The sequence below is a fragment of the Anopheles arabiensis genome, chromosome 3, assembly GCF_016920715.1.
Source record: "Anopheles arabiensis isolate DONGOLA chromosome 3, AaraD3, whole genome shotgun sequence".
NCBI lineage: Eukaryota > Metazoa > Arthropoda > Insecta > Diptera > Culicidae > Anopheles > Anopheles arabiensis.
In genome coordinates this window covers 56,458,496-56,601,269 of record NC_053518.1, presented here as the reverse complement: position 1 = coordinate 56,601,269, position 142,774 = coordinate 56,458,496, and the positions used below count along the sequence as shown (strand labels likewise).

The 142,774-nt window shown below is 40.1% G+C and overlaps 11 protein-coding genes and 2 long non-coding RNA genes across 22 annotated transcripts in view; 9 read left to right on the top strand and 4 right to left on the bottom strand.

Annotated features, from left to right (window-relative positions):
* LOC120903913 overlaps positions 1-7,837 on the bottom strand; it is an 11,070-nt gene extending 3,233 nt beyond the window's left edge. Inside the window, exons 1-2 of one of the 3 annotated variants that reach the window (XR_005739673.1) lie at positions 7,328-7,837; positions 1-1,701 (exon numbers count right to left, since the gene is read on the bottom strand). The exon at positions 1-1,701 is cut by the window's left edge and continues 40 nt beyond it. This is a non-coding gene — a long non-coding RNA (uncharacterized LOC120903913). The remainder of the gene's footprint in view (positions 1,702-7,327) is intronic. The other 2 variants (XR_005739674.1, XR_005739675.1) reach the window with 2 other exon arrangements.
* A 13,616-nt stretch (positions 7,838-21,453) lies between these two features.
* LOC120903719 (neurogenic protein mastermind) lies at positions 21,454-101,846 on the bottom strand. The gene is made up of 7 exons (XM_040313321.1): positions 101,447-101,846; positions 100,236-100,430; positions 79,393-81,055; positions 58,066-60,201; positions 28,618-29,206; positions 26,025-27,257; positions 21,454-25,929 (listed from the first exon to the last, which is right to left on the bottom strand). Exons 3-7 carry the CDS (start codon positions 79,939-79,941, stop codon positions 25,064-25,066), a joined length of 5,373 nt encoding a protein of 1,790 aa, XP_040169255.1. The 5' UTR covers positions 79,942-81,055; positions 100,236-100,430; positions 101,447-101,846; the 3' UTR covers positions 21,454-25,063.
* On the top strand, positions 32,921-33,678 carry LOC120903715. Of its 2 annotated transcripts, none has more exons than XM_040313317.1 (2): positions 32,921-33,198; positions 33,274-33,678. In XM_040313317.1, the coding sequence occupies exons 1-2, from the start codon at positions 32,996-32,998 to the stop codon at positions 33,470-33,472; spliced, it is 402 nt and encodes a 133-aa protein (XP_040169251.1). In that variant the 5' UTR covers positions 32,921-32,995; the 3' UTR covers positions 33,473-33,678. The 2 variants fall into 2 exon arrangements, with proteins under 2 accessions (XP_040169251.1, XP_040169250.1); XM_040313316.1 differs by having other exon boundaries at positions 32,923-33,207.
* On the top strand, positions 33,934-37,398 carry LOC120903692. Of its 2 annotated transcripts, XM_040313271.1 has the most exons (4): positions 33,934-34,046; positions 34,137-34,286; positions 34,361-35,798; positions 35,883-37,008. In XM_040313271.1, the coding sequence occupies exons 1-4, from the start codon at positions 33,947-33,949 to the stop codon at positions 37,006-37,008; spliced, it is 2,814 nt and encodes a 937-aa protein (XP_040169205.1). In that variant the 5' UTR covers positions 33,934-33,946. The 2 variants fall into 2 exon arrangements, with proteins under 2 accessions (XP_040169205.1, XP_040169204.1); XM_040313270.1 differs by having other exon boundaries at positions 33,934-34,286; positions 35,883-37,398.
* On the top strand, positions 45,611-48,134 carry LOC120903699. Its single transcript, XM_040313288.1, has 2 exons — positions 45,611-46,056; positions 46,289-48,134. Coding segments are annotated over exons 1-2 (1,551 nt in total). The 5' UTR covers positions 45,611-46,055; the 3' UTR covers positions 47,839-48,134.
* Positions 54,165-55,809, top strand: LOC120903720. Its single transcript, XR_005739639.1, has 4 exons — positions 54,165-54,714; positions 54,788-54,861; positions 54,956-55,255; positions 55,341-55,809. It is a non-coding gene; the product is annotated as an uncharacterized LOC120903720 (long non-coding RNA).
* On the top strand, positions 61,928-62,672 carry LOC120903713 (general odorant-binding protein 99b-like). Its single transcript, XM_040313310.1, has 2 exons — positions 61,928-62,039; positions 62,152-62,672. The coding sequence occupies exons 1-2, from the start codon at positions 61,989-61,991 to the stop codon at positions 62,551-62,553; spliced, it is 453 nt and encodes a 150-aa protein (XP_040169244.1). The 5' UTR covers positions 61,928-61,988; the 3' UTR covers positions 62,554-62,672.
* A 10,219-nt stretch (positions 101,847-112,065) lies between the features above and the next one.
* Positions 112,066-115,985, top strand: LOC120903707 (CD151 antigen). The gene is made up of 4 exons (XM_040313301.1): positions 112,066-112,266; positions 114,741-114,980; positions 115,072-115,467; positions 115,547-115,985. The coding sequence occupies exons 1-4, from the start codon at positions 112,204-112,206 to the stop codon at positions 115,916-115,918; spliced, it is 1,071 nt and encodes a 356-aa protein (XP_040169235.1). The 5' UTR covers positions 112,066-112,203; the 3' UTR covers positions 115,919-115,985.
* On the bottom strand, positions 114,913-117,418 carry LOC120903704 (putative elongator complex protein 4). 3 transcript variants are annotated; one of them, XM_040313294.1, is made up of 4 exons: positions 117,165-117,418; positions 116,961-117,076; positions 116,360-116,893; positions 114,913-115,014 (listed from the first exon to the last, which is right to left on the bottom strand). In XM_040313294.1, the coding sequence occupies exons 1-4, from the start codon at positions 117,313-117,315 to the stop codon at positions 114,988-114,990; spliced, it is 828 nt and encodes a 275-aa protein (XP_040169228.1). In that variant the 5' UTR covers positions 117,316-117,418; the 3' UTR covers positions 114,913-114,987. The 3 variants fall into 3 exon arrangements, with proteins under 3 accessions (XP_040169228.1, XP_040169226.1, XP_040169227.1); XM_040313293.1 differs by lacking the exon at positions 114,913-115,014 and adding an exon at positions 116,081-116,231; XM_040313292.1 differs by lacking the exon at positions 114,913-115,014 and having other exon boundaries at positions 115,983-116,893.
* A 1,863-nt stretch (positions 117,419-119,281) lies between these two features.
* Positions 119,282-121,878, bottom strand: LOC120903696 (origin recognition complex subunit 3). Its single transcript, XM_040313276.1, has 4 exons — positions 121,724-121,878; positions 121,059-121,657; positions 119,623-120,993; positions 119,282-119,548 (listed from the first exon to the last, which is right to left on the bottom strand). The coding sequence occupies exons 1-4, from the start codon at positions 121,748-121,750 to the stop codon at positions 119,452-119,454; spliced, it is 2,094 nt and encodes a 697-aa protein (XP_040169210.1). The 5' UTR covers positions 121,751-121,878; the 3' UTR covers positions 119,282-119,451.
* Positions 121,879-124,894: 3,016 nt separating this feature from the next.
* On the top strand, positions 124,895-126,257 carry LOC120903714 (transcription factor MafK). 4 transcript variants are annotated; one of them, XM_040313314.1, is made up of 4 exons: positions 124,897-125,052; positions 125,271-125,408; positions 125,583-125,618; positions 125,697-126,257. In XM_040313314.1, the coding sequence occupies exons 2-4, from the start codon at positions 125,370-125,372 to the stop codon at positions 126,060-126,062; spliced, it is 441 nt and encodes a 146-aa protein (XP_040169248.1). In that variant the 5' UTR covers positions 124,897-125,052; positions 125,271-125,369; the 3' UTR covers positions 126,063-126,257. The 4 variants fall into 4 exon arrangements, with proteins under 4 accessions (XP_040169249.1, XP_040169248.1, XP_040169246.1 ...); XM_040313312.1 differs by having other exon boundaries at positions 124,897-125,146; XM_040313313.1 differs by having other exon boundaries at positions 124,897-125,146; positions 125,210-125,408.
* A 1,191-nt stretch (positions 126,258-127,448) lies between these two features.
* LOC120901071 (glutathione S-transferase) lies at positions 127,449-132,071 on the top strand. The gene is made up of 7 exons (XM_040308777.1): positions 127,449-127,580; positions 128,535-128,689; positions 129,729-129,896; positions 130,263-130,405; positions 130,524-130,689; positions 131,464-131,631; positions 131,702-132,071. The coding sequence occupies exons 2-7, from the start codon at positions 128,557-128,559 to the stop codon at positions 132,010-132,012; spliced, it is 1,089 nt and encodes a 362-aa protein (XP_040164711.1). The 5' UTR covers positions 127,449-127,580; positions 128,535-128,556; the 3' UTR covers positions 132,013-132,071.
* A 565-nt stretch (positions 132,072-132,636) lies between these two features.
* LOC120903711 (enoyl-CoA hydratase domain-containing protein 3, mitochondrial) lies at positions 132,637-134,581 on the top strand. Its single transcript, XM_040313308.1, has 3 exons — positions 132,637-133,077; positions 133,148-133,572; positions 133,667-134,581. The coding sequence occupies exons 1-3, from the start codon at positions 133,051-133,053 to the stop codon at positions 134,046-134,048; spliced, it is 834 nt and encodes a 277-aa protein (XP_040169242.1). The 5' UTR covers positions 132,637-133,050; the 3' UTR covers positions 134,049-134,581.
* The last annotated feature ends 8,193 nt before the right edge of the window (positions 134,582-142,774 follow it).

Genomic DNA, 142,774 nt, shown 5'->3' with positions numbered 1-142,774 from the left:
GCTGCCAGCTGTTCCGAGCCGACCTTGGTCGATTGGGGCTCTTTCCGTCGGTCCCGACGCCTGTCTGTGATGATGTGGCGTGCGCGATCTCGTGGGCACTTCATCGGCCAACAAACGGCCTAACGGGACCATCGAATCGGTGATCTTTCTCCTCCGGACAGCCCTCGGCTGGACGTAGAGAAGTTGCTATTCTAGCGTGAACTTCACGAACGGTTGTTACTCCGGCTGAAACCGGATGGACGGGAGAAATATGCAGCTCCAAACGGGCGATACACGTTCTCGGACCCGAGCGAACGGGCGGACATTCAACCGTTTCGCCATGTGGTTCAATGAACATACACACTTTAAATGCACACGAGCACGGATGTCAGGCAACTCTTTGGTTTCTTGCTGGCTAGAATCATGGCTTATGTGAACCGAGCCTCGTCTTGTCGTCGACTGCTGGGATCGGTGTACGATCGAACGGGAATCTTCAACGGGCATGTTGTGATAGACACGGGAGGGTACCACTACGTCACATCACATGGATCTATGTTTACTTTTAGCTCTATACTATACGAGCGTACCAAGTGAAAGCAACGTAGCGGCGTACCCCCGTGGCCACTGTACTGTCCGTAACTTGTCACTTACACTGTATGGCTGGACGTTCTACGAGGACATCGAAACCGGTCGAGGCGCTTGTATTGGCTTACGCAATACTTTAAATCCAGCAGAATTAAAGCTCGAAACCTTCGAATATTATTCATACTTGTATAATGCGGCATACTAAAAATAAATGATTTTACATAAAATTAATATATTGAGGTCCAACGTTCTTTTGTGGCTGTTTCATAAATTCAGTATATCGTCTTCAATCGATATTTTTGAGTCACAGGTATAGATAGCTTAAAATAATTCATGTAAGCCCGACCGACATGTACATTCATCCCATAATAGATTAATTCACCATTGCCAAACACCGTTTTCATCGAAAAAGGAATCAAATCAGCTAAATTCTCCCTTCACACGCTCGCCTCGTTCAGTACGGAGAGATGCATTCCATTGCTTACCGGAGTTCGCCACAGAGCGCAACCCGCAAGCGAGGGTTTCACCGTAACCGTAATCTACTCGCGGCAAAAGCTGGCTCGCTTTGCTGGGAGTCCCCTTTACTGGCGGCCCTTTTTCGGTGGACGACTCGATCCAGTAACACGTGCGGTTTTGCATTTTGTCGCCCGTCACCCGCCTGTCATAGGGTGAAGGTGGTGGGGAGGAGGCACGCGGGTCTAGTCAACACAGCGAAGTTACGAACCTCGTCATCGAGCTAAATTGCAAACCATGTTGCGTTTCAGCGGACCTGAAAATATAGCTGGTACATACCATTGCTGTTGCTCCAATAAATCTACCAAACAGCGAGCGTACCGCACAGTACGATCGAAGCTTGGCCAAGCACCGGTGATCGGTGATAGTTCGCGAGCTAGGTAGATGGCTAAAATCTTCCAGATTGGCGCTCAAACGTTGGCACTGGTTTCGCTGCTTGATTGGACTAGTTGAGTCCTGGCACTGCAGAACCGGGAGCGGAACGTTTGCAGGGATCTGATGTATGCGCACCAAACATGTTCATGTCTATTTCATGCTGTACGATCCAATGTCATCCTTCGCGGGTCTGGTACTCTAGCTCCCAGTGCTTTATGGATAATTACTGTCATCGATCAGGCGCTGTTGCTTTAGACGTCGAGGGTGTTGGATAAAACCGGACAATCAGGATATGACCAAGTGAACGTATTTTGAAATATTTAATCTTACTGTGAGTAGCGTACACCAAATAAGAACAAAAAATCTGTGTTATACTTTACTTACAGACCTGCTTGGTTCTCCCACATCAAGCAAAAATGTTTTCTTTATATTTTCTTGAATAAACCCTTGCAGATGTATTATTTTTCATTCTCATAATAAACGTCAATCTATCGCCAATCTTACTACTTGCCTTGATTCTTAACAACAATGTTATCCGTAATGTTTACCAGGTAGATTCCCATCATGCAAAGCGCAAGATTCACTCTCAATGGCGAACAAAACTGTTTACAACAACGCCAACATTAAACCTGTTTATTTGCTCGACTTAATAGTCGCCCAATGTGCACCGTCAGTTAGACGCTAAGCGATCACTATTAGTACCAAGCTATCTGACGATCTTCATTCAATGTCCAACCAACCGGTTGCTAACAACACAGCATCAGCGGTAGCTTTTTACACGGTACATCGACTTCAGTAAACGGCCCCCCGAAGATGCCGAATGTTTGGAAGCAAAAATCATTAGTGTCACTAGTGTGCGAGGGAACTAGTTTTGCTAGCCGAACGGTTGGTTGACGATTGACGGTGGAGTCGTGCAGTAATCCCCACCCCAGATGCGGGGTGATCGCTAATCCATATCGGGTAGAGTTGTTAGTGGCAAGGTGTCAAGATGCATTACGTCCAACTTGCCCATCGTTTTAGGACCGTTGACTCCAGGCAAAGATAAATGGTCACACATCGTACAAAATCGTGGTCAGTTTGGCACGACGATGAAGAAGTAATGCAGCGTTATTAAACGCTCTCTGCTAATGACCCAGGCGTGGATTGGTATTAAAAGTAGACTTTTTCTTATATATTTTTTCTCGTACGATGTATGTGTGAGTGAAAAATATATTTTGCAACAAAAATATATTATAACAATCCTTTGCCACATATTCAATTTAATATTAAACATTTTGCATAAGAATACACCCATTAGGATTTTCCATGACTCCAGAAAAAAAAGGAAATTTCGCCTCTCTTAAAAATATTAGATGCTAGTTTTAACACACCGATTTCCACCCAAACCGTTAGTCTAACCCTTACCATTCAACGAAACCATCCTGTTTTTTTAGAAACGTGATGTGTTTCCTACATCTTGCGGTGTTTTTCAACACTTCTTAGCATGTGGAAACACGTGAGAAAATTCAATCAATAATCGATCTAAAAAAACCCATTTCAGTGAGGAAACATGGCCACTAGCAATAGCAATAGTTTCCGAATAGCTGAGGCTTTTAAATAACAACGATTTAATTGCACCAGCTGCTTGTTTGTGCTGCCCTAACGCTACTCTCAATGCTCCAATTGTAGGAGAAGCTGCCAACTTACAATCAACAGTAGAGCAGCCAAGGTAAGTGTTTGGTGGCCACGGCAACATTTGGGGAGCTCACTAAACGTTGTTGCGATAGTAATCGGAATGTTTTGTTGTGTTTCTCACCCACCTTACCACCCCAACCATTGCCAGCGTGAGGTTTGTGCCACCTTCTTCCACTGCTGTCTGTGAATGATCGGAGGTATACTTGGGTGAAGGAGGTTTTCGTATGGGAGTGAGAAAAGAAAAAAAAAACAAAAACATTACCGGTTCCAATCGATGGTTGTGGTTTGATCTTTAAAAAGTTTGAATTTTTGGGACCGGATGGAACCATCGATACTCACAATTTGGTGGGTTCTTTCCATAATGACGATTTTAACCCACGATCCCAACATAGGACCCCAACGATAATCGGGTGATAAAGCTCCTTCAGATTTTTTTGTTATTTCAAAAAGGCTCACCGTCGGTAGCATCAGTTTACAAAAAAAAAAGAACTGCGATCATCTACAAACACATCGCCTCGGGGCGCGATTTGGAGAAGGATTGCTACAAACGATCATGTGCTCTGCGCAAGGACGCCTGGTTTACCATTTCCTCGAAAGCCTGCCAACAGAGCCTGCGGGCCGAACCCTCCGGTCACTTTGTGCCGATATTTAAATGATTATTTAGCGTCTTACTGCACGATGCACGAAATGCCGCTTGAATGTGGTGGCGCTTGATACCGTCAGGTTACGTGTTGAGAACCCAGCCAATCTGTGAAAGAAGGGGCTACCACCATCCAATTACGAAGGTTCAAAATCACCGCCAGAATCTCAATCGCCGCAGAGGGGACATGTTTTGTAACCTGGTAGGTTGGCCGCTGCGTGAGTGGCGCTACACGTTAGGCACAAGTTTTCAAGCAAAGCTTGAAGCCTTCAAGCGCCGATGTCAATTTACATTTCTTCACGGTGAATTACTATTTGAAGTAGGGCTAATCGACGCCTACGAACGTGTGTGACCGTGTGCACGCAACTGTCCTAAAACTGGACAGACGGTACATTTTCGAGAAGATACTATTTATTTGTCATACAACATACAAATCTTACAATCAATCGGGCCTGTACGCGATCATTTGGCGCATTGATGCCAAGAAAAAGTAAGTGTTTATAATTTAAATTTGATTCAATAAACTTTGAAGTAAGAGTGATTCTACGATTTTAATATACACTTAATATGAACGGTGACAGAGGTAACAAGAATCACATAAATGTTTCCCCATGATTACGATAAAAAAGGGTTAAGGTTTAAGTAAGGTAGCATTAAGTTAGGTTATATGTACATTAACATTAAGTACACTTTGTTGCACTGTTTCCAAAGAATTATCTCAGATTTCGTATCGTCCGTAATACAATCTCTAGGATAGGAGCTTCTGTCATATCAGCAAATCCTGCCGATCGGTACGTCAAGCCAGTGCGGCCGTGTTTGAGGAGGTTTCCTTTTTCTACTGCTGAATAAACATTCCCCCCGGTGTTCGGTGTGAGAAACAGCCAATAGAAATGGGTGGAGGAGAGGAGATCGTGGCGTTGGCAAAAAAGGAACGGGGTAAGAATATCTTGTTTGGAATTTCCGCACCAACGAGTAGGAAACTCTGCCACATAGCAAAATTCTGATGATGGGCATTATGTGGTGCACCTTGTCATTGGAGAGCTGTCTGTGAGCTCGTGTGAACGTTTTTGTTCCCCCGTTAGCTTTGCATTTCTGCAACCGACTGGCATCGAGTATCTATTGAGACGTTGCACTTTTGCACGAACGCTCTACAAGCTGGTGTTCCTTGCTGATTTCTGGACATTATTTGTTCTTCACTTTTCTTTCTACCTCTGTTTCTCAAGAAAGCAAAAGTGTCTCCTCATAAAACACCAAATATAAGTGTTTGGCGGTCGTGTGAAGTTGGGAAAAATACTTGATAATGGTTGTGCAATCAGGATTGAATAGATGCGTTATTAACCCTTGGTGTGCACTATTTCTTGGTCGCTCTTCGGAATCTTTTTTTCTTATGTCTAGACTATACATGTCTACTCTCATACTCTTTCCTCGTTCACGAAAGGCATACGCTTTCCATCTAAGCCTGGTAGTAAGAACGTGATAAAATTCCAAATCAAGATCAGCATCTTCGCGCATTCCTTCAATGGTTATCGCTGTTTATTTCTGCTCTGAAAACGCCATCATGTTCGTGACTAGAAAGAATGTTGCCTAGGGCAGTGATGCTTCATAGTTGGACACGGTGTATGTTTAAAAAGTTTAACATAGATTTCTTTGTGCTTGCTCTAGTTTGCAAGGAAAAGCTACAATGAAGAGCACATGTACTATAAGGTGCTTAATAAATAAAAGGAATCTTCAACTTTACAGTTGTTGGTTTAAAAGATTTTGTTTAAATAATACAACATCCTACATCGTACACAAAGTGAACCTCGATTGCATCAGCAAGCTGTCTGCAGTTCTGTTATCTCATCGTTGACCTAACCCACACTGAAATGGTTATCCATCGATCGCCCTGACAGGCGCTGATGGACAATGCTTCGAACCTATGCCTCATGAACTATCAACGACGAACAAAGAATAGGTGAAATATTGAGTGTCTAAGTAAAAGTAACACATAAACGCCAATGTAACATACCGGTCAAAAGCTCGTGGTATGTTCGTGGTGTCTCGAGTTGGTCGTATGATCTGATCTTTGCATGGAACGCTGGTGAACTGACACCATCGCTTGTGGTCAGCTGACGGTGTGCGGTGGCGATGGCAGAAGTCATCTATTCGATCGAATCCTTCCACATACCCTCTCCCTCCCCCAAGATTCCCAGGAAGGGTGCAGTGAAAGCTTTAGAGCAACCTCTCAGAAGTGCATTATTCAACGTTTATCGTCGCTGTCACTGCGCAGCTGTGATCATGCCGGAAGACACTTTCATCAAACTGTTCACGGTGGTGATCCGAGACGATTGCACACTGATTGTGGTATTGTAAATTGAAACGAAACAACAACAAAATCTATAGAGCCTCGCGGAAAAGGGTGTTAGATAGGAAATTAAAACCTTTCGATGGAAAAATGGTGGTTGCATTTCCTATTACTTCATGTAGAAATAAATATTATGCAGAGAAGCTAGTTGATGAATAAAGAACAACAGTCAAAACACCCAGCAAATTTTTTGTTCTGCGAAACCGAGTACAGAGTTGATGTTAAAAATATTTCACAGCGATTCAGCATACTAAACAGTGAACAAACTCATCCGTTTCTAACTCTCTGCAATCGATTATTTGTAGCATTTGATCAAACAGCATTTGACCAGGCATTGTAACCACTCTGTACTACTTTATCCACCGTTTCCGTTACAATAAAGACATTAAAGCGCACCAAGTGCTTAGCTTAATCGTGAACTTCATTTAACACGGCTCTCATGGCAACGCGGTGTCAATTGGCGTGGTTGCTACGCTTTCGCTTTCACTCCACTTCACTGTGGCTCGAGGATTCGCCCTGTCCACGAGTAATGAGTAAGAAGCAAACTTCTTCGCACCTTGTCGTGTCTATTTCGTTATAATTTCTTTCCCAAATCACTTCCCTCGCCACTTCCAACAGCCCATTTGGGAACGATGCAAAATTGGTTTCTTTCGTGCGAAAATACCCATCTTCCAGGCGTCACCCACAGCGATTTGTTGAATTTGCTTAGCCACCCATCGGTGACAACACGCGGGCTGGCGCGGGCTGGTTGCTACCACGGGAGATGCTTAAGGGCTCCCGTGCCCCATGCGAGAAAAATAGGTTTACGTTTTCGCAATTTCCTCGCGCGGGAAGCGACCTATTTCGTGCCTAGCCTTGCACGATATGCGGTTAAGAAAATTTAGGCCAAAAGGCCGGAAACCACCTTGTGGAAGCACCGGTGCAAAATTGACGAAAGTAAAAATAATTCACGGAACGGAGCGCGGAACCATCGCCGTGGAGGTGCTTCTAACCGATTTTTACGATTGAATAAGTATTGATTTGGCCTCAATTGATTTGTCGGTTTAAGCGATTTTATAAATTTTCGAATAGAATTCGGAAAATAAACAGCCACTTTCAGTTGCAATACATTAAATATTTTTTTGTTAAAAAACGGTCAAATTTTCTTAATGTGTTGTTGAATAACAAAAGTGTTTCTTACGCACAGCTGTACTGGAAAATAGCGAAATTATACTTACCCTTTCGTTGACTGATCGACAATACAAACCTCAACAACCGTATAGGATCACAAACACACAATCTTATTATAAAGCTTTGCAAAAGTAGTTAAAAATAAACTCGTTGTAAAGTGTTTCGCCAAATCGTACTTTACTAATGATATCACTTCACTTACGATCGGCATGACATCGGAAAGCAAACTGACGTGACAAACTCCGTTCTGTGATCGTTCTGGCTTTGCTGATCTGCGCCTGTAATGTAAACTCGACCCAGACCTCCTCATATTGCTAGAGTCGACATTATCGCACATTCCATGGCATTGGGTGCCAGCCAAGTGAACAGAACACAGTTCTTTGATGACGATGGCACTTTTCGAAACAATATTTTCTGTACGCTCCCGCAGAGGGTGCTGGCTTCAAGAGGGTGTCACACACATGTCTCTCTTACTCTTTCAGCGGAACCACGGCGTTCGCTATGCGGATCGGTATACGGATCGATCATATTACAAATTGCTCTAGCTATCTCAGTCGTTTGCGAAGTTTTCAATGACTTGCCGGTGGACGGATGACGGTGTGTGACTTGTCCCTGCGCCGGATATTGTCCGTCCGCAGCTTTTTGCATACTGAAGCATAACTTTGCAAGCGGTTGGTGACTTCCTTAGTTTATTTGCGTTTTATCGTACCCTTTTTTATGTCGACTCTGTGACGATAGCTGCAACGTAGACGAGTTTCGCTCTCTAAGCATAAGTTTAACTTGTTTGCTGTCGGTACAAATCAATGTTTCAATGCGAATTATTTTATTTTACACTAATATAGGAGCAAAATGCAGTCGATTTAATTGCTATTAATTTGAATATAGGGTAGGAAGTAAATGACAAAACAATATAAATTACCGTTTTTTAGGGAAGGTTATGCATAGAAAATCGATAGAAATTAGACATAAGCGTGTAATCCTTTTACGTAAACACGTGGTGGGAGTGGTTTTAAATTTACTTCCTCGTAGCTTATGTGCATGAATAGAATTATTCTTAGCTCAAACGATTGCATTTAACTTATAAGGTCATTTAAAAGAGTTTTTTCGAAATATACGCATGTTTGTTGTCATTTCTGTAGTCCTTTCTATTTGTTAAGAAGTAATCATATTTGCATGTTTATCTGACAGCATAAACAGCTTTCATAAATGGTAAGTCTTGATCGTCTGTAAAAATGAGTCACCTTATTAAACGTCAAACCAACATTGGGAACATAATCTATTTAAGTATCGCAAATAAGCGATAGTGTGAGAACAAGCATCACAAACAATAATTCCGCACCGCATTAACTACGCCAACGATTGAAGAGGGAAGCAAAAAAAAGCGGATGCATTTTCTCACCACATCGTAGGCGATCGTTATCAGCTAACGACAAGCGCAAAAAGTGCAAGGGAATTGTGCTTTCGATAAAGCGATGTAAGGAATCTCTGTACCTTCGTGAACATCACTCGTTACCGCAATCAGGTCGTCGGAAAGTGTGACGATGTATCGAAATAAAATCAGACCCCTCACTATTCATCTGCTCCGAGGCACATTTTCTTCACTTCCAGGCTATTATAGCCACCCTCTACATAATCCGCCGGCTATCGGTGCTACCACCAGCCATTGTTGCCAACATCGGAAAAGAAACAGTTCATACAGCAGGGTTTTGGATCGGTCTCAATTCGCCGTATGGGTATGGGTGGCTTTGCCAGATCGACTGACGATGTGCGCTTTCAATAGCGTTTTACCTTTCTGCGGAGGAATTTTCTCTACCCCTATTCTCACTGCAGCATAGCTGCACATGAAAGTAAAGCATGAAAAATGTTCATACATGACCCTATTACGCCATAATGCAGCAGGAAAAGTATATTTGCGCAATTGAGGAAACTGTGTCGATGCGAGGGTCACCTGCACAAAGCTTGTTTAATTCACAGTGCGACACAAAAACACATCCACATCATTGATGCCATCTTGGTAGGGAGCATAGTTGCGTTGTTTCAAAGTACAGCGTAACTTTATTCGGTATTGAAATAACACCAAACTAAACCATAATAAATCATCGAATGAATCAGTTGCAGCACCAAATTCATCGCCAAATGCCATTCAAATGTATCTCAGGTGTAACACATGGCACACGCTTTCAAGCGGTTGTATTCGTCTTGAAAGATCTGATCTCATATGTAAGCTCGTATTTCTTTCCATTATAATAGAATCCTAATGAGCTTAAGCCTAAGCCAAGGCTGACGCTACTTTAAAATCCATCGATAATGACATTAAGATATAGTAGCGCATGCCACGAACCTGTCCATTGCTGTCCAATTAGCAAACATAGTAAATCTACGCAAGCCGTTTGACGTCGCCGTTTATAATCAGTTATCTGCCCATTATAGTCGGTGATAAAAACCATATATACATGACCAAATCGGAAATATTGAGTGTTTTTTTATTCATACTGTACATTCATCACTCACGCATTGGTCGATAGATTTACGCAATGAAGATGTAGGAGCTTTTTGAGATACGTTGGGAAATAAATATGATTAAAACGAAGCTGTTATTGTAGGGGAACAGTTTCAGTCAAAGATACATATTACGATCAACCTTTTTTAATGGCTTAAAATTTGTTTAAGGGGTTTAATGACTACTCCTGTTCAAAACATGCCCGAACTCATTATCAGAATTAAAAGCCTCGCGCAGAGTCCAGCGTAACACGTCGAGAATTGGACAAAAAGTAAAACAGTTCACTGATCGGAAAACGGTGCCATAAAGTTAAATGATAGAGTAATTTATTGTTTCCTTTCGTGATGAATTACGGCATCAGAGCAAGCATTGGAAGCTTCCGGGCTTTGTTGGAAGCATAGCGCTTCTTTAACGCATCGGTAGGCCACATCCTACTTTACATACTTTCCCACCTCACGCTGGTGCTGCGGTAGTACATCGATTGGTTCCAATCAGTGGAAAGGCATCATTGTTAGGAAATGTGTTGATCGATTTAGTCTCGGGATGTCATGGGGACGGGTCAGGTTAAAATAAAGCTATCCAACGTTACCGAGGTGAAAGTAAAGGTACAAATGAGGTTGTAGGTACCGCATAGCAAATGAATAATCGATGGATTCAATTCTGTGTGCGTCACTGGTTTGCATTAATATTACAAGTGTTTAAAAGTTTAAAGCGCTATCCTTTGCGTACAGGAAACGTTGTGGCTGCCTTTGTATCTAGTTAGTGAGTATTATTGAGAATGGTTATTTAAAAAAATCATTTAAAGTAAATGAAGATTTTATCTTGAAATTCCTTATATCATACTAAGACTGGTACACGACAGGTTACAGGTAGTTTTGTTTATTTTATTATTGCTATATGAATTCAAGTGAAGATTATTTATATCACTTTATTTGGCATTAAATTGGCACTTCCGTTCAAATGTGATAGTCGTGCAAAAGCGGTGGAAATAATGTTAAATAATATGACCATCATTCCATTCATTGGAGTGTTGTACCAACATCGCGTAAGACTTGTCCCGCAACTTAATAACATGCCCGTTGTGAATTCAAACCTCATATGACCGACCCCCGTAACAAGGACTGACTTGAGCCCGTTTAGGTCGGTACGCCAATAAGAAGCCCATTTCCAAAGAAATTAATCGTTTGTTGTTATTTTCATTCAAATAAAATCGTTCAAATTTTCATATGAGCTAAATGAGAGGAACGGTTCTAGTCAAGATAATCGAAGGTTAGGCGTGACATTGTTGAACGTAATGTTAAAAAGACGAATTTTTTTTTATGAAATAAGAATCCAAAGGTATTGTAAGATATTAAAAAAAAACATTTGGAAGAAAAGGCAATTACAATAATATCGAATCAATATAATACGGATGTAATGGTCAGGGAACTAAATGCTACGAGCAGGTTGTGTTCACAATGGTTTCGGTACATTTACTGCATTATTTATATTTTGATTTTACTTTCAAACGATGACCATTCATCGCATGAGAAAGGAAAGAAATACGTAAAAAATATAAAATTCCAATTTAAACATTTTATTTGAGTATTATGTGATGGGCTTATGCATGCATCATACTTCTCTCAGATATAAAATATCAATTTTTGCACAATTACTACGAGCTCATTATTGTAGTAACAATTATTCTTTCATGGTGCTCCCAATAAATTATTACGAACCGTGCGTAGTGTGAACGACTACAGCGCGAGCTAAATTTTGGTGTTTTAAAAGTGATCTGCAACGCACGAGATGAATTACCCATGTCATAATACAGTGAGATCCCAACAAAAATAGTAACCAGCACTGGCAGGGCACGGGGTTATGCTGTTGAAGCCGAGGTGCCAAGCGGAGGAGCGAGTGTCGCGGTTCATAAGCCAGGAATAAATTATGTACTGCTTAATGCGCCCGAGAGTGGCATCTCGTTTGGAAGCAAAAACAAAACCAAAGAAAAAAACACCAGCAGCACTTGATGAGTAGATTGGACTTTCCATTCGTTTCGTGTCCACGCAAAAGGTTACGTTACTGGTAACGTGCTAGCACAAACGAGTGCATCGGCACCTCCGCAAACCGTCATTGCACTGGGCTGATGTTGTTGCGCCAGGTACTTTGGATGATGGTGATGACACATTCGCACCGTGTTGGTTGGTTTCGGCTTTTGATGTATCGTTATCTCACGCAGTGAACGAAACAACGTTGCCACTCTTCTTAACTCCGTTACTCTAGTGCGGGTAAGCGTACAAATTATGATGTACGAATCGCAAGCACAATGACACCAGCCACAGCAGCTTACCGAAAATCTTTACCAGTGAACATACAAAAGCACCGTTTCTGGATGGTGTAGCTTTTTCACCAACAAACTCCACTGATTGTCGTTCCGGTTCCGGTTACATGCTCTGCAGATAAAAGACCAGTAACCTTGCGTTTGGACTAGTACGAACAATTGTTGTTACGATCACCATTATCGTTATCAGGCACAAAGTACAGTCCGGTCGGTATGCTAATTACATTGCACTTGCAACCTTGAGATGTAGATTTCCAGCAGAGCAGCTATGACACTCCACTGACTAGCTACCATGGATGGCTTTTTAATACTCTTACCGCGGCGCTCTTACTCACGGTGCAGGTAAATGTGCCACCAAATTACACCGACATGCCAGATGTGTGCATACAACGGGCCCCATTGCTGATGCTTCGTTGCATTTTGCACCGCTATCATAGACATAGATAACATAGTCCTAAAGGCAGATTTAAGAGTATTCATTAGTTTGGTAAAACATATGCTCGCCGCCTTTGTCTTCGTGAGCTTTGCGACTGGAAGGAACTGCCTTCAATCGTCCGTTGTAATTACCAGGAGGCGGCTAACGAGCGCAAACTCTAAACATTCCCCCAACATGCCCGTGAGTCAATTTTCTCATTCCTACATGTTGTAGTTTTTTTTTGTTTTGCTGACTTTCTTCTTGATATTTATGTTATGAAAAAGTTATATATTTCGTGTTTTTTTTAAAGAAATAAAATATCTTGAAATAGAAAGGCGTGTACAACAGACTCACTTGCAAGTGTTTTACAAACCACCAATTAGTCGGAGTTCTGTGTAAGAATGAATTTTTTTTAAATAATTCCTCACAAAAAACTTGATTTTACTTTCGAAAAATAATATTTTTTTACATAATTATGAAATGGTGTTGACGCCTATAAAAATTAAAAACTATGAACTTGACATTCAGCTCGTACCTGTCTACCCCGCAGCAACCACCGCAGCACACTCTCGTTTTTGCTCGTTTTGCCTTTCAAATGGCGGCCTACTTTGCTTGACAAAGCATATAGAGGAAAAAACCCAGCAGCTCCTCCTGTCAATACATATACGCCACTGTCAGTATTGGGTACAACTCCACCGGATCCCTTTCGTTTGCCAGAGACATATGAATGAAATGGACAAACGGGATCATTTCGTGTACTACAGTCGCGAGCCGGTTTTTCACGCAAAAAAAAAATACCTCGAAACCCATCACTTCACACGTAGCGGACCGGTCTAGCCAGTAGGTGTAACCAAGCAGTCTTTCTCACTTGATAAGGATTATTTAAAAAAAAAAGTCACTTTGTCCTTCGTCTGGTGCATGGTGGGTTGTGGGTGTTTGGTTGGGATTTTAGTAGTAGTAAAATAGTAAAAAAATAATTTAAATTAATATTAAATATTCCATTTATGTTAAAGTGTCGTAAGTGGATTGTACTGTGGGACTATTGTTTGAACACACTTAAGGTTCATTTTCATGACTTTCCATACGACCCTGACAGCTAATGCACCGCGGAAAAGAGGTATGACACAAACAAAACACTTGGTACAGTATCGTTGTTGGAATCAACGAATCCCACACAGTGCGCAGGGTTCAGGTTTGCTGTACTTTGGAGTGTTTTTACCTTCACCAGAGCTGTTTACCAGAAACTTCTGTGTGATGGACATTTTATCTCAAGAAATGGTTCAAATATTTTCTCATAGAAGAGCCTCTCGATCATAGAACAAACTGTGGAGATAATAATGATACTACCAAGAGTGGACTTTTTATTTTAAAAAATATCAATGATATACTTTTACAAGCCGCAGAAATTCATCCTACTTTTCTACAGTTTGGTCAACTGTTTCCTTACCTTTGCCGAAGAGTGGTGGCCGCAGCCTTCAACCCGAAATCACGAGGATCGTCACCAAGAGAGGCAGCTGCGATGAAAAGTAATCTGTAGTCATACGTTAGCGCATTGATTGATAGACTCGAAGGTGACAGGCCGCTGGTGGTTGCCAAGAAACCTGTCCCCACTTGAAACTGCTACAGCGCCTACGCGCCCATGGCGAACCTTTTTTTTCTTACCTCTTCCGCCCTGTTTTCACTACACTCTCCCGCCCACCTCGAACGCGAGATGTTTCGCGTCCGCATCGCTTTGCGTCAATGCGGCGCAACAAATGGTGCGCGTTTTTTTGTTTTGTTTCATCACACCACCGCCTCCTTTGCAAACACTTCCGCACAGCGTTCGAAAGCATCCCTACCGACCAACGCCCAAGCGGATCGTGTGAGGTGTGGGCGTCTCAACAAAGCCGACGAAAGGCTGGCACTGGGACCGCTTCTTGTGGCCAATTGAAACGCTCACCATGGATAGGGAATAGCGACGTTCGATTTCGTTAGATTCTAATAAAAATCATATTTGGAAGAAAAGCGAAAGTCGTACCATATCCATCCACCATGAAACCGGGGCCCGGCTAACGGAGGCGTTTTCTGACTTCTTTCCCCACCACGATTCGTGTCCAATCGGCCACCACATCAACCTGTAGCATCCATAGAGAGGGGGCATCGGCACAGTGCATCGGCCATATGTATCAGAATTCATTGGAGGCTGCCTCTTTCTAACCCTTCTCTGCTAACTGCGGTGCACTCTTTCGTTGGCTGCAAAAGAAGAATGACACACTCATAAATAACACACCGTACCCGGCGTCTTGCGGCTGAATTTGAAACCACTGCTACTAAACGCCACGCGAGAAATGGCGTGATAGGAGCGAAAATATAGGACCTCGTCGCGAAACAGCAATGGTAAGAGGAAAATTCCTCCCTCACTCCCCCTCTCTTTCCCTACTACACGGCTCAATGATTTCCATTTCGATTGAAACGAAAGTGATTTACGAGTTCATTTAAAAAAAAAACGGCAATTGGTTTGGCGCTTCTTGGTTGGGGTCGAAAGCGCTACTTCGGGCACGAGGGCTAGCTGCCGTGAAGAAAATCTGCCAAAGTGTCTTATGCCGTCTTATGCCAGAAACACACGTACACATCCAGAATGGTGGTGCGCCGGTAATACGGTCGAGTACATAATCAGCATAATACGATTGATTTCATTTACATTTCGTCGTTTCTCTTTCTTCCCTAGAGTGCACCACATAGGCCAGGAGTGCCTCTGTCGGCAGATCTTAGGTGAAATTGTATAAGTTTTCTGTTTAAAATTTTTAGTCGAATTGTTGAACAACACTTTACCATTGTTAAACACCGTTATTGTTTGTAATTTTAGGGATTTTTAATTGTTTTTTTTTTCTGAGTAGGGAGGAAATCTTTTAGATGTAATGATCTACACGGGGTCATACATTCGTTACACAGATGGGAAAAATGAAGATTTCGTCGGAATCGATTCCGGCTAGCTCCGAAGTTTTCTGGAATCGATTCCGGATAGTAGGTTCGGAATCAGTTTCCGGAATCGGTTACGGAATCGGCTCTGGAATTGGTTCCGAAATCGGCTCCAGAATCGGAATCGGCTCCGGAATCGGAATCGGTTCCGGAATTGGCTCCGGAATCAAAATCGGCTCCGACAACGGAATTGACTCCGAAATCAGAATTGGCTTCGAAACAGAGTGGGTTTCGGCATCTTCATAGGAATAGGCGTTTAAGTCCAATGATGCTACGTGTTGATAGCGGCAAAGAATCAAAATTTACTTGAAAATGATCTATTCACATGGAAATTCCCGGACTTATTTCGCTTCCCACATTTCTTATTTCAATTCAAACCATTCCATTTATGGAGTCAAGGCTGATTTCGTTATCGGAGCAAATTGCGATTCCCAGGTCGATTCCGATTCCGGAGACGATTCTGATTCAGGAGCCGATTCCGATCCTAGAATCGATTCCGGATTCGATCTCGGAATCGATTGCGGAGTCGACTCCGGAATCAGCTCCGGATTCAATTCCGGAATCGGCTCCGGAGCCAACTCCGGAATCGACTCCGGATTCAACTCCGGAATTGGCTCCGGAACCAACTTTGGAATCGGCTCCAGAACCAACTCCGGAATCGGCTCCGGATTCAACTCCGAAATCGGCTCCGGAACCAACTTCGGTATCGGTTCGGGAATCGACTCTGGAATCGAGCAGCATCAGAATCGGCTCCGGAATTGATTCCGAACACGGAATCGGAATCGGGTAGGTCCGATTCCGAGCTCCCACCACTAGTCGTTACCATACAATCATCCTTATGACAAAGGAGTTCTGCTAGTGAACCGTACCACATCGTGCCTTTGAAGGAAGGATGTGCGTCTGTCATTATATATTTTCAAACCATTCGATTCCATTGAAATAGTTTTTATCTTTTAATTACAAAAAAACCCCTTTTTATTCAAAAACAACGGGTTAAAACGACTGTAATGCTGGTCTTACCCAATTAGTTACAGCAAATAATTAAATATCTTATCATTACAATAATGTCTACATGTTCCTTCATTGCTTGTACATTATGTGAACACTAATTTGGTTGTATCAGCAATAATTTATGACCGCTTACAAACGCGACGTGTGCAAACTCGGCTTAGTTCAAAAATCCGACAAATCAGATTTCGTACTACTGCAGAGAGCTTTAAATTTCGCTGATGCATTCGAGAATGACAGAGCTTCGGAATGAAGACAACAAATGAAACTACACAACAACGGGATTTGCCCACAACTTGCTTACCTAGTGTAAATGTGAAACATCCACGTGTTTAATGTTTCCTTCTGTTGCTGCTCGTCGCTTGAACAACAAAGTAACAATCGATTTTACTTGAAACTGGGAGAATCGGCCATAATATATCTTTCTTTTAGAATTTGTAACATTTTCGCTTCTTCTTCTATTTAGCGTAACACGTCCTACGCAACACAACAAGCTGCTGGTCTATACAATCATACCCTTGCCACGGAGGAATGGTTCATATGAGGCTTGAACCCATGACGGGCATGATGTTAAGTCGTGCGAGTTGACGACTGTTCCACGGGACTGTCCCTTCAGCTTATCATTCGTGAGAATAATTAGAGCACAAAGCAAAATATAATTTAACGAACAACGGTGCTGGGGTGTTTTTGATCATTCAACCTCGGTGGCATTAAGCTTCGAATGCAAGAATTTGCTCCTAAGCGTTAGTGTGATGAGGAGCTTTGTTTGCTAATTATAGAGATCATTCAAACAGGTTTTGTTTTTGTTTTTTATTACGTAGGAACTTTTCCCCTTCAGTTCAGATAAACCGTATTACTACTCAAACGCGTTTTAACTACGCCACATGTTCGGTGACTGCAATTTAGATGGCTATTTACTGCACAAACATTAAAAAGCAATCATTTGTAAGTATTGCTGCAAGAGTTTTCCCTTTCATGGCACACTCTTCATTTTTACCTTGCCGTTTATCAAATGTGTCCGCCTCGTTGCGCTGCTGGTGCAACGCACAGATCCTGTAAGAGTTCCAGCACGAGCCAATCGGTTCGTTTCTAATTCTGCGAGCGATAGTATTTCTGTTGTTGTGTTGCAAACCCTTCTCGGCTGCATCTGACGCATACCGAGCGCGAATAATTATCATGGTACTAACCTGTTTGCAGGCATGAGAAACACATCCTACTAGGTGCGATCGCGCGAGCCGGCGATCCAAAGTGTGTATGCGGACGCGGGCGTTTTACAGAATGTTAAATGATTTACGATGACAAGTGTAGACGAATAATGTCTGTCTCGCTCAACACATCTGCTAAATCGCAGAAATCTCTTATACTGCCGCGGTGCCTTCCATCATCACCACCACCAACACCACCACGGTAGCCTGCTGTACATGATGTCTAGATGTAGCATAAGCGGCGGTACCTATAGCCTCGGTCGAAAGAAGAATGGCGAAGACGAATATGCTTTATCAACCTCTTGGGAACCATGGCGCGCGGGTTCGGCGAGGACCGTGCGGCAATACCAACAAGCGGGCGAGGGACGACCGGTGATGACCATCAGTTCGTCGACCCGCGTGGCCGCTTCGATTGCATGCTGATCGCTTCGCGAACCTTAAGTTCTAGTTGCAGCCTTCCCTAGTTCGCCTAGTGGAAGAGATCTCCATTCCAAAAAGAACCATCTATGACGCATAAGTAAATGAATAATAATTCATCAATCATTGGTACGGGGCCTGCATTTTCTTATTTTGAACCTGGGATTTTACACTTTTAACGATATGATAGCTCATTTCTACTCTTGTTCCCAAAACTCTTCAAACTGTGCACAAAACAGAGCAGCAAAAAAGGCTACTAAAATTACCTTCCCCTTATCAGTTAATGCTTGTGCCCTTTCCACCTTCAAAAGAGCCTTAAGCGGAAAGGAATGTCCAGGGAGTTCGTTAAATTTCGAAACAACGCGAAACAACACCTGGTCACACGCCTCAAAGCAACATAGTGAAGGAATTTGTTGTCCAGATCCTATCTGGTCAATGTTCTGGCAAGTTCGTACAACCGCACAGCAGTGCGCGCAAAGGGTGTGGAGGAACAGAAACCAAGAACACTAACAAAAAAATCTGTGTCCATGTCAGTGTATCTGCTGCTGGGGTTGAAATTGTTTATCTCTTGTCTGAGGTCCCTTTGGCGTGACATAGAGTAAGAGCAAGCTCCTCCTGCGAACGGTTGTTGTACTATTGCGTTTGTTGCTGTGTGGCGATTCGTTCGCATGTCTTGGGAAGGAAAATACATACAGCATTAAGCATGACGAATGACGAGCAACTCGTTGACCTAATCGATTTACGTGCTGGATTCTACAAGTCCGAATAGGTTCAACTCTCATCCGTCGTACTTTTACTGTGCATGGTAACTGAAAATTTCTAAGCACTATTATGTATATTATGTGTATACTTCTTCTATTTGGCATAACGTCCTACGCGGACATGCCGGCCTTTACTTTACAGGCTTTCGAGACTTAATTCATTACCACGTAGCCGGATAGTCAATCCTTGTTACGGGGGGACGGTCCATTCTGGGCTTGAACCCAAGACCCTATGACGGGCATGTTATTGAGTCGTTCGAGTTGACGACTGTACCACGAGATCGCCCCAATATGTCTAAACAGACTTGATAATAAGGCTTAGGAATAGTAATGATACGTCAAAAAAGAAGATTAGAAGAGAGTAATTAAAGTAAACTGCTGTGAAAAATAATTGCATTTCAACAACAATTCAATTCATTTTGTAATTTTGAGCTCGACTTTTTAAATAGTGGTTTAACTCTGTTGTTGTAACTCTTATTGTGAACGTAATTAAAGGTCAAACATAACCTACCAAAAAACTTCTACTTTACCAAGGTGTTAAAAATGACAAGGTGAAGTTGTTCAGAGCAAAATGACATTTCTCGACTTGACATTTCTCTTCCTGGGGCTCCGGTATAAAAATCGGGGAGGGCTGGTAAATGAAATTTGTATGCAGAGAGTGACAGATGTCCCCCACAATGTCGCCCAGCAAAAGCGGTAAAAATCAACCTTCTAAATACATTATCCTTGCTACTTTACGAAATTCGGTTTACCAATAAGTGGTGGGTCATACGATTTATTTCACGACGAGTCGGGTGCGAGCCAGTCGGAATCGATTCCGACCTGTTGGTGCAGCAGATGCGCTAGTCGTACCCGAATGATGAGTAGGTGCAAGAAAGCATAAGCGACACCGACCAGTTGGTGCAGCGAGTTCGGGTCGGATCGGTTTGAACCTACTTTGACTCGAGCCGACCCGAACTCGCTGCACCAACGGGTCGGAGTCGCTTATGCTTTCTTGCACTTACCAGAATCGATGCACCTATTGAACCTACTTTTAGCTTTCGGGTCGAAACGAACGACTTCGGATCGCTAACGGATGGCTCCAACCCGGTAGGTTCGGGTCGACCCGCCCATCACTATTACCAACCTCGATCCATGATCCACAACTACTAAGTCCATCGAAGTATGCTTTGTTGCAGCTAATTAGTTTTTTTACGTTATTTTCGTTGTTTCAGTTAATTCATGCAATACCCTATTGCTTCGAATTATGGACTTACTTACTTATCCGGCTGTTTCGAATCAAGGACACATAAAGCATTTTTGGCAAGCATTAAGTTCTCACTTATTTGAATTTCATCGGTCACACCTTTTCAAAATTCACATTTTCTATAATTTTACTCGGAACATTGCATATAATCATAAAATGGCAACTGTATTTTGATTCATATACGAACAATTTCAAGCTCACGTTTCAAATTACGTATGTTTTATAGTGTATTTATTGCAAATAATTGCGATGAATTGCGGACAGCCTCAAAATGTCAGCAGTTAACTTCACTTTCATAGACATACTACTCTTTTCCTCGTTTTTAACTTATATTAAGATCCAGAACCCAATTGTAGGTCGATGTCCTCCTGGAGCGACAGAACAACGGTTTTACTTTCATCTTCAAATATCGTTGGTTTCTTGTTTTGTAATTAAACACTTTACTTCGGCTGTCCTGAATCCGAATTCTGAACATTTCTGTTCAGATTTTCTGTTTTAATGAAAATCAGTTTTATAACAATATGACAAAACACTGTTGTCTTCACGTTGATTCCGACGTACTTTAATGCATCTGGACCAGATTGATAGGAATTGTCGAAGAAATTACTTTGTAATATTGTTCTAAGACTGTCTGGCTTGAGCATGAATGAATGGTTTGAGTGATTTAGCATTACAACACATTTAAAACGTTGTATACCGCCATTTATTCATTCTAAGTCAATGTTACAAAGTTCAACAAAGTGATTTTGCCAATGATCTACTATGTTCTGATCTACAATGATCTACTCATTGATGGTAACAATGGTTGTCTCTTAAGGTTTATTTTAACTACCTTTTGCTATCTGAGACAAATCATGAATCTCGCAAAGTTTAGAGTTTCATGAATATTTATCCAAAAACATTCACGCTGTTTTATACCTCTTCAATGCTCTTCACTGAATAAGCAGTCCCGCGATTGTTAAAAAAGTGATAAAACAATTGTCACCCATTTTTATGTCTCTTTTCTCGATTAAGAATTAAACTTCATATTACACATCATACAAAAAATATATATATAAAAAAAAACAAATCAAATAAAAATCCAGCACAGACACCCCGAGCACTGCTCTCTTCTCTTTAGATGCTCGTGAATATTTAGAGATTCCTGAATCTTTGAACATTCGAATCGAAATTCGAATCATTCATCTCTGAAGATATGATAATTATAAAAGTGATATTGCCAAATTCAAATATCTACTTACGGTTAATATTGTGCACAAGTTATAACATTAATCATTACTTACGTGGCACTACAATGCAATTTTCACAGTAGTTGAAATTTAAAAAAATACAAATTAAATGTATTCAATTTAATTATCTATATTTCAATTAATCTTTTGTTTTTGACCATTTTTCTCTTATGTCTCTTTTATTCTCTTGCGTATATGTTTCGCCTGGGATGTAGCTTCTGGCATCAACAAGTAACTTCATCTAGTGAAATGCCAATTTCGATCAAGCTTGTTCCTGCAAACTGCATTTAGGTATGGTGTTTTTGCATACTTGTCAATAAGAGTTCGTTCAACGCTTGATTGCTCCATGTATCAATGCGCGTGTGTGTGTGGCTTTAATTATCATATAATAATTCTCAATAAAAGTACATGATGTAGTAAAATAATACCTTAAAAATGTTACACGTTCCAATCATGGCTCGATACGATTTCATATTTTGAATTTTTATAGTTAAAAATTACTAAAATAAACAAAAAAAAACGAATGCCTTTTTAATGCTAGTAAGTAATTAATTCCTTTACAATCTATAAAGTCCATTAATTCAAAGGCTCTCGAAAATACTTTTTCACAGAAATCCTCCTTTGCGACCTTCTTTGAAAAGGACAGCCCCCCCATCGAGCTTGTGGTGCTTTCAACAGAACGGTATGACCAATTCCCACCAGAAATCAATATTTACATCACAATATGCTCTCCTCTCCCCCCTACAGCGATCCGACGATTTGATCTTTTCTACTGTGTACATTAAAACAATGTTACGTGCAGAAAAGATAAAAATATGTTGGTGAATGTATCTTTTGGCGCAAACGACCGTACACACCATACACCGTTTCATACGATTTTACGCAAATACCCATGGCTTGGCCGAAATAATTTAACAGAAAAAATCACATTTTTATCTTAGCATTTGCATTTCGTGCATAGTGGTACACTGTAACTGTGGTGTTGTGGTATCATTTTACGTGTGGTAAGAACAAGATTACATAGAGAGAGAGAGAGGAAGAGAGAGAGAGGGTGTGTGAGGGTAAATGAAAAATTCCGACTTCCAGAACGCAGTTCAAAAGAAGAGTGATACAAGATGATAGTAACAGTTTGGCTACTTTTTTTATATAAAATTACATTTTCTATTATAGTTTCTATTTCAAAACCGTCTAAAACGGTTGCTCGTTCTTCTTCTGTGGTTTGTTCATTGTATTGTATCAATGGCCATGCATGTGTGCATATTTTAGCAATTCAAGTTTTCGCAGAACCTTATGTAAAATCTTTCCTTCCTGCACATTCACTTTTTCGCCTTTTGTTTCGCTACTTTCATGTCAGAATTATTTCCAATCATTTCACGTTGTTGTGCATACGTTTTCCTTACATGTTGCATATTTTGTTCAATTGGCCATTCGTGATGAGTTAATTGTGTAAGTGTTTGAAGTTAATAATTGGAATGAAAAACACTAGCTTGTATCATTGGTTGATGGTGTCCTCCTGTTGTTCCGTATCATTCGTGCTTTTTAAAAAGGAACTATTTTTACGTAGATGGATTGTGTAAATGAATTTAAGTGTTTTTTTCTTGTTTGTCTAAAAGTAAATATTCAGTACAAAGCTAATGTAGGTAAAAACAAATAGAGCATTCTTACTACGTTCTGGTGGTGCGTAAATTGTTAATTGACAAGATTGGACCTGCTTAAGGTTTGTGGTTGTAGTTCCATCTAAACCATTCTATCGTTCCAAAGCGTTCACTAAACAAATGTTTTGCATAAAATGATGGTGCATTGGAACGAAAGTGTCACTAGAATGGCAAAAGAGAAAAAAAAACCTAGAAACCATCGTGAAGAAGAGCATTATCTTATTTGGTGATAGTTGATTTCTTTTTTCCTCTATAAAATTTGATTTGGTTACAAGTTGATTTGATTACATAGTTCACCCCGGTGCGCTTCACTTGCATGGTGACGACTACTTACGTTTTGCTTTGTATACATAATGTTTTGCTATAATACACTTAAGTGTACTTATACTTCCGATTAATCGTTTTGTTTCATGATCTTAATGCAATGTATGTGGTAGGTAGAGATTATTCTTTAGAATGTTCTTTCTACTAACGCTACCCATGTCACTTATCTCTTTATAGTTAAGCAGCTGCATGCGCGCTGCTTCAATCCCGCATTCTCTAATACACACACGATATTTAAAAAAAAATTAAATAATTGGTCAAACCTATCTTTGTCTTTAAATAGATAAAACGAATTGTGAATCTTTACTGTACAAAATTGTATAATACAGGGCAGAATTAAATCTAACATCGAATGCGTCCGACACTACCACATACTTACAAAATCGGTCAATGCTGAGTTTTTTGTCGTTTTCTTTGCAAGAAAAGCAAGTGTCAAATATTTTCTATTCGCTAAACCGCTAAACACAATGAGACACTTAACCTTTTTGCAAATTGTATTGCTAAATTAGCCCTAACCGGTATCGATTGCATTTGGAGACGTAGAGATAAATATATACTCGAGACATCATATTAAAAAAAACCATCATTTAAAAAAGGACGAAACCCTCCCCTTTCCGTTGCAGCAATCTAACTCATCTATGGGCAACGTATGAATCGAGGCATGAACTGCAGGCTCCGCCGCGCATTTTCACTTATATATTTCTATCGAGATGAAGAATAACTTAACCTCTGCGTCAAATCGTACTGCATTTATGCGTGTAAGGATCTGTGAGTATATGCACCAATACTGCATACTGTTTATGCAGTGTTAGTATAGAAAAGGACGAACCGTACTCGAGTGAGGAATGTTTGTCAATCGCTTTGGACCCCCCCTCGTCCATTGAGTCTGTTTAACATAGTAGTGTTTTGTTGCCTGCATCAGCTGCAGCTTATCCTATTTTCAGCTACGTTATTGTAAACTGCCAAATATCGTGCAGTTGTTGTTCTACGTTTAACGTGAAGTTTCACTACCGGCCAATAAGAAGAAGCAGATAGTGGCAAAATGGTTTGCTTTCAACATTATTCGCTCACATCGCCCACCGATAGAAGCGCTAAAAATGATAGAAAGAGAGAGAGAGAGCACCGAAAACTAACGTATGTTATTCGTCACAAATGGATTATGAGTTTATGTGCAGCAAATTATTACTACTCTGCAATGTTTGTTTCTTGTCGTTTTATTTTTTTATAATGGCAGCACGTCCAACACTTTTGCAGCAAAAGTGTCGAATTGGCGTGTACCGTCGCTGTAATTGCAAGACTTTTCAACACAATTACGTTCGGTAGAGTTTAAAGGGCATGTAACTATATACACTGCAACACATGTTGCCTGTTTGCGGGTTTGTGTTTGCGCTTCCGCAAAAGCAACGGTGGACACGTTTCTTCTCTTTGCTTAAGCCTCCACCATATAGTAGGGTTTGTTACATTTTGATTTGTCTTTTATCTTTAGTTACTTTTTACCGTATTTTACTACACGTAATGACATATTCGTTTCTTTGTAATAAGTGAATACAACAACCAGGAGCAGTTGCAACTACTGCAGGAGTAACTTTGGGTTTTGTGGCATTGTATCAGCAGCACTGCACACTGCAACAGAGTGCATGTATGTAGTGCATCCTGCATCATGTATGGCTGCATGCATATGTTTCACGAATGACTGTTCTGCACCACACTTGTCACCAGCGTCTCATCATCTCTCTGGTCAGTGTTTAAAGAATGTCCTGAAGATTAAAACTATCATTGTCCAGTGAGTTAAGCAGGTCCTGCGCATTGAACTGGTTAGGATCTCCCACAGGCAGGTTCTCCAGGAACGCTAGGAACTCGGATGAATTGTTGTTGTTGCTGCTATTGTTATTACCGGGACCAGGGCCGTTGTTGTTCATGTTGCCGCTGCCACTGTTGTTGTTGTTGCTATTGTTGCTACCGCTGTTACTGTTGTTCCCTCCTCCATTATTGCTATTCGGACCGGCGGATGATGGGCCGGGACCAGTCAGCATATTGCCAGGATTCATATTACCGTTCACGTTTGGTCCTACTCCCGGGCCACCACCGATTGAACCAGTACTGCTCCCTCCGCCAATCATCGTCGTTGTGGTGGACTGTTGCGTAGATTGCGTTGTAAAAGTATTCATCACAGATTGTTGATTTTGTTGCTGCTGCTGTATGGACATGGTTTGCGTCTGAGACATGTGTATTTGACTCATCTGCATTTGATTCATCATGTTTTGCTGCTGCAGCTGTTGGTGTTGCTGGAGCATTTGCATTTGGTTCATCGCTCCACCACTGTTGTTGGCTTGCCCTTGGTACATTGCGAGATTTTGCTGCCTTAGCATTTGCATTTGCATCGCCGTCATGCTGTTACCACTGGCCGGTCCACCGGGTCCACTGTTTGGTCCACTTGGTCCCATACCTGGACCAGTAGCATTACCTCCTCCACCACCAGCAGCTCCAGCCACACCACCAGCCGCAATTGAACTAGCAGGTCCACCCGGCCCATTCGGCCCGACTGGTCCGACAGATGAATCCAATCGTGATACGGGACCATTTGGCCCTCCAACTGGACCACTGGCTGGACCTAAAATGTCAATAAAACATAAAAACAAGTTATAAAATGGTTAATCTCAACACATTGCAGTATTGAATATAAAAAAGATTGTTTTTTTCACTTACCACCAAATCCTGGACGCATACTTCCACCACTTGTGGCACCAAAATTGACTTGCTGCTGTTGCATGGCCATCATATGCCGCCATTCTGCTTGCTGCGACCCAATAGGCATACCTTCTGGTCCCACCTGCACATTTGGAGGCCGCTGTACCGGCCCATTCATAACCGATCCGGTTACCGTTCCTGCACCACCACCACCACCACCAGCAGCACCTCCACCAGCACCGCCGGCACCAGGAACAACTCCAACGTTGGGTCCAGCACCTCCACCGAACCCTCCTACCATGCCCGCCGGTCCTCTAGGGCCACTGTGACCAGCCATCTGCTGCTGCTGTTGCATGTAAGCTGCATGTTGGGCTCGCATCATGGGTCCACTAGGGGGAATCGGCTGCTGCGTGATTCTTCGCATAGCTGGAAAACGGCCACCAGCGTGTAGCATTTGTTGCTGCTGTGCCTGTTGCTGCTGCATCATGGCCGCTGCTGCCGCTGCTGCTGCTGGGTTCGCCTGCTGTGCCGCTTTATAGTCTGGTGGAGGTGGTCGAGCACCGGCCACCATCTGCTGTTGCATGGCTTGGGCGCGTATCATTTGCTGCTGCTGCTGCTGCTGTTGTTGCAAAAATTTCATCTGCTCCGCGTGTCGCATTGCTCCGGCCGGGCCACTAGCACCACCACCGGCAGCATGTATCATGCCGCCATTAGCACCGCCCATGCCTGCGCCATTCACAACACCCGTACCGTTACCAGCACCAGGGGCCATCGAGTTTGACACCATCGTATTCAGCCCACTGATGCCACCTCCATTCGGACCGCCCATACCACCCATTCCCATGGGAACGTTGGGTCCCATTCCAACACCGCCATTACCCGGACCGCCAGGACCTCCCATGCCACCCGAACCAACCATACCACCAACCATACCAGGTGGTACTGTTCCACCGCCCGGTCCAATACCGGGGCCAGTAGCACCTCCTGGACCATTGCCGCCAAGCCCTTGCCCGCCTGGTGGTCCACCCGCATGTGTTGGCTGCTGCTGTTGTTGCTGCTGAGGTTGGTTCTGTGCTGGTCCTCCCATTCCGGGTTGCTGCTGTTGATGTTGCGGACCAGCGCCATTTGCCATACCCACATTTCCATTAACCTGGTGCTGCTGCTGCTGTCGGGCTCGTAACGTTTGTTGCGTAAAGTTGATCGTTTGGGATTGTGATACCGTATACTGTGCCTCGTTAACAATGGATGATCCTGAAAATGGTATAAAAACGAGCATTTAGAACCAATCAAGTAAGAATTATTTGTGTTACATATAGCGAAATTGAGAACAGAGAAGCCTTTACGAACTCACGAACTTCATATGTGTGAAAACATTTACATATAAACAAACCTCTATTTTTCACTGCCAGATCCCACTACCCACTTCATTAACCACCCAATTTTACGATTCATCCCTTTGCTCGACGTTCGTATTGGTGGTTGTGTGGCATAATAAAAAAAGTGCTTTAAAATCGTACAAATTTGCACGAACAAATGACGCCAAGATTCTGCGTCGTGCGGGTACTGATGAAACGTTTGATTGGTAAAAGTATAGCTCTACTCCTTCCAATAAGCAACCTTCAACATTAGTTGCAAGAACTTATATAGTTCAAACCAAAAAACCATTATAAAAAGTGCTCAGCTACACAGCACTAAAAGTTCGAGTCATTTCAGGTACACTCAATCCGGCGATAATGGTCGCTCTACCATAGCGACAGTGTCGCAAAGGAAATCTATTAACCTAAAAGCAAATCACCGGATGATATCAACATGGAATATAAAAGAAGGGATATTCGGTAGGGTATCATATACACCCAGGCTAGACGACACGCGAGTCTTAACGATCCGTTTAGTCGTGCCGTTCGGCTTTGCAATCGGGGAAAACGTAGCTCCCGCATATTGTAGCCTCCCCTGACATTTTTTTTCCACTAGATGGTAGCACATATTGCATATTTCGGTTCAATCGATTCGAGCACGTACAGTCAAATCAAACTGCACATGGTCATGCGCAGTTTGGGCCGTTGTCCTCCGCAAGGGGAAAATGCCACTCAGTAAAGTACAGCGGGCACAGAAACCATATCCTCGTACGAATATGTTCCTCCTTTTTTTGTTTGGCTGCCAGAGTACACTCATTTATGATTCTCGCACTATTTGTGCTCTTGCATTTGAAAGCCTCTCATTTTATTACACATGTTAACACATATGTACAGAATGTACTATATCGCATTAATATATTCATATACATGTCTGTTTGTGTATAAACACCAATTGGGTACATGTATGTGTATATAATATTGGTATTAAAACATATATATTTTAATAAAGCATTTAATGTTTATGCACGCAACCAAAATGTAGAAAATACAAACAATAAGTTCCTTTTAATTCAAACGGGTCTTGGGCAGAATTGCCTGAATATGGTAAAATGTTAAAAGCAACCACAATGTTCAAAATGACAACTTTACCGAACGGGCGTAAAAAATACATGCGGAAAACCGAAAATATTCATCACATTACAAAAAAAAACGAAAAATTACAACAATTTGTTTTCACCGATTTGGTCGATTCTTACCTTGTGAATTGGGCACTTGGTTCTGAGGATGGTTCTGATTAGAAGCATTGCCACCGACATTTCCAGTATTTATACCCTGCCCTGGAACGTTTGGTATCGTGTTCTGGGGTCCAACGTTATTGCCCACATTGCCAACACCTCCCTGTCCACCGACCATTCCGCCAGGTAAGTTACCCATACCGGGGCCGGTTTGCTTGCCTTGCTGTGTTTGCTGCTTTGGCCCAGTCGTCTGCTGTCCATGGTGCTGCTGATGCGGCTGATGTTGATGTTGCTGATGCTGCTGCTGCTGATGCTGTGAATGATGCTGCTGATGCTGTGGATGTTGACCGTGCTGCTGCTGCTGGTGCTGTTGATGTGGTTGATGTTGCTGATGTTGTGGATGTTGTGGATGCTGTTGGTGTTGCGCGTGTTGCTGATGCTGTTGCTGCTGCTGTTGTTGTTGCTGCTGTTGTTGTTGCTGCTGCTGCTGCTGTTGTTGCTGCTGTTGTTGACCAGTTTGTTGTTGGCTGAAGAAAACACCTTGTTGTGCGGCTACCGAAACACCCGTTTTAAGATCACCACTAAGATGTAAATGCTGACCGGCTGACACCTGTTGATGAGTAAAGTAATAAAATAGAAATAGAAATATTAAAAAAAACATAAGTTTAGTTATTATTTTATTTTTAGTTATTTATATTATACTTCATATTATAGTGCAAGTAGATAATGCTCTTGGGGTAGTATTTAAATTAAACATACAATCTTATAATGAGCTTATTTATCCCTGATTAAAAGAAGAGCGTCTGATTTTATAATTAAAGAGACATGGGCTTGCCAAGGTCTAAGTGCTGAATTAGATATGTGCAATTCATCGACGACATAATTGGATTTAATACACACCAACCAGCTTTGCATCCTTCGTTTGTTGCTTCCGAGCTGTACAATAGTGGTGTAAAACAGCTTACCACTCCACCCCACAATATAAGCATGGTATGGTAGCACTCTTCCAATGGACGCATCCATACCTAGACAGTAGTAGTTTATACCTTCAATGCAGTCCCTTCGTAGGGTACTACTGCTTCTATTCCAAGCAAATCGAGTTCTTTTCGGGCTGGGCTTCAAACTAGTCGCAGATGCAGCCACACACATGCCGCCACAGTGTACGACAAAACCGGACGACAAATTTGTTCATATAGAACACATACACAACAAAAACCTGACCGTGTGCCACACCACCGCAAGCGATGAAAATTAACGAGAATGGGCATCGGGAGATTTGCCGAAATCACGTAACACTTCTAAATTAGACAAGTACTCAAACACGGACTTATCGCGCCGTGTGCACTGCCATTTGATTTTCAAATTCTCACCCGTTTCGTGTGTTCCGTCCGAAAGCTCCCCCCCCCCCCCCCTGGTGGCTTTATCGATTCTTTCCCGTAGGAGGAGGTGGTGCATTCAGAGGCAGTAATATTCCGGATATGCGTTTGCCTTTTCGATCCCGTTTCGAATGCACGGGATACGATTTATCGGCACGGAGCATCATTTTATAAAACGGGTTAGTGGCAAATGAAACGCATTGCATAAAAAATGCATGACAATTTTCATGTTTTTTCTTTCACGAAATTATTTCACACATTATTTTCAATATTGGGAAATCCGTGTTATGCATGCTGTAATGCAACTTTTAAAGGTTAATGACATGTACGCAGTTGTAAGCTCAGCAATAAATTATTAGAAAACATATTTAATCTTTTTACAGCCACTTCATCCTATAGAACGTTATTTTGCAAGCAGCAAATACATTCTTCTTTTTTTCTATTATTTTTTTTCGATTGCAATGTTAAATATAAAATTAAACAGCAAAACATAGCATCTAACAAAAGCGTTAACTATACCGGTTTGCGACAAAGCATGGGACGTGCGGTTGTATTAACGCCAACAAAGCTCGGCTCAAAGCTCGCTCTCGAAGCTCCGACCGAAGCACAACAGGCAGAGAAATAACCCTCGGCGGTCACGGACAACGAACGGCCGCGCGGCACGTACACTGACGCATCGAGGAGGAGTACTACCTACCACGCTGGCTTCAACGTCTTTCCCTGTTACCTTCCCACATGCAATGCAAAGAAAAAGAGAACTAAGGCTTGCCGAAAGAGACATCGCACATACAGCCGAGACACACTACCGAGAGCAGGAGGGAAGAACACTACACGGTGTGCTGCTACAACAACGTCGCGCTGTCCACCACCGTGAATTTGGGCGAAGGGAAGCTAGCAACGCAAACTTTAATTTGGGTCATTTGCCATTATGTTGGTTGTGGTGTGCCCGCTTTGTACGCAGCCTTTTCTCGTTTTCCTACAGCGAAGCGAAGCGTACGTATCGTATCGTCAGTAGACAAGCGTTTGCGCTTGGTGTCGAGCGAGCTACCGTTAAATCCAAGCACTGTTAGTAAAGCATTTCCCCGGTACTATTTGAAAGCATGTGGAGATTTCACCTTTCTAGCGGCTGTTGAGTATAAAATGATGCTTTGCCTGTTTGTACGTTTTAGCGCCACTATATTTGCAACTGAAGCGTGCATATATACTTCCAGCACACGTCAACAAATTCGACGCCAATATTCCTTTCCGAGGTTGTGCAGCAACTAAGTAAAGTGTGGTTTGATACTCCTCAACCTTCTTACAAAGTCAAAGTTCATACTGTGCAGCAGCAATTGCAATCCACCATCAGGCTAAAGGCAGTGTGTAGCGCAAGAGCGGTGACCAACCACTACTACTACTACTACCACGGTGATTATCGCGAGGTTTTACTTTTTACCTCGCACGAAAAAACCAACACCAACATTTACATGTGAGCTGTAAAACGACATCGGTTCACTGAGTCGATAGATTTTCACGTACGCCTGTCGTCGCGCCTCGTTTGGTCGTATCAAAATGGCTCGGGGTTTGTTTTCACATTCCCCTTACTATCCAAAAATGTGTCTTTCGTCGGGTTCATGGATTTGCTTTTCATCTATTTCGCGGCAAAAAAATGAAATAAATCTCTAAGGCTTTTGCGAGGTAGGTGCTAGCAGCAAAAGTAGCTCCCAATGATGGGATACTTTCTCCAAAGATGTTGGCAGGTAATTTTCGTTTCTTGCTTAGGTTTTTTTTCCTATTGTCACGATAGCTCTTTCCAGACTACTCGTATAGTACCACGCTTTAAACAAAAGTAAGATAGGTGCATGATCGTATCATCTAAGAAGCGGATGTTGCTAGTTGAGTGGTTGTTTGTTCGGGAGCTTCAACCCACATTAATGTCGCATGCCAAACAACGTGCAAGCTCTCTTAAGGGCAGTCGTTAACTCGCACGACCTAACAAAATGCCAGTCGTTGGTTCAAGTCTAGAATGGATCAACCCCCTATGTGGCACCGAATAAGTCTTAAAAGTCTGTATAGAGTGGCATGTACGCGTAGAACGTTACGCAAAGAAGAAGAAAGAAAAGAAGAATAATCTCTCTAAACCCAATACCAGCGGTAGTTACAGCAGAGCAGAGGGAATGGCAAAGGTAACGTTGAAAAACCTTTTGAAAAGTTTAAATTATTACCAATCGTGTATCACCGTGCGGCCACAGACGAGGTGAAATATACAGCGAAATGGACTATTTGATAAGCGAAATATTTCACAGGCAAAGCTAAAGGGTTGGGGAAGATACAACATCCGCTTTCAAAAAAGACTTAAAAAGAGTATCTTCTGAAGCGGAACATTCACAAATGGGAAGAAATTATGGACTGTTGACTGAAAATTTACGAAATACTTGAAATCCAAGTTTTTTTATGGATTTAGTAGCGATTTTGTACACTTTATTTGTTTACATTGCACTTCAGATGGTTGATGTGATGCGTTATCTGACAGATATTTCACCTGTCAAATAGTTCTTCTTCTTCTTCTTTGGCTCAACAACCGATGTCGGTCAAGGCCTGCCTGTAACCACTTGTGGGCTTGGCTTTCAGTGACTAATTGATTCCCCCTCATAGCAGGATAGTCAGTCCTACGTATGGCGGCGCGGACTGTTTGGGGATTGAACTCATGACGGGCATGTTGTTAAGTCGTACGAGTTGACGACTGTACTACGAGACCGGCTTAGTTCATCAACTACTACGAGACCGGTCAACTACTACGAGACGGAGTGTACTACGAGACCGGTCAAATAGTTCATTCGCTGTATATTTCACATTGTCTGGCCTTGCGGTCATAATAACAGGAAATTACGATCAATGGAACGAAACTAAAGTAAAGATTTAGAAACAAAACTAAACTGACAAACAAAGTAAGCTACACCACTTTGGTAGGCTACTACTTTAGTAGGCTGTTTTGGGAGGTTAAGAATGTTAGAACATGCACCTTCTTGTTTATTGCAAAAAACATGAAAACTATCGGGGAAGAACTAAAAGTGTCTTTGGTGTATGTTGATCCATACGAAGGAGATGCAGCAATCGAGCTTAAACGAATTCAGCACAATTTGAAGCAGAGTATAACGCATCAACTGATCACAAATCAAAGCAAATTCTCAACCACACATCCCCAAAAGCAACTTCCACCACCATCATCACACAACCGCAGTCCCAGGTTTTCCAGGTTTTGAGCTGTGGTATTTTTCGTAAAATTCTAATTTTGTAATTAAATTGTCTATTTCTTCTTTAGTTTTCAAAATTTCGTAGATACCAACATCGTACCATTGCTAGTAGTCGGAGGGTTTATTGGAATAGTTATACTGTATCGCACATTTTTCCTTCAAAACTACATTTGCGTTTGCCCTCGGCCAACGTGCTATGGATACTCGTCAAGGCTATGGCGTTACATTCTCGATCAGCTCGGGTACGAGGATACTCCACACTATTAACATCCTTACGCTCCTCTAACAGAAATCGTGCAAGGATTCGTCAAGACAAGAACCATCCACTACTTTGACATCGACATTACACTGCCGAAGTAGTGATTTATTGGAATTAATTATGAAAATTCGAGGCGAGCACGAATGTGTCACACGGTGCCAACCACCCACGGCCCAATCGCCCAGTAAAGGTATGCAATGGATGAATGAGGATAATAAATGGTAATTTTCGTAAAATGGTGGTCAGTACTAGTTCCCCTGTATGCATGATGTCAGTGGCACGATACAAAGGGTTGGAGAAAAAAAGGCAGGATAATAATTTGACGTCAAATATATAAGATTCAAAATTCTGTGCTAACCACTTACGATGCCAGTCAAATGATTCTGATATAGGGTAGCATTTCAAAGGTATATGCTTCATTCTTTTTCCAGCTTTTCACGACGCTGGAGGATCCGTTACGAGTAGGGAAAAGTAGAATAAAAATGTTGGCATTTAATTTGTTTGCGATTTTGGTGCTATTTCAGCCTGTAATATCAATCGATGTAACGCAGGAGGAAGGACAGAGTAATTTGTTTGGAATTGGTAAGATTGGTGATGGGAAGAAGTACTGTGATGTTATGTTATTGTTTTGTTTTTTAACCAATGAAAGATTGCTAATAAAATACTTTACAGCAATAGTACACGAAAAGACACAACCGCACATTCCTACAATGGTAGGTAATGTAATGAAGAAAGTGATGGCTAATGCAAATGGAATATCGATAAAAGAATACTACATTCAATACGATCATGAATTTGCACCGTTTGGTGAAGACGAACAGTGTAAGTTACCATTTGGTCTCCTGTTAAGCTCTCTATTTGTGTCTAATCCTTCCGTGTAATTATACCGTGTACAGTCTGTGCAGCCATGTTTGAGGGAGTTTCAGTTCTGCTGGATACGACTTGGATTGATTCGAGATACCTAGCCAGTGCGGCAGAAGAGTTTGGCATTCCCTACTTCCACATTGACCTGTCCGTGCAAACGTATGTGAAACTGCTGGAAAGCTTTCTATTGGCGCGTGGTGGCAACGATGTAGTGTACATCCTGCCAAACTACCAGGATGCAGATGCCACGATTTATCTGCTCATAACAGATTCATATCTTCGGGCCATCGTCTTTGGCGAACTGGACGGTGATACGGTAGACAGAATAAAGGACCTTCGACCGTATCCATCCTTTTACGCCGTGATAGCAGGAACGATGGAAATGAACACCATACTTCAAAAAGCCATTGACGGTGGGCTGGTGCGTAAGCCGGAGAAGTGGAACTTGCTGTTCACCGATCTGCAGACAGACAAGTATACCCTTGGGGATGATTTCCCACAAATGAATCGTTTGGTTCTGGACAGCAACACGTGTTGTATCCTTTTGCAACAGCGCTTTCCCTGCATCTGTCCTGACCCGTTCGATCCGATGGATGCACATTTACAGAATGTGCTGGAGCGAATTGTGCAATGGTTTATCAAAGATCCGATTCCTCTGGTACGCGCATCTAACTGTACGCCGGAGTCACAGCAGCAAGAGCTGTTGGAGCATGCGATCGCAGCGCAGACGAAACTAATGAACGAGATCGCCGCGATGGCAGAATTTTGGATCACACCCGAGAGCGGTATGTTACGTCCCAATCTTAATCTCTCGATAATCAGCCAACCCACAAATCAAAACACTACTAGTGCAGCAGCACAGCCGCCGCCAGCTACCACAATCGGAAATGTGGCAAAAGGTCAGATAGTGCTGGTTAAAAACGAATCGCTTCAACCTAGCAAACGGTTTTTTCGCGTCGGAACAACCGAATCTATACCGTGGGCATATCGCAAACGTGATCCAAATGGAAATATCCTGCGCAATTCGACCACTGGCGAGCCGATCTGGGAAGGGTACTGTATCGATTTCCTGCATCAGCTGTCGGTTGTTATGAACTTTGACTACGATCTCGTTTCGCCACGGAACGGTACCTTCGGGCTGCGTGATGCGGACGGCAAATGGGATGGCCTTGTCGGCGATTTAGTTGTGGGTGAGATCGATTTTGCTATCGCCTCGCTCAAAATGACGGCCGAACGGGAGGAAGTGGTAGACTTTGTAGCGCCATACTTCGAGCAAACGGGCATCCTGATAGCAATGCGCAAGCCGGTTCGCGAAACGTCGCTGTTCAAGTTTATGACCGTGCTGCGACTAGAGGTTTGGCTGAGTATCTTGCTAGCGATCGTTGCAACCGCTGTCATGCTGTGGCTTTTGGATAAGTTTTCACCATACAGCGCGAAAAACAACAAGGACGCGTATCCCTATGAGTGCAGGTAAGAGAGGGCCAATCTTGCTTACGGTCATATGCAAATTCATTTTAAACAAAAAGTGCTGTTTTGCTTTGTTTATTTTTGCAGAAAATTCACACTGAAGGAAAGCTTCTGGTTTGCGTTGACCTCTTTCACCCCACAGGGTGGCGGGGAAGCACCGAAAGCCCTCTCGGGTAGAACGCTTGTGGCTGCATACTGGCTATTTGTGGTTCTAATGCTGGCTACTTTCACAGCGAATCTAGCCGCCTTTCTCACGGTCGAACGCATGCAAACGCCTGTTCAATCGCTGGAGCAGCTATCACGGCAAAGCCGCATCAAGTACACGGTCGTGAAGGATTCCGATACGCACGACTACTTCCGTAACATGAAAAACGCAGAAGACGTGCTGTACCAAATGTGGCGCAATCTAACACTGTCCAGTGGGAACGATCAGGCGCAGTATCGCGTCTGGGACTATCCGATAAAAGAGCAGTACATCAACATCCTGTCCGCGATCGAGTCTGCCAGCCCGGTAGCTACAGCAGCTGAAGGGTTCCGCCGTGTCAACGAGCGCCTCGATGCTGACTTTGCATTCATACACGATTCCGCCGAAATAAGGTACGAAATATCGCGCAACTGCAATTTCACAGAGGTCGGCGAGGTTTTTGCTGAGCAGCCGTACGGGATCGCCGTACAGCAGGGCAGCCATTTGCAGGACGAGTTAAGCTATTTCATACTTGAGCTGCAAAAGGAGCGCTACTTCGAGTCGCTCACGGCTAAATTTTGGAACAACAGTGCCCGGTCCCAATGTCCCAACACCGACGACAGTGAGGGTATCACGCTGGAAAGTCTGGGGGGTGTGTTCATAGCGACATTGGTGGGATTAGCGCTTGCAATGATCACACTGCTCGGTGAGGTAATTTACTATCGTCGTAAGGAGACCAGCCGAAACTTTATTAAAGTAGCACCATTCGGAAATGCGGACAAACCCATGGCGCGGGATGGTAAGCGCATTGCTCTGAAACAAAAATCGATCGCTGCGGTGAAACATCTGCTCGATTTGGACACGCCAGCTAAGGCGCTTCGCGGTGCGACGACGACAGTGAAAATCAACACGAAAAAAGAGAAGCCAATACCGAAGGAAATTACGATCGGCAATAAGTTTGTATCGGCGGCAGAAAAGCAACAAAAACTTTCCTACATTGCCATAATGCCTAGGAATGCTATACATTAGCTACATGCAAGATGGCCTCTATAAATGGATGAATATTGCAATGTTTACTTGAAATATTTTAAACTTTAAGTTACTCATTAATGAAATTGATGTATGCTTTCTGGTTAGTGCATTAAACACAATTCTACAAAACGAAAGTATTAAAAAATGCTTTGTTTTCAAAAGAATTAGAAAAAACACTCTGTTCACGAAGAAATAAAGCATATTCATTTTAAAAGGCAGACACTCCAATGAACTCAATGTTGTTCCAGCTAATATCAGAAAAGCCCAACAATTGTTATGAAACACTGCGGAGCGGCAACTATTTTTAACACTGGTTCGCCAAACAAATTGTATCTAAGGGTGGGAATGAACGAGCTGCTCATTTATTCTGACAACTGACCAGCTGCACACGCAAATAAGTGTGTTTGATGGTAGCGGTTGTCTGGCAATGGTGGTAGTAGTCCAACGCTCAAAGTGTATTGTCGTGACCGAACGAGTATGAAGATGAAATAAACCATACGTTTGATAGACTTGTGGCCTCTGTACGCAAAGATTCACAACGTAATGTGTGGTTGCCTTAGCCAAACCCATGCCGATGCTCCGAGATATCCGCTTCATTAAGGCAAATGGCTTTGAAAGCTTCACTTAGTGATAGATAAATGGTGTTGATCCCTGACGTGGCCTGTTTCGGCTACCCGGTTTTGGGATAGAGCAACCGGAACACCGGAACATCGTGGGTGTTGGAATGACTCCATTTTCCAGAAACTACTACTACTACTACTACTAATACTACCACGGTCAGTCGATATTCTTGAGCCCTACACCAAAAACTCTACACGCAGGAAACATGAGGGCTCTTTGTTTGATTGATTTTTTAATGTTTCAAACATTCGCCTCGCCAACGACGTTAGTTCTCTACCAGGCAAAGTGTTTCTTTGGTTTAGCAGCAAACGGTAAACAGTTGCTCGCTAGCCCTGGAAAAATAACTATACATCACTATACATACATCGCGTGTATGGCCTCTGGCAGCCGCCATCATTGACAATGATTGCATAATCATTAATTCAGCTTCATTACATTTTCTGACAGCATGACTCGGTTTGCTGCACCGGGACCATGCGCTGGGTCAGGCGTATAGATTAGAATGTAGCTGTTTGCGCGATATATGTATATCGCTCATCTGCAACCCGAGTGACTGCAAGTGTTAGTGAAACCACATCGATAAAATGCGTTCCAATATTTATCTATACTAGACAAAAACTACTCAACATTTCTAGAAGAAAAAAACACTAGTGTAAAATCAATCAAAATGCTTTCTTTTGTATGTTAATAATACAAACCAATCTAAAACTGTTAAACGAATTACAACATTTCATTGCATGGATGTGTCCCTCTGTTTACTCTAGCAGTGGTTGAAAATGAATGAATGTATCAGTATGATGTTTAAATTTACAAAACAAATTATAATGTTGATTGTTTATTATAAGTTATTTGTCTTTTTTGTGTGTTGGTAATCACATTTAATGATTTATTGAAAAGCTATGTAGCTTTAGTCTAATAATCGAACGCAAATGGTGAACTGCCAAATATTTTGATGTTGTACCCTACCCTTGACACTAATTGCAAAAAGAAATCAACATACGGCGTTTTCCCCGGTCTGTTTTTCGATTAATTTCAAATTGACCAAACAACACACAACCCGCATAAAATGGGAACCAAGTGTTTAATGGAACCGGAAGATACGCTTCAAACACGCTTAAAAAGTGAATACATATACCGGAAGTAGCGTTAGGTCATAATCCGATCAATCTTTCATAATTCGTTGCGAACGGTGGATCCGACCCGGGCGTTTCATAGTGACACTATTATTGTATTTCTACATGGCTAAAATGATTCGCACGCACATTGCATCCGATGGATCATACTAATATGTTGATATCGAGCGCAAAGGTTTATCGTGTTAAAGGTATTAGCTAACACTTGATTTTGCGACCGAGCAATAGCCCATAAGATGGTTTAAATGAAAATAAAGTGTATTTTTTTGCAACATGTATGCATAAGGTCATTTTGATGGGTTTTCAAAAATTTGGTGGCGTTTTGCCAACATTTTAAGCGGTGTTGGTACCAAATTCAGTGCAAATGGAAACACGGATTTTAACGCCTTTTAGCCAAACGCATGAAAACATCCTCAGAGTTTGAGAATTTGGAGCGCCTATCTGATCTAATAGGAATCGGATCGCCTCCTGTATGTATCGGCTTGGACGTGGTTCGACTCTCATCTAAACTGTCCTTTCGTAGCTACTTAGTAGCCTTGTAAGGCAGCCCTGCTTACTGGGTGTTAGAAGAAGAATACGATGAAAAAGATTGGAAAAATTATCTCAAAACTGACAAACCCGGCTTTACTACTTGCAATATATCGTTTAAGGTACAAACCAATATTCTATTTAATAGTCTTCATAAAGCTTACCGTGTGAACAGTTTTGTTGTTCCGTTTGGATTGACGACCAATCGTTGTTTCGCAGTTGGCGCTTACCTGTGAAAACATCAAATGATAATTGCATTATTATGATCGATACAAAACAATGTGAGATGCAGTTAAATATTTTTACCCGTAGTTAAGCCATTTATTTTTATTTAAAAAAATATTATCGCTAAAGCTTTCCTCATCAGTTGAAATTTATAATGAATTATGATGGTTCAATTTTATATAGAGTGGACACAACGTAATATTCCTTAATAATTATTTAGAACTGAACAGAATGCACAGGTGCTAGGAAATTGTAGGTAAATTGTTAAAACGAAATATACATCAAACGTAAATTGCATCGTAATAAAATAGCTGTGATAAACGTGTAGCATTCTTCAAGCCAAAATAACACATTTACATTGCAATAAATGGTAAAAAAAAACTATAAAAAACCATTGTAAAAATATCACTGCAAATAGTGAGCCAATACGTTGATAGTTTCATCTAATTACGTATAAGGTTTTACGATTCACTATTTTTAGCGACACGTACAACCGAACCTCCATTAAACGAGCAACAACAGCAACAGTTTCATCAATTTTAAACAGCAGACAATGCAGTGAATTGAGTAATAAAATTGCTCAAATAGCATCCTTTTCCTTAGTTTATTATTCAAGTAAGAGAACATGGGGCAAAATGGGCATGCGGAGCAAAACGGACATCATCCTTGATTTAACCATTATTGTGCAGGTAAGGTAAGCTTAAAAACTCAAAATGTGTTGTTGTTAAAAAAGTAAAAAATAAATAATTGGAGTATTGTATCATCACAACGCATGTTTATCAATTCTTTAATAAATAGCAATAAAGAAAAATAATAATTAAGATTAATTTGCAAATTAGTTCAGTTCAACAATAAGCTTTAATTAATATATAAAAATTAAGTTTTACTGAGATTATTTTTCAAGATTTGGTATTTCTCTATTCAAATTATCTGAAGAATGTAGGAAAATTAATACAAATTTTAATGTTAAAACCAAAACTTTCCAGATGTTCGACCAGCGCATGAATGAGAAGTTCTTCTTCTTTGGCTCAACAACCGTTGTCGGTCAAGGCCTGCCTGTACCACTAGTGGGCTTTGGCTTTCAGTGACTAATTGATTTCCCCCCATAGCAGGATAGTCAATCCTACGTATGGCGGCACGGTCTAGTTGGGGATCGAACCCATGACGGGCATGTTGTTAAGTCGTACGAGTTGACGACTGTACTACGAGACCGGAATGAGAAGTTACTTTTGACAAATGGTTGTTGATTAGACTATGATGTTGTAATTTTCCGATTAATATACCTAACGGGTTAATTCGTTCCGAACGGAGAACCCGGGCACGTTGAACAAGCGAGCAAAATGTGATATTAAGAGTTTGCTCAGTATCTCATTGAAAAAATCACTTTAAACAAACGTTTGCACAATAAGCGATGCTATTATACTTCAGATTATTGTATGTGGCAAAATTGTTTTAACTTTAGGTACAAAATGGCCTTACAGGGTTTCGAATCATATAATGGACTACTTGATCCACTCGGTGGAATGTTTAAAATGGTTAGGGGATGTATGCAACGTTGCTATGGAGGTTTGCAAGCATATAGGGGAATATATCAAATGCTTAGGAGAAGTGTGCAAAACAGCTATGGAGTTTTGCATCCAGCTATGGAGCGCTCGGATGTAGCGCTGTAGAAATTAATCCTAGAATTTTTTAAAAAGCACCGCGTGATGATTAAAATGTTTGCGGTGATTGAACACTTGTTTTAGGATCATCAGAAGGAAATAATGGTTAATCCGTAATAATATTTATTCGGACTAAACTTTCACTACGTCCTATCCGATTCGATCCGAGAACATCCTATTCTACTATTTCTTTACATCATCAACACTTTCACACGTATTTAAACATGATGATTCTTGAGGGTATTGTCAAAGTTTTAAAAGAAATCGTTTGAGATATGTGTTGAGGAAACCGAATTCCGTTTAGCATACGTGCGCGCGAGAGAAAGAGAAGGAGAGAGAGAGGGAACTTAATCGTGTCGCCGTGCGCTGCTCAACGGGAGAGCGCTACGCGCTGACCGAGAGAATTCTTATCAGCTTAACAAGTAGCGTTCTGATCCCCATACCAACAGGTCGCGTTTTGACCACAGACCCAAAAAGTTGCGTTCTGACCAATCTGTTCTAAAGTGAAATAAACTTGTGAATTAACAACATCTTACAAACATATACAGTGTTCGGACAATTAAAAGTGCATATCACATCTAACCCCAAATCCCCCACATAAAAGTTTGGTCCTTCGAGCCGGATGTGTCACATTTTTTGGTTATTAGATCCGAATGTGACACTTCTGCTTACTCTTACCGCTGACCGCGAACCGCTTACCGTAGTGCGCTTATCGTTGAACGCGAACCGCTTACCGCTAACGGCAGCACGCCGACCGCTTACCCAGAACGCATACTCTTACCGTTTACCTCTAACCTCGTACCGCTTACCGCTTACCCCAGATCGTGAACCACTAACGGCAGAACGCCTATTCATACCGCTTACTTTTGATCGCGTACCGCTTACCCCTGACCGCTTACCTCTTACCGCTTGAAAAAGTATTGCATCAGAAGTGTTGCATCTTACCCATACCAGTGATCGTATCGAACTTATTCATACCGCTAACCCAGAAAGTGACGGAAGTGTTTAATCGAACATATTCATACCGCTAACCCAAAACGTGACGGAAGTGTTTTATGAAACGTATTCATACCACTAACCCAGAAGTGTTGTGACAAACATAATCTAACCCCTGAACAAGAAAGTGTGTGTCTTTCCTAAACGTTAATCAAACCCTGACCGTGTGAAAGCGAACTAAAAGGTGTAAAAAAGTGAAGTTTCCAACGAACCCGTAAAAGTGACAAAAAAGTGAACGTTTAACAAACATTACAAGTGCTTATCTAACCAGGTACAATGTCGCTAATTCGTTCGCCGGCGGCTGTGCCTGGACCGTCAAGGGAGCAGGAGGCTTTGCCTGGACCGTCAAGGGCGCCAGACGCGAACGGAGCAAACCAGAACGAGGACAGCGTTTCAGATGTGTTCCCTATCCTCGATGACATCGCAAGGACTGAACGCCAATTGATCCACCTATTTCGGCAGTTAGATCGCATGGAGGCCAACTACAACCAGAGGAAAACGGACGTTGCGGCACTCAAGCTGATTGCGGTAAGATTAAACGAACTTTCTTCCGAAGCAGCAGCCGTGTTTTCTGTGTTATTTGAAGAAACTGATCAAACTAAGTACAAGTTGGCAGAAGAGCGCTATAGCAGTTTCGACGACAGGATTTTTGATCTGAAGGTAAACATACAACAAGGTATGTTGGCTCTTACTCCTAACATTCAAATAACAAAAAGTGATCCCGATCGAGAAAAGCCATGCGTTAAATCAAACCGTGTAAAACTTCCCGAACTAAAATTGCCCAGTTTTGATGGAACCATTCGAGATTGGCCACCTTTTCGTGACGCATTTTGTTCCATGATCGATTCATCTGACCAGTTGTCCGATAGCGACAAACTATCATATTTGCTGACCACCGTAACAAAAGAAGCCAAGCGAACAATAGAAAACATTCCGATCACATCCGCTAACTACGCCGTTGCCTGGAAACTTCTTACCGATCGATACGAAAACAAATATCTTCTTATCAAAGCATATTGCGATGCGCTGTTCGAGATTCCCGCCTCCAAAAAGGAGTGTGCCGAAACGCTCAACAGTATTGTTAACGAATTCGAACGAAATCTGCGCCTGTTGCAAAGCGAGGGAGAAAAAACGGAGCACTGGAGTACCCTTCTCGTTTTTCGTCTTACCTCTCTTCTTGATCCTACCACGCTGCGACAGTGGGAGTTAACGCGCAGCAACAAAACAATACCATTCTACAGCGAGCTGGTCGAATTTCTTCGAAATCATTGTCGTACGTTGCAATCCGTAAACAAGCTATCTGTCTCGCTCAAACCAATTGACACAAATCGATCAAAAGAACATGCCAGAGATTTCGGCCGAAAAGTGCAAACCGTTCACGCAGCAACACTCGACTTGAACAAGTGTGTGTTTTGTTCTCAAACTAAGCATTCGCCATTTCTTTGTCCCGTATTCAGACAAATGCCAGTTTCGAAACGAAAAGAATTGGTAAAAAACAAAGCCTTGTGTTTCAACTGTTTGTCTTCAAATCATCGACTGAACCAATGCAGTTCGAGTTCTTGCCGGGTTTGTGGGTTGAAACATCATACAATGCTGCACGCGGAAAATGTTTCGCAGCCAGCCCCATCTCCTTCTGTTACTGTTCCACGAACACAAGAACCACATACGTCGGTTTCACATTCTGATCGCACACAATTAAACCCTGAACCGTCCACTTCTTATTCTCACGTATCGATGATAACGCAGCCAACCCAAATCATACCGAAACAAGCACAAATATTACTTCAAACAGCGATAGTTTCTGTCTCTAACTCAGTCGGTAAACCCTTACCTGTACGAATATTGCTCGATTCCGGTGCGCAATTGAATATTGTCACTGAACGATTGATACATCGTCTTCGCTTGCAAAAACATCGCGAAATGCATCGCATTGGCGGAATCGGCAAAACTAACCTGGTGTCGCAAAGTTACGCAAATTTAGACATTCAATCACGGCACAAAGATTTCAAGGCAATCGTAAAATGTCATATACTTCCGGAAATAACTCGTGAGCTTCCTAGCAGTCCCATAGACATTTCCTCATGGGAATTGCCATCAAATATCGAACTTGCTGACCCAACCTTTTACCAACCTGGACAAATAGATATGCTTATCGGTATCGATTTGTTTTATGACATCATACAAGAAGGCTTAATTAAACTTCCAAACAGCAAAACCGTATTGCAGAATACTTGCCTTGGCTGGGTGGTTGCTGGACACCCACCAATTGATCATACGCCTTACGCACAAACCTCGAATGCTTTTCATGCTTGTAGCATTGAAGAGCAAGTGGCAAGATTTTGGGAGCTCGAATCATGTCAAAGCAAAAAAGGTATGTCGGTAGAAGAAACGACATGCGAAGAACATTTTCTCAAAACATACAAACGCGATTCAAATGGCAGATTTGTTGTTCGCTTACCCATAAAACCGAACGTACTTACCCAGTTGGGAAACTCATACCATACCGCGATGAAGCGACTTGATCAACTGAACAACAAATTTCTTAAACAACCTGAATTGAAGGTAGCATACAGTGCTTTCTTAACAGAATATTTGAACCTTGGTCATATGGAACAAATATTTCAAACCGAAACCGAACCGTCCTATTTCTTACCTCATCATGGTGTACTTCGTCCAGACAGCTTAACAACAAAACTACGTGTAGTTTTTGACGCTTCTTGTCGTTCTGATACAGGTGTATCATTAAACGATTCGTTAATGGTAGGACCGGTAGTGCAGGACGATCTAATCACAATCATTCTGAGATTCCGTATGTCGAAATATGCGTTGGTAGCCGACATAGAAAAAATGTATCGGCAAATATTAGTCCACGAATCAGACCGTCCGTTACAGCGCATAGTTTGGAAATCAGATACAGATAAACCGGTACAAATATTTCAACTGAAAACAGTTACTTATGGTACTTCAGCTGCACCTTATCTAGCGACCCGATGCTTAACCCAACTTGCAAAAGAAAGTGAAAATACACACCCTGTTGCTTCAAAAGTGCTCAACAGAGACTTTTACATGGACGATCTGTTGACAGGAGTAAACGATCTGGAACATGGTAACTTACTCTGCAGTCAACTGATTTCGTTGCTCGATTCAGCTGGCTTTCGTCTACACAAATGGGCGTCTAACGCCACAGAACTTCTCGCAAATATTCCTAAACCGCTTCAAGATGAAAGATCCATCCTACAGCTTGACGAATCATCAAAACCCATAAAAACTCTCGGTTTAAAATGGGATACCACGAGCGACAAATTCATCATCGATGCACCCAAATGGCCTGATCACAACCTTATCACGAAACGTACCGTACTATCAGATACATCACGCTTATTCGACCCATTGGGATTGGTCGGACCTCTAATCTTGCTGGCTAAACTCTTTTGCAGGATCTGTGGAAGGAACAGATCAGTTGGGACGAACCATTATCTAATGTATTTGAGCAACGATGGTTGTTCATCCGTGACAATCTGGCGCAACTGCATGATCTTACTATTCCTCGATGGGTGACGTCTACATCCAAACCCGTATGCGTAGAGCTTCATGGCTTTTGTGACGCGTCCGAAAAGGCCTATGGAGCATGCGTTTATGTTCGTACAGTAGATCAGTCCGGAACCATATCATCTAACTTACTTGTTTCCAAATCACGTGTGGCACCCATAGGAAACTCAAAGAAGGAGCGAAAGTTAAGTTTGCCCAGATTGGAGTTGTGTGCTGCTCATTTGCTCGCTCAACTTTATCAAAAGGTACGTACATCCTTACAAGCCGATCTTACAACATATTTCTGGTCAGATTCCACCATTGTCTTACACTGGTTGTCGTCGCCATCATCACGCTGGAAGAACTTCATAGCAAACCGTGTATCTGACATTCAACACCTGACTTCTGATAACTGGCACCATGTTCCTGGCGTACAAAATCCCGCAGATTTTATATCTCGTGGAGCGAACCCTGATCAACTGGCATGCTGTCAATCGTGGTGGCATGGCCCTGACTGGTTGACTAAGTCACCAGAATTTTGGCCGATTCAGCAACATTTACCTGATCATCAAACTAGCAGTGAAGTGCTAGAAGAACGAACCGTACTACTTAACCAGACCATCGAAACGAATCCCATATTTTTGTTGTACTCATCTTACCCCAAACTGCAGCAACGTGTTGCATGGATACGTCGTTTCCTGTACAACATCAAACCAGCTAACAACGATAAACGTCTTTACCCGTACCTCACTCTACAAGAACTTCAAGAGGCAACCAAATGTCTTGTACGAATGGCTCAAAAAGAAGTTTTTGGTGCCGAATTTTTAAGTCTGCAAAAATCTGGCCAAGTTGATTCTAATTCCCGTCTGAAATCGCTTACCCCATACCTGGACGATGATTTACTGCATGTTGGCGGGAGACTTCGTCATGCTGATGTGTCTCCGTCCCGGAAACATCCTCTGATTTTGCCAGCTGGGCATCCTCTTTCAACGTTGATTGCTAACCATTACCATTTTTGTTACCAACATGCCGGAGCAACATTACTAATTTCTCTTCTAAGGGAGAAATTCTGGCCGCTTCGAGCAAGGAACCTGGCTCGCCGAGTAGTTCATTCCTGTGTGAGCTGTTTTCGAAATCGACCAACCCCGCTGGAACAGCTCATGGGAGACCTGCCGCGAGAACGTGTCACACCAACCTTACCCTTCTTACGGACTGGAGTGGACTTATGTGGTCCTATTTTCTACAAATATCCTAATCGAAAAGCTCCACCAGTCAAGGGCTATGTAGCTATCTTCGTTTGTCTGGTCGTAAAAGCAGTACATATAGAGATGGTTGCAGATCTCTCTACCAACGCCTTCCTGGCCGCCCTTCGACGCTTCGTGTCACGACGTGGTCGACCACAGCTGATCGAGTGTGACAACGCGAAAAACTTCATCGGAGCTTCTCGAGAAGTGGCACAATTAGCAAAACAATTTCAAACTCAGCAGTTTCAACAGACCGTTATCAAATCATGTGCCAACGAGAGTATCGAATTTAAATTCATACCGCCGCGTTCCCCCAATTTCGGCGGATTGTGGGAAGCCGCAGTAAAGTCATTTAAGACTCATCTCAAACCCACCATCGGAAACGCCATTCTTACTTACGAAGAATTTACTACCTTGCTAACCCAAATCGAAGCTTGTTTGAATTCTAGGCCGCTTACACCGATGTCTTCTGACCCGAACGATTATGAAGCTCTGACCCCGGCACATTTCCTAATACACCGCTCTATCGTGGGACTTGCGGAACCATCTTACGAGTCGAGACCTATCAACCGACTGGACCGTTACGAGCAGGTTCAAGAGTTTCTGCGCCGCTTGTGGAATCGATGGTCATCGGACTACCTATCGGGCCTTCATCCTAAGACCAAGTGGACTAAACAGCGAGATAACATCACCCTGGGCACTATGGTTTTGGTGAAGGAAGATAATCTTCCCCCGCGTAAATGGTGTTTAGGGCGAGTAACGGACATCGTGAAAGGAGCGGATGGAAACGTCCGAGTAGTTTTTGTTAGAACTAGGGATGGTGAATTCAAAAGGACTATCTCTAAGCTTTGCGTCCTCCCAATCAGACAGACAACTTCAGAGGAGTGTTGAATCTCTTGGTGATTCAACGGGGGGGAGGATGTTGAGGAAACCGAATTCCGTTTAGCATACGTGCGCGCGAGAGAAAGAGAAGGAGAGAGAGGGAACTTAATCGTGTCGCCGTGCGCTGCTCAACGGGAGAGCGCTACGCGCTGACCGAGAGAATTCTTATCAGCTTAACAAGTAGCGTTCTGATCCCCATACCAACAGGTCGCGTTTTGACCTCAGACCCAAAAAGTTGCGTTCTGACCAATCTGTTCTAAAGTGAAATAAACTTGTGAATTAACAACATCTTACAAACATATACAGTGTTCGGACAATTAAAAGTGCATATCACATCTAACCCCAAATCCCCCACAATATGCTTTACTATTTTCTGGAATTTTCGGCTGGTTCTTAGTTGGTTCTAAATTTAACACGGGTGATTAAAGAAGGGGGGTAATTTGATTACTAGGCAGGAGGACTATGATGAACGTTACTTGAATATGCGTGTTTAAATATGAGGAAAAATGTTGCCGCAAAGAAAAAATAGTACAGTAGAGAATTTTACAAAGAATATTGTTTAAATAGCAAATTCAATTTAAAAATAAATTATTATGTTGCTTGACAATACCAAAAACATGTGTTTAATCACCCCAAACATTTAAATCATCACGCGGTGCTTTTTAAAAAATTCTAGGATTAATTTCTACAGCGCTACATCCGAGCGCTCCATAGCTGGATGCATAACTCCATAGCTGTTTTGCACACTTCTCCTAAGCGTTTGACATATTCCCCTATATGCTTGCAAACCTCCATAGCAACGTTGCATACATCCCCTAACCATTTGAAACATTCCACCGAGTGGATCAAGTAGTCCATTATATGATTCGAAACCCTGTATACCAAAACATGAAACTTCAAAACAAAGAGGCAATATGGGTATGAACATCTGTGATAAGGTTATGGTGTCAGCTTAAGCAGCGTATTAGAGCGCAAGTACACTAGTTCTAGGAAATTGGATGACATTTTGAGGTGGTGGTTGTAGTCTCATATGCGTTTTTATTTTTAGGTTGCTTTTCCGTGTGTTATTCGGATATGTGCATTTAAAGTAAAATATTTTTTCATTTCGTCATGTTGAAAAAGTTGTATAGTTTAAATATCACGGCTTTCAACCGAATAAAAGTTAAATGGGCTAGCCGTTCCAAATACAAGCATGTAAAATATTTTGGAATCATAAAGAATGATTATTTTATGGAATAACGATACTAGGGTAACTGTACCAGTATTCGGCAGTGTACCTGTTTTCGGCAGGGTAACTAAAAACGTGTAATTACGCAAAAACGCGTTGAGAATAGTCTCCACACATATTTTTTAAAAAGAGATATACTCATTTGTCTTTCATATACGAAGTATCACATCATTTCCTTGCATATTTTTCAAAATTTCAAACAAAATGTGCGGAGTTCACAATTTTTCGGCAGATTTACTGTCAGGCAATAGTTCGGCAGGTTTCATTATTAAGAGAATCAGAGCTCCAAAACAATGAAAGTGTGGTTTTTATGAAATATTCTTTGGTTGCAGATTTTATACTAGCTCGCTTGGAATTTTAAAATCACTAAAAACAAGTAATTATTCACATTAAATGCTGCCGAAAATAGGTAAATAGTAAATGTAGATTTTTGACAGATCAATGCTGTTGGCTCCTGCCAAAACTTGAAACCAAAATACACTTTTGATTTGGCTGAATATTCATTTATAACTTGATCAGAAAACTGCAATGTTTATGTCGACACATAAAACGACATTTCTTCTATCAAATATCACCATTTTCACTGTAAATAATCAAATAACTTGAGAGAAAAATATTAATTTGCCGTACTCTATAGCCGTCAGGCAGTCTAATTTCTCCAGTGCCTACTTTGTTTGTAACTCAAATCAAAATGACTCTAAAAATTGCCAGCAAAATGCCCAAAATGGGCAACATAAAATTTATAATTTAAGTACTTTACAACACAAATCTTAGGAAAGTGAAAGTGTAAAACTGTTTTAAATATTTTTGTCTAACTACATTTACCGACCCGTATTCGTGTTGCCGAAAATAGAAGCACAGCCGCCAAAAATAGGGCCAAACTGCAGGTTTGCATTTTCACGCATATCTCTAAAAAATACATTTGCAGCTTTTAGAGATTTCATATATTTTCTATCAAAAGGAACAGATATTTTTTTCCCAAACTGCATCATTTTTAGCGCTTTTCCTCTCTTTTCTTTATTTTTTTTAATTTTACAAGTAATCAAAGGTTATAAATCCTGAATGATGTACCATCAAACACTGTGCTTTTCAACCATTAGAAGTCATTTTAAACGTGTATATTTGCCAATAATGGGAGCCTTCACAATTCTAGTTTGTTTTTTGTATGGAGTTTGACAGTTGGAAGCTGAAATCATGTAAACACTCCATACAAAACCACACAAAAAAGTAGCCTGCAATTTTCAGTCTAGATTATTCTAGCCACAAAGATAGAATTAGATTCGAGTACCTGCTCGAAAACACGGTTTTGTTTACATTTATCCCAAGGAATATCACTTTTTGACAGAACGAGTGAAAACTTTTGCTCCAACGAGCTTTCTGGAGGCTTGATGAATACTACGCCTACGAGCTTCAAACGGAAAGGGCCCCAATGGGGTATTTTCCGTTTTAAGCTCGTAGGATGAAATTTCAGTCTGTCAGCTGTTTTCATAGTATAGCAGTTTTCGAACAGCTATCTAAGTAGGTATAATGTACAGGTGGGCTTATCCCAAGGTGTATGAATTTAAAAGGCTGATTTTTATCGCTTTTGTTTCTGAAGGAAGATTTTTAGAGTGTTTTATATATTCGTCAAGCCTCCAGAGAGCATGTTTGAACAAAAATTTTCACCCGTCCAGTCAAAAAGTGATATTCAAATTTGGTTATAAAAAGACCACCTGGACTACGTACACTTTGATTCTGAATTCCATCACCAGATCTCTTTAATGCACCTTGTGATAAATGTAAACACCACCATTTTTGCCATTTTTCGAGCAGGTACTGGAATCTAATTCTAGCTTTGAGGCTAAAATAATCTAGACTGAAAATTGCAGGCTAGTTTTTTGTGTGCTTTTGTATGGAGTGTTTACATGATTTCAGACTCCAACTGTCAAACTCCATACAAAAAACTGACTAGGATCGTGAAGGGCCCCAATGCAATGAAGTTTTGCTTTCACCCCATTCGACTATTTTGCTCCTCGTTTCTCTAATTGTGAGGTGAGTGTGTTCCATATTGTCCTAATGTTTTAACGTTTCAACATACTTGCAGCAAATTATTAGTTGTATAATTTTTTTCATTTTCTTATGGAGACGCATGGTGTCCTTACAAATTATATATATATATATATATATATATATATATATATATATATATATATATATATATATATATATATATATATATATATATATATATATATATATATATATATATATATATATATATATATATATATATATATATATATATATATATATATATATATATATATATATATATATACATATATATATATATATAGTAACGTGTAACGTGTAACTATTATCAAAATGTGTTATGCTACTCGCTTTTACTATCCACATTTTAAACAATTTAAATTATTATTTCATCATAATACTAACATTATATTCAGAACTACGTTTGTACGTAAAAAAAGAAGCGAGAAATACTGAAGGTTCATTTAATCTGGTCTAATCATTCATAAGGAAAACAGTAAGGAATCATTCAACACACAAGACATCGCAGCTTAATGCAATTAGCTGTTAGTTAACTGCCTAAACCGTTCAATGTAAAAACTGGATCGATATCGTATCATGACACAAAAAAAGGCATTCGGTACTCCTAACCAGTGCATACACAAACCTGCACACACACATATATACATTTCATTCCAAATGGCACACTCACCACCATCATCACCCTGTCGACATTCGCAACATCATTATCATTGGCAGTGCAGGGATCATTATAATCATTGCCGCCGACATCGTCAACGTATACGTGTTGGATTTTTTATTTTAACTTTCCTTCTCTCGATCGGAAGCATGTAGTAGTACCGATGGCAGTCATAGTGGTAGTGGCTAATGCCTATCCCGAAACGTTCAACGAAAGAAGCTGCAAAAGGAACAGCATTCCTGGTAATAAACATGAAATATAAGGGTCTCGCAAAACCCATTAAACTCTCCCGGAAACATGATCAGTTTTGCGATTTATGGTGCTGTGTGCGCCCTCGAGAATCTGTGTTCTCTGAACGGAGAGTACTGGTGGAACTTCGCCACAGTACCAGGGGCGAAGAATAACTCCGGCAAAGGCGGTAGCTTTTGAGATGGAACATGAAACACAAGTAGTAGATATCGCACAGCAGTTTTTGCATCTGATGGCTAAAAAGTGCGTATGGGTTTAGGTAATATATTTTAGCAAAATGCAAGCAAATATACTTTCAAACAATTCTACAGTAGTTAATTAACGTCCCTTTTTTCATTTAATTTTAACCTTTTTTCAGAAAAACTTTACATTGAAAACTATCCCCATGAGTGAATTTGATGGATTTTATCATTGTTCAATCCACTAAAAAAAGGCAATACAATACAAAATATTAGAACCCGGGACATGGTTCGACAAGCCGTATATCCGTGTGTTTCATTGCACCAACGTTGCTGCTTGCTAGTTATTCTAACCCAGTGAATGTATCCCATAATCTCTCTGTTGTACAGCCGTAGTATATGCCGTGTTTGTCCGTAAATACGAAAACAACAAAGTCCACCGATTTCGCAGCCGATTGTTCGTTGCACGTGCGGCAGAGTGGCAATGTGCTCAAATGGCGGTGTAAAATATAGAGAAAATGAAGAGAAAAAATTGAACTCCCGCCCTTGTGTGTGCTCGTGTTCTGCGAGGCATACACACACATACACGGATGGATACACACCCAAATGCATTTATACAAATACACACGCAGCAAGCAGCAGAACAGTTAGCAAGACAATAACCGCCCTACCACTAAGAGCCGCGAGAGTACGAGGTAACTTGACTGCTGCCTATCCGCGACCATACGGCGGCGGCATGCTTCGGATTGATTTGTTTCTGGAATAATTAATGCAAATTAGTGTTTGGATGAATGCGGCTCCTTGCGCTTTTTGCAAGTGCATTAATTGCAGTTCGGTCTGCAACTCTAAGTTAACTGTCAGTGTATCTTCCTCAAACTCCCCTCCCCCTCCTATCCACGCCAATCAGCGGAGTGAGTTGGTCGGTAAACACTGTTTGCGTGTGGACCATACGGCCAGCCAGCAGCGAGAACGCCTGGTGCAATAATGATGTTTGGAAGAGACGTAGCTTCTTCACTGAAACTGCTTTATGTATGTGTATATAACAGATGCAATTGAACTCCAATCGGATGCATCACAGTACCGTGTGTAAGTACATTATTCTCTGCGATGTCTAAGATCATATTATTCATGTATTGGTCATAAAACTTTGAATGCAGAAGCGACTTACTACGTCAACTTTAACCAAAAAAAAGTAAACGTGAATTAAATTCACAAAATAAAGACATAAGGTTAGAGCAACTACTAGCATTTTATGTTTAAAATCTACTAAACTAAAATAACTAACAGGCGAACAAATTGCATATACAACTAAAACAAATGTGCCTTACTAAGACGTTAAGGTGACATAGCATGTTTCAATACACGAACCATTGTCATCACAGTATTGACAAAAAAACCGCATATGGCTTGGGGTATCTTTTTTTACCTATAATTTGTCAAATAGGCGAGATAATCGCGCTTTGTCGTGTATGGATCCATCCGCATTCGGGAGCACGATTGAATATGCCAAGGTAAATTTATCAATCCGTGAATAACATTTTTGAATTGACACAATACAATTCATATCAAATAAGATATAACATTCTTACTTTGACACGATTTAAAAAAAAACTAACTGATTTTTTTTTTTCGAGATTTTGTCCCGGCAAATGCCCACTGTGTATTATCTACGATATTGGGAATATGTAATTATTTACTATTCATGTCTTTTTTGTATATTTTTTTCATGAACAATAAGAAAATCGCGTCATAATTATTTGAATAGACTATAGGTGACAGTGATCAATTTTTAATTTCATTACACGTTAAATGTTGCATTATTCTGTTTAATAAAACTAGCAACTGAGTTTGTCTTTAAAAACTAACCTTATTTTTGCAAGATTTTGTTTTGTTTTGTATATTTTTATGTACTATGTTTGTAACAAATCAACGGGAATATTTTCCCGACCGCTCCGTTCCGGTTGAGCGATTTAATAACATATATTTTCAATTCAGTAACTAAAAACTGAAAAGAACAACTTTCTGTCGAATCGATTAAGTAAGTTACTGAAAAGCCAGTAAACAGAGCGATATAATTCCTCCTCCCGGCAAACAATGCGAGGGTTGGTGAGGTACCTCTCGCTCTAATTTCTCTAGTCTAGTCTAGTTGCCTCGCTTCCTCCTATAGCGATTCTGTCGAGCTGAGCTTTCACGTCCCTCACCACCGATCTCCTTCCTACCCCTCGCCTAAGATCGTCTGACGTCTCGCCTGACACCTTTCGTTGTGTTGGTGCTCGGCGGCTGCTGTCACTGTAGAAGTCAGGTTGTGTGTGTAAAAAAAACGTAAACAGTGTTGTTGGCTGATCAATTTTGGTAAGTTTTTTAATAATTAAGTTCTTAATTTTACGTAAGTAAGTGCCATTTTAGCTAAAGTAAGTAGTTGAAGTCCTGCCCAATGCGTGCTGGCTCCGTCGGAAGCGTTACGTGCATGTACCGGCGTAGGAAAGTGGTGTGGTGAACAACACAGCACAAGACAGCGGGTAAGTGTTATCCAGCGATTATCATGATAAAGAAACATTATTTTAATAGAATATGGCCTCTTTTAACTTGCAGATATAATGCAGAAACGATATGGGCCTGCGGCAGGTGTTTGCGACTGTGCGCTGTGTATGATTGTGTATGATACGGTAAGTTGTAAGTGGGCCACGAAAGAAGAAGAAGATTGTTTGGCGAAGCTAGGGATTAGGATGCTAATCATGGTGTTTTTTCCTTTTTTTGCAGCCAATTTTCCTCTATCCTGGAACGTGGGCTTACGAGGAACCGTTCAAGAAGATCCTCCGGAAGCTGTACGGCGACGAGTCGGGCTCTACCAGCACAACACGCTAGAGGCCCAGCCGGCACCGGGTGCCCCGATTGCGCCGTCAGACAATGTCGATCGCGCTCTTTAACAACGTTCGGGGCAGGAATGCAACCCTTCTGATCATTATCCTCTGCCTCACAATAGCTGCAGCAGCAACAGGACCGAACCGACCGCACTACTGATTGCGGTCAAATTTCCTGGCAGGAGAAAAAATCCCACAAGTGAGTTCCTTCTAGATGCACTATTGCTACATCTAAATCTGTTGTTTTATCTTCCCTCTAAAACAAATGTTTTATATTCCCTCAGGTGTATCGATTGCATCGACGGTCGCTCGCTGACGGCACCAACATGCCACTGAATAACCCCGGAAAGGCGACAAACATCACGACATCACGTTAAAAGTGTTAATGTGTTAATTGAACAAACTTGATGTTAACGAGTTAAGTTTAATTTTAAGTGCGCTTTGAGGCATAAATCGATATGGCTAATTTTAAGTTAAGTGTTTTGACATGCGCGTGTGTGTGAAGGGGCGGAATAAGCGCTAAGCAAACTAAGCGGCTGCGTAGGGCCCCGTGGTCTTGAGTGGGCCCAAAAAAGGAACTCACCCCCCACTCGCAAGTTAAATTGCTGCTAAATCCTTCTCTAGTTTAGAATATTTCCCTGCTAGACGCTTAAACCAATCTTACATTTATGTGACTGATTAGGGCCTCCACTCGTATGTGTGGGTTTTGCACAACATTTAAGCTAAATAAATTTAGTTTATATTATCATAAAACACTCGCATTTTTAAAGGGGGAATAAAGATGATGACATATATTTAGTTTGTTAGAAGGTTTGTATGCACGTTCACTAGTTTATTTTATCTGGATTCTTTGCGGACTGCTTTTCGATTGCGCATGTCGCTTTGCCTCGTCTTGTATTTTACAAACCCCAACAGCAAGGATGCGGCTAGTCTATCATTGGATTAACCTGGTGGATCTGGTAGCTTGTAGCGCACCATACTCGCCTGTCCGCGATGGGTAGGCCATGTCATACCCCTGGTACTGAACGATCCAGCCCATAGTCGTTCGCAAGGACAGACAAAACGGTGTGTCACAGAATGTGTAACAGATGGTAGAAAATGGGTACCTGCGGGTGAGAGAGTCTGTTTCTAATGTTTTATTATCAGTTGGTGACACGTTCAAATGGATGTGCGCAGATCACGGCCCGATCCTGAGGGCTCATCGTTGAAAAAGCCGCTGTCAGCGTGTGATGTCCTCAATGAGGGTCTTGATACGGAACCGAGAGTGGCTGTTCTCTCCCCCTCCCCCTTCCGCGTGTGTTTTTGGATGTGGCTTTCTTTTTCTTCTCCCTTATGTATGTGGCTTTATAATCATGTGTCAAAGAAATAAACCAAAGAGCTGTTGAACGACGTTTATGTGTTGTTTTGTCGCACATTTTGTATTAATGTGGATACATAAAGGATGATAATATCATGCCCGTCATTGGTTCAAGCCTCATATAGACCGTCCCCTCGTAGTAAGGTCTGGCCAGCCGGGTGTGTGGTACTAAAAAGACGCTAAAGCTTGCATTGGCTGGCATGACCAGGTATACGACAAATAGAAGAAGAAGAGAAGGGAAAATGGAAAGAAGCAGTTAATAGAAGCTTCGCCAGCCTCGGGGCCCCAACTTCCATCCTTCCGGGGGCTAGTCGCTAGTACTCTGTCCATACGACATACTATAAACTAGCGATCTACGAGGCCCCAGAATCGGCGGGGCCCCAGGCGACCGCCTAGTCCACCTATCGTTAGATCCGCCACTGGTATGAGGAATCAATTAAAATAGTCAAATCGTATTGAATTGTGGGTCAATTTTCGGGAAAATCAGGATAGAAAATATTTGCGACATTTTTTAACACATGAATACATTATCTCATACGGCCGATAAAACCAGCTTACATCGGGTTGAGATCACCATTGGAGTATCACACATGATAAAAAATCAAATTTCCGGTACGGAATTATTCCTTCACTTTCGCTCGTTTGAAATTGGCTTCATAACCGTTGATCGACATGGCGATCAAATGGCCACATCAGAAACGGCACGGAACGGCAACCACCAGCGTAGCACAGATATTGCTTCAACACCAGAATTGATCGGCTCTCGCATCGTCAAGGTCACAGGTAAAACCAAATACACTACATATATATGAACCAATCGCCCATTCAAGATACAACTACAACCCTACCATATACCAGTACCAGCTGATGAGCTATCGCACACAAGCGAGCGGCGCGCGGAAATAAGAGGAAGGGGCCTGAAGGAAGAGAGGACAGGGGAAGGCACCGGGAGAGAGAGTGTGTGTGGTCAACATTTTTGGCCATTTAAATTTTGTCCACCAACACCGTTGCATTTCGGAGCTTTTTTCTTGCCCGAAAGAGATAGCCATACACTTGACATACAGCTGTCTCGCTCATATGACACTTCCAAGGCTCGCAAGCTCTTTAATGCGAGGGCTCTGGAGCAGTGAACTTGTATGGCATGCGAGCCCTCGCGCGCCCTCGCAAATCGCTGTCACTTGCACTGCGGGCTGTCTGTCTAAGCCACGTGAATAAGTGTCAGTTATTTTTAACTGCTTTTAGTGAGGATTATAGGTCTACCTATATAAGCACGCGTAGAAGGATCGGTCCATGCGAGATTTGAACCCATTATCTACCCTGCATTTGCAGTAGCGACCTAGCAGTCATGCCGGACTTATATAGACTTTCGAGACATATTAGTACCACGCCGCCAGATAGCCAGTGCTTGCTACGCGGAAAGGTCCATATGAGGTTTGAACTAATGACTCAATAAGTCGTATGAGTTGACAACTTTACCACTTGAGTAAATAAATATGAATATTGAATAATGTTGTCGATATGTAATTTACACTGCAATAAACCTGGCTTGTAATATAACTTAAATAATAGAAAATCAATGTATTTACGAATCTCAACAATTTACTGCGTATCGAAAACGCCTCGACTTTTTTTGCATGCAAACAAACACTTACCTGAATGCCATGACCCCCTGGGCCCTGTTGACTAATGTGCAGCTGTTGCGTTTGCTTCATCTGAAGCATTGTTGAATTCTGTCCTCCCGGCATCGATCCTGCGTTAGGGGCTCCGCCCCTAGGTGGCATTCCGCCGCCATTACCGCCAGGACCACCTGAGTTAGTGTTGCCACCACCACCTCCTCCTCCACCACCTCCACCACCTCCACCACCGCCACCACCACCACCACTACCAGCTCCTCCACCCGTGCCGCCGGGACCACCTGCTCCAGAAACGTTGGGTCCACCAGCTGGTCCTTGATTTGCTGCGATGCCCGGTCCAGTGCCAGCACCGCGTGAACCTGGCATAAATCCTGGTACGGGACTTCCCCCGTGGTTTGGTATACCTCCGGGCGAACCATATGGTGAATATTGCTGCTGTTGTTGTGATTGCTGTTGTTGCTGTTGCTGCTGTGGGTGTTGGGGCGGTGGTTGCTGTTGTTGGTTGGGTGTTTTGACGAACCCGCCTGGTACTGGACCAATCTTAGGACCGTTTGGCCCCATTGACGATTGTAAACGGTTTAGCGTGGGTTTGAGATCGAAATCATTCTGAGATGCAAACAACTCTTGCTTTATAAGATCAGCACCAGGGAATGGCGGCACGTTCGCCTTGTGAAATTGGCCTCCAGCAACAGACCCTGGACCCTGGCCCGGACCAGCAGCACCAGCACCACTACCAGGTACACCACCGCCTAGCGGCAGCGATCCTGGTCCGACAGGGTTATTGCCACTTACAGGGCTACCTGTACTACCAACTGACGAGTTCATAAACTCGTTGCCCGGATACTGACTGAACTCTGCGAATGGAGGCCTCTGTTGACCTTGTGGAATTTGGGGTCCATTTCGAGGGAAACCCATGTTCATGGCGTTCTTATGTTGATGCTGCTCGGCCATGTGTTTAAGTGTTTGGGCCGCGGGAGAGAGTTCGGGTATGGGACCATTTTGAGTATTGCCATATCCAGGACGCTGTTTTGCCATTGGTCCAGTTCCCGCCGCAACGCCTGGTCCACCAATCCCATCACCAAATGTATTTGAATACTGTTGCTGCTGTTGTTGCTGCTGCTGCTGCTGCTGATGTTGCTGTTGTTGCTGTGGCGTTAGCGGGCCACCACGCTTTATACCCATATTATCTAATAAGCCAGGACTGGGGTGTTCCTGTTTGATACAATGCTCTTGCTTCACCTCGATCTGCTGATGATGTTGGATCTGCTGTTGTTGAAGATGTTGCTGAAGGTGTTGCGGATGTGTACGGTGATGCTGCTGCTGCTGCTGTAGATTTGATAACATTTGCTGAGCTCCTGGAGGATGCGGTTGGTGTTGTTGCTGTTGACTATGCTGATGATGCATCTGCTGATGCTGCAATGGATGGTGTGGTGGTTGTTGTGGATGATGCTGCTGCATATGCTGCTGACTTTGCTGTGACTGCATGAGCTGCTGGTGTTGTTGATGCTGTTGATGCTGCTGCGATTGCATTTGCGATTGTTGTTGGTGTGATGGTTGCTGCTGCTGTCCTTGAGGCTGCATCGGTGGTTGCGGTTTTTCCTCGAAATCGAGAAAATCGGACTGGAAGTCCGAGAGATCTGATATGAGATCCTTGAAGGTGTCGTTTTCATCGTTTGTGTCATCCCCAATGAAGTCCGATAATCCCGGAAAGTGACCATTGGCCGCCGCATCCTTCTCCAATGCTGCCGAAAGATCCGCGAATTCATTTTCGGGTTCTTGCTTAAAATCCACGATGTTGCCAAGATCATGCATGTGCGGGGACGGCGTCGGATTATTGTTTGGTTGCTGTTGTTGTTGCTGACCAGGCATTCCATTGCCGCCTCCGGTTCCACCAATGCCTCCGCCCGAGCCACCATTTGCTGTAGATCCTTCGCTCTTAACGGACGCATTGGTTAATGCTTTAACAGTAACGTTTGTACTGATTTGCTGAGGTTGCGAGTTGGCGGCCGACGTCGTGAACTCCAGCTGTTGAACGATTTCCACGGAGAATTTGGTAAGATTCTCGGATCCGTTATGCTGTAGTTTCACCGGTGGCTCATACGAATCGGAGGCGGAATCGATATCGTCAGCTGGCCGCTTGAGGAATTTTTGTTGCTGTGAAAGAAAACAAAAGGAGATTTTTAAATTAAAGATAAGAACAATTTAACACAATCTCAATTAAAAATATATCTATTTACATTACTGTCAATTTAAAAAACACCCCTACACATATTCACATTCTACATATTCATCTTTCCCACTAGTTTATATGTTAAATATGTTAAAGTTCCCAACTAACTATATGCCGTCGCTTTAATTGAAATTTGGCTCAACAGTAAACATCGCATTGGCTGGCATTGCTTGAATTTTTTGAATGTATCAGGGGAACACAGCTTCGTATACTTGAGGAAAAACTAATGCAATTACCGATTATAACGTGCGTTACCGTGCAACCAGACATTCCGCCATGAATATTTTTACGCCATGTAAAATTTTGGCATTTCCTCGAATATAAACGCACCATACAGAATGACAACTGGTGCTTGGCTATCAATAACCTAATTTACAGGGTTTTCATAGCCAATTCGATATTGTAAACTAGTTATCGGTTTTCGTCAAGTGGGACTTTGGCGTCGTAAACCTTCAATTGGACGCAGTCAACTCTATTCTGATGTTGTAAAGTATGAAACTGTCGTTATCAAGTTTGAATCCGGCGTACTCAGTAGTTTCTAGGGGTTTATTGTTTTGGAACCAAAACACTGAAGAGGATTTGGGTGCGTGTTGAGTAAATCACTGTAATTAAGTAAAATAATATAATTTTATGAATGATTTTTAAGCTACTTGAAATATATAAATTATACCGATAACTGGTTTACAATATCAAATTTGCTATGAAAACCCTATACGAATACATTAACTATATCATTCGATGGTCAGTACGTGAGTAAAAAGTTTTATTGACATGAATAAAAAGAGTTGATAAAAATTGTAAGATGTGAGATAATTTTTATGATTTCAATTAACTTAAGATGGCTCTGATTTATCCAATAATAAACCAGTAAACTAAAGGACTATGCAAATACCAACTATTGGCTCAAAACAATCCTTGGTGTGTTTTCATTATTGGGTCATAGCCTCCAAAAACTTGGTACTTCACGAATCCAACGTATTGTGCTAGAGCTATGCGCGTGAGGAGAGATTTTAAACATTGAGGATTACCGCCTGGCTATAATTAACCTCTCCGTCATGAAATTGGAACTAATAAAAATATTACTTACGATATTATGGAATGGTAAATGAGGTTGGAGTATGTATATATTTATGTTTATATTTAATATTATACAATATTTTACAATGTGCAAACTTTAGATAGCTAAAAACAAAAATCTTTCGATTCCTTTTTAAAAACATTATGTACAATGTAAATATAAACAACTGAACAAATAGCTAAATTTTCCACGGGGTTAGACTGATGATGACAACCAATCGTTTGCACGAAACAATTGCAATACAATTTGTTTCTTAATGGCTTGCATTATCTATACGTTCAATTCCAATTTTGTTAGACAATTGATAATAATAAATTATTAAATTTAAAAAAACAAAAAAAATCCCGAGAAACCCTATCAACAGTGATCAGACAACGTTTTCCCCAATTTGAAAAAGGAGTTAAAACACTATCATTTTCCTAAACACTACTCAATTTTACGGCAACAACACGCGATTTTCTCATTTGTCTTGGAAGCATTTGCCAATGTATCTTCAACGGAGTCGTTATGAGGGGTTGAAAAAAAACAATTCTATAAAAATTGACGGAAAATCGATTTGGGACAACAGTTGTCTGTGACCAAGAATCGTGTTAACAACAGTCTCAAGTACACAACCACCGGTAAAGGCCAGCAATGAACTCCCTTCTTCTCATCGGAGGAGTTTTGGTAGTGCTGAATGTCCAGGTAATGTTGTATGAAAGCATTATCGAAGTATACCAAACCGGCATTAAACTGTTGTCCCGCGTTCCCACCGATCGATCGCTAAATTTTCTTTTCTCTCTTTAATTACAAACAGGCGTTGTTGCAGTTCGTAACAGCGGCCGATAATAACGAGTCAGTGATTGAATCCTGCAGTAACGCTGTGCAGGGCGCCGCCAATGACGAACTAAAGGTACATTATCGGGCAAACGAGTTTCCCGATGATCATGTGACACATTGCTTCGTGCGTTGCATCGGACTCGAGCTGAATCTCTACGACGATAAGTATGGAGTCGATTTGCAAGCAAACTGGGAAAATCTGGGGAACAGTGATGATGCGGACGAGGAGTTCGTAGCGAAGCATCGTGCCTGTCTAGAAGCTAAGAATCTGGAAACAATCGAAGATCTGTGCGAAAGAGCATACAGTGCTTTCCAATGTTTGAGGGAAGACTATGAAATGTATCAGAATAACAATAACGCCACAAGCGAATGCATATAACAGAATAATATACATTAGGCACATCACCCTTTGTCGTCAAACAGCATAAACTAAACGGAATAAAAGTCCCAGATATTTGGAAATAAAGTCATGCAAATAAATTTATATTTACCCAAACGTTCATTAATAAAGGTGAGCGGTTGCTCTGCTGGGCCGAATATCTCTGAATAAGAAGCGATTGGGGGTGTAACCAGTCAGTAGCCGATCCTTTGATCGTTGTTTTTCAAAAGGATACACACGCTGAGTTTGTGATGAAAAGGTGCCGTTTCTCTCTACCCGCAACGTAGTGTACTGCACGCGAAGGGAGAACTAGTGCTGGATATAACCGATAGCAAGGCTATTTTTTCTTCAATATTCACAACAGAGATGATTCGGTGAATGCTGATGATGATGATGATACTGATGATATTGCTGTGTGAAGTGTATGTATCACCCGTTCTTTCTCATCCCAGGTCTCCTTCGCATTCAACCAAACACGAGCTCGCGTTCGATGGCGAAGGCACGCGACGACACGATGTGTTTGAAAAATGTCTACTGCGCCGCTTTCACCAGGCAGGTCGGTCCGTACAGTCTTCTGGGCAAGGGGTTCTTTTCTTAACTTTGTTTACTGTTGGTTGATGGCGTCAAGCGCACCATGGCAAACCAGCACTAATACCGCCAATACTAGTAGTACCGTACCGCACCGCCCGGAACGAAGATTAGTATTTATAGAATAAAAATTGTAACAAATCAACATAATGATTTTTTCGCTTCTAATTTAAACTGCGTAACACTAGCAAACGTCTGCAGTCTGCTCCCGCTGCGCTGCTGGCAAGTGTTACTTCAATGCTCCATTTGTTAGCTCTTGTCGAAAAGATGGCAATGGAGAATTTTTACCTCAACAACTCTCTTCGACCGATCCCTGTGTTCTGGTTTTAACGAGTAAAAAAAATGAATATACTATTTTGAGGTCAATTTATCCGACTCACATAAACGGAAGGTAAAAATAAGTTCTGCTTAGCGATCAGTTTTTGTCAGTAAGGGCTACTTTACGCATCCACATTGGAAAAGAGCACATAACACTTTACACACTTTGCGAATAATTGCATATTAACCATGGCATGCACGAAATTTCAATCAATGGTATCATCACACAAGTTTAAAATATATGGTTGTGAGGATCAAACACTACTAACACATACCAAATAATGATCACACGAACTGACACACATACACTCTCTTTTTCAACTTCATAGTGCACAATGAAGTAAAACAAAGCTCAACCAGGCCACGCATCAAGCCTGCTGTACGCGTTTTCAGTAAGTTTCAGTATGTTTATTACTATGACAAGCCGTAATGCTCACACTTTCGCTTTCTTTTCGCGTAAGATACAGAGGCTACAGTGCTATTTTGTGCTAACGATAATGGTAAGTTTGACTGTAGCCGTGTGTTTCAAATGTGTGTGGATACTAACACGTCTTGCAAAGACAGTTTCACGCTTTTCCACTGCATTCATGCTTCTCAAACCTCTTTTTGTCATTTGCCGTTTCATTTGCTATCCACAAGGTCTACGGCACTGGAACACAGCGCACTAAACATTGCACTAAAAACGTTATTTTACTTGGGCCGATAGATTGACACGCACGTAACCAGTTCGTTTTTGGAGTGGAAGTGTGTGTGTGTGTTTTTTACAGCTACCAGCAGGTCGTCGTACTCAATTGTTTCGTTTGCAAATAAGACGACACAATATGCGCGCACTATTCATACTCCATCGATACTACAACAACTGGTGTGTTGATTAGTTTTCATTTTCGCAGTCGCATTTTCACCATCAGCATAAACCTCAAATCGTAACACGTATGTAAACCGTACAACTTCAGAAACGTCATCGCTCTTTTCTCCTCAGCCGGTGCATCGTCATCGTGTGCAACGATGATGTTGGTGCGTCAAGAATCGGTATATGATTGGCACATTTATGGAAAAAGAGAGTAATGGTATGCTGGAACCATAATGGTGTTTCACTTTGTTCTATTTTTATACGGATCGCTCATAGAGACAGCGGTTTAAACTTCGTTAGGGTATTATTTGATTGTTAAGGTTGCATCACTTCATAAGCATTAAAACGTTTGAAACACAATTACAAATTAAGTTTACTGTACCAACGTAGTTGATTGCATTTTTTTTTTTATTCTAGTAGTATGTCTTACGCTTAGAAATCGAAAACACTATGTCAGTTGATAAAACCACACGTTTAAAACATGTTATATTGTCGAATAGAAAGAAAATTAGAAATCGAAAACACTATGTCAGTTGATAAAACCACACGTTTAAAACATGTTATATTGTAGCATTCAACTGTAATCGATTCTCACAAGGTAACTTAAGTTCAAAACAGCATGTTATAAGATTGATTTCGTGCACCATTCGTTTAAATGGTTTTATTGTCAATCAAACGGTAATTAATATCACATAAGTATTTCGATACACATCCATAACACGATAGATTGGCGCAGATAAGAAATGATATCACTGTTTGGGCAATTCCACACATCGAAACCATACCAGAACAATAGTTAAAATCTATGCCCTATCTATAAAAACTATCTTAATTTCACAAATCTATAAAGTTAGCCTTCACAATCAGTAAAATGTTCGCTAGTGTCACATAATGTTCCGCGTAACATACATTGAATCAGTAATTGTATAGTTTGAACATTAGATATTGGGTCATTACATTTTCCCGAGCATTCATCAATAGCTTTTATTCTCAATCGTACACTTTTGCCGCAAGCTTTGAAATGCATGCCCCGTTCTGCGTGTTCAAACGAACCGTTAAGAATACACGTCAAGTCGTAGAAAAACTACACGCATCTTCACAACTGCACTCTACACCAGTCGGTTGTGTGTCCGACATTTCGTACAACCTAAGATGAACTGTAGACGACGCGCCAGTGCCAGCTTCCGACGCTCGCAACAACGAATCGCAAACCAGTACTTATTCCAGTGTGCTCATAATAAAACAACTGCTCACTTCGTGGCAAACGGCCGATTGCCGCCGATCAAACGCGAACGGTACCACCCCGCTCTCTGAATGAAAATCCAGAGATAACGGAGGTGAGCCAGCAAATCCAACACGCGCGTGCCAGAGAGTTCTACTAACTAAACATTACATTCGTATTGCCACTTCGAAATCCCATCTTTGTTATGATTTCTCCTTCACCTGGTGGGTGCGTTTGCCACCCACAATCGGTAGAGGAAGTTTATCTTCTTCCTGGGCCGCTTAACCCGCATCATTTCGTCTCTGTTTGTCAGCCTGCGCTGCGGCTCTTCCTCTTGCGCGGGGAATCAGGCACCCGGGGAGCTCTTGCGGCTCGCAAGTAGCCGTGCTCGTCGGTGAGTACCCGAGATGAAATGAGTGAATTTCATGGTAATCGGTTACATTGGAACACGAATACTACTCAGACCATGGATGGCCATGTAACAGTTACCGGGATACGATTGCACCAAAAGGGCACTTATAGGATAGGGGACAATTATTTTTACTCACGGGAAACAGAATTTCGATTGTTAGCACTAAAAAAATGCTTGGTGTGTAGTTTGACATTAATTGACATTAGACATTAATAAAACATTATTTACTGCACTGTATTTAATTTGTGCTCTTGACATATTTATTTACAAAAAAACATCCCCGGATTCTTGTAGGTTTATTTTTATATGGAATGAATTGCAATGCTCAATTGCTAGATAATTCAGAAAATTATAATTTGTGTTTAAAATAAAAAAGTCAACATCCAATGTATTACAATTATTTTCCATCGCCAATTTGTGTTCTAGTATAGCTTAGCTCATACCCAGAGCACGTCCTACGACTGCTGATTCACTCGCCTTACTAGAAGCAACAGACACTTGCCCTTGCGGTTACTGGCTTCTTCACAAACACTTTAGAGATGTGTACAATAGCGAAATGTTACCAGCTGTACACATCGAATGGCGCTATATCGTCAATTGGTGAGTTCTACGGCGGATGCTAAACGGACGGTCTCTGACTCCGTTCATACCTTGCGCTACGCAATCGGCCGTTTTCGTGGAAACGTTTGGGTAGACGAAAAAAAAAACAGTTTCATTCTACTGAGCACAGAAATTCCACACCATGAATGAACAGAGAGCATCGGTTGTTACTCGTTCTTTCTCACTCGGGCACACGTGGTACTACATTTCCGGTCATGTCCAAACACCCTCGCCACCAGCGTCACACACGCATGGATAGGTGGTTACTCGTGCGAACTCAGCGACACCCACGCTATTCGGGTTGCAGAACTCGCGAGAGTTTGTGTAATTTCTCGTCGAATTTTCTCGCATCATCCCAGCCATCAAAAATGTTTCGCACTAGAGCAAGAGCTGCGCGTTGGTACGTGAATATATTCTCTGGAGTTGTGTTCCTCTTTCAAACCAATGTCTATCATGCATGTTGCTTCCGATGGCCCCAATCGCGTCATCGAAATCACTCTCTCTCTCGCTCTCGCTCTCTTGTCGATAGCGCAACATTCGTCCCCACTGGAACCGATCTGAAGGAGCTCCACCATCCACAGTGCCAGCAGCCTTCGTTAAACGCACATTCCAGAAAGGATTGTTTATGGGCCTCTGCCTCGCATCGCCGGCTACCGCAGCACGAAGTCACATAGGTTCGGTTTACGAGAAACAAAGCAGAAGCAGATTGGACACGAGAGGAAATCTGATCAGAATCATAATCACAGTTTGCTATTTGTGCTCCGCTCTTGTCGAGCAAAACCTGTATGTGTGTACAATCATTTATCACTGTCAGTGTTGCTGCTAACGTTTTCTGAGCCCATTTGAAGTTTAGTAAAACAACCCCATAACGCATAGGAATAGAGTATGCCCTGTTGAAAATAATATACTGTACGAAATTACATACTATATTTGTTTCTAATAAGTCATGGTATATAATAAGTCTAAAATAAGTACTTATAATAATTGAAACGTAAAACTCGTTCATTTCTTAAGAGGCGAATGAGGCGAATGATTTAATGGGTGACAAGACAGCCAACATACATTTTCCAGATTCGAGTTGGGATTTTACGCGTTCAAAACCTAGTGTTACCAAATCGAAAAGAGTTTACGAATTGTATGTACGATGTTGACAATCGTTTAACGTGTTCGAAAAATAGTGTTACGATGTTGAGCTGGCTTGAGAAACCCTGTATCTGACAAAAAGCGATTCAAGTAATGAATGACAACGTATCATTAATTCAATTTACATTCAAACCATGCAAAATACAATATTTTTTAAATTTGCATTTTTGAAATTTGTTATTCAGACCCTTAATATAGGGTTGACATCGTCCTTCACACGACAATGATAATGGAGTTTGGCATATCGATACTCAACGAGATATTTCTGCACTTGCAAATACATATTTTTGAAGTCATTAAAATATCATTGAAATCAACAATGCATTAAAACAAACGATACAACTACAACGATGTATTTTTAATGGCCGAAAATAAACTTTCACCCGTGCAATATGATTTTTGACAACTCTGTTTAGTTCCAGGTCTAGATTTGCCTATGAATTCTACGTTAATATATATTCACACATTTTCTTCAATAAATAAATAAATTACAAGAATGTATCGTTGGGACCATCTAATTATGTTTTATTTTTCTCTCAATTATGAACAGAGGAAAATTTACTAAAAATAGCTTGGTTGCATTTAGTATGGTTTGGATTCGACAGTTCGTGCTTTGCACTAATAAACATATTGAACGGGTGAACAATTATTTTGAACCCTGTATGATGAGTAGTTCAACATTAATTAGATATTCGCTATGAATACTTAATTCTAACTATTAAAGTGCAAACTCAGTGAATTTATTTTATAAAAGTGTGTTTACTATTATACAACAATTTAGGCTTTTATTACTCAATATGAACAATTTACTACATTATCTCCAAAGAAACAAAAATAATCAAGCCATTTAAAACACATTCAATGAATGAAAATGATAAATAAGAACGATGATTGAATTCTACTCAAAATAGGGTTGACTTCTTTTTAATTTAATTAAACCTTGAGATCACTCATACTGTAAGCGGCAACTGAATCACTATCAAGAGCCCACTATAAAGAAGAAAACGATTGGTGGAGGAATTCCGAGCGATCTTTGCATTCTGGCCACAGGAAACAGGCAATCTAACACTGTTTTGATTATGGACTAACTTGTATGGTGTTTTGCTAAACAGATTGTAATGTTTTATATAAACAAATCATACCATTACCAATTGATTATATTTAAATACCTAAAAACAATCAAAACACTAATTTATGTGAATTTGTGATTTATGTGAATTTTCTGTCATAAATGGCACAGCACAACACAAACCCATGATTGAGTTAAAGTCACCAAAGTATAGCACACCAAAATACATCAAACATCCGATTAAAACATACCCTTGATACCAACACCTGACGCGAATCGACACTACGGTACCTGCATTTTCCAATTCCACTCTACCAACTGTTTAACGCACGATTTAATGAGGCTTCTATGCAATGCAACATGATCCAGCGCAGCGTATTAGCGAAGCGGTACGCCCAACAGTTACAGAATGCTTTCCACCGTCAACTACTATTCCTTCTCCTCGCCAGGCTATTTTAACCCGTTCCGCAGCTGTTTCCTTGACGAAGGGTAATGTGTCGTAATAAAAGTGTAACTCGCACCAACCATTTGCCGTCTTCGTATAGCATAAAGGTTTCTCCGTGCGCTTGTCTATTGTTGTGACTGTGACGAAAGAGTTGCATCAGACGACCGGCAACCACAAGGGATTGTTTTGTACAGTTTCCTTCCGTTTTTTCTGCTTTAATCGTCGTTTCAACAAAGCCGCTCGATCAGGCAAAGAGGCAAAACAGAAACGAATTTTGAATGTAGCAAGTTTTTCAAATCGTAGGTTCCAAAACCAGAGACTAGATACAAATGTTACCTGTTACTGATTGAATGACCTATCCTGTGGTCTCTCTTTGCTAAAACATATGCTATCAAATGATTTTGTGTTCGAATGCTCTTCTAGAATTTGAGCAGAAATTAATCAAAAATCACAAAACAAAAAAGGTTGTCCACTAAAATTATTTTATTACAACACTTTTCTGAACAATTTTGTACTCAGGAAGGTCTAACAGCGTATGTATCAATCGTATGTCAGTCTCGATTGTGCTATTTGAGATTGGAGGAAATTGCTTATTTAAAATCCGCGCTTACTTATTCATTTTTTACACTAGCGTTCATCGTTCAGCATGCATCACATATTTATCCACAAGTGTTCGTATGCGCACTTGCAAATGCTCTACACTCTAAGTTTCTTTCGCTATCTTTCTTACCCACCATCTTTCTCTCTCTCTCTCTTATATTTTTGTCTGCTCATCTCGCTTCATCTTTCAGTTTTTATCCCTTGTTTCTTTATTCAAATGTGCGCTTTTTCACTTTGCACATTCCGTACTCTTTCGCTTCGTCGTACGCGCTTTGAAATTGCTGTCGTTTGCAATACTTTTTTTGCAGGTGTGTATGCGAGTTTGTACCACAGACGGAAAAATTGCATGGTCATACGGCTAGTTCCCTCTGTTGTTAATGAGCACTATGTTGTGTGTTTGATTGTATTGTTGTATGCGTTCAGACGTGCGTGCGTTCGCACGAATTCCCTTGCTTGCAGCGATAGTTGAGCAAGATAATAAGATGGTTGATGGCGATGTAGCTGGTTTGACAGAGTTGCCTGATCCAATACTAACTAAAAAGATATTGGTTTTCATGTGTTGTTTTGGAATATCTCACAATCCGGTTCCACGGCTCAAGGGCTCCATTATTTACTTCATTATTTTGTCGTAAACAAAATGTTTAATAAGTTCATATTTTGTTTGTTTCTTTGATATTATTATTTAAGTTTAATTTACTTGTTTTTCTTTGACACAACAACCATAGTCGGTGAAGGTCTGCCTTTTCCACTAGTGGGCTTGGCTTTCAGTGACTTATTGAATACTCATAGCAAGATATGATGGGCATGTTGTTAAATCGTACGAGTTGACGACTGTACCACCAGACCGGCTTTAATCCTGTAAACATTACATTTAGCAAATAATTTACTATCTATAGGGAAAGATGTGGAATTTTATAAATATTTAATGATGTTCTTAATGTAAAGAACATCTATTATAATAATAATTAATTCATTGGGGTGATCCCGTGGTGTAGTCATCAACTCGTACGACTTAACAACATGCCCGCCGTGGGTTCAAGGACTCAATGCTTTAACAGCCGAGTAATATTCGAAGTTATTCGAAAATGTTGAAATTTACAAAGTTTAGCGAATCTCGAAGCACATACAAATATATAATAAATAAGTTAAAGTGATCGTTGAAAAATAAATGTAAATAAAGTTATCAACTGCATCTATCTTGTCTGAAACGCGCGCCGTAAACAAAGAGGCATGAAAGCACAATGGTTATTTTATACATGTTTTAAACTGGTGAGAAAGAGAAAAGCAAAATAAGAGTGTGATAGGTTAGGAAGTATAGGTGGTGATGCACGATACACCATCGCTTCAAAGATCAACAACCTGTGAAATAACGTTGATGAAGTTCTTCATCGCTGATCGATGTTGCGCAAGCAACCTACCATGTATCGCCGGGTTAGGTTTGCTCAAACTCGAAGCCGTTACAACTACAGCAAAGACTCAGTCGTACAAATATCATCAGCTTACTCCAACGCGAGCCTTGGTTGGGATACAAAAAATGTGAAGGAATAGAAGAATTGGGACGTCGGCGTCGATGACGTATTTAGGCACTGTGCATTTGCCAGAACTACCCAATAAGAACAGGTTTTCTTCAGCGGCCACACCACAGAGATTATGAGCTTTTCAGTCGCAAGATGAACGTCAAATACACAAAACTTACTTTAAACGTGCGTTGCAATAAACTGGATAATTCGCTTGAAGTGTTTTCTGTACCGGTATTTTTTATGTATCATAAGAACATACGCAAGACGTTACTCTGTTTTGTGGCATATCCGCTGTTCTAGATAAGCTTAGATACTTCTGAGACATTTTAAACCAATATGTCATCAGTCGTTGAAGTGTCATCAATCGTACGTAAAACAAAAGATTTGCCAAAGTAGATTAAAAGCAAACCGAATACAATATTTTTCGAACCCATTGAACAAAATTCAATATCAAATCAATCAATTACATCCACGACTGATGTATAGAAAAACGAATTAAACAACGTGAAAGTAGAAGGATACATGCATCACGTGATATTAAGCTGATTAACAACATGAACAATAACTAATCCAAAACATTATGGTGAAATAGCTAAGTATTAGTACAAGCAAAAGCAAATTCCACCGTGCTTTGCACAACAGTAGCATACGCGATATACCATGATAACAGGATAGTATCGAATGCTGCCAAATCAAAGGGGAAAACACTAACAATTGTACGATGGATGGTGAGCTCATAAACAAACCTCATACTTCCTTTGATTACTGCCAAACAGCTTTAGCAATAATCACTGTACAACCGCTAGTCCAAACTTCAACTGGCATTGCGTTACACTGTGCGCCGAATCTAACTTTACAAACACTCTCTTTTCTCTTGCTCTCTCGTTTTTATCTCTGCTCTTTTTTATGCTGCTGTTGTATGCGTATCGCTTTATTTTCGTTCAATTTGGGATGACTTTTTATGCTATCATAAACTACATTCTCTTTTTAAACAGTTATCATGCAAATCAATGTTTCAATGCACACAAACAAATTACGTTCCTTAACGAAATGTAAGGTAATATCAGAGATATAACTTTTTTTCTGAACGTACAATAGCATAGAGCCTATTATAAAGATAAGACAAAGATAAGCTGTTAGATTTTTTTACTAAAGCCGACTTGGTCAAGTTACAAGCACATATGCACTTATATTTACTTATATATTTTATTAACATTATCGAGTTGTTAACCAATATTATATTATTTATTACATCGCAAAATGACATGAAAAACATAACAGTTTATGTTGTGGTTTATTTTTTATTCTTCTTTGCCATAACAACCGTTACCGGTCAAGACCTCCCTTTACGATGAATGGGGTTTGGCTATTATTATCTAATTGATTATCTCAGTAGAATAATCTGTCCAGCGTATGAAGGACTGAGTCCATACGCGGCTTGAATCCATCATGTTGTTAAGTAATAAGAGTTAACGGTTGTAACACACCGGGCCGTAAAATACAAATAGGTTTAAGCTATAAGAATTGTAGTCGTTGTGAAGTACATGCATATTTTGCTGTTTTTTTTTCATATTCATTCACTATTTCATTATAAGAAGACTATGATATGCAAACGTTACATCCAAATATGTATATGAATAAATACGTGAATTGTTTCTAACATAGAAAATTTAAGTGATTCTCGTTCTTTATAGCTCAAATAGTTGTAACAACACTCTCCAGGACATAAAATCACTAAAAATAAATAAAGCTTTTTTTATGTTTACTTACAGTACAAGTGGCCAATGCAAAAAAATCTCAAATTGTTACTAAAATGTCAACATGTTTGGTTCCTAAACTTGCGATCTATTTTCTTATCCATTAAAACAATACAAAGGCACCGATCGAAACTGAAATCGATTGCAAGACGACTGTAATACAAGAGCTCATGATCTTGTGTAACAAGCCAAAAAGCATATGGGCAAAAGTAACGCATTCACAAGTACCACCGTATAACTAAGTCGTGGGAACATTTTCAAGAGAGTGAGACCCTTTCAACTACACTCTGCGAGCTAGGCCTATCATAGACCATAAACTGAATGTTACTCCCGTTACAACCACACGGGCAACCGTGTAACGTGTAATCACTTCCGATAAGCTTGCTGAACCATGCGTGACTCTACGATATACTACTGCTTATACTTACTAACCTTTCTTAAAGATGGTAACTATAATGGCCGGGAATATTTTTCGTGTTGTGCTTGTTTAAGCACATGTATGACACATTTTAAAGTTATTTATATACATACTACGAGAAACAAACAACATTATAAGATTGTTCTCAAGCAAACCCGTTAGGCATGAGTCAGACGATTTTAAATACAGATGTATGACAAAATACAAAGGCAGAAATTTGTAAGCGGTTGCAAAGCAGTTAACAATTGCCATACAAAATATGTCGTCAGCTTCAATCATCTGTGCAAAAGTAATTAACATCTTGCTCGTTAGTTGAGTAAAAATGATATATTATTAGAAAATGAACCATTCACGTGTTTGTCAATTTCAGAGAATCTCAAAATTAAGAATGTTTAGACGGAAAATACGCCAAATTAGGATAATTTAACACTTATAAGCTCTCCTAGATAACTAGACAATGCTCTGACAAACAAAACCTACCAAATAGAAATATTTTCTGTAAGTGAGACCATACGAAAGCGAAAAGATACACACTTCTGAGCATGAGAGAGAGAGAGAGAGAGAGACATTGACAATGTCAATGCATGAAACTTGCGTAAAGCTTGCTGATACGTGTACGAAACCCATGGACGGACGAAAGGAAAGAAAGAAATCGCTCATCGTAGTTTTGCCTCTTACTTACGCCAATCTATGTGCTAAATGGAGCGAAATCAGTGGTTGAGCAGCGGCAATGAGATCGTACAAAAGACTGCTTTCCAATGCTATCCATGAGGCCACAATATGCCGTTGTCGTATCAACGACCCCAATATACATCAACCGCACTGGCGGAGCCAGCATATAGGTACTGTTCCGTAGGTAGAGTTTAAAGAAAAAACAAAAAGCTTTTAGACAAGGGATTTTATTTGCCATGAAAGCTTCATCACTGTACCATTGCAGAACCTTGTGCTTTGAAGCTACTGAAAAGCTACCGCAATAATAGGATGCATATTTGTATCTAATTAGACTGTTTCTAAAGCAATTATGTTTTACTAATATTTGAATTTATTTTTTTAAATTTAAGGTTAAGTTGAGTAAATAATTCACATAGTGGTTGTGTTCAGTTTTTTTAATATTTCAATATTTATCGTATATCGTAATGTCGCATATGCATGACATGATGTAGGTTTGATTTCATAGTGATTACAGGGTTGCTACATACATTTAAGACATCACACGATTTCGAATCATATAAAAAAAAAGTTCACTTGCTTGTGGAACGTTTTAAATCAATAAAAGAATATTCAAGTATTCTGTAAAGGTTTGAAAATTTATAGCGGATTCTGTTCGCAGAATAAAGATATTACTCGCTACGCCGAATAATTTGTAACTTTATTACGCCGAATAATGTGTAACTGTATTACGTCGAATAATTTGTAACTTTATCATACTTCTAAAATCTAGAAACCCACTGTTTCCTAGTAAACCACTATTGTTTTTTACGTTGGTATGTTTGCGGATATGCCACTGATTTACTGATACAACTGATCCTGGAAAATGCTAATAAAAAGAAAGCATATACTATTCCTTTTTGCCTTTGTAAGTATATAAATATAATACATTTCGTTTACACCATTCTCGATTTACCATAACATTTCTTCGCCAAAATAAACCAAAAATTATTATTAATTATTTATCTTAAAATTAAATACTTCTTAAACTACTCAACTATTATACTGATAAAACGTCGTGGCTTGTTTTTAATCACTTTATAATACACGTTCAAACAAGAAAAGTCAGGCTAGGAATCTGTCTACGTCAGGCGTTGTGATATATGCAACGATAAATATTACTGTGTCCTATACAACTATAATACAGATAAATAATCCGTGTGCGTGTGCACGTGTCGAAATATGTACATCAAATTGACACAAGTAGTGAGAATATCTATTTTAAAATACAAAAACTATAAAAATAAAATCATAAAATTAATCTGTAATTTTTTAGGATAAGATATGTAACAATACAGCAACAATTTATTTTTAAATTTTGTTATTTTGTTTGTTTTGTTTGAAATAAAATAGATAGAAGTGTGTTTTTGCTAAAGGCTTGAATATTTTCTAAAATTTATTTAACACAATACTTTGTTATTTTTACGATCTGGAATCTAATCAAGATTCTACCGTTTTGAATACCGGGCACTGAAGAAGAATCCTATTTTTGTTTTAAAAAACAACACTTATTTTGAATGTCGTTTTTACCAATTGTAGAAAGTTTCGCCAGGCTCACTGTATCCTGACGTCAACTGAATAGCTGACTTCGATGAGATGTAGCGTATTCATGCATATAAATACTGCCTAAAAATTTACTTCCGCAGAGGAACAATTTGTTTTCATTACGTCTGCTACTAAACGAGAAATGGCACATTTTTCCGGTTGCGATGGCGTGTTAAGGGCTCATAGCTTTTCTCATGATAAGATATTTTACCGAGAAAAAAAAGAAGCGAACACATTTCCATCCCTATGAAGACATTTTTATCACAAAGAGTTTTAAGATGTACCTCCGACTATTCTATGATAGGTGCTACATCAGGAAAATGCTTAGCTTATAATGTCATGAAAGGGAGACTGCTGTACGCATTAACGTTCGCTCATACGTACCAACAGTTCAATCGATTTTATAGCTGTGCTGCTCATTCATTACATACAACCCTAAACGCCAAAGCTAGCAGCAACCACCGAGGAGCGTTAGGTGCATAGAGCATTAAGCCGGTAGCGATAATAGACAATTGCACCGTTGATTGTTCAAGAACGCTTTTAATTTTAATCATCATAAAAATCCCTTCTTCCGATGCTACATGTATCAAACGTACGATAATGTGAGGGTGTATCGAACAACATAGGTATATCGAGTACAATCTATTACTAAATACTTTAGTATTGTTTATGAGCTTAATATAATTGTTTACATAACTTCATAATATATAATGTAAGACAAGCCGGTCTCGTAGTGCAGTCGTCAATTCGTACGACTTAACAACATTCCCGTCATGGGTTCAATCCCCAAATGGACCGTGCCGCCATACGTAGGACTGACTATCCTGCTATAGTGGGGAACCAATTAGTCACTGAAAGCCAAGCCCACAAGAGGTAAAGGCAGGCCTTGGCCGACAACGGTTGTTGAGCCAAAGAAGAAGAAGAATGTAAGACTGGAAAACATTATAATAATAATAAAAATAATAATAATAGTAATAATAATAATTTGAACTGGTCGGTCTCGTGGTTCAGTCTTAAACTAGTACGACTTAACAACATGCACGTCATGGGTTCAAACCCCAAATTGACCGTCCCCTTATACATAGGACTGACTATTCTGCTATGATTAATCAAATAAATCACCAAAAGTCAAGACAACGGTCGTTATGCCAAAGAAGAAAAATAATACAACTTTTTGTTTTTGTTTCTTGAGGCATTGATTACTAACTTTAAAATATTGTATGTCGCAAAAACGTTTTATACAATTACTAAGCGTCCAGATTTACCAGTACAAGGCACGTTTCAGTTTTCTACACGAATATTTTATATTTTTAATAACATATAAAAATTTTACGTACGGAAAAGAGTATAAAACCACACACACTTGTTATTATCTTCTTCTGCTAGGTTTAACAGGTTTTCGAAACTTATACAGACCACGCAGCCGAGTATTCAGTCCTTATCACAATCCATTCTAGATTTGAACTCACGACGATCGTGTTGTTAAGTCGTGCGAGTCGACGATTGTACTACAGGTCCGCCTTGTAATTTTGTAAGTTATGAAGACACATATTTTATTAACGAAATACATTTGCTGATCTGCACAAAACGGTTAAACAATTTATAAATTTATAGCTAACACATTCAGAATTATGCTTCACGCGATAAAAAGTAACAATCATCTTTAATGCGAGATTTAAATGATATAAAATTAATGAATTTGTCATGATCCAACGATTGATAAGCTATCGTATTTATTGTCAGGTTAATCTACCCTGTTTACCTAGTTTTTATTTACATGTGATACAATATAACATGATTTATCACAAGACTGCGCCATGGTTTTCAAACTTGTTGAGATCAAATGTTTTCTAATTATTGGTCAAATTGAATGTTCCACGTTTTTTGTATTGTTGGTTCACGTATAAGTTCACTAATGCTTCGGCTTCAATGATTTACAATATTTATTGCACCAAAATTACAATTCATTGATACAAAGTTCACAAGTTTAAGAATAACATTTATAAGAGAAGGAAAAAACATCTTCGCTCTACACTAAAACCGTGCTATCTGTTTACATAAAATAGAAACATGAAAGAAAGACATTTTTAGCCACTAGAAACATCACATTCATTCAGAAACATACACATTTCATTCAAGCAAAGCTAAATGAAACAACAATTATTTCCTAAAGCAGTTGCCTTGGTATTTAAACATCAATTTGATCATAAAGCAAACTCGTAAGGACACCATCCTAAAAAGTCACGTCGATTCCTGTGACTGCTACTTATTATAAGCAAACCATCGTTATCTCAGGTGAGATGAACGCTTCCAACAGATGTCGCAAATAATCAAAATCCTGAAAATTGTTTAAGAGAGCTATTTGATCATGTAAGCATGAGTGCTCGCACTCTGGAAAACGCGAACAAAAAACATAGTAAAGAAGTTTTTTACGCATGTTAAACAAAATATTATACACGTGTCTCATATTGTCCTCACCGGTTTCATTATCTTGCCAATATTAAAGTTTTTTGATTCAGTATTTTACGGCTTTGCCGTATTGATTAATACATGAAATACATTAAATGTTATCAAAATTCCACCATGAAACGCACATCACAATCGAATAGCAATGGTGTTTGAAAGAGAACTATCGACCATTTTTGGCATATACTCTAACTGGACGACAGTTTTAGATGTACAATTCCCTTAATGCTGAAACCACAGCCTTCGCAAAAAACCCATGAGCAGAAAACACATGTTTCGCTCTCGAGCAACTGATCATATCAGAATTAAAGTATTATATCGTGTTAAGTTTCGCTGAAAATACAGTATTTAAAAATTACTGGCAAAACATTAAACTGGCAACAAAAATTGAGAAGCTCGTCTTGAAGAAATTTGTCTAATCGATACAAACGCCGAAAAAAGTGGTATACAATCAGGGAAGACTATGAGTGTACGCTCAAAACGAAGAAATGACACCTGCTGAGTTATCCAGCTGTTGCTAACCATACTGTATGCGAGAACACAAGCGCGACAACAAGTTACTCTCGCGTGCAAAAATAACGATTGAATGTCGGTTGCTCCAGGTTTCACAAAACTTTACCGGGGCTTTCATTTAAGATACATGCATGCTTCGAAAGAGACGCATAGTCACGAGAAACATTAAACGAAACGCAAAGATTTTTGAAAAAGAATGCGAAAATAATTTGTAGTAACTATATTTTTGATGAATAAATTCGATGATGAATAAACTATACTAATAAGTAGACTTTTTACTCATAAAAGACAATCAACAGTCAACACATTTTCATATACTGACAAACATATACTGTGATTTTAAAGGTGTAAAATTCAATGACATCACAAAATAAATTAGTAATCTAATGGTACAAAACATCCCATTTTACGATATATAACAAGTTATATGAAAAGAAGGTAACCAATTTAAAATAGCTACAACAACATTGTTTCTAAGACAATTAACTCAGAATTATGAAATAAACACAAGAATGAAAATGCAGATGTTTTCATTCAGCGAGGCTTTGACATTAACAATGACATAAAATTCCATATTAGGTCCACCCAATTTTTTATCGAATCAATAAGTACGATCAATAAGTACAAACCAAGAATTGTTTAGACATAATTTGAAAATTACTCACCACATGAACACTGCTTTGCAGATTTCCGGATAGTGTCTGTTGCTGTTGTAGTTGCTGTTGTTCGGCCTGCTTCTTCTCTGTCTTCTTTAACGAGCGTTTATTTTTTTGTTCAAGATACTTCTTTTGCAGTGCGGTGGTTTCGAGGCTCTGTTGCTCACAGATCCCACTGTACGTTTGCTCGAACCGAGGCGTGCAATCGGTTTGCCGCCGCCGGTAGGTTTCGATGCGTCGCTTCAGTCTGTCGAACACCGCCTGACGTTTCTGGGGAACTTCGCCGCCCTGGCCAAGCTGCTGCAATGGTTGTTGTTGATGTTGCTGCTGCTGCTGCTGCTGCTGCTGAAGTTGATGCTGCTGCAGAAGCTGCTGCGGATGTTGTTGCTGCTGCTGTTGATGAAGGTTGTGGTTGTTGAGCAGTTGCATCTGTTGCTGCTGCTGCAGCGTCAGTTGATGATGTTGAGCCTGCTGCTGCTGTTGTTGCTGTAGGTGAAGACTGTTCAGGTGACTGGCCTGATTAGCACCCGGAAATACTGGGAGTCCTCCCGCATCCATACAGACGTTGGTGCCGGTGGCTTTGTGGTCACGCCGCGCCAATATGCGTGCGTGCACCCACAAATACTAAGGTGGTAGTCCCCGAAAGAGAATAGCGAGTACGCTCGCCGTCATATATTCACACACTATACACAACGCTCACGTACCACTTTATGCGATTAGTGCAAGTAGTAAATCTATACAGGTTCTTGCACACTGATCACTAATCATCACTCAAATCCCTTCCCCTTGATTAGAACACACGTTAAGCTGCCTGTATTCAAGCTTAATACACAAAAGGCAATTAATTGTGAACTTTTATTGCACAACGGTATTCGTTTATTCCACAGGACTTTAAGTCCCGATATTATATAGCTATCTGGTGCGATGAGTTAGACTACGATCGTTGCTTGGTGAAGTACTAATGGTAAACGATACTACGGGTGCAATTTATACCCCTTTTTAATTAACGCAATTTTCTGTGGTACATCGCTTTTTCTTTTCCGGGTTCTATTGCTACTTTTCTGTCTAATTTAACTATACATTTGCACTCCCGTTCCTGCAAAATATTGAACACAGTGCTTTGCTTCACGTAGGGCTGTAGGCTGCACTGCAACTGTCACACATGTACTCATGGCTGTCATGATCGGGAACTGATAGTTGCGCATTTACATCGGCACTCATCTGAACACGGCACGTTCACGATCACTGCTGCGGTCGACTGAATGGCAGATCTTGATGGTCAAAAAACAATATTTCTTTCTCAGGATGCTCGTCCCATCCTAGGGTCTCGCTGGAGCTCCGAAAGCTACAGCCGTCCGTGGTGGTCGCCGTATGATGAACCGGTTTTAGCTCCATCAGTGTCAGAGCATACTGGAACATAATCGATAGCGGTAAAGCTCTCTTGCTCTGAAGTCCTGCTGAACGCACACACAGACCCACATGCACACATACGCACACAGCATTCGCTGTCGACACGAAAGGGAAGCGCACGTGGGAGCAGTTACGAACGCGATACCACCACTGTTGGACAACACGCCGGGAACACGGCGCAAATGCGAACAAATCTTCACCGAACAACGACGATATTCCAGGGCAATCGTGCGGCGGTTCACTGTCACCAGTTTGGAAGAAGCTAGAAGGTAGCCGAAGAAATCGAAAAGAGAAAAAAAACAATGCATTAGTATGAACGCACGCGGCAAGAAGTAGGTGACATCGGAAAAGAAATCGATTAATTCTACGACAAATTGAAAATCCTTTTCGCCTGCTGCTGCATATTCAGCGATAAAACTACATTCATTTTGCAGATATACAACGTAGCTACCATGAGCACCTCTGTACGAATAGACAAATACTGTCTGCATACAACACTTAAACGAATGATTCATTTGTTTCTGATCTTCATGATTGTGTTCAAAGTAAATTCGAAAATTTGTATATTGTTAGTTAAATGACGGAATGCACCGGATATTCATTACAGTGTGGACGGTCCGTGCTTTGTGCTTAAGGCATTTTCGCTTTGTCTGTTCCGTACCAGGGACTGCTCAGTTTGTTGTTGTCTTTTTTCATCTTGATTAATTAGTTTCATCTGTTTGTTCATTAACATGTTCATTGTAAAAAGTTGCAAAAATCTCCATTGAAACGATTTAAAATTTCTACATGGATTTTTTAGAATAACAATCAAATATAATTGACCCATGGACATTATTGTAAACATTTTAAAAATATTATTAACAGCATATAGTTTCACTTTAAATAGAAACAATTGTGGCGTTTGACAATTCATGGCGTCCGAAATCCGAATTTATCCATAAATCTAAACTCACAAAATAGAAACCAATCCATTAATATTACTGTACATACTGTCGTTACAATTATTAAGTTCAATCCAATTTTAATTAATCATAATTAGCTAAATTTGTGCTCCTATTAGTTAGTTGCGTTCACAACTCTTATTTCGGTCTTGAAACGCAGTAACATTAAAGTTTTGACTTGTTAGAAAAAAAAACCAAAATAAATTTGAACTATTTTCTAAATTCCATTTCATATTTCTATTTTTATACAGCACATAGATTATTTAATTTTCTCATAGCACGGATTCGTTATGAACATTCTGCTTGATATATTTTAGTAAATTTATCAACGTTACAGAATTCAATCATGTATTTGGTTGTAGCATCTGGCCCCAAGAACGTAGAGATAATTTCATGATTGAAATAATGAAACTTTAAACAAAGTTCATTAGCAAGCTAGATTACGAGTGACTAATAGGTGTCAAAACATTGTTTAAATTAAATAATATTTCATTCATTTATATTTCATACTTCAAATTAATTAAACAAAAAGAAGATAAGGGAAGGTGTTTTATTTTTTGTGAAACTGAACAAGAACCCACCATAAGCGGAAATGTATAACCGACCCTTTGAGTTTTCTCGTTTCCAGATTTCATCGTATATGCATTCGCGTTTCCCATTAGTTGCTTAGGAAGGCTAAGCAACTACCGCGCGAACTTAGCCGATTGCACCGATCGAATCTTTTTCAACGTAAGCTCAAACAACTAAACAGCTAAAGCGTGCGTGCGCTGGTTGTCGCCGATTAGCTTCCACGCAATTATCTCGTATCAACTAAATCATCAAAATCAAGCGCGTTCAAGTGTCGATAATCCCCTGCGGAACCCCAACATCGACGGCCACTTCACGCCACATTCATGCTTTGTTTTCACCGTCGACGCAACCGAAACAAACCACTATACCCCGCTCAAGAGTGATTCTAGTAGAAGCTCCTCTCATGCCAAACGGAAATCCAACCATCACAGCACCATGCCCACTCACTCTCCATGCCCTACGTCCTTTGAAACTGTTTGGCCGGCGACTAACTCTCTTTCTCTACATACGTACCATACATCAACCTTGCTTTCTCGTTCACTCGCTTGCTCACTCGCTTTACTGAGCTTATCTTTCCGGCACGCGGCTAAGCGCGATCATTTTCGGGACCAGCGTTCAAGCTGTTTTGACCGGCGAACTTCAACGATCATTACTGGTTCTGAAGCTTTCAAATAAGTGTGTAAATGATCGTACAAATAATACCAGTTGCACGGTCACATCTGATGTCACACAATCGCTTATGCAATTGTTATACAGCATCGAATGCAGTTCTATGGATACATACACTCGAAGTTTTAATACAATTTTATTTTAATTCTCCATCGTTTAATATTACCCATTATTTTCATTATTTTATTATTATTTTAATTTTATAAACAAGGATGTTTAACTCTTTTAACGCACTACCGATAAAGTTTAAAATCATATTAACACATCAGGAGCTTTGAAATAACTTGTATTGTTTTTAAAATACCAAAGCAACTAGGGCTCATTGTTACAACAACAAACCATTAATTGCCTTATACTAATGGTTGTTCGTAAAACTGAGCTCCACAGTATGACAATACGTATGTGTTTACGTAATAATAAATTTGAGCAAGATAATTGAACCATACCAAAATATTAATCCTGTCCAGGTAGCACAGTCGCTTCGAACGACAGGCTTGCGTAAGCCTTGCGGCCGGTAACCGTGGCCTCGCGGGTAACCATCCGCCTACCCGGTCACTGTTCGTGCACCTCCACCATTTCCTCCTTGTAGTCCCTCCTGCTTCACTTCAAGGAACAGACGCTACCAAATGTCCCTAGCACACGTTCTGTTGCGTACCAATCAGCACTCTACTGCACTACTTGATTGCGTTTGGCAGCGAAAAACAACACATACAGAAAGGCCACACACACTGGACGCCGTGGCACGAGTTTCTTCCACCACCTCAGCAGCGGCCGCGCAATTATCGACTGAATCGGCACAATCTTTCGTCGCTGTCGCCGTCGCTACCGTCGAACAATTTCTTCGTAATTCCGCTCCGTCGTCCATTCCGTCCCGGTTGTACGCGCTCACTGTACATTGTACATTCCGTTCGGTTCATGCGGTCGTTCGTTTCTCGTCAATTCATCGCGCTCATCAGCTCTCTCATTTGTTGGGGATGCCAGTGTCTTTCTGGCCACCCCTCACGCATCGTTCACTAACACCCCATGGGTCACCCTTCATTTCTGGTGCCCCAACTTACGGCGCGTGGTTGCGTTGCGTCCATTCAGTTCAAACCAAAACACATCTGCTTCTCTGACTCCGGCAATGCTCTCGTACTGCTCAGCAAATGCTGTTGCTGCTGCTGCCGCTTTGGAGCACGAAACGAAAGAGACCTTTCGTTTAGCGGGGAGACCTATGGAGCAGCTGGAAGCGGAACGATGATGAGATATACCGTCGGGTCTTTATTTTTTTCCTTCCACTTCTTTTGCAGGGGCTCAGGACAAATCTGGCTACTTTGCTTAAATGTATTTTCGGTTTGCATACATATTATTTAAAATAGCAATTTGGAATATGTTAATTGGACCATATGGTGACAGATCAAATGTAAAATCAGTACAATTTGTTTCAAGAATTATCCAATGCGGTATAAATTGTATTTTTTATAAGAAAATTAATTCGGTCAAAAACCATAAATATCAGAATTTTCTGCACGAATCATATCAAATAAATCATAAAATATACAAAGGTACCAATATTTACCAAAAATACTGAGTAATCAAATGTATTTTGGCTGAAAACCCTGAAATTCGAGTTATGCGGTTTCCCGAGAACGCATTAACCGCGTATCTTGAAAACAGACTGTATATAAATACAGTCTGAACTCACTGGTTGAACTTCGATTCCCTGCCAACTATTGAATATGTGCTTTTTAGATGGTACGTTTTTCCATACAAAAAAAAAATATGAAATTTTTCTCGGCAAGCCATGAGAGTTCTGTGAAATTTTCAAAACCCGAATGGGGAAACCCCCATACAAACAAACAAACCCCATACATGTCAGACAACTATCGAGCGTTCAACTAAAAATCATGCAAACTAAAAAGCGTTGAACTATTGAATTCTGACTGTATTTCATTTAACGTCTCGTTTTGTGAACAAGAATTAAAATATTAATGAACTTACTTAACTGAAAAATAAACTAAACAAACTGTCTGCAATCGGGCGGGGGGAAAGGGGAGTGGTAATCCAAAAGTCATTGAAAACCCAACCCCACAAGTGGTACAGGCAGGCTATGACCGCCAACGATTGTGTTGAGCCAAAATAAGAAGAATAAGAATACAGTATAGTAAATGTTTAACAAACATTCTCAAGTTTTTACTATTCCGTATTATTTATTTTAATATTGTACATTGGTAACGATTCATAAAATGTTTTAACAAACCCTGTATTTTACCCTTTGGCGTGAATAAAACTCGCCCTCGCGTATCCGGAGTCTCACGAGCGCATTCTCCTCGTTGAGAGTAAACCGAATCTCGCTCAGGAATTGTGCATTGTTGCATGAGTATGGAGTAGTACGTGTAATCAACTGGACGGAAAAAGATAGCAAAGCTATCAAACCACACGAAAAAGCAAGGTAGGAGCCTGAGTTTAAAATGCACGAGACACACGTTGTAACGCGCTGCTAAGAGAGGTTTGCTGGTAACAAAACACTACAATAACTCACAGAAAAAAAATAAAAGAAAACAGACGCATATGAAGGGAGAAAGCGAGAAACACTTACTGGAAAAGAGATAGACAAAGAGAGATAAAGCAAGAGAAAGAGAGAGAGGTAGAGAAAGAGAAAGAGAGAGAGAGAGAAAGAGAGAGAGAGAGAATAAAAACGACAACGTTAGACAACGCAGCAAGTGCGGCGTTGAAAAAAAAATGCTGAGAACAGTAAAACATTCCCCACGCCGTGGCAAAGGTTTGTGTCCATACTACCAAAACTCAATCTTACGCACTCCAAATATTCCACGGGGACAGTATACCTATAAAGCAGCTTTTCTCGTGCCTGACTGACATTGAAGCCAAAAAAACATATATACACACACATACACACATACAATTCGGATGGAAGAAACAAAGCAAGCGTTGAAATGAACAAGCGACTGCTTCAGACTTGCCAAATCGAATGTTATTCGTTTGGGGCGACACGCAGCCATGCTGTTTCATTCTAAACTTTGATGGAGAATGGTACGGCATGCTCAGTGGGTAGCAGCAGCACTTCTCAAGACGCCTTTGTACCTTTATACATGTCTGGAAAAAGCATGAGGCCCCACTAGCCGACTCCAGCTGGTATTTGATGCGGCCGTTATCAATATTACCACTACGACGCGTTACAATTTATTTAACGCCTATTTTATTCTTCTAAATGCGTCTTATCTCTTTTCGATCCGAAGTGCTGCTGATTCGTTATGTTTTGTTATTTCTTTTCACAATTTGTGCCGTCTCTAGGGGGGGTTAGTACAACGTTCACTCGTCCATGTTCATTTCTTGCAACTGCTGTTTCTTGGCTGTTTTGTAGTCATGTGTACCGTATTCATTTCAGCACTAGGTTCACAATATTGTTCTAACAAATACATGCAAAAATATACTCACGCCGACCGTTCTTGGCACCGACTAACGACTGTTTCGATTAATTAGCAAATGTGTTATTTTTAATCAGCGTGCCTCAGATAGAAGAGGTTGCTTTTCACGGGGTTTGTTATCAGTTCTAAATGTTAGCTGCCATTACTTGTTGCACATAACGTGGTATATCGTTGAAATTAAAAAAATAATAAAAATATATCAAAACTTATGCTTATTGTACCAACTATGTACCAATCAATCAATCAGAGGGAATAAAAGTTGGTCAGATTAAAAACATTGAAAGGATAACCTACACGCCCAAGGCAGGCCGAGCTATCAAATCTAATTGGCCACATAACATTTAAATCCAAATAACATTGAACATTGAATTGTCATTATGAGCATGTTGATAACAAATATTGCTATCACCATACAAACATATACCGGACTAACCTTAGTGTACTCTATCATTCTCGTATAAAGGTCGCCTAAGACCTTGCTAGAAAGTGGACGATTTTTGTTTGTGGTTGTTTTGCTATTTTCATTAAATATTTATTAGAATATGGCTCATCATACAACAAAAGAAAGAATATTAAATTCCACAACTATTTGGAATCTAACATATTAAAATAATGTATTAAATACATTTTCTTGTGAATCTCCCCAGATCATTTTTTTCCGTGAACAAAGCGAAAATGCATTTAATTTATTATTTCAATATGTTTTATATGAATTTAATTTCCTTTCTTGTAATGTACGATAAGCCATATTCTGATTAATATTTATTAGCAATAAAAATATTAATATTAGCAAAAAACACCAAATTTCACATACAATTTCACTGATGTTGTAACCCGAACTTAACAAGCTGTAACAACTGACTACGGTTGTTGCGTTAAATAAGAAGGATAACAAGTTCTTCATTACTAGCTTACAAATTATCCTCAGATCTGTTCAATAATAAAAAATTATAAAAGTGTAAATACAATTTACCAAAATGTTTAATACATATAGATTACAACCATCGCTTTTGGGCAATACATATTATTTAAGGATTATTTAAGATTTGTTTTTAAATACTAAAATAAACTACACGAAACAAAAAAAATGCTCTTTTGAAGATCGAAAATAACATTAATTGTTTATCCATTTGAGCCCTAATATTCACATTTTGAATATGACTGCCCATCGGCAACTGGTAAATAAAACAAAAATACATACACATACTTTTCTACGATATTAGTGTGAAACATCTGAGCAATCTGGCCAACTTTTGCAAGCTATGCATCGCACCCAACAGTAGTAAGGCAGAAGCAAGAAAATGGGATAAAATATCGCGCATTTTCGTTGAAAAGGGTAACCAACCGACCGCCATCGCAGCCAACAACACAAGCACTCTGTGAATCTTTGGACAACGAGCAGAGTCCCTGTTATCCTTCCCCTCTTATTATCCCTAACCGGCCATATCTTCGTCATTTATGACCCCTATATATTGCCGCACATTAATGCACACGTGCGAGGCTTCCAAAGCCGAAAGGGGCAACATAGCTAGCAATGTTACTAACACACATGCTTTCGGGCTACTCAATGCAACAGAAAAAACTAACACCAAGCACCATATGCATTAACTGTGCATCACCAAGTACGGCCTTTTGCTCCTGAACGGGCAGAAGACGTAAAGCGTTCTCAAAATCTTATTGAGACAAGAAAATGAGCAATAGAAAACAATATAATAACATATACATTTCGCATCACTCTATTTCCTTGCATTTATTGACTTGCTGACAAATGTTCTTTCTTCTGTTTTTGCTTTTGTCCTTGCATATCTACACTTAATACAAGTTCCTTCATTCATTAATTGCGATTTAACTGTATTCGAAGTTTGCTTAAGTCTTCCAGCCTATAAACTCTATCTCAATTCAAGGTAATTTCATTTCAATACAGAAGCAGTGCACAATTTCTAGTTCACACTTGGTTGCGGGAGGATTATGGAATGAGGTTATTTATTCAAAACATGTGTTTACCTACTATACGTGTTCGACCATGACTATATTTTTGAAAAAAATGTCACCCTCTACATAATAAACTTAAATTTAACAAATTACTTGGAAATTCATATTTTTTCTTAAATGTATCATTTCATTAGCGAACAATATTATAACAACAACAACGAACAATATAATATAATATTAACTTCGTTGGCATAAAGACCTGCCCGGTCTTGCAGGCTTCCTTAATGTGTATTTTCCACCTAACAAGATTTCCTACAGTATTTCCTGATTATGGGAGGACGGTCCCGAATGAAATCGAACGCGTATAAGCAGGCTCGTCTATCCAATAAACCAGGGGTTGGCAAAGTCGGACCCGCGGCGCGAAAGTGCGAAATAAGGCGAGAACTGAGTTAATATTTTACAATTTCTGCACCATTCCACTAGAATTCACGAGTAAAGATTCCAGAGAGTGACATTTATTTCTTTTTTAAATTATGCTCATTTATTTCACTATGCTAATTAAGCTTTGGTCAGGTCGACCTGAGATTAAATACTTAGCGTTTTTGTTACAGCAACATATGGTAATCTTTTAAACTAGTTTTCATCCGCTAAAATAATTGGAATTCACATTAAACAGTAGGAATAATCTTAGTATGATAAATTAACCAAAATATTTAATAAATATAGATTACAACCATCATAGCTATAAGAAACAAAAAATGTGAAGAATATTAAATCAATTGAACCTCCCATACGCATTTGGCGCGGTGTTTTGATTGGTTTTATATTTTTTATTACTACAATATATAGTTTTATAGTACTATAGCACTAAAAACTCTAGCTGTGCACTTTGGAACGACTACAACAGCTGTTTGAATACTTTAATTGAAACATGTGTTCATTAGCTTCTGCAAAAAGTCAAACAAATTTATCAGATTTTACTTTACTACCACCGCTATCTAATGTTTTTGGAAATGAGAGAATATTTCTGAGATTTGGCATTTTTTTGACAAGTTTGCCGACCACTGCAACTGCAGACCACCGAGTTTCAACTGATTGTCATTCGAACAATATCACCGAAGGAAAGACAGATTAAAATAGTTAATACTTATTTTCAGTTTTGGGTTAGGTTTAGGTTTTAGGTTATTAATGTTGTAGGCAAATGAATAGAAACAAACTAAATAAAAATAATTAAAAATAAAGCTATAGCGGCTGCATGCTTAAAGGCTATATTTGTAATTTTGTTTGGTTTTTGTCACACTATTTTTTTCAATTTGGTCAAACCAAATTCATCATAATGTTTTATATACATCATAACCCGATACTTCTTCCTCGAAGTAAAATATACAAAATTCATTTTTTTAATGTTTCCGATTGCTTCCCGATATTGCATTTTTTTATGCTCCTTAGATAGCTTATGCTTTCTGGCCTCATTTGTCTCTTTAAATATTGCTCTTGAATGCTATGATATACAGCATTGTCTATTCGTATACCTGTCAAACCAAGGTGACTATGAGGGGTCATACGCTAAGCCACACTAGTCCCAAAACCAGGGGGTCCACCCTCATCGTATAATTTTGGTGTTTCAGCTCACATTGCGCTGCTATCAAAAAAAACCGGACATCGATTGACCCCAACGTGATCGGCCAGTTTTGTCTTCGTGTGAGTATTCATGGTATGGATAGCTGAAAATGTTCATTGACCGCCATTCGATGCCATTCGTTTTGTTCGGTCGCACTCCGCACCCGTAGTTAATTTCAAATTGACTGCGAAGACCACCAGGCACACTAAGCACCATCGCAAAGAACTGTCCCGGAAGTGGCACGCTGGCACTCAATCGAAAGGCGAGCGGTTCGTACGACACGTACAGTTTGTTTCTACTTATTCCCTAGGCGGAAACAGGAAAACATCCAAAGAGCGATGTGAACTGTGACGAAAGCAGCTGCATATGCCTGCAGTTAACCTTATTCCCTTTCTTGCTTGCACTTGTAAACGAACCTTCGCGCGATCGCTTTCTCGCGCACGGTATGCTTTCGTTGGTGCGTATCGACATAGAGCGACGCGTTTATGAGCGAGTTTAACATTTTTGTTACTCATCCTTAGGTATTGAATAAGACAAAACAAACACTACATATTTTGTTTACGAATATTCTCTACATTTCTTAAACGTGAATTAAAGGTGATAATATACATGTTTGTTCAGTCAGTAACATTAGCATATCATATAATCTTTGCACCACGAAGACTTCTAACAATATTTAAAAATGATCTGATTGAATACATTTTTGTTAGAATTAATGCCCGCTTAACATATTGTAGCTAAATAAAGGCAAAATACCAAACCTTTCCTTGTCATAATCGATTTCCTATTGCAATTTCATAGATAAACCGAATTTTAATACAATATTCGTTCACGTTTGCTATCCACAAACAGTTTGAACCCCCTTTTCTAGACTTAAGATGCCCATAGGCATTGGAATAATTTGAAAGTACAAGCAAACAGCCTCCGTCTCCTGACTGAATGGGGAGCCGTTTCTACTGTGCACACGTAGTTAACGTGCACCACCGAGCGTTTCAATGATGAAAATAGAGTATGAAGTGCAAGAGAAAAAGAGAGTTACACGAAAGAAAAAAAAAAGAAAGAGAGGATTTATACAGCAAAAACCATCATATATAGAAGAGGTTGTGCGAGGGAAACAAAGGAATAATATTAACTCAAAACTATTTGCCTAATAACCATTGTTGGCGATCATTTATTAATTTTGAATGTTACATAAAACAGGCATAACGAGAGTACTCTTATTTGTCCCGACTCGTCGTATTCTTAAACCACACGGATAAACGGTAATATAAAGTTTATCAACCACTTTTTCGTATGTTAGCATGATTCGATATTTTCTGATCTTAATTTAATCCAGAATGTGTGTATTGAATTGTGTTGAATGAAATATGCCATACCAATCTCGATAGTTTTAATTATTGTTATATGTACGCTCCCCTTATGATGATGATGAGGATAGCAATAAGTCCTTTTACCCGATTTAATACAGGTTCCATCTATAGTGGTGTTTCATGGATTGTTAAACGAAAAGCAGCTCCTTTTTAAAACACAAACAAAATGTTGAAGAGTTAAAATACTTATAATTAAGAGTTACAACCAGGAACAATTATCTAATATTTTTTAATTACTTAATGAATGTGTCAATTGTCTAGAACATACTGCTGTGCTCAAAAGAGAAAACAATTGTTATGTTATATGTATAAAATCTGACACCAATCAATTCGACTAACGATGATTTTATTGTCATAGAAAAATAATCCATGAATTTTATGGTCCTATTTCAGATCTGTTTCAATAAAATATCACACACATTTTAATTTCTGTTAAAATTGAACAAAATAGTTGAATTGGTTGCCGTTTTGTAGAAAATATCTAAATAATTTTTCCACATTGTCAAATTTTAGTGCCAATCATTTTAGTGCTGAGATACTTATCATATCATATCTTCGCAACCTATTCTATCTCCTTTTCTAAGAGCTCCATACCACCTGCCAAATACATTGTCAAGTAATGTTATAGTCGTTTTACGGTGCGTCGGTTCATAGAAATACTGCATTCAGTGCGATGCTTTACGATTTTTTTTAAATTTAGAATAATTTTGATTTTTGACACCAAACAAGTCAGGTAAACAAATATACGGACGCAAGATGAAATATACATTTCGATCTATTGTCACTTTGGATACTGAAATACAAAAAAATAATTTTAAACAATCCCAACTGGTCTGACCTGTGCTGACCAATGCTTTCGATTTTTTTAATTATTAAATTTATACAAATTTACCGTTTTTAATGCTTTACGCACTTTATCAAAAATGTGTACGTGTCATCTATAATTATCAATATACCACATTTTAAGATGAATGACACTTTTCTGATTCGCCTATAACTTGCAGTCCATCGTTTTCTAGGCACATCGATATAGAAGACAGCGAGAAAAAAGAGGTCGGAGAGCAGGATAGCTAAATGAAAATTCCCTTCCGGTAACGGTAACGCACACCCGTGCGGCACTACTTTCCATTCTGCGTTCTCCCAGAGGGGTGAAAACGAGCTTGTGTTTGAGCAGAAAATCGTTGCTAATCCCTCTCGATGTGTTAGTACGGTCATGTGCAGGGCGAAGAAGTAATGGTCTAAGGCGTCACTACCGCAGGCTTTCCTTGTATACCACATACCATATGCAGCTAACGATGCAGCGGTGCTTTGCCGGGCTACGGGTTCGCGGAAGAAGCGTGAGGGCAACACCATCAGAGTGCAGTCGTGAAGCACACCGGCAGTCAGCCTCCTCACAGGATTTGTAAATAGGGGACACTTTTCGCATGAAAGCATAAAAAATACTCACTTGTTTTCTAATTCAAAGGACCAACATAGCCCATATTTTTGAAAGAGGGACGACGAAGCAGTTCAAATTAATATTGGTATTGGTGTGTACGTTTTGTATGTTAAAATCAATCTTCGAACGAGAAGGAAAATAAACACTTTGACCTTAGACAGCACAACAACTGCACATGTCCGATGGACATGCACCTGTGGATAAGATATAGGTGATTTACTTCGAATAATAGAAAATGAATAAAATACAATCATCATAGGAAACAAACCAAATCATACGTGAAAATAAAGATATGCTTTTTCCGTTTGGTATCGAACGCTTCATTAGCATCTTCTATAACACTTTCGCTTCACTTTATTTCATAAATGTTTAAAGTGGAATTACAAAATATGCTTCATAAAATGTAAATGGAGTAACATAATACGCTGAAAAAAAACGAGAATGCAAACCATTCACAAAACATTTTTTAGCAACATCCCAACAAAATCCAAAACGAGTACTAGGATCCGTTCCCACACTTGTGCTGCTTCCCAATCGATATTGGATTTGTATGACAATCATCAGGTCGGTGGAGCGATACTCTTACTTGGGTCAACATTTTTGTTGCTTCGATTTAATTTTACATTTAGCGACATTGAAAATATAATAGAAAAATGTATAAAGTGTACACAGCATGCAGGTTTTGATTGTACCAGCGATTTGATTTACAAATTGGTCATAATTGCGATTTGGTCCTAACATCCATGTTATACGGCGGTTACCCTTCTATACGTTTATAAAAAATATAATATTGGTAGGCGATAATAAGCCGGAAGTAGACGGTACACACAACCCTACAGCTACACTTTCCATCGTGCAACAAGCGGAGTAGTACTGGGAAGCAAAGTTAACGATACTGAAAAAAATCTTCCCCAACCTCCAAACAATGAGCACAACGAGCTCTTTCACTTCCGTTCGTGCGAGACTAAGGCTCGCACGATGATCTCATTTCTTCGACTTAAGAAAAAATCCATTTCATTCATTCTGCAGCTTTCTCACCGCAGGAAGAGCACGAACCAGGCGAGATGGTGCCAAGGTTTTCTTTGCCTTCGTCGTCATTTTGGTCGCGTCAGCCGAGCATCGCAGGAGGAAGAAATGAAAAAAAGAAACAAATCTGAAGGGAATCTCCACCCGCCCTCGGTAAGCTTTCGTGGATCTCCACATTGACTCCAAAGTCAAAATGAAAGCAAAAATATATGCCTTAGCTTTCGTAATGTGAGCGATCGCTCGGCGCGCGGAGGCGATGGAGCGGACATTTTCAGGCAGATTGTTTCAGCGGTACCAGCCGCAAAACACATTTCTCCTACCTGATTGACTGACTTATGTGCCGTTACTGATACACGCATTACGAAAACAGTTAAATGGACCCGCTTGCGACTATCACTCTCGTTGACCATACGAAAATACTTTCTGAACTGCAGCTCAAACGTGCAAAGCACTACGTAAATTAGAAAAATAATGAAAAAGTACATGATTTCCGTTTTGCTTCATTCAATTAGGAATGTTATACAGTAGATCTAAAATCATTTATCATCATCTAACATCATCTATGTTTTATAAAAATACATGCGATTTTGATTTTTGGGTTGATAAAATTGAAATTATGCTAGGGAACGAAGCTACTGTAGTGACTGCACAATCGGTGCACAAACTAAAACAACCTTACATGTTATAATCAAAAATAATCGATACAATTTTATCAATTTTAATACATTGTAGCTTTCATATTACATCAAGAAACCCGTAAGAATAAGTAGTTATTTGGCTATATTTTCCATAAGCGTTTGTTATATGCTATTGCCAAAGCACACTTTTGTGCAGCGAGCCCAACAGATGTCGCTTTCACAACGCGTACGTGCTTGCTGTCTTTAGCAGTGGATACGATTTTCATGTAAGATGTATAATAGGTATGAAAAAGCTCGACCACAACTGACTGGAAAGGTCGTATAGGCACGAACGATTTCGAAGGCTACCCGTGACGTCGTAGTGCGCCGTTGCGCATTGCGCATCAGCCTCCTACTTCTCAAATTTCGGGAACAGACGACACCACATACCGAAGTTATTACGATGATAAAAGTACTACAAACCGAACACCAATTGCTTCTAAACAAAAAAACACCGTTGTGCTTTGTTTAGTGATGGTGAACATTGGGAAGCATGAAACAAATTCAAAATGTATACGTTCTCTTCTTATTCTTGAGAACGCGACAAGCATGCCCAGTCCACAGTTCTACCATTAATGGTTACCTGATTACCAGGCATTATTTTAGGAATAGGCATGTCCTGCTTAAGGGAAGCTCAGCCCATACGAGAATTGAACACATGACGGATACGAACGACTTATCGACTACATCACATGACCGCGGCAGTATGTTTGTTAGAAGCTTTTCAGTCTGTTTAGTTAAACAACACGTCAGATGGCTTCTACGATAGTTTGCTTCGGATAAATAAAAGAAATCCTATTAAAAAAAAAAAACATCTGAGTACGTTAACAGAATCTACAATTATTATGTATTAGAATGTGCTAAGTTCCATTTATATAATTAAAACAACATAGCAAACCAATGTATCCGTGTTCTGAGGAGGGATTTGATTTGCTATAATCTATCTTCCAAAAGGTAATAAGGCACTATTATATAATAGCACTTATTTTTGAGGCAAGAACACAACTAAAAACATCAACTAACAAATGCAATATATTGCCACTTCATTACATTTTTCAAACAGCTTCGATAAACAATGATAAATCAATAAAATCAGAAACGAGTAGATGAATTGTCAAAACAAACAAGTGAAATATATATCGCGTGGTACTTTCCGAACGACTTAACATCATGCCCGTCATGGGTTCAAGCCCCGAATGTACCGTACCCCCATGCGTAGGACTTGCTGTCTTGCTATGGGTAATTAATAAGTCACTGAAAGCCAAGCCCCACTAATGGGGCAAGTAAGTCAAGTCTTATCCGGGAACGGTTATTGTGCCTAAGAATAAGATGTGTATATATTTAAGTGTTCTGTGCCACATTAAAGATAGTGTTCTCGTTGAATGCATGACGAACGAATAATTGTATAGTAATAAACAATAATAAACATCTGAGTATGCCCACAATAAGGCACAACAACAAGGGGAAAATATCTTCAGAATTACATCAATCAACAACACAGGAAGTGTTAACAATACAGTTAATAAAAAGCCGTCATGAAAAAAAACAAGTACATTCCAATAAGGCAACAGTTTGCAATATAGCCTATAGCTTTTCTTTTGATAAGCAAAAAGTCTTCTTCTTCTTCTATTTGGCATAAACGTCCTACGCGGACATGCCGCTGGCCTAAAACAGGCTTTCAAGACTTTTTATTCAGTGCCACGTAACCGGATAATCAGCCATTTGCTACTGGGGGACGGGTTCATTCTGGGCTTGACCCCAAGACGGGCATGTTATTTGGTCGTTCGAGTTGCCGACTGTACCACTCTGATGTTTGACGATCTTTGTGTCGAAATTTCAATCTTATCACTCCAGTAACGCATGCACGATTGACATCGCCGATCGCACGAAAAGTTTTCTAACATATTCAATTAACCGCAAACACATAGCCAATGGACAAAAAGGTGTTTAACAAACGTGTGCTACGTATTTTTCTATACGAAATTTCTTTTCCCAACTGAGATGTATTTTTGCATCAAATAAATTTACTCGTCTCTCAATTTTTTTCTCCCAGTATGATTTTTAGTAACTGTTTTTATTTGTTGCAAATTTACCTATGTATTCTACATTATTTTACACATTTTCACAAATTTAAGCTTATGCTTAAGCTTTACAACGATGTAACTTTTGAATAATAACTCGTTTTACTTACTAAATAATGAGCAATTGAAATTTGCAGCCTGTTTTTTAGTTTTCTATTAGTCATTCTATGCCAGCCATCAACCATGCAACCACATTTACAACTGGGGCAATCTTTAAACCCTTGAATGACTGAAATAGAGCAATGTAAACAACACATTCAATGAGGGCCCTCAAACCTCAAATTTGTAGTCTTTATATCAACTCATTAAAAGTCAAACGTTGGGAAATAAGTTTCAGAATAGTTAATCCTCGATCGAATCTTCATTAACCGAAAATGTACAAAATGTAAATAAAATTGAATTGGAAGTCAAAACAAAACAAACAAACAAATCGATTGAACGTTCATTATTCATATTGCCAGAATTGAAATTATTTTTCCCGTTATTTTATTAATTTGGTTGTTGTACAATAGTTACTAATGCATACGATAACATATCTTGTAAAACATAATGAATATTTGTTTTACTATCGCGATGAGCTGATCGTGCTCGGTAAATTGGTCGTGAGCAAAATTCCATGACATGGAAAGGGAGTACAGTGACTCAGGAACTCAGGACCTTAGGCTACCACCAAGGGTTTACACTAGGAGTTCAGATTTTTTCTAGCTCTATGCCGGCCGCTAGGTCTATCTTTTGGTATTCAGAGTGTTGCTAGGAAGGGCCATCCAAAACTACCATCCACCTATGCATTTAAAGAACTATACTAGTCACGTTCAATTAAAAGATGCTTATATTGGGAAAAATCACTCAATAAAAAATAAGTTACTCGGTTACTGAAATCAAACAGTATAAACGCTGATAAATATACAAGTCAATAATAAAAAGCATCTTTTTGGGCAAAAAGGTGTTTGCTATACTGCTTTTTGAACAGAATCGTTCTTTTATATCCCATTTTGACTTATTTCAAGAGTTGAAGATAATATACGGTAACACTAAATTTGTTTGATTTACAGATTTGGGGTCAATTGATCGATCCTTTAAAATGGACTGCATCATCGTTTGACCTTCCACAATTGATAAAGCTATGCTTTGAAAATGCTATTATGACGTTGTAAGATCATTTATGAAGGTTAACTTTACACATAGTCTTTGAATGTTTGTTTTGGATAATTTTTACCATTATTAAAATATAATAATCAAGTAATAAGGTGTAAGGATGCAGTTGGCGTTCCAGTTCAAACCCGAAGTTATTCCGGACGTGTCATAGTTATCAGTACATTTGATAAAAAATTAAGACGTAACGAGTTGAATTTTTTGGAAGTATAGCTGAATATCTTATTTCTATGTTTATTTTACTGCGCGAGCTGACAATTTCTTCCTATGTACAAGAGCGTAGTTATAAAGTATGCGTGGTTCTTACATTAACTTCATATTACACAAAAAATATATTTGGTGGACTCACGCAAAATATTTGCATTATGCATAATAATGCGGTATATAGTTACAATTTAGTTTTCGCAACATTTTTTTTTTTCACAATTTCATTTCAAGTGAAAATCCAATTTACTTCAATTTTTTAAAATGTTCAGATTATAAAATTGTTGTATAACGTGTATTATACACAAAAATAAAGACAGTATGTATCTGTATAGTATAGAAATCCGGTAAGCGGAGTTCCATTTACTCGTCGTTAAAACAGTGAAACAAGTTATAACTTTAGATAAGTTTTAACGAAATTAAATTTAATTGAAAAAATAAAGACATATTAAAAACAATAAATGGAAATAAAATGTATGAGCAAAAATTCTAGATTTATTCTGTTCGTACATGTTTACACTGTACATCTCGTCACGGCGGTATATTGCATCCACACCAACATACGAACCGAACCGCTCGCACACATTGCATCAAAACACTCTCAACACAAACTGGTGGTTTACGTGTCGCCAATGCACGTCGTCGACGATTCGACAAATAAAGTGTAAAGAAAAGATTTAACAACAAAAATATATGGCCCCGATGGATGATAATTGTGTGTTGGTGGATGATGTTGTGGTGAATCAGTAAACAACAAGATCATTTCAAAGATCCTCTCGCTTGCTCTTTGTCACTTCATCCTCTCATTCTCCCATCCCATCTCTTTTCTTTTCATGGTTTGGTATGTTTCGATATTCCTGCGATCACTTCTTCGCCAACCGAAGCACACGGTTTGACTGTATTCAAACTTCATGCGATGTAGCTCGGGCTGTTTTTTTTTGTGTGTGTTATTTTGCTGTGGTAGATTCTGACTGCCTTGCTTGTTGTTGCTGTTGCTGCAGCCGCCGTGTGCCTGTTTTGCCGTTATGTACATTTTCGTCTAAATCGTCGCTTGGTGAACTTAGACGTTTGATTCGCTTTGTTTCTCTGTTCCAAGAAAATGCTGCGAAAGCTTATTATGGATCGAAAGCTTCGATTTGGAGCTGTATTCAATCAATGCGTTTATAGAGCATTCATTACATTGGTTTACTTTAGTTACTAAGATTATATACCTTGTTGCGACAGGCAGTTACTGCAGTTAAAAATCTATTACTGTGTCTACAACAGGATAAACACATACCTCCTGTGCTCGATATGTGTTTCGTTGATTTTGTACAAATCCTTCCATTAAATGGCCTGTAACGCTAAATCGTACGAATAATCAATAAAACAGTGGTGTGCTACATTCCACTGATACAACTAGTATATATTTTAATTGCTATGTTTCTCCTAAGAATAGTCCATTCTGTTCATCAACGAATAAAAAACTTACTTGTAGCAACATAAAGGAAGGGCGACTTATTTCCCATTACCGGCCACAAACCTCAGGTGCATAAGTTTCAATGATCAGCCGCCCTAGTGTAGGGGTTGTCTTTTCAATTGTTGCTGAATTTGGGAAACAATTCAAACCATTCATTGTGAAACATAATCTTCATTGTGGGATAACAAAACACCGGGAGCCAGGTAACGACCATGCTACACATCGTTCGTGTGTATGTGTGACTGAACTGCGAACGTTCCACGAAACAACGGAACAGGGCGAAGATCGAGAAAAAAAAGGTCGAAGAGATCGCACATTCCAGTGTGCTCCAATGCTGCTCTGTGGGCGAACGGTGCGGGTGAAGTGCAGGCGAGGCAGCACCATAGCACTAGCACAAGTTTCCCGGCCAAAAGGGCCGTGGAAAGCATGGAACAAACCCGCGCTGGTTATGCTGCTGGAGATTTCCGTTCTGCATGTGTCGACATAGCATAATACCACCACCTTCCCTATAGCGTGTGTGTGATCGATGTATACGATCATCGCCCACCTAGTCAATCATTTTGTGGTGATTCCACAAGGGAGTTTTTAAAAAAATGAAGGTAACAAGTATTTTCTGTACGGCCTAAAATACTACTGTTAGAATATTTGTTTCCTGTTATAAATAAATAATAAGGCATTTTTGCAGAATAAATATACACAGTTCTTGTGCAAATTTGCGCAACTTACAATAACTAGCCTATGTTTCTAATCATATCATAATATCGATTTATGCCATACGAGTTCGCTTGTAACAATATATTTTCTTATTTTACACATAGTTGACTAATTTTAAGATAATGTTTATTGAACGAATTGTGTTGAATATTTTTCAACTTACCTGTTTCATGTGTTTCCAAATGGAATCACCGTTATTTGTATTCAATCCAAATATATCCATGCTTCTCACCGCATCTTCAACGTTTGCAGGTTTATTAAAATCAATATTTGTATTAACTTTCAACACGCTTCACGTGTACATAATTCACACAATGTACATTGCACATTAAATCAGTTTTGAATTGTAAATCTGAACCTAAATAAAATTAATTTAAGTACACAATTAAAACATCAATTTAGACACATAAATTTTAAAAAAAACCCAAAAATTTACATCAATTTGAATATATAAAATTATTCGAGTAAAGTAGCAAAAAAGGCCAAAAGTATTTTGAGACTCGATTTATAAAAGACCAGCTAACATCTAGCCGGTGTTTCCTCTGTAGACACGTCCTTTTGAACCGCTCACTCGCACACATACACTAACACATGTAGCTGATGCAAAGCGAAGCAAATTCAGTCAGTGAGGGTGAAACGCCAAGGGTGAAGAAGAAATATGAACGGCGTTTTTACACAAAATTTGTTGTCATATAATTTCCACTCTAGCCACACGGCCAAACACACATGCATACTGACACGCACACCGACCCGATCAAATCTCTTATTGGGATTTGATCACACTCCACACATTCAGGTCCTGGTAGAAGATCCTTCATATTTCATATTTTGTGTTGGCTACGCATTGGCCCGCTTTGTTCTGAGCAAGATAGCATGAGCTTCGTCCGGTGGTAATGCTACCCTGCTTCATTGCATTCTGTTCTGTTCTTCTCGCTCTTGTCGCTACGATTCCAAGCACTTCACACTGAGGATGCATGCCTACTGAGAACGAACGACGCCTCTTCCTGTGTGCGCTGCAGTAATGTTGGAACAGCACAGTTTTGGGCTTCTTACTGCACCAGCTTGTTGCTTTTGCTGGTCCACAGGATCCCGGCATTGGATCATCCCTGGAACTGGAATCACCACCACAATGTTTCGCATACGACGACGCAACAAGCACAACTCTTTCGCTCACACTCCGTCGTATGTGCGTACGTATTACAAACGCATTTTTCGACAACGAATTAACGTCTGCCGTTGCGATCGGTTGCAATCACCATTCGTCCAATTGGCCACCGGTTGACTTTGCAACACCCTATACCTTAATGGGTTAATATCAAACCAAAACTATACACTAGCACTAAACATAAATCAGCTATATTAACAACACATCACCATCGATTATTCGTTACGTATTCACTGTTCCTTGAGCAATACCCGCGACTATTTGGGCCCTAGTTTTGAAGGTAAAGAAACAGCACAAATTTATGCTACTACACTCACGTACGATACAAATCTAGCCATTGATTGAACTATCAACTAAGCAACACACAACATAGAGTACGCTTATGGTGTGACTCGTAACTCCCGTGCACACGCACACCATTCTCGTCCCCTACTTCTATTTCCGACCTGCGTACACACTTACACCACATACAGTCATCTTCTCCCTTCTGCATTCTTTGTCCTTTTTGCTCTAACGGTTCAGTGCGCCCAAGCGCACCTACCTACACAACCAGCGACCGTTAAAGCAGATGAATATGTGTGTAACCTTTTCTCAAACACAACCGTACTTATTCACCAACACCACTGACATCAGACGCGAGCCGCTCTGTATGTGTGAGTTTTCTGCTGCTGGTTTCAAAACAATTTCAAACATCTCTTTGGCCTGGTACAGTCATAGTCGTATGTCGTGGAGTACCAAACAGGAGAGGTAAACTCATCTATCTTTAACCGTTAGCCATCTTGGTTCGGTTAGTAGATTGTGCAACTAACAATTTAACCTTTGTGTCATAGGCCAAATTTACATATCATATTAGTGGTGTACATATTCCACTGTGATAATATTTGTCTTTTTTACGTATATTCGAGTTACGTTCATTACATTGAAACGAAATTAATCATGTACCTGTAGAACAACTTCATGTCTAGAAAATTAAAAATTCTCGCGATTTACAGCCAAAATCTTACTATTTTTAGCGTAATTTTGCCAGTAGGAGGTAGTTTTAGCCACTTAATTAAATATTGGGTTTGATTCTGACTAGTGATGGGAAAAATTAATTTTTGTCGGAAGCGGTTTTCTGGAATCAATTCCGGATAGTAGGTCCGGAATCAGTTTCCGGAATTAATATCGGCTCTGGAATTGGTTTCGAAATCGGAATCGTCTCCAGAATTGGTTCCGGAATCGGCTCCAAAATCGGAGTCGGTTCCGGAATCAAAATCGGCTCTGGAATCGGAACTAACTCTGAAATCAGAATCGGCTTCGAAACGGAGTCGGTTTCGGCATCTCCATAAAAATAGGCTTGGGTCCAATGATACAGTCTGAACTCACTGGTTGAACTTCGATTCCCTGCCAACTATTGAATATGTGCTTTTTAGTTGGCACGTTCCCCCATACAAAAAATGTCTGAAATTTTTCTCGGCAGGCCATGAGATTTTTGTTAATTTTTCAAAAACCGGGTTTTCCATACAAACGCATGTTTTTTAATTGAACTGAACTGTTGAACTGTGAAGTATCAACTAAAAAGCATGCCAACTAAAAAGCGTTCAGCGTATTGAATTCTGTCTGTATTTCGTATTGATAGTCGCAAAGAATCTTACTTAATAAACGATCCATTCTCATGGAGATCTTATTTCTATTCAAGAAATGATTCTCATTCGAAGTTAATTCCAAGTTAATTCTGGAGTCAATTCTGATTCCGTTATTGGGACAAATTGCGATTCCGATGTCAATTCCGATTCCGGAGTCGATTCTGGTCGCGAAATCGATTACGGACCCGACTCCGGAATCGAAATCGATTACAATTTCGGAATCGGCTCCGGAATCGGAATTGAATCCAGCATCAGAATCGGCTCTAGAATTGATTACGAACACGGAATCGGAATCGGGTAGGTCCGAGCTCCCACCACTAATTCTCGTTGAAAGTACTGTAGTGTTTAATCCTATAACAAATTTTACAAAAAGGTTCTCATTTTCAATCTCTCACTATAGAGCGTTACTTTTTCACTCTATAGTGAGACGATGTTGGTTAGTGAGTTGATGTTAGGTGCGGATAGCTTGGATGATTTTTGTACCGTGTTGGTTTTCTTGCACACTTTGCACCGACGTAGCGATTCATCGATGTAGGCGTGTGACGTAAAACGACAACCATGTTTTCGTCAAACAAAAAGACAAATATCGTCCATACGTATGTAAAGTTGTGTAATATGTATGAAGTGATCTAAATAGCACAAATATCAAATAAGTACAGGTAAGTTTAAAATTAATTCCAGCAGCTTCCCTGGTATATTGGTACGGGTAACCAGTGAATCACGGGCCGCCGCCAGACTGATTGGCTGATCGTTATTGGTCGCATGGTGTACTGTTGATGTTCGGATTGCTGCAGGACGAATATCCAGGACCCTGCAGGAAGCAGTCTGATTTAAAATGCTCAATTATCTGCGTCATCTATTTGCCCTTATATTGTCTGAGGAAGTGTTCCAGAATCCTCTCTTATTGTAAGACGCAAACGTGAACCACGTTTGTGAAGACTTTGACCGGCAAAATATGGACCGGTACTCCGTTGAAGTCTCCGAGCAGAATCGGCTGCTGCGAGCAAGCTCCTCAAAGCGCTGCGACTCATTGATCAGCACTAGAGATGGTTAATCCGGAGCTGAGTCATGGATCAACTCCGACTCCGGTGCGCAAAATATGACTCCAGCTCCGGATCATAACTGGATTCGACTCCGGATCAGTCAGGATCATTCCGGATCACTCCGGATTACTCCGAATCACTCCGGATTACTCCGGATCACTTCGGATTACTCCGGATCACTCCGGATTACTCTGGATCACTCCGGATTACTCCGGATCACTCCGGATTACTCCGGATCAGTCCGGATCACTCCGGATCACTCCGGATCACTCCGGATCAGTCCGGATCAGTTTTCGTACATATTAGATGTACGACTTGTCATATACATATTAGAAGTCCGAGGGGTGCCGGAGTCGGATCAATCCGACTCCGGAAAAAAACTGTATTTACCCATCACTAATCAGCACCTGCGCGAAATGACACCGCAGAAGACGCTGACGATCTTTCCGAGGCGCAGTTAACCGACTTTGTGCAAATACGACCAGACCAGCTAAAATCTGCCTTATGCTATCGATATGCGGAGCCTTATGGGAGCATTCTTATGCAATCGATATGATGAACAACATACAGCGAACCCTCTATTATTTGAGAGGCGATCAAGGTGGAATGTATAATGAGGTGTAGTTATAGCGGTTTTGGCGATCCCCCCCTGGGCTCCGATTTTGACAGATGGTTTTCCGCTTGTATATGTATTGATGGATTGTTTTCGTTTTGCATGGTCAATATTTGGTGGAGATCAATTTGGGTGAATATTTTAGTTTATTAGAACACCCGATTTAAAATTGAAATTTTCCTTCGAGAACTTGAAGCGTTCGCCAAACGCGGAAAACTAACTGTCAGTTTTCTTCGTCGATTCTTCTTCCACCTAGCTGTCAAAACGGGCTTATAACTTGACCTGATATCTTTACGGTCCTTGGAGGCGATGGGACTGTCGAATAAGAAGGGTTTTCATTACAGAGGTTGAAAGTGAATGAAAGGTCCATACAAACAAGAAAGAGACAGAACATTTAGTATGCAGCCTTAACTGTTGCTATAGGAAACAGTGCATACGATTGACAATTTGAGCATACATCATTCAATAACCATGTCAACACCATACACAAATAAGAGGAACAGAGATTTCAGAGGTTTTCCAAATTAGAGGAACAAAAATGTACTGGAAATCAAGGAACTGTGCAACATGTTAAAATAAGAGAGGTTTTTCAAATTAGAGAATTGTCAAATAAGAGAGTGTTCACTGTATTAGCAAACGTGACCTCAATGAACAAAGACCGATGTACGATATAGTTACTGCAGCAGTTCGGTGATAAGGTGCTGCTATGTGGTGACTTCCGACGTCTAGGTTCTGCAGCAGTGTATCCGGAAGAGCATGCTGTGGGTCAAATTTAGGGTATTGCGTTTGCGGGCAAAAATGCGTGTGCAGATAGCCCAGACTGTTCAAGATGCTGAAGAGCGGAAAGAGTTCGCAGAATTGCTGCTTATCGGCAAGAGTTTCATATGGCAGCAATGTGAATTTCGATGAATAAATTATTTATTCCAAGAGGTACACCATCCTCAATTTAATTTATAGAATTTTAAATAATAGAGAATTAAGAAATCATAGTTGTGTATATACTGCAATGTATGTTGTAAATACTATAAGCATACAAAACTAATCAAAAGCATACAAAAAGTGCATTTCTTAAATGTCCCATAATAAACGTTGCGAAGCCCTGTAACCGGGCCATTTTAACTAGTGTTTATTAAATCAGAATGAACATTTAATAAGATATAACAAGCCTACTGTGCAACTCTGATATGTTGCTTATTCCAATAATTCTTAATGAATGTAACTGCTTAGATTATTGTTGTGTTTTTCTTTATTTTAAACATGTTTTTCTTTATTTTAAGCCTATCCCAAGTGCCACGAATCCACTAAACGACCACTAAACGGGCTCTAAACGGCTCCAGCTCTCAACCTAAACGAAATATAAAAAAAACCTCGTTAAGCAGACGGTGAACGACGGTATGCACTCTAAAAACAGCAACAAAAAAGCTAGTGGCGCTATCTGTTGGTGGGATAGCCACCCAGCGGAGCTTTCTCTTTCTCTCTGTACTATTGTATGTGTTGTGGGCAGCCGTGCCGACCCTTGGATTTGCCGTGGTAGTTGCACTATCACTGGTCAACGTCCAGAGGACGACAGTGTGTCACGCACAGTATCGTACGCACACTAAGCGCGGGTCGGTTAGTAGGTGTCGTGCGCTCCAGCAAGGCTCTCGGCAGGTGCGCGGCCGAGTATTTTGATGTATAATTGTGCTTGATAGTTATATTTATTATTGTGTACTGTTTATATTAGTTTTACATAACAGTACCTGAGTGGCAAGCCAATAGAAACACAACAGTATGATTTCGCATTGAAGTTATGCATCGTTAGAAATAGAACGGCAATACGATAGTTTAAATACAAAACTCCAAAGTAAACCACCAGCACTGAAGCAAGTGAGATTTGAGTAATGGTTGTTGATACCCATGTATCTGACCATCATTCATATAGATTTTTGCTCTTAAAGTTAGAAGGCTATATAGGAAATGATTAGATGAAGCTTGCATGTATGTATGTTTTTTCCAATGAATTCGAACTGTTGCATAATAAACCAGTATTTTCTCAACCAGAATCATTAATTTGCCAAAAAAAAAATATGACAAAATTATCAATAAATAGATGAAATCAGTTTATGTTTTGGCAGCACTGAGCCAGTTCCAGCAATTACACCATGTCAAACATAAGACCCGCGGGTCACATGAGGCTCTCGAAGTAATTAGGCATTAATTTGAATGAAGAAGAAATAGATTGTGGATTATAAGACAAGAAAAATGGATGTGCTAATTTTGATCCGCTTATGAAGATTTCAACATTCAGTCTTAGTTGTTCGATTAACGAAGAGTACAGTAAGTTACTTACATATACTTCTTTGGTTAGATAATATGGCATGTTGCATGTGTTATTGTAACTGTAACTGTTTAGTGGTGGCACCTTCATGTCGGAATCCTCTCATTTTCACCCATTTTCTGACTTTGAGCCTTTCTAGAGGTTTCAGAAATCACATATCACGGAATACCACTTTCTTCACTTCATTGATGAGGGTACTCTTTAGCTTCTACAAAAAAATCAGACTGATATATTTGAAAAACTTAAAAAAAACAAGTACTTTAAATAAAGGTGTGGATTCTATTAAGACGTGTCTGCACTAAAAGTCATATACTCTATTTTCCTTTAAAAATGGCCACATAACTAGCCTATATTGGCCGATATAGTGCTAAAATGATGAGTTAGCCTTATTAGTCATTCGCGTTATCGAAAGGATGCCTTTACACTTCGTGTGTCTATTAAATTACCTAAGTTTAAAACATAAGTACCGAAAATTGATAGAATGGCTATGCTTCGTTTTCCGCAATTGTTTTTACATACTGGGCTGATTTTAGCACTCGCATAGCCTAAGAGTATCCTCGTCGATGTGTGATGCATTTTCTATAACTGTGCAAAGATTGGTTCAAATTGCTATCGTTTTTATGTTATAGCTTTTCAAAGTTGACAGGGCTTTTTTGAAATAAAATACAGATCGTAAAAACAAACAATTTTACATAATTTTCAAAGCAAAATGGCTCTAAAAGTTCAGATTTTTTCTACGAGTAATTAAAAAGATAAAGGAGTTTCCATTTGAATAAAAACGCATGGCCTGGGTTTTTATAACCCGCAGATGATCACCCAAAATAGTCGATAAGCCAATAATAACTGATATCACATTATTTTAGCACCATATTGGTCAATATTGGCAAGTTATGTGGTCATTTTGCTATGAAGTGAAGACTGTCCAACTTTCAGTGGACCGCATACATTTAATACCTTTTATCACATTTACGCATGGTGATCCGAGATTTTAAAAGACATCGGTCTTATTTTTTGCTCTAACATAGCTGAAGAGTGAACCTCAACGAAGGCTGAAAAAAGTGTCTTCCGATAAGTGGTCTAGGGCATTGATCTCCAACCTATTGTCCGTGGCGGTAGCATACGTGGTCCGCGAAAAGGATTTATTTTTGAAAAAAAACCTTATTACTATACATATCGTGCATTTTTCCCCCAACAATCAAGATTAATTTTTCAACAGACATGTCTAGAAAAATATTTAAACATTTTTTGTGATCAAAAACTTTGAACTAAGTTTATGGATGTGGGCCGCAGCAAATGTATTTTCAAAGCCAAATGATTCGCGATCCTAAAGAGGTTGGAGAGCACTGGCCTCGGGAACTGTCCAAAGCGCTTCAAAGACAGATAATAGGTGAAAATATGAGGTGTCCGACTTTAGGTAGCTGCCACTGTATATGAACACAATCAAATCAAGATGAAAAAATAATGCCACTTGTTGGACAAAATCAAAAAAATAACCAAAAATCAATGGATACATCGACCTTGCGGACCGCATTTCGCCTGCGGACCGGAATTTGTTGACCCCTAGTATACAAAACCTCTAATGACTACGCGGCTTTTGTATTGTATTGTTTATTGTGGAAGTAATTGGCCGAGCGAGGTGGCCTTATTACTTAATACTACCCTTTAACATAAGTCTAACAATACATAGCTTATAAGTAACCGAACAAATACATAACATAACGCACAGTACAGCATACAGCTTGGTTAAAAATGAGTCGCGTGATGCCATTCAATCGTAATTACCGTTAAATGTCAGAGCCATCGCAGTTATGGGATCATTTTCACTATAAGCACGTCTAGCTAGTTGTATTTTAAGAAGTCGATAGTTACGAAATGTTCTAGAGGGTACATTTAAATTAATTCTAGCTAGTAGTTCGGGTGCGCCAGTCTCACCTATAATTAGCTTAGACATAAATTTCTGCTGAGCTACATCTCGTCTCTTTTCAAGCGTCTCTAACCCAAGCAGTAAACACCAAGTTTCATAGGACGGACGAGGATCTACATTGCGACTCTGGGTAAAACGCAGGACAAAACGTGTAAACTTTCTCTGTACTGACTCCATTTGTTTGGACCATAAGCTGGATGAAGGAGACCATACTACCGAACTAGACTCAAGCAGTGGACGAACAAGAGACTTGTATGACATTAAAAGGAAGTGTGGGTCGGAAAATTCTCTCTATTGTCTGCGAATGAAACCTACCATTTTGTTGGCCTTGTCTAAAATGTCGGAGTAGTGCTGATGAAAATTCAATTTACATTCTAGGGTAATGCCTAAGTCCCTATAAGTGTGGCAACGCTGCAGTATGGTTCCAGATATATTATAGTTATAGGTTATGGGACTGACAGTTCGATGGAACGACATACACAAACACTTATCGACAGAAATTAGTAGGTCATTTTTATTGCACCAGTCGGAAAAGCAGTTCACTGAACTATGCAGGGAGATAACATCGGATGTTATCCTACCTACGAGCCGTTAGGTAGGATCTAAACCACTCCACCATGGAAGCAGAGAACCCAAGACGTTCTAGTTTAGCTAGCAATAAGCGATGGGTGACACGATCGAATGCAGCTTTCCGGTCCGTGTAAGCAACGTCCATTTGAGCTCCCGAGGCAAAAGCCGCATGACACTTTGATACGAACTCAACTAGATTAGTTGAGACACTACGTCGAGGAATAAAACCGTGTTGGTGCGTTGAGATAAGAGAACGGCATCTGTTTATAATCGAGTTTTGCACGATGATCTCAAAGACTTTGGCACCAGCGGACAGTGTGGTAATCCCGCGATAGTTAATGGCAGAATTTTTATCACCTTTTTTGTACACAGGAAACATCACAGAAGATTTCGAAGCTTCGGGAACAGTGCATTGGTTTAACGAGAGTTTAAAAATGCGTGCCAGAGGTTCTGCTAGTATGTCACCACAGTTAACAAGGACTGCCGTTGGAATGCCATCTGGTCTAGATTAAACCCGCCACTATACTTAACAAAAATAGGTAGTTGCACTCAAAACAGGATAAACAGTCCTGCGTATTTGGGCTAGGACCATATTAGGCTTTAACTCGCGAGTTATAGGGTTTCACAGTTTATCTCAAGACCGCGGGACCCCTTCCGGAATTTGTCTTAGCCAATGCTAAGACTGCGGTATGATGCTTGAAAACGTTGATGATACCTGAATTCATCGGATGCAATGCTGAATCTGCGGCATATTTCTCGAACACACTGTTCCGCGCCGAGGACATGCAGTCGAATATTTTTTACACGTATAACCTTTGTGTACATCAATGTACTGAAAACAGCTAATTTTTTTTCGTGTTTTTTTTAATATTATTTAAACAATTGTAACTACTTTCTAAACACTTGTAAATATTTTAATTAAACAAATATGCATTCACTCATTTTATTGAATTGTCTTGTTTGGTAAAAACCCGAAAAGGATAATTGGGTGTTTCCAGTACATTGATGTACACAAAGGTTATAGGTGTAAACAATTTATCCGTCCGCATGTCCTCGATGCGGAACAGTGTGTTCGAGAAATGTGCCGCAGATTCAGCATTGCATCCGATGAATTCAGGTATCATCAACGTTTTCAAGCATCATACCGCAGTCTTGGCATTGGCTAAGACAGATTCGGGAAGGGGTCCCGCTGTCTTGAGATAAACTGTGAAACCCTGTAATGTATGTCTGTAAAAAGAAATAAAGCAGATGAATATGACAAGCAAAAGAAAGAAGCGACCGATTGTCGTTTGCAACGAATATTTTTTTCAAGATAGTTACGTCAAACTTTGCGACCAAGTCAAATTTTACAAAAATGTTTGTAGTGTTCTACCTGAAGAGCCAAATAGATAACCCAAGAGTAAAAATGTTTGAAAGTTCTATGAAATGTGCCACCGGTAAAGACTCGCCAACTGTACAGCAAAGAGTCACATCGCGAGACGTATTTTGCCGATCACTGCGTTAATAGGATGGCATGAAGATCGTATTTAACGGAAGCTAACTATACGATAACTTCATTCGGCGATAGTTTATACCATAAAGCATACCATAGCAGTTTATCGAATAGTTTAGCGCAGCAAAACATCACAGAACACATGTTACGTTGAGTCTGCACAAAATGTGTCAACCCCGATGGAGCTGCGTTTGCCAGCATCCCCCCGGTTGGAGCAATGTTCACCTACAATAGATTAAAACGGTGGTGGTAATTCTGAAGTTAGCACAAAACCTTTAAAAACATAGAATAAAAAAATCGTAGTAGTATCGTTACTGTCAACACCTATTTCATTCGATGTTCACAAAAAATGTTTTGATGTCATGGTTAGGGTCCAGTCCTTAGTCCTTCTATAGAAAACTAGTAAATATGTAACAATTAGTTCTTTATTAAAAACAATACCAAGATATAATCGAATTCCCCAATGAACAGATTAAAACAAGGCTTGAATCAGAGCAGATATGAAGCAGAGTCCCGTGGTACAGTCGAAAGATCGTACGACTCAATAACATGCTCGTCATGGGTTCAAGCCTAGAATTTGACCGTCCCCCCGTAGCAAGAATTGACTATCCGGCTGCGTGGTAATGAATTAAGTCTCGAAAGCCTGTATAGGCCGGCATGTCCACGTGGGACGTTTATGCCAAATAGAAGCAGAAGATGTAGTAGAGTATGTTCCAATTTTTACAGCAGATCTTTCAGTGCGCTTTTTTTAATAACACATGCACTCAACACACGTTTTATTATTTATTATTTATTTTATACCACGATGTGAGGACCATACCATGTTAAGTTTTTCTTTATTGTACAAACTTCCTGTCGGAGTGTCCTAAAACTCCTCACTTTTGCGTACATTAATACAACGTTTGGCATTAGCTCCTCACCCACGGCTCCGCACGTGCTGTTGCATGGTTGTACAGGCGGAGAAGTAAATCACGTTCCTGCAGGCAAACGTTGATGGTATCAAACCCAGTTTTTTTTTCTCTTCACTCTTTTACCCTATACGAAGCAAATTTAGCCGGCCAGACCAAAACATTCACGCGCTGGTCCGAATCGCCGCTATGCGTTGTTCTTGCCGCCGTTTCGGCCTGCGCCACAAATATGTAACGCTTCATGCGCACGCAACTCACCGGACGCAAACGCAAACGGGTGATCAATGTGCTTGTCCAGTGAGCGTCCACTACGATGTCAGCAGTTCTTTGTCAGCTTTCGTGAAGCAATGATCGCACCAAGTGAGAAGTAGCTACCTACCGTTTGCAGTACTCACAAGTGACAGCTACTGCATGTAGCGGTGTAGTAGTAATACAAGTGTTTATAGCATAGCAAAAAACAAAAAAATAAAAATCATGAAACTAAGTAAAGTGTTTAATCACAAGTTTGTGCTGGCAAGCTGTAACCTAATATTCATGGTAAATGATTGTATGGATGGTTTTGCCCGTGTGCTAGATTATTGTAGTAATGCATCCCTTCCGTTTGCTACCTTCTGGCACTGCATGAATGCGTTCTATTGTGTTGTTCCGACATGGTGCAAAACGATCGCGTGTTTCCATCGCACCAGTGACAAGTGATTGAAGATACGGCATATAGAATATGCGGATGAAAACAAATCAAAAAACCAAAAAGCGACATTTCAATAATACATGATTACAACGGTCACAGTAAGAGCATATGAGTAATTCTAAATAGCTTCGTTATTGTTGTAAACTGCTTTAAGGAATACAACCAAACCGTTGTTTAAATATGTTTAAAAATATCTAACATCTATTAAAATTTACTTACCACCCATCGAATCAGAACAAAGTTGAACGCAACGTAAAATAAAGTTAACTACCGAATGGCGGGGAAAGGTACCACACACGTGGGTATGGTTGAGTGATTCTAAAGCGGGTCTGTGTTGTGATTTTTCAGATGGGATTCACAAACTGTCTGTGCACTTGTCCTGCGGTACCTTACCTTTTCCCCCTACAGTGAGCGTCCAAAATTGAATGCATTGGCAGGCATTGGCATTAAGCAGTGCGGGACGCAACACGCAACGCGAAAGCGGAAGATTACAAAACTGAGTGTAAAAGCCGAACGTAAAAAAGAAAGGTTGGGGATGAGGGGGGACATTAATTATAAAATATATGCTGCTGATCCAGTGTTTGAAAGGGGTAAAGAACGGTTGAAATTTAACGTACCTGCAAAACTTGTGGCGCTATAATGGGCAAATGCATTGCGCATTGGTTTAGAGGTGAAAATCAGCCACTGCAGAACATGTAAACGTATCTGATGCAAACCCTTTCCCTCCGTGCAACACTTCAACTGTAATCGTTCGTGAGGGTATTTTCATCTCTAGCTCACAATTTTCGCTATGCGATTTTCACTCACTCACGCAGTCATTAGCGCTTATAATGCATGAAATTTTTATCGAGAAAACATCAACTGTGTGTTTTACTGTACTTCTTTGTAAAAAAAAACGAACCCCACTTTAGAAACAGAAGTGATAATATATCTAAATACTACTATTAGCAGTGCAAATACGTTTCCAGACTTCTTTTTCTCTTTTGATCTATGATAAATGATCAATGTTTATAAATATATTATTGCGTTTTATTTGCTGGACTACACAACTATGTTGGACATGCTAATTGTGTAAAATTTACTTGATTTTTTGTAACAATATTTAGTAAAGCTTTAAAATCATCAAACAGTTTCCTCTAATTAGCTTGTTTTAAAATATTTCCCACGACATGTGTTATTCCATATCCCTAAAACCATATAAAGAGGTGTCAAAAATAATAAAAAAAAAATCAACTTAAAACATGCATGTAGGACAAACGTTACACATGCTAGATCACGTTTTTTACACAGCCGTTGTTGACATGTTTACGCAAAGCATGACGCTGCTGTCCACTGAATGGTAAAACGTACAATTGTTTAGTAGCATTATTCTATGCTTTACTATTACACACAACGTTAGATGACATTGTTTTTTTTTGTATGGCGGTGTATGGGTTAATGTCAACGCACTTTTGTTGGCATTGAACATCGATCGTGTGAGAGTGCGATGAACGAAACACGAAATGCATCCAATAATTCCTTTTGTATATGGCGATGTATGTTACATCTAATCCCATTCTATATATTTGTAGTTGTTTGAGCAAAATGCATTGCTTATGTAGAGTAGAGGGGGAGAAAACGCGCCCTTTCCAGTTTAGTGCAATACATGGCCAGCCGGAATCTTATCTGTGCCATTGCTCTTCAGAATGAATTGGAACGGATACCCTATGTGTGGTATTCTAATAATTCTGGTATAGATCAGTAAAGCCATATATTAGTGATACCTCGTAGATCCGCTCCGACTACGGTTTTGGAAAACTTAATTCGACTTTGAATTAAAATCGGAATTAACGCTGGTTAACTCCGACTAGTCTGGATGGGGACCCTTTACGCAACTGATGCAATTAATTCTGCTCAAAACTGCTCTACAATTGCAAACAAAAGCTGATACTGTGGCTTTTTATTTTCTCATATAAAATGACTTTCGTGAACAAGGGTTTTTTTAAATACCAAACGAATTGCATTAAAACATTTCATTTCACGTACAAAACGATGATTCCACTTGATCACGAAAATAAATCATAGATCTTTGTGATTTTCAACCGATTTCCTCTGTCGGTGGGACAAATAATGCATAATTAATCGTAGAATCGTTTATACAATATTTAAAAAATACATATAGCACAATATTTGAGTATCATCCGTAATCAAAAAGTGTTGAATGATGGATGATTAAAAAAAGGAATCAACATTTTGGGCTAAACTGGATGAATGATCTATAGTTTATGTAAGCATACAATCATTCTCAACACCTTACCCATTTTTTACCTCTTTAAACTTTCAGTTATGTGGCATCACGCTGCTTTCCACCGGGTTTTACCTTTTCACCGATTCACCGAGGATTCTGCTATCTCGCTTGCTAATATCAGCATCCGATCAGCAAAAGACGCCCTTATCCGAACTGGAGCAGCCGCTATTTCACTATGTGGCGTTTGCACTGACCACGGCAGGTCTCGTGGCCATTATTGCCTCCTTGATTGGTTGTTGGGCCACATGTATGAACACGTATTGTGTTTTAAGTATGGTGAGTATTACATTACGCGCAATATTCGCAATTGCTGTAAAGAAAAATCATTTGAATGCAACAATTTCCCTCCACCTCCCTCTTCTTTCAGTACTTTCTCATTATTCTCTCTTTGCTGGTGGCTGAGTTTGGTGTATGTCTCATGATCACTGCGTGGCCTCAGTGCTTAGGATTAAACCTCAACGAAACCGCAATGGTTAAGGCACTCCAAGCCAACTATGGCGTGCCCGGGAATGAGCAATTTACAGCAGCAATGGACTTGGCGCAAACCATTTTCGAATGCTGTGCCATCAACACGAGTATCAACTACGATACATCACTGTGGAAGCTGCAAAGCTTGGGTAAAAAGGAGCTAACGGTTCCGCTAACGTGCTGCAAGCTGGTGAATCGGTTCGAATTTACGGCGTACCTCGATCCGGTTCCACTCAATGCAACTCTTTGCCAGGCGCTACAAACTCAAGATTATGAAAAAAGTCGCCATTTGGATGTAAGTAATGAATGAATCAACCGATTACGTGTAACATTTGTATCCTTTCCCTAACTTATTCATTTGTCTTACCCCTTAGGGCTGCCTGCATAAAATTGAGCTGTGGTATCGAGAGCAGTATTTTCTGTTTCTTTGCGCTGGACTAATTGTAGCGGTGGTCGAGTTTTGCGTTTTGCTTAGCATTATTTTAAGCTGTACCAAGCTGCCCCGGAAGAACCATGCGGCGCAAATGCTGCGAACAAATCCGTTGCCCCACATTCCAATACCGGCATTGCCGGCAAACCGTCGGGTCCGGGATAATATCTACGAGCATGAGCTGCCTACGCCCATTCCCGTACCAACCATCCGGGAAACGTACATACAACCAAAGGAATATGCCAAACAGCGTTCCGATGCGGCTTTTAACAATAATTCTCACTATTATCAGATCTCAAAAAGCTACCTCGTGTAGGGTACGCTATTTTTCAGTAAAATTTTTAAAATTGTATATTATAAGCGCGAATAAAAGAGTGTTATTGTCCCAGTTGATAAACGTGTACTGTATTTGTGCACGGTGTCGCTCTGCCCAATCGCTTAGGACGTGCGGCTAAAAATCCAGCTTGCTTTTTCCTCCTACGCTAGCACAACTCATTGTAGGCACTTGGCTTTTGCTTGCACCGTCCTCATCCGCTATGTCCGGTGGAAGATGTAACTTTTCGATAACGAATTTGCTGCGTTTCAGCTTAAACGCTAAATCACGCGTCTTCGGGTGATAGGATGCCAAACTATTAAACGGTGTAATTTTGGTAATATTCAACAAGCCATGGTACTCTTTGAAAGCGGGATTTGCCTGCTCTTCCATTTGAGCAGCAAATGCTTCCAAGTCAAACGAAAAATCGAACATATTTCTCACCTTTTTGGATAGGTATACATCATCGAGATGGTTGAATAGGTGTAGTGGTACGGTAATAAGGCAAACTGAAAGCGTGTTGCGCACGATAGCTTTTAACAACACCATGAACCGCAGAAAATCTTCCGAGAACTGCTTGCCATACCACAATGGTGAGCCCATAGAATTTAAACAAATTCGTAGCACGTTTTTGGAACTTTCGTCCGAAGCAGCATTAAACTGTTGTTCGCCGGCTTTACTACGGATGCAGGATAAAAGGGAAGCGTAATGTGGGTTGTTGAACGAACCAAATTCTGGCACATTTGTTTCTAGTTCTCCTCCGTTCCAGCAGGTTACATCGTGGGCTGATAACATATCAGCACTCATCGTTTTGGTAAGGTCGAAGTAGTGTCCAAGCGAAGTTGCAGGTTTCTGTTCGGAATCTACAGGAGTTAGCTGATTGTACCGAAAGGCAATCCGCATAGTTTCCGGCTCTGGCATGGTGGAGTTGTTATCAGCTGTTTTGCTTTCCTCAAGCGGTGTTGGTAATTTGTTTATCTAAAAAATATGTTTTTTTTTACTTTAATGCGCTTCGTGTTTTGTAATTGAAATTGTGCTTATTTACCAATTGGGTAGCATCTTCATCCATAGTGGCCACCACAAGTGGGTGTTTGTTTACAATTCCTTCGGCGAGAAAATATTTAGACAACACTCTAGCATAATTTCCATGCTTATCTTCACCTAAGGATAGGTGACCGTCAAAGTAGAAAAATGTTATTTGTTTTAATACGAGAAAGAAAAGGATTTTATAAAACTCGGTTTCACTTGCCTATTCCAATGATGGAACCAATGGGAAATCCGCCACCGAAAACATGATCTAATGAAGGGTTTCCCAAAGAAATTATAGACTGTCCCGTATGCACTGAAAGCCGTGTTCCATTAATATTTAAAGCGCGTTTACGTTTCACAAACCCAGACATTTCCAACGTTTTCTAATTAATTTCTAGCACCGGTGTAATTTCACGCAACTAAACCAAAACATGCTCAAACCGCAAACCGGATTATTGACACATCGCTCATCTGGGTTGTCAAACTTCTGAAAAAGTACCCGCCGAAGCATGAATCTGGCAGTACCCGATGAAAATGCTATATGAATGGTATGCGGTTACGGTATTCGCTCGAATATCACGTATATACGAATATACGTTTTTCGACTAAAATAAATAAGATAAATGGCCATTAATTTAGTAAAACGTTAGTAATTTCATACACTTAATAATTTACAGTAGAGCTCCGGTCTATATAGTACAGTCGTCAACTCGTACGACTTAACAACATGCCCGTCATGGGTTCAATCCCCAAATAGACCGTGACGCCATACGTAGGACTGACTATCCTGCTATGGGGGGGGGACCAATTAGTCACTGAAAGCCAAGCTCACAAGTGGGTACAGGCAGGCTTTGACCGACAACGGTTGTAGAGCCATAGAAGAAGAAGAAGAGCGCCGTTCATCCGGGCTCATTTGGGACTCGACCTCTCTCGGATACTCGCAAACACGGATAATGAGTCAAAAAATTAGTGATGGGAAAAATGAAGTTTTTGTCGGAATCGATTCCAGCTAGCTCTGCAGTTTTCTGGTATCGATTCCGGATAGTAGGTCAGGAATCGGCTCCAGAATCGGAATCGACTCCGGAATTGGTCAAAATCAAAATTTACTTGTAAAAGATCCATTTTCATGGAGATTCCTTGACTGATTTCCCTCCGGAGTCAACTCTGGAATCGGCTCCGGAATCGGCTCCGGGATTGATTCCGAACACTGAATCGGAATCGGGTAGATCCGATTCCGAGCTTCCACCACTACAAAGAATACAGTTGTCCCCCGAGATACGACTGTATTTGGGACCGAAAAAATGTCCCAAAGCAAGTAAGTCGAAAAAGTTGTACAATATAATCGAATATAAATATAATGTTTATAACCGAAGTCGGAATCTGCGATATCGTGTATTTTATTTAAATTAATTTTCCATAATGTATTAATTTTACTCTAAAAGCTGTTTACCCGATATAGATATTAAAGATAGAGTAGTTATGGAATGTGTGGTTATCAGCACAGCAATTCAAAAAATACATCAATTTCTTCTCAATGACAACTTTTAAATGTCACAATCAAAATCGTCGTAACTTGAGGGGGTCGTAACTCGGGGGATGTCTGTATATTTTATCACAAATTCCTGATATTTGTTTTTCATTCATATTATATTTTGGTAAAACCAGTTTTTATTACCTTTATGGTTTTCCGATGAGAATATCTGAAATGTGCCATAAAATATAGCGTTTTTTGCTATGACAATGGGCTTGGTAAGCATTATTTCAAATACTCTCCTCAGCACGAAATGTTCCCTTTGTACTAGACTGTCATTTCTGAACAGCACGGATAAGCGGACAGCCGAATAAAAGGTACCCGTATAAACGCTGCTCCACGCTTCGGCGATTTAATAGAACTTGTACCGATAATTTTGATATTTCTGGCTTTTAAGCACTTTTTAGCAAAAAAATCAATTTGTTTTCCATTTGACTGTCAAACTTAGAAAATCGCATATCTCGGGTACAGACTGTGTAGATGAACAGTGAAACGCTGTTTATGCTAACGCTAACGTAAAAAAATAAAATAAAATCTATGTGCGATTGATGATGATCCATGCTACAAATCATTATTTCACTTTCAGCATGAATTTTAATACTTTTTGTATTGCAACATACTTTGAATGAAAAGGAATAATGATATATTAAAAACTGTTTGGACAGTTGAAGCTGAATGGACTCAAACGTATATAATTGAATTCATTGCTATGCTACAGGAGTTTTTAGACAAAGCATTTCATGTAGAAAGGTTATTTTGTGAATCAATTAATCACCATTACCATAAAAAAATCCCAGACCAATGGATTTTGATTTGGTGCACTTTATGTATTCGAAAAGGATTTATACAATATTTTAAGATTTATAGATAAATTTGAGAACACGCCTAACATAAATAGTGGATTCTTAGAAAACTTAGGCACACCGACAGGTATTTAAAAACAATACTTATTCTCTGTAATTGTAATGCTACATTTTCACCATGTAAGTCTTGTGACGTGATCGGTTTTGGTTTTGGATGTTTTTATAAAACCTAGAAACTGCAGTTCCGCAACTGCTCGAGTGAAGCGAGCCCTGTTCATAAAAGGGAAAGAATTTTAAAAATTGCTATAAAAAATCAATGGTGTTGAAAACTTCTAAATACTTACTGAATTACTGGATCGATCTGTTGTTCTGCACCGTCACTGTTGACATCATCGATTACGGTACGGAATGCTTGCAGCCAATCGAACAGATTTATCATCCGACCACACTCCAAGTGAAGTTTATATGCGATTGAAAGATCTGGCAAGGATGGGATAATGCAGGAGGATTCATCGAGAGTGCAGCATTCACATTGCGTGTAAAATTGGGGATTGTTGAGAGCAGTGTGAACTGCGGCCCTAGGAGCACCAATGATATGCTGACGAATGAACGAACTGTCATTGTACAGAAACAGTTCAATGAATGGCACTTTTTTGCCTGTCGGTGGGTGAAGGTGTCGTTGGAAGATATTGCCTAGAAAATAATCCATTATCTTGCCTACAGCTCGGGTGGTAGCAGATTCACTTTTAGCATGTTTCGCCGCCGTCAACAGCTTTTCCCGCAGCTCTTGGCGTCCCATTTGGCTAGACAGTAGAGTTTGTTTGTCCTGCTGTGTATCTACGTCGATTTGTTCGTGACTAGCAACTGCTAGCTCCTCGGATAGTATCGCCAAACCGTTTGCCATTGCCTCCAACGGTGCTACTTCGTACACCACGCAACCTTCAATGTTCAATTGATCGTTCCGATCAACCCACTGTAACACCACATCCAGCACCTGTTTAATCTTCAACAACATTTCTTCCTTCGACAGGAACGATAGCAATTGCATGCATTCCTTGAACTCGGGCAGTTCAGTAACGTCGCAAGACACACACTGACAATAGAGTTCACGGAGTTGCCGTCCCAACGGTGCCTTGGGAAGGTCGGATACAAGTGTATGCAGTATTTGCAGTGCGCAGTGAAAAGTAAACCAATAGTTATGCACCTTCATTATCATTGGCGTGAGAGATCGCTTGAAGTAGCCATCGTTCGTAAGGATGTCGATGACTTCCTGGGGATTTTGAAGAGATTCCACATAAGGACGGAATGAGGGTAGCTGCCGTATCTGTTCCAGCTCGGCCGATGTCAATTCGTTGATGATTGCTTGTAAATCGTCTGCGTCGTCGATGATGGCACTGAGCGCATTAATTGGTTGTTGAAAGTAGTGATCCAGGAAGGCGAACTTGAACCCCTGAATAAAACCGTTGACGGAAAAATCGTAAAACAGGAAAATGTCCAAAAGCAGTTTAAACACTTTCCCGGACAGATGAAAAGGGCAGAAAGGTGTTAGCACAACTTCGTCCAGGATTTTGTTGAGATTGGTCGCCGATGGTTCCGATTGAAAAATGGATAGCTTGATTTTGCTAGTGACATGATATGGCAGTACATTGTGAATAGTCGAAATAGCAGTTGCCACACCAAATACAAGCACGAACGGCAACGTTGTTGCGTAAGAACTAAAAATTTAGAGAAAAATGGTTTACAAACAAGGCAAACTTGACGACTGATAGAAAATACTCACTCCAGTATAAGTATCAGATCTTGCAGAACCAGCGGATTGAACAGTTCAAAGTCTGGGATAATAATGGTGAGTTTTGGCTTAACGCGACAGTTTATATGCGTTTCAGTGTACCATGCATGCAGTACGTCCAGATTGAGCTGATTTTTACGAAGCGGCTTCTCCTCTGCAGTATCTGTTTGTTGGCCGTGTATACATTTAGCAACAATCGTTTCCACGGCCTGCTTAAGACTGGATCCATCACGGGACGGCAGCAGCACAACAATCGAGAGTGTGTTGTTGTGGATATCTTCGGCCAGCTTCTCGAACTGGGAGAGATGGTCGGTTTGATTGATACCAGTAAGCAATGCCGCAGTAGGAAGAAATCCCTCGTACGTGTCCGTTTGCTGGCAGCTTTCAATGAATTTCAACAAGTCATCGATAATTTTTCCATAGCTACTTGTTTGCATCTTCAGTATCATTTGCCGCAAACGTTCCCAGTGCGTTTTGTACATACGAAACCAATGCTGCTTTGTTGTGCTCGTGTCTAGGAGGCTGTTACAACGTTGCGTCTTTTTGCGTCCTTTGACACGCGTTGCTCCATTTATAAACACAAATACCCCCTGAAAGATTGAAAGAGCATTGAGATGTGGAAAAGTGTTTAATTTTAAAATCTGCTATAAACAAACCTTCGAAACTGAATTTGTTGCATCCATCGTTGATATCAATTGCCGCTTTATTTCAGCTGTAAACAAGACCGATTGACGTTTGGAAATGGCGCGCTGTGAGCCGCTCGTACTCTGCGGACGTGCTCCGACTTTTGCGGCAAAGGCACATAGGGTAATGTACCAGTTTTCGGCAGTGTACCTATTTTCGTCAGGGTAGCTAAAAACGTTAAATTCTGCACAAATGCGGTAAAAAATTTCACAAAATACAATTTTGCAGTGAAAGTGTACTTATTTGATATTCACATACAGTGGCCGGCAATATAAAGTGGCCACTACTTACAATTTTATATTTTTTCCATTTTTTCCGTGAAAGATGAAGTTATTGTACTGCTTTATTTTTTGAAACATTGTTCGTGATATGCTTAAGAATGCGCAGTACCATAGCATGACAAAAATGAGAAGTTTGCTACAAGAAAAAATATTTTTTCCAAAATTGATCAAAATCACTGTGCCAAAATAAAGTGCCCACTTTATTCATTCTACAGAAAATATTTTTCTGAACAAATATAACACTAAACTTATAATTTATATGCGTTCCTCTTGCATTCTTTACATGTTCGAGGATCTTTGGCGTATTTTTTTCTAATTTTTAAAGGTTTATCTAGTTCTGCATCTAGTTTTTGGATCTGGTTCTTCTCAAGCGTTATCAAGAGCTTTAAATTTCAATTTATTTGTTTGTGACACCAGTTTTATCCACCTTCGCACATAGAATCTGCCTCAAATTCTCTATGGAACCAAGATTTAGACTTCATGGAGGACATGCAAGGTGTTTCATACGATACTAGTTGAGAAATGTTTTTTGAATTGATTGTGTGTGTTGAGATGTTAGCCTGTAGGAACATGTTTTTAGTTTTCAAACCCCATTTTTTAAAAAAGAAATATCCCAAAGTATTGATGAAGAATGTTAAAAAAGGTATCAGCCATAGTTGTACTTTCGATTCACACCAGTTTTTACGCTACTCCTAAAGATAAACACCCCTAGCTATCACATTGCAATTTTCGTAATTTACTGCCTGTTAGATGTGGCGTCCTTCAACTTCCTCGCTCGAGCTACAGCAATCTAACAAAGCCAATTGGCTTCAATATGATCAAGAACATGCAGATATATCGTTAGATTGTTGAAAAACTGGTATTTGGACAGATGAGTCCAAATTAGAACTGATGTTCAAAAATAACTAGACGCGATCCAACAAACCAATATGTATGAAGAGTGCAATGTGATGACCAGGGAGGGGTTTTCTATGCGAGGAGTGGGGAGCATGGTATGAATCGACAGCATAATGAAAGCTTATACCTATATAAGCATCCTGTGTGAATTTATCTGTTTTCTGTGAAAAATACGGAGTTAGTAAATAAATTTATGTTACAACAGGAAGACGACTCAAGTTACACACGAAGAATTTTTTAATTTTTTTTCAATCAAATCGAATAAAACTTCTTTAATGGCTCCTACTTAGTCTTAACTTTAATACTATCGAGATTTCGTGTGCAAATTTTGATGCAAATGTGGTGAGAATGACGTGATTAGGAAAAATAAAATATGTTAAAGTTCTGAAATACTCTTAGGAAGAATAAATGCCAAATATGTGCAAATAAAACAAAACTAAATTATGTCAAAGATCCTCGAACATGTAAAGAATGCAAGAGGAACGCATATAAATTATAAGTTTAGTGTTATATTTGTTCAGAAAAATATTTTCTGTAGAATGAATAAAGTGGGCACTTTATTTTGGCACAGTGATTTTGATCAATTTTGGAAAAAATATTTTTTCTTGTAGCAAACTTCTCATTTTTGTCATGCTATGGTACTGCGCATTCTTAAGCATATCACGAACAATGTTTCAAAAAATAAAGCAGTACAATAACTTCATCTTTCACGGAAAAAATGGAAAAAATATAAAATTGTAAGTAGTGGCCACTTTATATTGCCGGCCACTGTACGAAGTTTCACACCATTTCATTACGTATTTTTCAAAATATCAAATAAATTGTGCTTTTTTTCGGCAGCTTTGCTGTCAGCCAATCGTTCGGCAGGTTTTGTGATTAAGAGAATCAGAACAGTAAAACAATGAAAAAATGGTGTATATAAAAGATTTTATGCTTATTTAATTTATTTAACTTGTTCAAAATTTTAAAATCACGATAAACAAGTTATTTTTCACTTTAAATGCTGCCGAAAATAGGTACACAGTAAATGATCATTTTTGACAGCTCAATGTTGTGGGCTCCTGCCGAAACTCGGAACAATAACACACTTTAAATTTGGTTGAATATTCCTTTTAAAATTGATCAGAACACTAAAATGCGTATGTCGACAAATAATATGACCTTTCTTGTACCAAATATCACCAATTTTACGACAAACAATGCACTAACTTAAGAGAAAAATAAATATTTGTAAGCCAGTTTGCACCGTACGCTATAACCATCAAACTGTCAATGGCTGCTCTGTTTAAACGTCGCATCAAAATGGCTGTCAAAACGGGCCAAAATAAGCAACATAAAATTAATAATTAAAGTGGTTTTAAACACCTATCTTAGGAAAGTAAGAGTGTTAAATTGCTTTAAACATTTTTTGTACATATTCACATTGATACAAACATTTTCTGACCCGTATTCGCGCTGCCGAAAATAGGAACACAGCCTGCCGAAAATAGGAACAAACTGCCGAAAATAGGAGCAAAATCAATGTTTGCATTTTCACGAATATTTATGAAAAAGGGCTTTGAACCGGCAAATAAAAAATATTGTAACATACTATGATACTTTATCAACCATAATAACAACACTTTCAAGAAAAATAATGAAAAATATTGATGTGTGAGCAATTTTTGTGAAACTGCTGCACTAGCCTGCCGAAAACTGGTACAGTTACCCTATCTATATCACTGCAACGACTTTTGGTTCTCGTCCGTTATTAAAATAAATCTGGTTTAGTTTAAAAAAAAATCCGAGATTTGAACTACGGTAATTGGTTACAATATTTAATTAATAAATTAATTTGTAAATAAAAAGAACTAAAACTATTAATTACTGAAATCGTCACATGGTTTGAAACTGTTTTATAACCGTTGAAATGTCAAACATTCATGCTGTTCCTGATGTCAGATCAATGGATTTGGCCCAACCTGCTCTATGAAGGTTATTGCTTACAAATAAGTCGTGGAACAACAACTAGCCTTGATCTCGTGAATTTCAAAGAATGGAATAAGGAAAATCGTGCAGAATTCATAATAACTTTAAACATCATTCTACAAAAGTTTAATTAAACTTTATAGTTGGTGCAGATCGTATGTCATAATATTTCAAATCTCAAAAGTGTCGAGAGACTACGAAAGCGTTCGTCATTGGTTCTGGTTGCAGTACAGCTCTATAGGGCTCAGGGTAAGTGTACAAATATAATGACCCGAACATGACTTGCAATTTGCTTTATTCGGTTTTTCTCAGCACTATCTGGTTTGTGCCCTTTTTTCATTGCATGGCGTCACCTAAAACATTCTACCCATAGGAACACATTCGGTTCGATTCGATCGATAACTGAATAGATGTGCGTCTTCTAGAAAGTGCCGAGCAGGTAGTGTGCTGTGCAAGATCCAAACTACGTAAAATGCCGCAGGAAATTAAACGGGAACGTAAAACTACTCAGGTAAAGTAACATTCAATACACAAATGAAGCATCTATTTTAACTATCGGTAGCAATTACCCCTGAGTGTGTTGCCAGCAGCAGCGTATGTGCAACATGTCTACCACTCGTTTCGTATAGTGTGCTAGAATTAATCTCATATCCATCGAAATGTGTACCCCTTTCTGTATTTGTAGTCAATGATGCGCCCGAAATCTATTCACTGGAATGAAGTAATTATCCATACCGCGATGTTTAACATCCATTCGTAGTAAAACCGATCGATCCGTTTGCTTAATTATGATTTGCAGGCCCCACTATCCCCCTGTCCCATCCCCGATATTAGTGACGATGAGCTGGTGTCGATTACGGTACGCGATCTCAATCGTACGCTTAAAATGAGAGGTCTAACCCGCGAGGAAATTGTGCGCATGAAGCAGCGGCGTCGTACGTTGAAAAATCGAGGATATGCCGCCAGTTGCCGCATAAAGCGCATCGAGCAGAAGGATGAACTGGAGACGGAAAAATCACAAGAATGGCGGGATATGGAGCTGATGCACGAGGAAACCGGTCGATTGCAGGAAGAGAACGATTCGCTCCGTAACAAATACGAGGCGTTGCGAAAGTTTGCTCTTTCGAAAAAGATTCCACTACCGCCGGAGCTTGACGTGCTGTGAAGTGAGGTCAAGACGTGGCCAATGACCGTGCCGAATGTTTCACTGCTGTAACCAACTTGTTTATATTCCATCTCAGTACTTCGATTAGTATAATTGTATATTGAACATTAAAATAATAAAGTAATATTTTATATTCTACACTCGCTTGCACGTGGCCATGCTTCGACACTTGATGCAATTGTAGATCAATTTTAATATTGAATACTGTTGCTCAAAAACAGACATCATGATGTCATTATTTCTATATACAATGCATCGCTCGCGATAACGGGGTGCTCTAAAAAAAGGCAATGATGGCTAAAAATTATCATTAAAGAACCTTCCAGCGTTCCCGTGAAGTTTAAATGAAGAAGACATCAAGTAAAGAAGCTCCACCTTGTTGGGCGGCGTAAGAAAACATCAACTGAATCATATCATAGTATCAATGTTTGATAAGCTTATCAGGTCACTTTGAAAACAGTTGAAACCATTTTGAAACCAGTCCATCCTCCTATCTTCGTGCTTAATGATTTTTGTTATATGAAAGATTTTTTTTTAATAAAATATCGTTGCAAAATTATTAACAATCAAAAGTTAAAACAAATCTTAGCTGACCCGCAATTGGTTAGTTGTACCTATGTGCTAAACTGTTGTTCGTTCTGTACCACATTGCATAATACCAATAGCCAAAATGGGCTTGACATGGGAGCAAACTCGTTCAGATGTAATTGTCGCACGCTGACCAAGAAAATGTAATACAGGCCACCCGAACAGGGTAACAACACGGTGGATGGGGGTACGTGATAAGTAAAAATAAAACTGCGTAAAACAGCCCGCTACCATCGATATATATCGCAGCATTGAACAAATTCGAAAATCTGTTTCACGATCAATGGATCTGTGATGTAGGGCATGCCCAATACCGCCACTCGTGGTATGACTCGCCTATTGCATGATCTATCGTTTCGTTTCAGATATTCGTTATCGGCGGTTTTGTTGACCAGCTGAGCAAGCGGTGTTTTTTAACAAGTACCGTGTTTGTGTCTCATTCTTCAACCGCTCAACTGATGATTAAAATAGGTCCAGGAAGTTTAGGTAAAAACGTGGTCCATGAAGTTTAGTAAACGTTGGCAAGCTTCTACGTATTGTAGTAAAAAAAACTCTTCAAAAATTGATGAAAATGATTATTAATATTGCAAATGTTTCAGCGCAATGTATCTCAGAAACGAAACAAAAACACATCATAAGTTCTCATAATATATTCTTCGAGAGAGACACCGAAAAAACACCTACTTTGACACAAAAGTTCGGGTGAAGCGAGCCCTTGCACGACGACGGCGCGATAGCACGGAGATAAGACTGATCGTTCAAGTAACTACGACACGTTCGTATGGCAACGACGAGTGTGCGCGTTACACATGGGTCCCGAATACGCACAAATACCACACTGCCGGGTTGCCGGGTTTTGGGATAAATAAGCGAGCGGTACGCACGCTTGTTTTAGTCTGACCATATTCTTAGCTCAAGTTCGATCAGCAGGTAAGCTAGTGCGCGTCGATGAAGGTTAAAGCATAATGCATACCAGTGGGTGATGAGCGTTATCGAAAGTACATTGTTCGATCAAAACAGAGACCAGCAAAGACATGGGGTGCTAAAGTGTAAATAAAATGTATTGTTTCGCTTCGAGTTGCGTTCGAGGTGCAGTGCAGTATTGTAGCAGTACCAGTACGTGTAATGCAAAAGCCGTGTAATGCTTAACATGTTGGCAAAACTTTATGAATTCTTTGCGTCGTACACCCTACGAAACAGCGAATATAGTGCAACAAAATATTAAACGCGTGTGTTTGCATGGGGTAAAGTTTGCGGTACTGGTCCTGGAGCAACCGGTTTGGAGAACAGTCGCATCAGCACAATTGGGTGATCAAGGTTAAATCAATCTTCATCCAAGTAGCCCGGTGTGTCGGTTCAGTGCGGAGAAGCATGATTTTTGATGGTGTTTACTAAACACAAATCTTGTTTTCGCTTAAGAAGATTTACTTTTACTGGCAAAAAGCTGAAGTAGTTATGAAAATGTGTTACCAAAAATCCAAATAGAAATAGTTTAACCTCCAAAGGTAGTTCTAGAAAAGATGGAGAACAAGAAGGTATAGCGATTGTGTTGGTTTGGTAATAAGGTTCGATTCAATTGTGCTTAAGTATTTGCTGCATTTGCTGCTTACAAAATATGTATTTTTGTCATGTTCATGTGAACATAAAAAGATCAAATAGGAAAGGCGAATTTGGAACAACTTAATAATGCTATGAATTAATTCATTATGATGCACAGATAATTTAGAGACTCAAAAGTAACTATTCTATCTGATTGAAGTATATTGAGTAATTGCAGATCGTTCCAATTTATAGATGAAAATGACTGTGATTTATGTACACTTTAAGCATGTTTCAAGCGCTTTTCTTTAAAAGTAACCGCTCTCTCCATTCGTTTCCCTTTAGATCTTCACTTAAGTGCAACATCATGCCGGATTACAAGGTTTACTATTTCAACGTTAAAGCTCTGGGCGAACCACTGCGGTTCCTGCTGTCTTACGGCAACCTCCCGTTCGATGATGTGAGGATCACCCGCGAAGAATGGCCAGCACTCAAGCCAAGTGAGTCACTCGACAATCTGTCCGTGTCTAGTTTGTCTCTGTACTGTTGTTGTTGTTAGCATTTGCTGACAGAGGGGTTTTGCTAAAATTGAATTATTCATCACTATCGTACCTGCAGATCGATAGTACATTGATTTCTCATGATTATTTAACCCCCCCCACCTCGCCCCGTAACCTTAACATAACATCCCACCCGCAATAGTTTCTAAATACATGTACGTCTCACGCCCAACGTCCCCGGTCAAACGACCCTTGCCGAGTCTTGTATTCCCTCGCCACCGAGATGTTCTCGTGATGAAAAGCCGATGTCACGATTGGTTTGGCACGGTTCGATTGACCTTCTAACCGAGATAGTTAGAATACTATCGATGTTTCGTGTTCTTTGAAATCGTCATTGTCGTCAATTGATGTACTATAATTTTAGCCATCGATTGATCCCATTCGATACACATGCGTACCACTTTGGTACCACCAATGCACCTATGTATCGGTGGTGATGATGACGATTTGTTAAAATAACTTCACTGCAGATTCAGCGTCATGTGATTAACCTGGTTTTGTGTGTAGGTAGTATTTTAGTGTACATGTCTTCTTTGTATGTTATGTTTTAAATATGATCTTGAATGCAGCAATGAAAACAGTGTTTGCTTTATGTACTTCAAAATGCGTAATATGACCTTAAGGATAAGATTCAATTTTAATATTGGCTGGATTTTGAATTTATACATTTTGATATGCGATATTACAACATTCGATTACAAGATAAACACACATGTACACGCGTTCACATGATATAATCACTTGAAGCAGCTGATTCTGGAGTCCAGGGAGTGCATTTTTATTTTTATTTCAACATCTTTTTCCATCGGACTGGGTCCGTGTACTACAAATTTACCCCCCCCCTCTCAAGTCTCGCTTAATTCATCCATCCATTCCCACAGCGTTGTTCATACGTATATGCCCACTCCGAAACCTTCAGAATTTTGCGAAGGCCATCATTCCAGTTGCCATGAACCAACAATTCCATCTTTCGTTTCAGCAATGCCGATGGGTCAGATGCCGGTACTGGAGGTTGACGGCAAAAAAGTGCACCAGTCGGTCGCTATGTCTCGCTATCTGGCCAACCAGGTCGGTTTGGCCGGCGCTGATGATTGGGAGAACTTGATGATTGACACCGTGGTCGACACGGTGAACGATTTCCGTCTAAGTAAGCGCGTCCGCTTAAACGGTGTCCCTATTTTTCCGAAGGCACTGCAAAGTGCCTTCTGCTCGGATGGTTCTACCGGCCATATTTTTGCAATCCTTTTTTGTAGGAAGGACGATTTTTGTAGCAAAAAGATGTGCACAACACATCGCATGGCAGCATTGATGGGTCTCGCACACCCTTCGAATGTTATTGATTGATAACGTGTGTTTTTCTTTGAACACAGCGAACCAAGTAGCCATTGAGCAAACGCAATTTCCTAACGAAAAGGATGCAAAAAATGGCCGATTGGATTATTCCTACCAGTAGGGACATTTAGTTTTACTACTCAATCTGAACCTCGCACATTAAAACCCTGTAACATTTTAGAGATTGCCGTTGTCTCTTACGAGCCGGACGATGAGATCAAGGAGAAGAAATTGGTTACTTTGAACAACGAGGTCATTCCATTCTATCTGGAGAAGCTGGACGACATTGCACGCGATAACAATGGATACCTGGCCAATTCTAAAGTAAATGCTGTTCGCAATTATGATCGACCGATGTGTGATGGACACAGGTTTCGGGCAAACCATGCACGAACAATTCACCATTATCCATTATTTATTTTTTTCTTTCCTCATTTTTCAGCTGAGTTGGGCCGACATTTATTTCACCGCCATTTTGGACTATTTGAACTACATGACCAAGTCTGATCTGGTCGCAAACCATCCGAATCTGCAGAGAGTGGTTGACAACGTAACATCGATCGAATCCATTCGTAGCTGGATTGATAAACGACCAAAGACTGAAATCTAAAACGCTATATACACTGGCGCCGAAATGCGTGCACCGACGAACTGTGTCACCGAATATACATTCTAGCCAACGGCCCAACAACAATCGACTGCACTGCCGCGAAGCAGTTCGAGGCAGAACGATTTTGTTTCTCTGCAGAAGAAATGCGTCGGAATAATTGAAATACAGCAAAAATATGGAAATAAACATGTTCGTGATAGCACGGACAAACAAGAACCGTAAAAATCAAAGTCTGCCCTCTTGACGGGAGCCAACAAAAAAAAAAACAGTTTGAAAAAGCTCTTTCCGTTTTCCTTGCTGCAGTTACAATGATTTCGTTTCATAATCTTATCTACTAACAAACCAGCATGCTCCTCCTTCGAACCCTGCAAAGTTGCATAGTCACGTTAGGCTGGGCCGGGTTGTTGGCGGATCTTCTTCCTTTGTGTTATTTTTATTTTTTCTAGTACAAACCTGTTGATATGTGTTGTTACTACTGTATCATAGCTATGCATTCGCCATATTCGGTTCTGTGATAAGACGAATTTTCCTCTTTATGTTTCTTTTTGTAGAACCAATGGATTCAAGACTCAGCTGCTTATCTCATACAACGACACAAACAAAACAGAAAAAAAATTTAACAATGTTTAAAAAGAAACATTGCGAAAGTTACCAAAATTTACATCGCTCGCAAATCCAGCTACTATTAAAATTTAACACCGCTATTTCTCTTTCTCTCTTTCCCCTACCCTCTGCCCGTTATCCGTCCAATGGTCCGCGTTTCTCTTTCTAGCAATGCCCATGGGCCAGATGCCGGTGTTGGAGGTCGATGGTAAGCGTGTGCACCAATCTCTGGCAATGTGCCGGTATGTGGCCAAGCAGATCAATCTGGCCGGTGATAATCCGTTAGAGGCTCTGCAAATCGATGCCATTGTCGATACGATCAATGATTTTCGTCTGAGTGAGTATTGATGGTCGATGGTGGGAAAGCGACCATACCAATGACGCATTATTTCATTCTTTACTCGTAGAAATTGCGATTGTCGCCTACGAACCGGACGATATGGTGAAGGAGAAAAAAATGGTCACCCTGAACAACGAGGTGATTCCGTTCTATCTGACTAAGCTGAACGTGATCGCCAAGGAGAACAATGGCCACCTGGTGCTTGGCAAGCCGACCTGGGCTGATGTTTATTTTGCTGGTATCCTAGACTATCTAAACTACCTGACCAAGACAAATCTGCTCGAGAACTTCCCGAACTTGCAGGAGGTGGTCCAGAAGGTGCTAGATAATGAGAATGTCAAAGCTTACATCGCTAAGAGACCCATCACCGAAGTTTAGACGGATGGTGTGATTTGCCGAGAAGAGCAACTTTTAAAATGCAATCACCTTGAATATGATTCTTTTTTTTTCTTCTTCTACTATTTCTTATGCTGTTGGATCGGTCGTTGGTGTTCCGTTTGTTTTTGATATCAACGAATAATTTACCTACTGATTTCAAATTATATGCACTCGTGATAACACAAAGGTTCTGGCGTGCGTATTTCATGACGCACTGCGATTTAAATTTCTGCTACGAAGGATACGCTTTTTACTTAACCACGATTTACCAATTTCATCTCATGCATGTGTTCACACAAAACATCATAAGCTGTAATAACAGTGGTTCTAGCATTCACGCCTAAGCTAAGCTCGATAATGGATAAGTATGACAATAAATGGCGATTCAGAACGGTTGAGATGATATGAAAATTTTGTGTAAAAGAAAAAAAATCTTTATGCGCGTGATGAAATTGTGGGAATAAACAAGGAATCGGAACAGAACGTTCGGTTCTGCAAAGCCAAAGCCCATTCCGAGCTTTCGTTGCGATTTGTTAAAATGGACACGAGGTGACAACATGCTGACAAAGTTTGATGAACAAGAGCTTTTGTCAAAATTTCGTAACCTGAAGTAGCCAGGAACTAAAGTTGACAAAAGTTAACAAAAAAATACAAAATTAGACGTGCGTGAACAAAAAAGTAAACAACTAGCTATTTGGCGCATGGTAATATTCCTAGAATGCAAGTTTTGTAATCGATTTATGTATCTATTAAGTGCTTTTTAAACAAAATATTGATCGATTTACATAGGTTTGAGCTTTTTGTTGTTCATGTGTAGATTTTTGATGCTGCCACGAGAAAAGCTCTTTTTTTGCAGTTGACAAGCAGTTTTAACAAAGTTGTTTTTTTTTCAACATTTTATCACCTCCGTGGCCTCGCGCCAAAAGACTAAACCCTTCAGTGTAAATGCGGCTTGTTATAAGCTGACCGATTCTGTTGAAAGCAGCGTCGAATGACAAGCGAGGAAAAAAAAACAAAACAAGATCACACGCCGGCAAAATGTTAGCCCGCTACGGCAACTTTCTGGTAAGTATTTTTGCATTGAAATGCGGATAAAAATGTGATAAACGTTGCTACTTGAACTCGAATCCTGTAGAAACAGCTTCACTGTGCTGGTGTATCGCTAAGATATCTGTCTACGTACACCTGCAAAGATGGAGTGGGCACCATTCTGCTAGACAATGAGAAAACGCGCAATTCGCTTTCGTTGGAAATGATGAACAGTATTCAAAGGAATATTGTTGAAAATCAGCACGATACGGAACTGCGGTGTATCGTGCTGGCAGCGAAGGGTCGTGTATTTTCAGCCGGGCATAACCTCAAGGAATTGACTGCCGAGCGTGGATCGGAACATCATAAGCAAGTGTTTCACAAATGTTCCGAGCTGATAAGCGCCATTCAGTCGGCGCCCGTTCCAGTCATTGCAAAAGTTGACGGATTAGCGGCGGCTGCTGGATGCCAGCTTGTTGCGTCCTGTGATATGGCTGTTTGCAGTGATAGTAGCACTTTTTCAACGCCTGGGTAATAGCACCTTTCGAACGACCAAAACTAACAACGCATGCGAAAAGTGTTGCTCGGGTTGATTGTTTTCACTGCATATCTTTACTCACAACAGGGCCAGCTTTGGTATATTTTGCTCAACTCCGGGAATTGCTGTGGTGCGTGCCGTTCCGCGTATGAGAGCTGCTTACATGCTATTCACTGGGCTGCCAATCACGGCACATGAAGCTCTACAGGCTGGACTTGTAAGTAAAGTTGTTCCTCAAGAACAGTTGAACGGAGAGGTAAGCAACATTTGTAAGGCCATTGCATCGAAAAGCCGTGCTGTGATTACACTAGGAAAGACGTTCTTTTACAAACAAATATCGCTAGACGTTGGTGCAGCTTACGAACTCGGTGAGCAAATTATGGTTGATAATCTAGCAACGGTTGATGGCCGTGAGGGAATTAAGAGTTTTGTAGAAAAGCGTAGTCCTAAATGGACGCACAGGGAATAAGCCAATAGAGCCGCATTGCGACTATTTCGATGCATTTACTAGAACGATAGAAGATGTTTGTTTAGAATCAGCGAGAATTCCAATCACGGGTTAGTCCGAGATTTATTCTCATTGCAAGTACCATTGCATTGTAATTAAATGGGTTTTAAGAACTTCGTCTACGGCCAGTCCCAGTACTAAAGCTATTCGAATTTAAACGCATTGTTAATGACCCTGTGGTATTTCTTTATCTGAACGTTAAACAAAAGATGTAGGGCTGAACTTTAACTTAACTTTATAACTTTAGGAAAAATATTGAATATTTTGAAACATTTATTTCTTTCCTAAAACATGTATTACTTTTTTACATAGAAACTTGAGAATTATGTTTATTTTTCTGTCTCGTTGAAATCTGTCAGTGGCAAATGCACCTGAAAGAAACAACCATTCCAAATCGTCTAATTAAATATCAGTATAATGTGTAATTATATGATCGTTCTGTCTGTATTGCAAAATATAGTGTGTTAGTTATTTTCTGTATAGAGCAGCATTGACAATTAGGTAAATTGCGATCATATCAATGGTGCAGCTTCAATTCCCTCGTGCTTATTTGAAAGAAAAACATATTTTTGAATAAAATTTAAATATCCAAACCTAAAATGAAATAAAAGCATTCAATTGATGGTTTACAAGCTGAGAATAGTAGCTAAAATTAATAATAAGCAGTTAAGGTAACGTAACAGTTTTGTGTACATAAAATCGGTTGATTATATCCGAAAGTCTTTAACACTTATTTTAATGACTTTAATCTATTGTGTTAAAATTGATGTCTTTTTCGGTTTGAGTACTTTAAGTTTCTGGGCCGGTCTGGTGGTACAGTCGTCAACTCGAACGACTTAACAACAAATGCCCGTCATGGTTTCAAGCCCCGAATAGACCGTGCCCCCATACGTAGGACTGACTATCCTGCTATGGTAACAATAAGTCATTGAAAGCCAAGCTCACTTCACCAGTGGGCACAAGGCAGGCCTTGACCGGCAGCGGTTGGTGTGCCAAAAGAAGAAAGAAGAACTTTAAGTTTCTGCAATGGTATGGGATCCGAAGCCCCTCGAGGGATAATACAAGCTCTCCCATCCAATTCCTATTCCGATACGTCCTCGTCGTGCAGAGTGGTAACATGTGCCTCCATATATCCTAGATTGGGTACATGGGCTAGATCCAACCCCTTGGGCGGATGGTGGCACATGGCGAACCAGGAGGGAGGTGGGTTTCCCGGGAAACTGGGTACCTGAACGTCGGAGGGGCAACCCGACGCTAAACAAAACGGTCACGTGGGCACGGGGCCAATCACCCGGTCCCATTGAATTAAACCGACTACAGAAAGCCAAAGTAATTTTCGAAACGGACCTAACGAAACCGACCCTACGCAATGCCCCAGGACTACTCTTAAAATGGGCTCAATGAACGTACGCACTCTAAGCGAAGCCGGAGCCTTGAACAAACTTGATGAAGCCCTAGCCACACTGAGCCGTAGCTCAGTAAGAGATTCGGTGGCTAGGGAAAGGTGTGCACAACAGCCGTGGTAAGCATTGCTAAGACATCTACTACAGCTGCCACGACCGCCACCGCGTGTTCGGAACGGGTTTCACCGTTCACCGTTCACCCCGGCTGCGATGCAAATTATTCAACATAAGCCTCATAAACGTTCACGCCCATACCGAAGAGAAAGAGTAAGAGGAGAAGAACCTGAGGACCTATGGACCTCGCTAGAACCATAGATGCGTGCCCCAGACATGACCTCATAATCATCCTGGGGGACTTCAACGCAAAAGTCAGTAGGGAGCCGTCAAACCACGTGTTAATAAGCCGCCGACGACAGTTGAGTCTGTTAAATGTCAGAACATATCGAGGCTTGATTGGCTTAGTGATACGTTGTAGAATCGCCCGACCCCGTACCAATGGGGGCGGAGAAAACACGCAGCTTCGGCTCAACACGGACTCTCTAAGGGACATTACTGTCCAACAGGAATTTAAAGCCGCTTTAGACGAGTCTCTACAACCAGAAAACAGATATGAAACTACGAGCGAGAGGTGAAACGCTCTAAAAACAAAAAAAATAAACTGTGCAAGAAATATACTCCCACCACGTCGTGGCAACACCAAATCCGGCTGGTTCGACGATGAATGCAGACAAGTGACCGAACGTAAGAATACTGCATACCGAGTAATGCAGCAACGGCATAGATCGCGAGCATGCGCAGATGAATTTCCACGGCTCAGACGCGAAGAGAAACGAGTTCACCGCTCCAAGAAGCATGCTTTGGAAGAGTAAAACATGCGGGAACTCGAGCAAACCAGAGAGGCGTACGGACCGACACGAAAGTTTTACCAAGCGATAGCAGGTCACCGAAACAACGTTGTACCTAAGGTAACCTGCTGTCGCAACAAGGATGGAGATCTGGTCAGTAACCAGCCAGAGGTCCTCTCTCGGTGGGCTCAGTACTTTGATGAATTACTCAACGACCAGTTTAATGAACAGCTAGAAGCGCCACTAGCAGATAGTGTCATGCTACTGCCACCTAGCATAGAGGAAACACAAAAGGCTATCCGTCGGCTGAAAAATAACAAGGCACCCGGAACCGACGGAATAGCAGCTGAACTGGTCAAGAATGGAGGTGCACGACTAGAAAACGATATTCATCAAATTGTTACTGAGGTGTGGAATAGCGAATCGATGCCTTGTGATTGGAATCTCGGCATCATCTACCCCATATACAAGAAAGAAGATAGGTTGGACTGCAACAACTACAGGGGTATTACGGTGTTGAATACCGCCTATAAAATATTCTCCTTGATTCTTCGGAATCGTCTAATTCCGCATGTCGAAGAGATAATCGGAAACTATCAAAAAGGATTCCGAAACTGAAAATCAACCACTGATCAGATCTTCACCCTTCGGCAGATCTTGGAGAAGATGGCTGAATACAGAAATGACACATACCATCTCTTCATTGACTTCAAAGCCGCATATGATAGCATAGCCAGGGTAAGTCAATCCAGATCCTGGCATACGTTGGTGATATAGACATCATTGGTCTGCGGCTCTCCTATGTAGCAGAAGCCTACCAAGGGATCGAGCAGGCGGCAGATAAACGAGGCAAAGACCAAACTGATGGAGGCAACATCAGCGGACCTAGCAATAAATAATCAGGGCCTACGTAGGCGTGAACGCCAGTTAGGTGAACGCACGTTTGAAGTCGTCCCAGAATTCACCTATCTGGGGTCGAAGGTCAGCAATGACAACACCATGGAAGCTGAATTGCGCGCAAGAATGCTGGCTGCCAACCGGTCATTCTACAGCCTGTAAAATCAGTTCACCTCAAAGAACTTGTCGCGACGGACGAAGCTGGGACTATATAGTACCTATATAGTACCGGTACTCACATACGCCTCTGAGACAAGGACACTGTCCAAATCTGACGAAACCCTCTTAGTCGCGTTCGAGAGGAAGATGCTCAGAAGGATACTTGGCACCGGAAAGTGGAAGGACAATGGAGGAGCCGCTATAATGACGAGCTATACGAGATGTACGGCGACCTCACGTCGTGCAGCGTATGAAGCTCGCCAGGCTCCGGTGGGCTGGTCATGTTGTACGAATGGTAACGGACGACCCAGCCATAAAGTCTTTTTAGGCCGTCCACAAGGACAAACTGAGGTGACAAGATGGCGTGGCGTATACATAAAAATACAATATTGTTAACATTTAGGTTAACATTTAGGTCAAATACATTTAGGCATAAATATCTAGATAAGGGAAAAGTTCATTCAATTGCGCAGTAGGATTATACATGCACACAAAGTCAAAAATAGTAAGATGGACAGGGATCGCAATTAGTATATGGATTAAATGAACAAAGATAGCATATCGCACAAAAGAAATTATAAGCGTACCATAAGCCGCCACTGTAGGAATAATTACATATAATTAGGGATCCGCGAAACAAGGGAAGGGAGTTCCACTTCTAATCGCCATTACGAAGTCCTGACGAAAAAAGTAACGAGTAAAAGTTTAAAGTTAAAAAAATAAAGATGCAAGTTTATGTAAAAGTTAACAAGGTGTAAAGAGTTTAAACACGTGTGAAAAAGTTCAAACTCTGATGACATCCTCCTCTACCATCGTGGCCCTAAATCCTTTTTGGCTACTACACCAACCATTGTTGCTGCGCTTAGGTGCAGTCGGGCCTGCCATCTTCTGGCAGACGCGTTCAATGTGCCTCGTACACATCTAGCATGAAGCTCCTGCCGAGCCAACTCTCGATTAATTTGCCTGACTCGTTGCTCAAAGGCCGAAAATACATGGACCGGAGTTTTGCGGCCGCGGAATTCCGCCTGCTGTGAAACCCATGTTCAAACAGTCAATGGCAAGTTTTCCAAATTGTCATATGCATAGATTTTTGAGCAAGCGGAATGGACGAGGGCACACATTGATTAGCAGCGATTTCATTCCCGGTTTGGTCACAGTTTCCCTCATCTTCAAGGACACTGGTATGTTCAAACATCCAATCCATAAATGCTAATCACTATTCAGAACCACAATTGGCCACATACACAAAGCCAGAACGTAGCACCCATGTAGGTAGAGAGCAGGATCCAATAGGGGTAAAGCGAGTTGAAAAGATGGAGGGGAAGAAGAGAACGCTGGTGTGAACAATATTTAAGCCATTATGATTTTTGTACCTAAACCGGCTACCCGGAACTTTTTTACCAGAGAGAGAGAGACAGAGAATCGTACAGGGATTTCGAGGATTATATCGTTGAACCCAAGGTGGAATTAAAAATATCAGGTGGTGGAATCCAGAGCATTTTGACAATTCGTCACTTGACGTAAGGTCCCCAGGATTCAAACATTGTTTACATTTTTTTTAAATGGTTCATTTAATTTTTCTATCACATTTTTTCGATTAAATATTCTTCAAAAATATATTTTGGGCTTTGCAAGTTCATATTTAACATTAAAACATATATTTCAGTGTGTTATTTTGTGTTATTCCGTGAATTTATTCTATAATTCATTGTGTTTTCAACATTTTTGAGGATAAAAACTAAGAAATGAATATTTTTTTCAATTTTCACATTAATTCCTCATTATCTACGAGCCGCATGGACAATTTACGTGAGATTATAACTCTTACTCACATGATTTTACATTTCATGCATAAACAAATCATCAAATCTTTTGTTGATATATCTCATTTTGTCGATAAAATCAATAGAAACACAAATATGCACGTAGTAACAAAGACATCTTTTATATTTGCTAAGCTTTGTGTCTGGAAACCATTGGTTAATGGTTTTAAAATAACGTAAAGTCCCTCAACTATGGCGACCCCCAATGGCCCTTATCCACCATCTGGTATTTTTAATCGACCTTGGTTAAAACCAGCATATTTTGTTGAAACCCGTTTATTTACCTACTGATGAGAATGATTCAAGCTCCAGTCCATGGGGTACAAAAGTGTCAGCTCTACAGAATCGCTGAACTTGTCAATGGTCTACTTCCGCTTTATCACTTCCGCTATATAACAATATCACGCTGAAAGAGTCCATTATATGCCTTAACAAAACAATGTACGCACTACAGTCATGGACGGTAAGAACTTTTTTAAATGAAAATAATTTAAAATCTCAAAGCAGGAGATACTACACGAAATCCTCGCAATGTTTAGATCAGTGGTTTTCTACCTTTTTGCAGCTTTTCACCCTTCCAGGGTGCAAACAGGATCTCATTCCTCACTCACAAGCTCTTGAGCGGTAGGAGAGCGTATGATCCCATGGAATTTAGGGTAATTTTGATAAAAATCCTGCCTTAAAAGTAAAATTTTCCCCCTTGTAGGGAATTGCCCACAGGTTGAAAACCTCTGATTTAGAGGGAATGTTAAGCGGAGTGAGATACTAGGTCACTGCAGTAATTCTCTATTGATATTCTTGATTATAGGTTGAACCGGCTGTACAAGAAAAACGAAAACAGGTACGATACGGTGAGACAAACCCTGACTGTCTATTTGTGAGAGGCTTAAATTTTTTTGCCACCATGACGCCACAGGCGTATTAACACACGGACAGTCTACGCTTATCGATGAACTAAAGTATCGAGCTGTTCCAATGGATGATTATTTTGGCCTGCGATAAGAATTCCTTAAGATAAGTTAAGGTTTGGTTAAATTTGATGCCAGATCCAAATAATTCATAACGTTTGGTGGTTTTTACAGCAAGCATGTTACAATGGTTTATCATTACCTACAATTTTATCAGTTTCTGCACTGAATAGATAAACAGTAATGGACCGAGCCTAACTGTTATCTGCATGTTTTCACCTTAGACGTATTTTGGACGTGTTTCACGACACACCTAGTGCGACAAGGTGAATAAAATTGTTTCGCACAATATTCAGTGTACAGTAAAGATAAAAAAGTAAACTCTTTTTTTGTTCAAGAATTGTTTCAGTTTAATTAATCATCAAATCGATAATTTGAGAATATCTCGGTTCCGCCACGGAATTTTTGGGGTAAGTATAATTATGTACAGCATTTTTTTAAACAGTAATCATTATTGATAACTATTTTGCTAGTCAACAAATCGGATTTGTTTATTGAACTTATTATTTAAAGAATAATAAGGCATAAAATGCATAAAGATGCAACTTTTTCTATATGCAATGTACTTCTTGGTGGTTTTCAAAAGAAAACAAAAAAGTATTATAACCTACAACTGCTTTGCGGTATTGGCCTGGTTCAGGAGTGTCCGAAACCGCTCACGGTCTCGCGCCTTCGTCTGCCAGTCCGTTATCCCGGCCTTAATGGCGGACGCCTCCACGCCATCTTGTCACCTCAATTTGGGCCTTCCACGCCTCCTCTGTCCTTGTGGACGGCTTAAAAAGTTAATACGGGCTGGGTCGTCCATTTCCATTCGTACAGCATGACCATCCCACCGGAGCCTGGCGAGCTTGATACGCTGTACGACAGTGAGGTCGCCATACATCTCGTGTAGCTCGTCATTATAATGGCTCCTTCATTGTCCTTCCACATATACGGGGCCAAGAATCCTTCTGAGCATCTTCATCTCGAACGCGGCTAAGAAGGCGTCAGATTTGGACAGTGTCCATGTCTCAGAGGCGCATGTTAGTACCGGTATTATACAGGTGCTATATAGTCCCAGCTTTGTCCGTCGCGACAGGTTCATAAGTTTTCCTATTTATGCTGTCTGGTCATATAACATATATGTGTAAAATTTTCGAACAACGAATTAATGCATCGAAGTTCTAAATTTATTACTAACTCTTCTTGACTCTTCAACAATTTGTGACCAAATGGATCCGATTATTTCTGTGTTCCTTCAATATGTAGCGATCGACCGACAACGCTCGCTGCTTTGTTTTAATCATTAAATCAGGAAAACAAAAGTTGAACGTTACGTATAGATTTGTTTTGAACAAGATGCTTTATTGAAAAACGAGATTGGAATCAATTTATGTTGACATTTGGATCATATTTTATCTAAAATCATTATAATATAAAACGGTTTGAAAACTAATATTATTTCTAAAATAAATGTAGCTACTCTACATTGATCGAAGGAAATGTTGCTTTGCATTTATTTTCTCGAATTTTAACCATTAATAGGCATCTATGAATTATTCTATAAAAGGCAAAACCAAAAAAAGGCAAATACCGTTTACATTACAACGTTATTTAACATTCTGTTGGTCTTTCTGCAAAATTTCATGATAATACACCCTATCTTTGAATGATTTTAGTCGGGTGCGAACCTGTCGGAATCGATTCCGACCCGTGGGTGCTGTGGGATCGCTATCATCTATGATAGCCATGTGTTGATAAGCATAACAACTCATTCACTTTGTAAAACTGTCGAAAATTTAAACATTGCATGTTGAAGAGCTTGGGATACGTAAAATAAGCCTACTAGTAACATTATATCCACAAGAGTTTTCAAATATGTTGTCATACGTTCAGTTTTGATGTCACATTTTTGAATTGTTTGTTAATTAATTTTATGATGTATTTATGAAAAGTGTCCATCTTATCCGCAGTGTCCGTGAGTCATTTGTAAGTGGCTATGTTTTAAAGTTGTGCGAATTCACAACTTATCAATAGATCACCCCAGCAGTGGAATGCAATTCAACCATAGTGGCACGCATAGTGTCGTGAAGGCATGCAATTAACAGGAATTCAACCATAGTAGCTGGGTATTATATCATAGTGAAATGAAATTCACAGGAAATGGCAGGCGATTGGAAACATTCGGCACCGTTCAACCGTAACTAGTTTTTGCTCTTCGACGTGTATTTCAGCTCTAAATTCAATACTGACACTGGCTCTAATTCTGATACATTCACAAATCTTAATCTAACTTCTCTCGCCCATGCAGCAGAAACAGGGCTTCACGACCTTTCCGTGTAAACGGAACAGCTAGAAACAGTTGTAATATCAACACATTTCCTTTCATATGTGATACGTTTCAAACAAATTGAGGACTCTATAGTTTTCGTTTCAAACATCACACTTAGTTTTCACTTTTACAGATATATTACTTTCTGGATGATCTGAAATAGAACAACAAAAAGGGTTACAAGGCATGTGCAACGCATGGTTTGTAAACAATCATTTTTCGTTTGATTTTGTAGTCTTTGATTTATCACTGTTTTAAAAACCGATAGCGAATCATATAAG

Coding starts and splice junctions, on each gene's coding strand:
- LOC120903715 (XM_040313316.1), top strand. CDS start 32,996: ATGAAAACTATCGGGGAAGAACTAAAAGTGTCTTTGGTGTATGTTGAT. Junction 33,208..33,273: donor CGCAGTCCCAGGTTTTCCAG/GTTTTGAGCTGT, acceptor TTTCTTCTTTAG/TTTTCAAAATTTCGTAGATA.
- LOC120903692 (XM_040313270.1), top strand. CDS start 33,947: ATGTTGGCATTTAATTTGTTTGCGATTTTGGTGCTATTTCAGCCTGTA. Junction 34,287..34,360: donor GTTTGGTGAAGACGAACAGT/GTAAGTTACCAT, acceptor TACCGTGTACAG/TCTGTGCAGCCATGTTTGAG. Junction 35,799..35,882: donor GCGTATCCCTATGAGTGCAG/GTAAGAGAGGGC, acceptor TTATTTTTGCAG/AAAATTCACACTGAAGGAAA.
- LOC120903713 (XM_040313310.1), top strand. CDS start 61,989: ATGAACTCCCTTCTTCTCATCGGAGGAGTTTTGGTAGTGCTGAATGTC. Junction 62,040..62,151: donor TGGTAGTGCTGAATGTCCAG/GTAATGTTGTAT, acceptor AATTACAAACAG/GCGTTGTTGCAGTTCGTAAC.
- LOC120903719 (XM_040313321.1), bottom strand. CDS start 79,941: ATGGATGCGGGAGGACTCCCAGTATTTCCGGGTGCTAATCAGGCCAGT. Junction 27,258..28,617: donor CCAAGTGCCCAATTCACAAG/GTAAGAATCGAC, acceptor TACCATTTTCAG/GATCATCCATTGTTAACGAG. Junction 25,930..26,024: donor TATGCGTCCAGGATTTGGTG/GTAAGTGAAAAA, acceptor TTGACATTTTAG/GTCCAGCCAGTGGTCCAGTT.
- LOC120903707 (XM_040313301.1), top strand. CDS start 112,204: ATGAAACTAAGTAAAGTGTTTAATCACAAGTTTGTGCTGGCAAGCTGT. Junction 114,981..115,071: donor CGTATTGTGTTTTAAGTATG/GTGAGTATTACA, acceptor CTCTTCTTTCAG/TACTTTCTCATTATTCTCTC. Junction 115,468..115,546: donor AAAAAAGTCGCCATTTGGAT/GTAAGTAATGAA, acceptor CTTACCCCTTAG/GGCTGCCTGCATAAAATTGA.
- LOC120903704 (XM_040313292.1), bottom strand. CDS start 117,315: ATGTCTGGGTTTGTGAAACGTAAACGCGCTTTAAATATTAATGGAACA. Junction 117,077..117,164: donor TGGTTCCATCATTGGAATAG/GCAAGTGAAACC, acceptor ACCTATCCTTAG/GTGAAGATAAGCATGGAAAT. Junction 116,894..116,960: donor ATGAAGATGCTACCCAATTG/GTAAATAAGCAC, acceptor CATATTTTTTAG/ATAAACAAATTACCAACACC.
- LOC120903696 (XM_040313276.1), bottom strand. CDS start 121,750: ATGGATGCAACAAATTCAGTTTCGAAG. Junction 121,658..121,723: donor CAACAAATTCAGTTTCGAAG/GTTTGTTTATAG, acceptor TCAATCTTTCAG/GGGGTATTTGTGTTTATAAA. Junction 119,549..119,622: donor CAGATCGATCCAGTAATTCA/GTAAGTATTTAG, acceptor TTTTATGAACAG/GGCTCGCTTCACTCGAGCAG.
- LOC120903714 (XM_040313314.1), top strand. CDS start 125,370: ATGCCGCAGGAAATTAAACGGGAACGTAAAACTACTCAG. Junction 125,409..125,582: donor GGGAACGTAAAACTACTCAG/GTAAAGTAACAT, acceptor CTGTATTTGTAG/TCAATGATGCGCCCGAAATC. Junction 125,619..125,696: donor AATCTATTCACTGGAATGAA/GTAATTATCCAT, acceptor TATGATTTGCAG/GCCCCACTATCCCCCTGTCC.
- LOC120901071 (XM_040308777.1), top strand. CDS start 128,557: ATGCCGGATTACAAGGTTTACTATTTCAACGTTAAAGCTCTGGGCGAA. Junction 128,690..129,728: donor ATGGCCAGCACTCAAGCCAA/GTGAGTCACTCG, acceptor CTTTCGTTTCAG/CAATGCCGATGGGTCAGATG. Junction 131,632..131,701: donor GATCAATGATTTTCGTCTGA/GTGAGTATTGAT, acceptor CTTTACTCGTAG/AAATTGCGATTGTCGCCTAC.
- LOC120903711 (XM_040313308.1), top strand. CDS start 133,051: ATGTTAGCCCGCTACGGCAACTTTCTG. Junction 133,078..133,147: donor CCCGCTACGGCAACTTTCTG/GTAAGTATTTTT, acceptor CGAATCCTGTAG/AAACAGCTTCACTGTGCTGG. Junction 133,573..133,666: donor AGCACTTTTTCAACGCCTGG/GTAATAGCACCT, acceptor TACTCACAACAG/GGCCAGCTTTGGTATATTTT.